Source organism: Uloborus diversus, chromosome 8 (genome assembly GCF_026930045.1).
Source record: "Uloborus diversus isolate 005 chromosome 8, Udiv.v.3.1, whole genome shotgun sequence".
In the NCBI taxonomy this organism is placed as follows: domain Eukaryota; kingdom Metazoa; phylum Arthropoda; class Arachnida; order Araneae; family Uloboridae; genus Uloborus; species Uloborus diversus.
In genome coordinates, this window is record NC_072738.1 from 136,594,767 (window position 1) to 136,737,941 (window position 143,175).

Below are 143,175 nucleotides of genomic sequence, written 5' to 3' on the forward strand. Positions count from 1 at the left end.
TTGTTATGGTAATTTGCTCACCCACGTTATGATAATTTACTCGTTCACGTTATGATAATTTACTTGTCCATGTTATGATAATTTGCTCGGTAAAATTTTCTTAAATTTGGAAGAGAAAAAGGATGAAATCGAATTTTCGGAAAATCGCTTATAGGTGCACAACCATTCGCTACAAACTAATTTTGTGCAGAATTTCATGAAAATTGACCGAAAGGTCTAGCGCTATGCGCGTCACAGACATCCAGAAATTACGACATCCGGACGTTCAGCTTTATTATTAGTAACTAGTGGTACCCTCTCGGCTTTGCCCGTAGTAGAAAATTAAAATGTCATTTGGTTCGCCTGTATATTTACAAATAATGGATGATGAATTTCTCGCCAATTTGCTACACTCTTAAAACCAGAGGTGCCAAATAGGTACGATTTTCCACCTCAGGGTGCAAAGACGGAACCACAGGGAGTCATGGAGGCTAGGAAATATTGTTCCGGTATCTTTTAGCACCTCAGTGGATGAAAAAAGAAGGTAATGAAGAGCCATAAGCCCACGTAGTAGCCAATAGTTGATTTTTTCCTCCGGAAAGGTGCCTCGCTCGCACATGCACTGTGCAGTCCTGCATAAGTTCAATTCAGCCACTTTAATGGCGGATGACGATGCAGCAACGTAGCTGTTGGTATGTTAAATTTTCACATTAAATAGACAACGAAACTGGATTAAAATTCAACATTTCTGGGACAAACCTTCCAAACCTTGCGTAAGTAGAGGCATTTAATCATAGTATAACATTTAAGGCTTCCCAACAGGCTTTTAGTGTTTTCAGAGTCGAGTTTCAACAAAGTAAACTGAGTACTACTTATTGTTTATAGTTAACCGTTTAGCATAGTGATGTATTGCTTTTTCTATTATGTGTACTAATATATGCTTATGCTTGCCAGATTTCTGAAATGTTCAACCGGGACACCAGTTGACCCCCCCCCCCCCCCCCCCCCCCCAGCGTTAGGAGTATCGAAAAGGTACACACTGGTGTTAGTGTTTTAGAGGGTAGTTTATTCTCAGTGCTATATGTATAAATGATTGCGAGCTAGGACCTTTAAATCAGGGGTAATAATAAATGACACAGTGCAGTTAAACTTAAACTTTTCCTACATAATAACATTCATAAATTACTTAAATTACTTTAGTAAAAATAAACTTTGATTGGGGGAAAAAATTGAACAATATTTACCTGTATATTCAGTAAATTACCGCCCATTAGCCAGGGCAAAAGCAATTTTACCAGTTTGTTTGGCCCTCTAAGCTTCCATAAGAGGTTTTCCATCTCCAGCACAGTCACTTTTCCTATGCCGGGCTGATGAGTGCTAATAAGCACGAAACTGCAGTCCTCGGCTGGAAATGATTGAGCTGGCGGTGTATTTCACGTAATATTTACCTGTAATTTTTATTGGATCTGGCCTTTTTTTAGAAATTCTTTTTGGTTTTAATTTTGGTTTGAATCCTCACAAGTTGTTTCGATATCAATTTTACAAGTCAATGTTACGGATGACAAAGTAATTATCCAAAATAATCCTTAATTATTTTTAGGTTTTTTCAACCATCTGTAACCAAATTTATCTTTTTCTGGGACGTTAAGTAAACTGGCCGGGACACTGGTGTTTTGTCTGAAATCCGTGACTGTCCCGGTCAAACCGGGTCGTCTGGCAAGCCTACGTATCCAGCTACTTGCTTGTCGCGTCAGCGGTCTCATGGATTTTCCCCAAAATGTTTATTGTTAGCAATACGAAATAATAAGTGACCGTTATGAAAATTCAACGATGTAACTTAACTGCTACAGCAGATACACTAAATGTCTTTATCTTCTCAATAAAATAGTTGCGTACACGTGGCAAAGGAAAAAAAAAACGCTTGGAAAAGAAATCTCCCTGTGTGTTTCATGCCATGACACATTACGTAAAAATATTTCGTTGGTGTTATTTCAAAAAACGAACGCAGTGTCTAGACGCGTTTATTTTTACGCTATATATATATAGCGTTTATTTTTACGCTATATATATATATATATATATATATATATATATATATATATATAATTTCTGGTTCCAATGCTTTTTCATTATGTAGGATGCCAAAAATTTGTTTTGATTTTAATGTCAAAAAAGTTCCTATTTAAAAAAGAAAAAAAAGTGCTTTTTTAGATTACTTATTTTTAGGATATTAAAATGTCGAACCATATATACGTATCAATGTGTTACTCTTGATTAAAATATTTTCAACGTTTATGAAACGCCTGCAATTTATGAAACGATTTGTTTTTTCCGTGATTGCAATATAACTGAATATTTTTTGGCTGTGCCTGTAAATTATCTATAAATGCCTACACTCTTTAATTTTTGGCATTATGCTGTATGTCAATATCATTAAAACTGCAGAGCAATCCAAAGCTTTTTATGAGAGTTAGAACTCGGATAGTGGAATTGAAGTCATGAACGCTTCTAAATTATGTAAAATGACAAGTTTTAATCAAAAATCAATTCAATGTGAAAAACGTACCAAGACTTTGTTTATCACAAATCCAAAAAAAAAAAAAAAACACACAATAATATTCAAAAACGCACACAATAAGGGGGAGGGGAAAGAGGATCTACTGTAGAAATCAGTAAGGGTGCCATTTATCTCTCCGAAGGTTCCTTCTTTTCACCGCCGCTGTTTGTCTTTTAAAAGGTGCCCATTTTTCACCCTAGTAAGAGGTGCGATTTTGGCTCCGTATTGGGTGCCGCTGGTGAACAAGCGTTTCACCCCTGAAAGTTGCCAAACTCAACCTGTAGTTTTAACAGTGTATTTAATGTAATAAATGCTCGCCCATGGTCGCATATGGTAGTTTGCTCGTCCACGTTATGACAAATTGCTCGGTAAAATGTTCTTAAAATTGGAATAGAAAACGAACAAAATCGATTTTTGAAAAATCTCTTCGAGGTTCACACCCCCATGCTACAAACTAATTCTGTGCCAAAGTTCATGAAAATCGGATGAACGGTTTTGGCGCAATGCGCGTCACAGACGTCCAGACATCGGGAGATCCAGACAGAGATTCAGACTTTCAGCTTTATTTTTAGTAAAGAAGATAAAGATAAAGATGACTATATCCAAAAGCTTGATCCTCACTAAAAAGTTCAAAACAAAATAAGTATTCTTGATTACAACCGTATAAGATTTCTTGATTACAACCGTAAAAAATTGTAGTTAATGTTAATATCTTTATATTTAGGAAATTATAATATTTAGGGTTTCTCTCTTCCTTCTATTCTTCTTTTACCATACTGTTTATACGTCTTCTCTGATTTTTTTTTTTTTTTTTTTTGAACTTAAATTTCATTGATACTTCTGAATCACCTTCAATATAAATATATTAAGACTAACTCTGCCGTGCTAAGCACATATGCGGTATCTGCACATTTTGTCAAAATTGAGTTAAGGTAACCGAGTGGTCTTTAGTAATTTAGTTTGCCTAAATCTCAAGTTTTTTGGCGATTTGTGAGCGCGAAACATTAAAAAAAGGTATAGCAAAAAAGTGGTATCTGTATATTTTGAGTAGTTTGCTAAAGCAATTTGAACGTAAGTGACAAATACTAAGCCTTTAAAGTGGTATTTGATCCCTTTTTTCCCTTCGTAATCATGTAGCTACAACTTTGATACCTTAGTAGAACAGCATATTTAATAATGTAGCAGTTTATTGTAACAGAGTACTAAAATTAGTTTATCTTTGAATAATTGATATAGGTCGATATTAAAAACTAATACAATTTTGCATAAATGTTCAAGTAAATATTCAGCTTTTTCTATTTAAATTTTTATTAACGAGCTGATGTGTGCATCACATGACTTCCTTTTACTTTAATTTTAATGTAATTTTCCCATTATTGGCAATTTTAATGTGATTCAATAGTTTACTTTCTAAATATACACCACCAGTGGCCACACTGTAAAAAAATTCCGAAACGTTACTGAGTATTTCCGTGTAACATTTCGTGTTTCAAATGGTTTTTATCCACTTCCTGGAAAAATAAAGTATCATTGCCAAAAAGTTTCCAGAATTGCTACAAAATGTACGAATGCAGACTACTCTCTGTTGTGAAAAATAGCTTTAGCTCCCATTTTAAAGATTAACTGAGAGTATTTATAATGTGCATCCGCTTTCGAACGACTGCGGCCCGTCCAGACTGATAAGGTATCTAAAGGGTGCAAACCAGTCTGCGGACAAGGTAGATTTGCGAGGAATTGCACGCAAGTAAAGTTCTTCACACTTACTTGCAATTCTGACTTTGCTTTGGCCATGTTTGCAACACTGCTTTTGGAGCTCTCCTGGAAACTCAGGAAGTGCCAAACTATTACAGTATGCCCACCTAAATTTACTCTAAAATTCCAGTGATATGAATGGCTTCAATCGGGAAATTTTCCTGAATATTTCAGGAAGCTTCCAGGATAATTTCAGGAAGGTTACTGAAGTCTAGCGGAAAACGTTCCTGGTTTTTTTAAGATATGTTACTGGAAGAAATTGGGCATATCAGCTGCCCTTTATTTTCCAGGAAAGTTTCTGAATCGTTTTTACAGTGCAAATTGAAACCCGAGTTTAAAAAAATGTCGCCATATTTGTCGCCAACTTGGCAAAAAAACTTGGCGACCAAAAGACTGGCGATATATCGCCAAGTGTCCGACAAATTATAACACCACTTGAGCATACATCGAAACTAACAATGATTTCTCCCCAAAAAAGGGCAAAAGACCCCTTAAGAAACACCCGAATGCAACCAAAAGGAGAGGTGCACAACTAGACCCCACTAGGAGTCTACGTATCAAATTTCAACTTTCTAGGACATACCGTTCCTGAGTTATGCGACATACATACGCACATCCGCACATACGCATATATGCACATACATACATACGTACATACGGACGTCACGAGAAAAGTTGTTGTAATTAACTCGGGGAATGTCGAAATGGATATTTCGGGTATTTATACGTTCTTAGACACTTATCCGCGTGTGGTCGGGTTAAAAAAAAAAAAAAACTCAACATTAATTCGGGGGCGAGCAAAATGGAAATTAAGGCCGAATTTTGAGTGAAAATTTTTTCGCGAATACATTATTTCCTTTTTTGTAAAAGGAATTAAAAATGCAAATTTTTAAAAATGAAATGCATGTGAAATATTCATGCCTAATTCTTTTATGCAAAAAAAAAGAAGAAATATTTCATTCTACGGTCAATTATTATATTTCTGTTTAAATATTGTCTGCTGTCAAAATTATCTTCATGCTCGGTAAAAATGAATGTAGAAAATAAAACATTATGCATAAATGATAGCACTTCAACACATTACTTGACTATAAATAACAAAAAATTATTCTGGTTTACAGTTTTTAATGTCTACCCTGTAAAAACGATTCCGAAACGCTCCTGGAAAATAATAGGCAGCTGATGTGCCCACTTTCTGCCAGTAACATATCTCGCAAAAACCAGGAAAGTTTTCCGCTAAAATTTAGTAACCTTTCTGAAAAATCTAGAAATCTTCCCGTTTAAAGGCTTTGTGTCTCTTGAAGTTCAACATTATCTTGGATAGGGATAATATTATAGCTTGGCAACTTCCTGATTTATCAAGACAGTGACAAAAGCAGTACTGCAAATATGGCAAAAGCTAAGCTAGAGAATTGCAAGTAAGTATGAAGCATCTCGCTTGCAATTCTTGCAAAGCTACGTAGTCCATACTTATTCGCTCCCATAGGGAGTTTAATCAGCATGGACGAGCCGTAAACGAACTGAAGCCGATACTCTTTATAAATACTCTCAATTAAGATTTAAACTGGGAGCTAAAAATATTTTTTACAACAGAGAGGAGTCTGCATTCATGCAACTTGTAGCAATTCAGGAAACGTTTTGTCAATGATACTTGATATTTCCAAGAAGTGAATAAAAACCATTGAAATCCCGAAAGGTTACACGGAAATAGTCAGTAATGTTTCTGAATTTTTTTACAGTGCAAAAGTTTGAAAATGGTATTTTTAAGAAGGCAGATTCTGTTAGATTTGTATTAGCAAAATATAGTGACATAAAGCAGATATTTTTAATATTATTTAATAACATATTAAGTACGTAATTATTAAGCTATTTTTGTCGTATCTGTGCAGTACCTCTAAAAATGACTAGTGATTGTCACTTACGGTGAAATTAACCTAGTATACGAAAAGGTTTTGAAGAGAAAATTTGTCGTAACTACATTCATCAATTTTTAAAAAAGACTTTTACAAAAATACGCTCTTACGTACACTGTAAAAAAAAAAAAAAATCTGAAACGTTGCGGGATTTCACGGGTTTTCAACTACTTCCCCGTAAAAACAAGTATCTTTGCAAAAAAGTTTCCTGAACTGCATCAAGTTGCACCCTTCATTGGTGCGAAAAATAGTTTTAGCCGGCTAGATTAAAGATTAACTGAAGTGTGTTCATTTAGTGTACCGTCCTTAGTTCCATTACGTGCCGTCCAGGTTGACTGAGCTCCTACTGAGAGCGAATAAGTCTCTGGATAGCTGCAGCCTAGCAAGCAACGAATTGGTAACTGGTTCTAACTTGCAATTCTGCCTTATCACTCTGGCCTTTGTAGCATTGATGCTTCTGGAGCTTCCTTGATAAGATTCCAATCAATTGTATTAAAACTACCGAATTTCCTTTGAAAGCTCTAGACTGGCTTTAACCGGTGAGATCTCCATATTCTTCAGACAGATTCAAGGCTAATTTAAGGTAGGTTACTGATTTTTAGCGGGAAAAGGTGATGGTTTTTTCAAGATATGTTGCTGGCAGAAATTGGGCACATTAGCTGCCCATTAATTTCAACGTTTCTGAATCGTTTTTACAGTGTAGGTTGGGTAAGTTATTTACGAAACAATTACCGCTAGTTGAACGTTTAATTCCGTCACAAATCAAAGGAAACGAGTTGTAAAACTTTAAAAGTAAATTTCTCAGTTTGAGCTCTACTGCAGATACCACATTTGTGCTTAGAACGGGAGAACTGCAAGATTTGAATGTTGTAATTAAGAAACCATATGCTTATATTATTTCATGCTTTTTAGTACGAACCAAGCTTATAGTAGTATTCCTCATGTTTAACAAATAAATTTTATATTTTCTTAAAAATCTAAACGCTTTTTTTATGTGAGTTATTTCAAGACATTAACAGAGATTTTAGAAGATAAGTTGCAAACAAAGCAGCGTCTCATATCACATCACGTATTCTGCTCTTTAGTCAAACAGAACCAAAACTTCCAACTTTAGAAGGAAATAAAGCCGTTTCAGAGTTTTGTCTAAATTTCCCTTCAACTAAATCTTAAACGAGTCACGCATCAGAGTTTCGTGTCTGTGTCGCTACATCGTGTTGAGTGAATTTATTCCCGTCGTTTCATGTTCAACAGTCACGGTGACAGTTCAAGAACAATTGCGGAAACTCTGCTCAATTATGGGAGAATTAAATGCTGGAGTTATGTTTATCGTTGTGGAGTTGAAGTAAAAGTAATTAGTTTATGTTCCTTGCTTAAATTGCATGTTTTAAATTAAATGCATGTAGTGCTATGGTAATCTAATTTATTCTGTCACTTTAACTAATGAAATCTTTATGTATGCGAGGAAGACAATGCTACAGCTCGCTTTAAATGCTTAATGTTTTTAAATCTAATTTCTTACTAAAGTCAAAGCAAATTTGTTATTCGTATGGGGGAGCACGTTTCAGTTTATTTCTGATGTGTATCTACCACGTCGAGGCAAGATAGCCAAAACAAATTTTCGTTTTCATTTAAAAATTTGTCTTTGCTATTTGAAAATAAATTTGCAGCGTTTAAAATTTGACTTTTAAGATAAATTTGAATTAAAATTAGGGGAACATGGGTCAGAGTGAAATAGCGGGACAAAGAGAAACGGTGAAATATTTACTCTACTTTTAGCTCCACCTATCTGATATTTTTCTAACTATGTAATACCATATGTAGTCTATTACAGTCAGGAAAAAAATACCACCGAAGATTAATGCATTTGGTAATACAGGCAATTTTGAATAATAGATACTCATATTGTAACATTTGTTGCAAGTCAAAAATTATTTCTGTTAGTATAAAATGATAAAGTTCTTGTTATATCATCACTTAAAATATTATTTGAAAGTTCCTAATATTCAATGCAACATAAATTTATATTAATATTGAGCTTATTTGTATTTTAAGTAAATTGTGCAATTAGTCAAGTACATACGGGGCAAAGTGAACTAGTTCCTTTTATTTGCTCACTTAATCATATAATCCAAATCACTTACGTTTTCATTTATCAATTAATCCATTTACATTCCTTCATTTAGTAATTCACTTATATTTACTCATTCATTCACATATTTTCTTATTCGTTTATTCTTTTACTCGTTCTTCGTTTTTCTTCATATATAAGTTGATTTATTCATATAATTATTCGTTTTTTGTTTCATTAGCTTTTCATTTGTTTATGCAACATTTTATTTACTGATTCTTTTGATTAAAAATATGTTTTATAATCAAATAGAAAATATTTCATTAGAAAAATATTTGATTTTTCACTTTGCCCCATGGAAAAAAAAGTGAAAATTTCGCACTTTTTTTTTTTTTTTTTGAAGATTCAAGTTTACTGCCAAAAAATAAAAAAAAAAAACATTTTTACACGCAACGTTTATAAAAAAAATTACAATGTTCTTTCTTTATGTATTATAATTTTTAAAATAAATTTCCGATTTGTTCATTTCGAAATAATTCAGTCAGCTTAAGCATTTATGTCACTCTGCCCCACATTCCTCTACTTCTACTACATAAGTAGCAATTAATGTGGCATTTAGAAAATAACATTTTTTTTTTTGTAAAACTTTGTAAAAACAAAAGTGGCCTGACAAGTTTTTTTCAAAGCACAATGTAAGTACAAATTATGGATCCGATTTTTTAAAAATCATATTTTCGAAACTACTGCACGTATTACAATAAGGGATACATGAATGTAAAAATAAATAGGGTGTGAACATTGTTAAATGAAGTGCAGACAATATACCGACAGACCGGTTATTCATATCTGATTCATCGGTGAGTGCATAGTCACGGTCGCGATAGTCATAATAAATACATTAATAAATACATCGGTCTCCTAAAAACGTTCAACTGTTTGCTGACAGTCGAAAGACTGATACTTTGACACAAGGCGTTTTGTTTTTAGACCTCACAGTTATTTTTTTTTTTCTCCATGGGGTTTGTTTAGGGCTAAGTATTTGTTCCACCATTACCTACTGACTTGGAAACCTTAAAACATCGACAATCAAAAACGATAAGTTCATTATAGGTCCTGATATGCTTTAACGTGTTTGGGAAGGATTCTCAAATCAATTTATGTTGTCCATGCTGCAACACTGTAAAAACGATTCAGAAACGTTCCTGGAAAATAATGGCCTGCTGATATATGCCCAACTTATGTCATTAACATACCTTGCAAAAACCAGGAACGTTTTCCGCAAATATTTCAGTAACCTTCTTGAAATTATCCTGGAAGCCTTCTGAAAAAATTAAAAATATTCCCATTTGAAGTCAGTCGTGTCTCTTCAACTTTAGAGTAAACTTAACTAGGTATTATTTAATACCTTGGCACATTCCTGATTAAATTAAAAATTTCATAAGCGGTAATGCAACTATGACCAAAGCTATGCCAGAATTGCAAGTAAATAGCAAGATCTTCCCTCGCCTGAAATTCTTGCAGCTCAACGATGTCCATACTTTAGCTCCCTTTGGGAGCTTCAGCCAAGACGGGCCTTCGTCGAATTGAAGCCAGCGAGAGATGAGAAGTCAGCATTCGTGCCACTTGTAGCAATCCAGGAAACTTTTTGACAATGATACTTGATATTTCCAAGAAGTGGATAAAAACCATTGAAATCCCAAAATGTTACACGGAAATACTCAGTAACGTTTCGGATTTTTTTTTACAGTGAAGGGGAGGTAATGTTGAACATTTATAGCAGCTAAAATAAAACTTGATTGCTGTATGAGAGTGTCCACAAGAAATTGAAATCCACCGTTTCAAGTCGCACACCCAGTCATGATTTTCATTTTATGTCTAAACAATTGTAAGAAAGTTTCATTAAAAAAAATTATAGCTACCCTTGCCGACTTGCCTCCGATAGTGTGAACCAGCATTGCGTACTAGACCGAATCGAAAAAAAAGTCTTCTTTCGGAGTTCGAAATTTCATGTTGATAAAACGTTGCCCCTATAGCCCCACATGTTCCACGAACATATCTATCTTAAACAATTTAATTAAAGATTTTTAATTTTCCTCAAAAAATTATGTTTTTTTTTTTTTAATTATCTTTTAAAAGGTTACACATACATTTAAGTGAAATATCAAGTTCAAAAGTTATTATCGAACACATTTTTAAGTCAACATTTAGGATTCATTTCTCAAATCAACATCAAAGAATATGAAATTTCCACGAAAATTATTCAAAAAGCGAGATATTCCATTATCCGAGATAAATATAACGCGCATGAACGGTGTAATACATGTGTCATTCTTCAAAAAGTGTAACTTTTCTGTCACACGCTTTCTACAGTAAAAACTTTAAGGAACTTTGAGGGGTCGTTTCCAAAATTTAAAAAGTATTTTTTTCTGAAAGAGCATGCTTAAAAAGCATAGGATATGACCATTTTTAAATAATTTATTTCAGTTTAATATTTTAAAAAATTTACTTAAATCGGTGCGCTTTTATTTTTTACGCTTCTGTCGTGTGACATCACAAATGATGAAATGCCATTCAATGTTGCCATTAACAGAACAGAATATTTAATTCGCATCTTTACTCACGTATATTGGCAACGATTTGGTTGATAGCAAGCGCAGAGCGCAATTTTAATTCGCTGCTTGATTATCATAACGTGGAAACGTGGTAGAAAGATGCGCCACAAATTGCATCATTTGCGACTTTATAAAGACCACGCCTTGTTTTCGAAATCGGACATTTAAAAAAAATAATTTAAAATTAACTGTTCGGAAAATGAAATTATTTTCTGAGACCATGTTATTTTGTTTTACTCATTCTATTAATTTCAGTGACTAAAAGTAGTACTTTTGACTGAAGTAAACAACCCCAATCATTTAACAATGCTTTTTAATTTTATCAAAAACATATCTATTTAAAACTTTCAACAGTCTTTCATTTAAGAATATTTTTGGTTCACATCATGTGAATTATCACCTCCGTGTCGTGTCACACACCTGGTGTGACTGTTTATGTTGCTTAATAACTTGTTTAGTTAAAAATATATACTTATTTATTTATTATACCTTTCACAACTTAAATACTAATTGTTTAAGTATATTTATTTTTTTAATATTGTATTTTAGTTCGTTTTAGTGGGACAAAGATTCATTTCACACAATAAATTCTCACCTCCGTTACCTAAACACAGAATGCCATTCCTCATTAACACGTGGCAGTTATGACATGAAATTTTATTTTCCATGATACAAGGGAGCCCCCTTGTTTATTTTTAGCCATAGTTGAAGTTGTGAGATTTTTGTAGAAAAACAAGATGTATTTTGCTTTAAAAAATTAGTGTGGCTGTGTGGTTCTTCTGACTTCTCAACATCGTAAACTTAAATTTCGGGAATATAAATTAATGTAAAAAAGGAAGTAACATGTTTTAAAATGCTTAACATGTGCAGATTGTAGCAACGAAGAAAAAAAAAAAATTCCCTGAAAAATAAATCTATTAGGCCTATATTAATGGAAAGACCCTCACCTCCGTGACAGACCCTTATCAATGTCATTATTTCTGAGGTGAAAACAACTGATAGAGGGGAAATACATCAATAATAGGCATTCTACCAAAATTATAAATCGCCAGTACTACACTGTAAAAACGATTCGGAAACTTTCCTGGAAAATAATAGACGGATGTGCCCATATCCAGCCAGTAACATATCTCGCAAAAACCAGGAAAGTTTTCCCCTTAAACTCAGTAACCTTCTTAAAATTATTCCGAAACCTTCACGTTCAGAGTCAGTCTGCCTCTAGAATTCAAGGGAAGCTGAGATAGGAATAACATAACAGCTCCAGAAGCAGTATTAAGCCAGAATTGAAAGTCATGATTGCAAATCTTGCAAAGCTCAATAGTCCAAAGACGTATTCGCTCCCTTTGGGAGCTTAATCAGTGAGGAGGAGCCGTAAGGGAATTGAAGTCAAAAACACCTTATAAATATTCTCAATTAATCTTTAAACTGGGAGCTATAAATATTTTTTACAACAGAGAGAAGTCTGCATTCCTGCAACTTGTAGCCATTCAGGAAACTTTTTGACAATGATACTTGATATTTCCAGGAAGTGGATGAAAACCATTAAAATCTCGAAACGTTACACAGAAATACTCAGTAACGTGTCTGAAATTTTTTACAGTGTATATCCTGAAAATTTACTAAATACTAGTTTTTAACATGCATTTGAAACTACTAACTAAGCCATACTTTAATTAAGAAAGCTTAGTATTATATTCCCGCTAATCATTAAAATAGTTGATTGTTTGCACAATTAAAAAAATTACTACTTTGATATTAAATTGGCCTGGATTTTTAAATATTAAAAGTTTTTTTTTTTCTTTTTCTTTATTTCCGTGAAAAAGGTTTTTTTTTCTTAATTTATGAGTAAAATAATTGGAACTTAGCTGTGTCATTGTTTATGGTTAATTCTAGTAGGTAACACTGTCATGTAAGAAGGAAAAAAAGAAAACAAAAGCTTTCGAAATTGAAAAATATTTGCGTTTAAAAATTACGTTTTCTAGATTATGACCCGCATACAAATTTTATTATATTAAGAAGGATATTCTTTTATCCGATGTTCTAATAAGCGGGTTCTACTGCACTGTAAAAGCGATTCAGAAATGTTTCTGAAAAATAATGGGCAGCTGATGTGCCCAATTTTTTCCAGTAACATATCTTGCGAAAACCAGGAACGTTTCCAGCCAAAATTCAGTATCCTTCCTAAAATTTTCCTGGAAGCCTCTCCTTCAGAAATCTTCCCATTTAAAGCCAGTCGTGTTTTAGAGTTAACAAAGGTAGGTATAATGTAATAGCTTAGTACCTTCCTCACTGAATAAGAAAGTCCCATAAGCAGTACTGCAAACATGGCCAAAGCTAAGACAGAATTGCAAGTAAGCATTAAACCCACCTGCAATTTTTGCAAAGCAATGTAATTCGTATTTATTTGCTCACCTTGGAAGCTTTACCAATCTGGACAGGCTGTGATGGAACAGAAGCCGATACACTTTATAAATACGCTCAGTTAATCTTTAAACTGGGAGCTAAAATATTTGTCACAAAAGTGAGAAGTCGACGTGCGTGCAACTACACTGTAAAAAAATTCCAAAACTTTACTGGTTATTTCCGTGGAACGTCTCGGTATTTCACACGTTTTCACCTATTTCCCCGCAAACACAAGTATTATCACAAAAAATTCTCCTGAATCGCTACACGTTGCACGCATGCAGACTTTTCACTGTTGTGGAAAATATTTTTAGCAACCAGTTTAAAGATTGAATAAGCGTGTTTATTAAGTGTGTCGGCCTAAGGTTGCTTACTGCCTGTCCAGATTGACTAAGCTCCCAATGAGAGCGACAATATAAGTGGATAGTAGTAGCTTCGCAAATCAGAAATTGCAGGCAAGAGATATGCTTGGTTCCTTCTTGTATAGCTTTGGCCGTGGACGCTCTGTATTTTTATGGAGCCTTCTTGGTAAATTAGGAAGGTTCTAATCAATTACACTAAACCTCCTTAATTTCTCTAGAGACATGACTGGCTTTAACAGGGCGGATTTCGCACGTCTTCTTAAAGTTTCAAGGTTAATTTCAGAAAGGTTACTGACTTCTAGCGGAAAGCGTTCCTGATTTTTCCAAGATATGTTACTGGAAGAAATTGGGCACATCAGCTGCCCATTATTTTCCAGGAACGTTTCTGAATCGTTTTTACAGTGTAGTTGTGACACAGAAAAATTTTTGACAATGATACTTGATTTTTACAGGAAGTAGATAAAACCATTAACATCCCGAAACGTTGCACGGAAATACTCAGTAATGTTTTGGAATATTTTAACTGTGTATATGAAATGAAAAAAAAAAAACTTAAACTCGGAAAAAAACCATATTTTTCTGTACTAAGTGGAATATTTAAATATTGGAGGAGAGCTAAAATTTCTACTTAACCCTAATTACATACTTTATTGTTTGTATTTTTCAGCTGGATAGTTTCGTACAATGTATCTTAAATTATTTTAAAAAATACAGAAAAAAATCTTTTTTTTTTTTTTTTTTTTTTTGACAATTAAACATTTTAGGCCTTGTATATCTAGTACAAATGGGCAGTTAAATAGGTTACACAAATACAAAAATGTTAATATCCCACAGGAATTTTAATTCAATACGCGTTCTTAGTAATGCATATTGAAAATTTACACTATTGGATGCATGAAAATCCGTCCAACTGCAAACTGTGAATTTCATATGTATAGATACATATTTATTTATAAGCAGGTGTTTTGTGAGTTTACCATCTCACAATAGAGCATAGACAATTTTTTTAAGTTTCCAAACTTGCTATGTTCGAGTTGAGAGGGAGGGAGGGAGAAGAAGAAGAAAAGAAAGGAAAGCAAAGAGAGAGAAAAAAATATATATATAAAAACAACTAACAAAAAAACCCACATTATTTTAGTTTAGTACTATAGTATTTTGATTTATTTAAAAAAATACTAATGCTTTATTACGTTAAAAAAAATGAGCATATTTTTAAAAAATTATTTTTCTGCCGCTGTCGAGGTTTCAGATAAAAACTCCTCAATAAAAATGCAAAATAATAGCTTTAATACATTTATCTAATACAGCGTAAGAATAAAACGTAGATTTTGTTTTTCTATTTTCGCTTACTACATATTTGCAAAAACAGAACAACTGGCGATATATCTTTTATGTTTAGCGCAGTACCTCTTGTTTTTTTTTTTTTTTTCGCAGAAGATGCCTGATCTTAGAATGATAAATGGCCCTTTAATGGTAGTACTTCTTTTCTTCTGATGGAAGAAAAAAATCTGTCTGGCTTTGAGAGCACTTCTGCTTTTTTTTGTTCCACGTGTATTATGGTCGTACTTTTTAACATTCTTTTTAACTTACATTTTGATTGCTGAAAACATTATTAATGAAAGTTAATAATGATAAAACATTAGTAAGCATTTTGCCTCTTTTTAAACAAAGTAAAATTTAAAGGAGTCTTTTTCCGGAATTTTTTCACTCAATTATTATGAATTATAAGTGGAGCAAACCTAACCTGGAAGTGTCGGAATACCGTAGTTAGTATCAGCAAAGCTTTCACATTGCTCTGAGGTTAGATTTGTTAGAATTGTAGGTTCAATAGCTTCAACATAATTCAACAAACTTGTAATGTTTTTCTTCACTTTCTCCAAAACTTTCATTTTCCACTCTCTTTTCTTTTTTTAACGTAATATATTATGTTGTACAGCGAATAAATACGTAATAACTTATACATATGACTTTTTTCTTCCCCATTTTATATATTTACGGTTGTTACGAACAACGGCTAATACGAACAAATTCGTCGATTTTTGACATTTCGTATTAACCGAGTTCAACTGTAGTTATTTTATGCAAAATATTTAATGTCATTTATTTTAAACAAAAGGCTGCCGTAGCCTACTCACACAAATTATCATTGTTTGGCATAACATTATATTTATGTCTACTACGTTCAAAATGCTATATTTTATGCAAACGGAATGCCGAAGTAATTCCCCCCCAGAATTTGTTTGGTGCCACATATGCAACATTTTTTTTTTTTTTAATTTCGAGTTACTACGGTAAAATAAAACTGACTTAACTAATGTACTACATAGCAGTAATGCTCAATGTGTGACATATGAACTGCATGCGGCTCGCCAAGTTGAAAAAAAAATCGTATTTGCTTGAAATTGACTTTCAGTAGTAAATATAGTGTTTTTAAAAATTACTTTAAAGAATCAATTATTGTATATGCCTCGTATTTCAAAACATATGTTATTGAAATATACCTAATTTTAGCTGCAGTATTGTCTACCCGTGGCTGCTGTGGAATTTGCAAGTGTCCAGTTCGACGAATCTATCTGAACACCAAAAATATTCCGAAACGTTACTGAGTATTTCCGTTAAACGTTTCAGGATTTCAATGATTTTTATCCTCTTTCTGTAAAAACCAAGTATCATTGTCAAAAAGTTCCCTGACTTGCTACTATTTGCAAGAATGTAGACTACTCATTGTAATGAAAAATATTTTTAGCTCCCAGTTTGAAGATGAAATGAATGTATTTATAAAGTGTATCGGCTTCAGTTCGATTAAGGTCCCTCCGCACTGATCAATCTCCCAGAAGGAGCGAATAAGTATGAACAACATTGCATTGTTAAAGGGTTGCAGGAGAGAAAACGTTTTGATACTTGCTTGCAAATCTCGCATAGCATTGCCCATGTTTGCATTACTGATTATGGAACGTTTTAGTTAATTAAAGAGAGTGCCAAGACATTAAATTACACCTTCCTAAATTTGCTCTAAATTGCCAGAGACACGACTGGTTTCTAATGGGATGATTTCTGATTTTTTCAGGAAACTTTCAAGATAATTTCAGGAAGGTAACTGAATTTTAGCGGAACACGTTCCTGATTTTTACAAGGTACGTTACTGGCAGAAATGGGACACATCAGCTGCCCATTTTTTTTCAGGAACTTTTCTGAATCGTTTTTACAGCGAATGAGGGAGAAAGTAAAAATTTGATGAACGTGTTCCACTCATTTTAATGTGACTCTGCTTCGTTTTGTGGCTAGCACAGATCTGCAAAAGCTGGCATCCCTGAAAACTAATAGATGCTTCCATTCCCGACTGTAATCCGGAGGTTAACCTTTTCATCTCATCGGTGGTCAGACTGTACGCTGAAGGTGGATTACATATAAGAATGCGTTTGGGGTTTGTCGAGGTCGATGCGGAAGCAAGACAAAGAATTAGCAACTTAAATAATGTGTTGTTTACCCTAATGCATTGCTTTCCAAACTTCGAGAAAAAAAATTTCACCTTCAAAGTAAGGAGTTGTCTTTTGAGCCCTAATCCCCGACACCTAAAAGCACAATGTAATCATGGATCATGGATGGCCCAAGGATCATGCATAGGTGGTCGAATCCTTATCTGCTTCGACAAATCCGTGCAGTATGTCCTCATGTAAAAATGAATGTTTGAGAGACATAAAAGACTGCATCTTGAAATCTACCTTCCAGGGTATGCGCGATTAGTACTTTCAGAACAATATTATTTTTAGAAACCATGTTATACTGAATTTTCTCACAAGTTTTGAAAACATAATTTGTCTGAAGCTTAAAAATTTTACCTGACTCCTAAGATTTTACATTTTTTGTCAGTTTGTGCTTACTCCCATTTTTGGCTTATGCTGGAAAACAAAAAAACACCAATCGTTTAAGAATCGAGCTTGTTCTTCCAATAGCCACAACTTACCAATGCGAATCTGAATTTTCAACCTATGCACTATGCAGTCACCAAAACTTAATACCGAATGTTTCTACAAGCTGATCCTAACATTCGACTTCAACTGTCAACAATTGAACCCAAAACTTTAAATGAGATCAGTTAATACAACCTCACTTTCCCCCTTAGCTTTAGGTGCAAATTAAAGTAAAGTATCTTAAAATACGTACTTTAAAAAAAAATAGTGATATTCCCCTCTACTTTGTAATGGTTAATTTAACTTAGTTTAATTATCTTTTAACTACAAGTATCTATACTCTCTAATGACAGGGTTCCGCACTGAAAATTGGTCTACGAAAGGTGTCCGTTGACTAAAACATTTGGGAAACCCTTGCCTTAATTTATTAAAATGTATATATGGTTTTTTATTTGTTAAGTATACATCTTTAAATTGAACCTTACGCAAGAAAATTATATTTAAAAAAATAAATTATCAACAGTGTTTGTAGTAAAAATTATTATCAACACCACCATAAAATACAGGGGTTTTGTTTCTTTCAAAGGAAAACGAAACAATATTTTCGCACTTGGGTTTCTGTAACATATTACCTTGCAAAGGACAAACCGGATATCTTTAGCTTTAAATATTATACTTTCAGCTGCGGAAACAAATTGAACCCTGCCGGAAAGCTAATGATTTCCTCTGCAGCATTTTCAAAAACGTATAGGTTAGCTGGCGTTAGAGATCAGAATATATATTTGAAAATCCTTAAATTTAGTGAATCCGAAAAGTATTTTTTTGAAGTTAGAGGGAAACTTATTATCTTCTTTTGTTTCTCGTAAAAAAAAGTAATAAAGTGAGCTTTAGTTCTTTGAAGATTGTCAGCTATTTAATATATTGAGCATTTCAAATTGGAAAAGTTATCCGAATTCAAAGATTTTGCTGCGAAATATTTTTATACCATTCTAGATATGAAGAAAAATGAAAATATTTTTCTTGCAATCGAAGCAAAAACCGTAAGTATTGTAATATTTATCTGTTTTAATTTACTCTGCATTAGAGTGATCAAACAATTTTGTGAGAAAATTTCTTCTTTTTACTCTTCAGTGGCGTGTCAACACAGAATGGGCCATGGTCTTTCGCAGAAAAATATTTCCAAATTGTCCTCCTTTTGTAAACTTAACCGACTTCGGCTCCGACTCCAAATCTAGAAATTTTGAACCATAAGCCTCCGACTCCTTTACACCAAAATCAGTCCGACTACGACTCCACGGCCCTGTTGGAAAGACTCCTCCAGTTGTTAATTAAAAGAACCGTCAGGTCTGTTTCTAGACAATTATTCTTTCGTGTACCTAACATTAACTTATTTTTTAGATCCCCGATGGTTCGATTAAAATATTGTTTTCAGTAATATTTTATATTTTCTGAAATGGAATTGTTTGTTGATGAAAACTGTATCAAAATAAGCAACGAAAATGTGTTTTCAAGTTGGAATTCGAGGAAGCGTCTTGTACGATTATCCTTCAATTTCCTTTAACGTGTAAATATATAGATAAAAAAATATTATCGATTGTTTTTTTAAATTTTCCCTAGTGTTTAAGCAACAGTAATCACACTATGGCTTGCCTATCAAGAATTATTAATATAGAACCAATTCGTAAACAAACTCTAAAAGAAACCGTTGCACAACCCTTTGCGAGAATTAAGTACAGCGATAATAGATACTTTCGTTAATAATCGATAATAAATCATATCGATAATAAATAATCGATAGTATTGATATTATCAATAATATATATTATCCATAATAATCGTTTATAAATCTTAATAATAAGTAATCGATATTATTGATATTATCGATATATTATTGATATTATCGATTATATATATTATCGATAGTAAATAATCGATTTTTATATTATCGATACATTATTGATAATAAGTAAAATAATTAACAAATACTATTGATTTTTTTTTCAATGTTCGAAAGTGTTCTTACCAGCAAAACAAGAATCATACTATAGATTGCCTATCAAGGGTTATAACACAAAACCGATTCGTAAACAAACTCTAAAAGAAATCGTTTGCACAACCATTTGCGAGATAATTAAGTACAGCTATTAAAGAGCAATTCTTCTTTCGAAACCCAACCGATTCCCCGACGCTGAATTATTTTTATGGGACAGCTAGAACATTGCTCTTTTGGCTCCGTTTTTTTATGTATGCATTAATCTAGAGGAAACAATGTGTTGTTCTCACGCTTCATTTCAGGAAGATTTCGCAGCGTTTGTTTGGAGGTAAAGGTAGATAGTTTTTCTTCTCGTTAACCATTCATGGAAGGAAAAAAATGCTATTTTTTTAGCACTGACGCTGATTTCTAAATTGTACCTAGGTAAAATTTACTAATTGCTCGTTTTCTAAAATTTAGTGGTTGTGTTAGAATTTATAAAACATTTTTAACTGATAATTCATAAATTTTTGCTTTTGTATCGTATATCCGTGACATTAACAGAATTCCTAATGGTTAAAAATTTGAAAATCAAAAAGGATTTTCCAAAAATCATTTATTTTAATTATAAATTACAGTAAAAGCTGAACAGTTATTTTTATAAAGTTAGATATTTTAGTTGCTTTGTATGTTTTTCAATTTAAAATAATGGAAAAAATAAATATGATAGTTTTTTATTTTTTCAATCTTGAAACCTTTGTGCACCGCATTTCGCTCAACATTTTACAGGTGAGAATCAGATTCACTCCGCACAAAGGTGCTATTTATTCCTTTATCTTCAACAAATAACTATAGCCAATTTTTAACAGTAACAATTTTGACAGTAAAATCTAACACATTAATCAAGTAAAAGCTGAAAGAAAAGCATTTCAGATTATGTGGTCCTCATCAAGGGCACAGTTACAGTCTCTATGCGGATTATAAAGAGAAACAAATACAACTTTTTAATGATTGGTTAGTTTTAACATTTTCATTGGGAAAACTTATCTCCAAGTGGTCAAGTAATTTGCTTTATTGCAGCAAAAAAGTAAAATAAACAATCTCCATCTAGGAGTTTCATGGGAAGTATACATAGTGTTTCAAATGTGCTTGCGTATATTGCCAGCAAAATTATTTCCTTACATAAAACTAGTTATGGAAAATGAAGAAATAAATAAATAAAACTCTATACTAATTTTACGTTAAAATGACTTTTTTTTAATCTCACTTATTTATTATTTGCTAAAAAATGTGCGTTTTTGAAGTATTTGCCTCGAAAATTAGTTTAAATATTTATCCTTAAAGATATAAATACTAACTTGTGTATATTATTTGCTTTAAAATCTTTTAAAAATACAACTTCATGTTGCTTGAAATATTTGAATTAAATTCGGATGTTTGGAATTTAGCAACAAAGTTGCCCTGTTACCACTTGCAAAGTAGTGAGTCTTTGAGTTTTAGGCAAGAAGTGCTCAAGATGAAAAAAAAAAAATAAGTAAATAAAATAGTTTGAGATGGAAGTTAGATATTGAGAACTCATGCACTGCAAGCTAAAAATATTACTTATTTTTGTCCATAGAGTTAGGAAATAGGAAGAATATTAGGTTAGAGATGGCACGTTATACTGACAACACCAAACTATAAACAGAGTAAACTACAACTAGTATGGCGTTGACTATACAGTGAAATTGGTACCAGAATTTGGACCAATGTATCCCAAGATCCTTCGCTTCACGCTAAAGATCTTGGGATACATTGACTAACATTATTACAACATCAAACCTCGATTGGAAGTTAATTTTATCACACATTGGTATTGTTTCGATTTTTCGAAGCTTGTTTATGAAACACTAAAACATGAAATATGATGTAAACCAATATTTTAGCGTGTTTATTTTTCACCAATCTTATGAAGTCTTACGAAGTGTCCACGTTATCACAATACTGTCTATTTTCTTTCCATGGTATCTCAGAACTGCGACTTTAATTTTGTCTTCTTTTTAACACAGAAATTCCATAACTTTTAAATTTCCATACTCTATGGGTTTGTCCATATTACTTCTCTTTACTTGTATGTTATGCCTTCAATGTACATCGTAATTAAATAGGTTTTTGTTTCCAACCATCTACTTAACATAATTGAGTGACAGCATATAAAAATCTCAATAAAAGTTCAGATTTCAAAAAAAAAAAAAAAAAATACTGGAACACAAAATTAAAAAGAAAGGAAACTTTGCAAAGACAAATAAAATAATGTATTTATACTTAAAAATTACAATGGATTTATGTGTTCTTTTTCTCTAGCATTGTTTGGCAACTGTCACCAGCTCAACAAAATCAACGTTCTTATTCCTCATCTCTTCAAGTTCTCTTACGTTGGCCTCGCTGACTAACTTCTGAGTAGGGAGATCATTCTTCGGTAAGCAATGGAAACCGACCGACTCTTCATCTAATTCTTGAGGATTTTGACCCTGACTGCACATTGACACCGGTTCTACGGAGAAGCAAATGGTATCTTCTCTGTATTTCACAGCATTTCTTCGAACCATGTTGCCTGTAAACAAAATGCAATGGTTATTTACTTTGAGAAGACTTCGAAATCTTCAATAAACATTGTTAAAATACAATTTCCAAATTTGTTATGGGAACGGACACTGTTTGAAGTACAAGTAATTTTGTATTTTTCAAATGAACTAACTTCGATTCGATTGTTAAAGACCTTTATTATAAAAAAAATGAGTAAATAAAAGAATGAATAACTAAATCAAAAGAAATTAAAACAATAAGTAAATAAATAAATTCATATATAACTTAATAAATGAGAAAAAAAATAAATAAGTAAATAAAACAGTGAATAAAAAAGGAAATACGTGATTGAATGAGTAAATAAAAGATTTGTTTAATTATGAAATAAAACAAAATAATTAATAAATCAATACGTAAGTGATTTGATAAACGATTGAATAAATAAATGAAACGAGCTATTTCACTCAGTCCCCAACCACATTTCCCATTTGCACTTGCCTAACTGTACAAAGCATTTAAAATTCAAATAAGCCTAATATGAAGCAAATAAATACCGCATCGAGTATTAGGTCTCAATTGAAGTCTAAAATGTTAACAACAAGCACTTCATCCTTTTAGAATAGCAAAAATAATTTTTGACCTGCAGAAGATTGTTTAAAAATGAGTATTAGCTTTCACAAATTTGCTTGTATTATCATATGAATGTACTGCATACTAACTTTTTTTTTTTGACTGTAATTGATTATTATGTCTTACAACATAGTTAAAATATTACCGGGTAGATGGCGCTCAAAGTAAAGTAAATACTGTTTGACCTTGGGTTGCATGTAATTTGGCAATCTGCCAAGTAAATACGATTCCATCTGAATGAACCTAGCAGGGAAGGAGGGAAAATAACGATGGGATTTTGATGCACGTGTTTCATAATTTCACTAGTGCTTTATTCATCTATTGCATTCTGAAAAATAAAATAAAGATAAACAAAAATAGTTACCTTGGAAACAACAAAAAGAAAATAAAATATCTTCATTTCGTTCAGGAACGTACAGTCTAACCACGGATTGTATGGAAAGGCAAACATCCGGTTTACACGCGGAAAGGGAAGCATCTATTAGATTTCAGGGATGTCAGCTTTTGCAGATGTATGTTAGCCTCTAAATTAAGCTGAGTCTCATTCAAATGAACGGAATACGCGCATAAAATTTTTATTTTTCCCCTCATTCGGATGGAGTCGCCTTAATTGGATGTTTGCCAATTCCATACAATCCGTGGTCAAACAGTAAAAGCAAAATGGTAAGCTAAAAACTTTGTTGTGAATAAATAAATCAATTAATTTTTGCCGTGAGAATATAGATCGAGTTTTAAAAAATGTTGCTGAGAGCAAATTTTCATTTTTACAAAACTAAGGCTAAATAACAGAGAGGCAAAAGTGCACGTCTGAAACAAACTAACTAACATCCCTATAAACTAATAGATGCATCCTTTTCCGCATATTAACCGGATATTAGCCTTTTCCATGTAATCGATGGTCAGACAGTATTTCACCATTTTACTTTACCCCACGTTTTCACATTGCCCCCCATTCCTCTACTTCATTTTAAAATTTACAAGACATTTCTCTATTTTTTAGAGGAAACTGGATGATAGCGGAGCAAGTGAAATACTATGACTTCCCAGTGCTTTGAGTATACATGTTCTGACCTCTGCTTGAATAGCAAATGTGTGGCACGGATGGATCAACGTTTGCGTGGCACTCTGAAGGATTCACTATTGATCTTTTCATAAAATCCTGTTCTTTGGAATAAAGACATCCATCTGGAGCAAGATATTCCTGGACGGTTTCTCCATCGAATGTACTGCAAAGACCGCACAGTTCTCCTTTGAAAATGGGATTGACCTATAAGTTAAAAAAAGTGAATTGTTAATGAATCCAATTTTTGGAATAGCGTCAATGGTACACCGAAAATCTCCAGTACACATTCGAAACACTTTAATTCAGAGAACTGCTAAAGTTGCTTGAATGTGCGTCACAATTTGTTCCAAATTAGCTGTCTTCAAAAGAAAGTGAACTGAAATGTGCTTCGAACCTGTTTCGAATGTGTCCTGTTTAGGATACTTGTTAAATGTGAACTCGGGAGTATAGAACGTGGTTAAAATTCAATTGACAGTAATCAAACGCGTACAATAAAGCTTTAAATAAACATTATGTAGATAATGCGGATAAGATTGTTAAAAAAAAAAGATATGGTTCGAGATTTCGCTTCCAGGTGGCATTTTAATGACGTAAAAGCAAAAGATAACAGTTATATAATAAAAAAAAAGATAGTTTTTAATAAATTTTATTTATTTACGCACTTATGTTCTCTGTGTGACACCTTTGCCTGTCAACAATATGCTGAAAGCCTACCACCGGAATGGCAATGGCGTCATGTAAGAATCAGTAGGGATAAGAAAATACATATCGTACGATGCTACCTTTCGAGTTCATTTCATTGTTACATCTTCTTGATAAATACGACGTTCGAGAGAAGCCGCCATTAATGAACTTATTTTACAATATAATTAACATTAAAAAGGAACTTAAGTATGCACTAATGTGCATATATTTATATTTCTGGTCATGCTCTTATAGTTTTTCATTACATTAAGAAGTGAAACAATGGAGAGGAGGGGGGGATAGTGCATCTTCATAAATATTAAGAAATACATAGTTGCTACATTGTCAGCGCATGTACTTAAGTTTTTTTCCTTAATTAAATCCGGCAACACAACTTGAATACATATAAATAATACAGGAAGGTTATTTACTGAAGATCTACGATGTGACTCTGCCTATGCAACATTGAATGTTTTCAATATTTTTTTATGCTTCGTGATTTTTTTTTTTCAGATATGGGGCTCATAGGAGTGAGTCCGACATTCTGATTTTACGCTGAAAAATATGTGAAAATAAAAAACAAACCTTAAGGAAAAAAAAAACAGTTTTGATGAGGGGGCGGGGAGGGGGAAGATTCATGAGTCTCTCATGATGATGCTCAAATCTCCAAATGTTCATGCTTTTGAATTTTGCATCTTTCAAGTCCCTCAGAAAACTGTTAACGGTTAATGTAATGATCTCTTCCCTCCAAACGAAAATAATTGCTATAAAACTGTTAAAAACTGAAAAATAAATAAATAAATAAATAAATAAATGAAGGGATCAATTTCCAAAAACTGGTATGTGATAGAGGAAAACGGTGGCAACGTTTGAATTTATCGGGTCATTTCACATCAGAGTCAAAAATAATGATGTCAGAAAATTTTTAAGTTTTTTTTTTTTTTTTTTTTTTTTTTGTGCCCTGCAATTAAAAGCCAAAGTTTTAAATTCCGTGAAAAAAGGGCTGCCAAATTTTAACAATAAATACAACAAATGCCAAATTTTAACAATTTAAATTAAAACAATATTGCCAAAAATTGTCTAATTTGAGCAAATGGACTCAGTAACATGTGAAAAAAATTAGATTAATCAAGCAATTCATGTTCATTAAAAAATATTTAACCTTATTTGCGGATATTTAAATGCGATTTTTTTATTTATATTTCTAGAAATAAACGAAACCCATTTGGAAAAAACGTAAATCTGGTATGCGAAGTGTTAGAATTTTACCTGGATTTTGACGTTTTTTCCATTGTAAGCCAATTTTAGACCAAGAATGTTATCGTAAACTTCTAGGAAGGTGCCTTCGACATCAACGTTCAGAGAAACCGAAAGATCAGTATGTTCATCTTCCAGAAGTACAGGGCCTGAGACGTGGACAACCTTTTCTTCACCGTTGACATTAACCTTGTAACCACTTGCTTCTTTCGGGCTTAGAATAAGCTTATGATCCCCTATATAAAGCGTAATTTCCTAAAAGAAAAATAATATGTTGCCATTAAGTGATTAAGAAGGATTCATGAAGAGTTCCTATTATTATTACTATCTTTTTTTCGTATTAATAAATATTTGACGTTTTGTTGTACACCACGAAAAATATTCGCTTAAAATTTCTAGGAAACGAAGCAGATTATTATAATGAGTAGAATTTGAAACTTGTAATTAGTCAAAGTGGAAATTTACCACAATTTAAAGGTAAACGAAACAGATTTTAATTAAGATTGAACTTAACCATGTATTACTCATAGTGGTAGGTTAAATATAATTTCAAAGTAAGTAAACCAAGTTCGCAGAAAGAATGACTTTTAACATGTTTTACTTGTAGTTGATGGTTAAATATAATTTAAAAGTAAACAAAACAGATGCTTATAAAGAATGAAATTAAAAATGTGTTACTTATAGCTGATGATTGATTATAATTTCAAAGTAAATAAACCAGGGTCTTATAAATATTGCATATGTATTTCTTGTAAAACCAAACCCAGTTGCACGGCAGCCCATTGGGGCCAAGACCTACTGTGCACTTCTCACTCTTCCTGATCAAAGGCTCTGGGATGCTGGGCAGACGTTCCGGTTAGGTGGATAGCCGAACTCGGAACCCTAGGGTTTAGTTCCCAAGCAAGCTTGGTGCTCATTTTATCGACAAACTGAAGGGATGAACAATTAGGGAGACCATGCCCGACCCGGGAATAGAACTCGGACCTGAGGTGTTTGCTTCTGTATTTCTTATAGTTGATGATTAAATATAATTTAAAAAAAAAACATATTCTTTTAAAGAGTGCGCATGTATTGCTTATAGTTGATGATTAAATATGATTTCATAGCGAACACAAACATATTCTTTTAAAGAATGAACTTGACCTGGCATTATTTGTAATTGATGGTTGAATATAGTTTAAAAGTAAACAAATCACATTCTTAAAAAAAGGAACTTAAAAAATGTGTTACTTATAGTTGATGACTGAATATAATTTCAGAGAAACAATGCAGATCCTTATAAAGGGTAAACTTAAAAATGTATTACCTAAAGTTGATAATAATATATAATTTCAAAGTAGACAAAATAGATTCTTATAAAGAGTAAAAAGCATGCAATACTTATAGTCGATGATTAAATCTAATTTCGAAATAAACAATACAAATTCAAAAAGAATAAAACTTCAAGCTTGTAATAAATATGGTGATAATTTGCTACAATTTAAAACAATGATACCTTTGTTCCTTCGTGACGAGAAAGGGTTTTTCCTAGAACTGCAAAACGCTTGTATTGTGTACATGGTGCAGAAATAAGATATTGGCATTGATCTGAGGGTAGCTGATATGTCTTTTGGTCATATGTTGTTAAATACTTCTCCATTAAGGTGCAGGTAGCTAAGGAAAAAATAAACTGAGTTTCATTGGACATACTAGGTAGTAATGCAAACCCAAGAGCGTATTTTAATAAAGCACTCAATAATAAAAATATATTTGCTTAACGCAAATGAAATTTTGCACAATTCGGATTGAAATTGAAATCTTTTTAAGAAAAAAAAAAAGAATTATTTAGGAAAATATATGCTCTCACAAATGATTATTCCTCTGCTCCAACTGTATAGAACTAGAATACATATAGCAAACGGGATAGATCAGACTTTCAAAATAAAATAAAAAAGTATAAGAACAAGGATAAAAATCAACCCAAAAACTTTATTAAAAAGTGTAATAATAAATATTATAACGTAGTGTAGTTATAAAAAATAAGAATAATAATAAATATAATAATAACGATAATGATGAGCGATCAATTAGATGCAGAACGGTTTACTGTCCTGCAAAAAAAAAAAAAAAAAAAAAAAAAAAAGAAAAAAAAAACGTGACTCGCTATTAACAGTAGGCAACACAACATCAACAAATTTAAATGTTATTTGCCACATAAAGCAATGGACTCGCAATCTAACAAGCACAAAAACAAACTAAAATAAAGAAACCATGTACAGGGAAATAAAAAAGCAGCTTTCAATGCTCATAAAATGGGTGCCTACATTTATGCACGAGAGGTAAAAGCGTACTTCTAGCGTACCTAGACGTTAAGTGTTAAAGTTGTATTATTGTTTATATATACTTCTTTATTATTATTTATCAACACTAAGTAGTTTTTGAAGTTTTACAATGGCGATCATCTAGTACGTTGGAATAAAGTTTCGCTAATAATGTCTTCGTCTTTTCATCTTTATAGTTCACACTTTACTCTGCTAAGTAGATACATAACCTTAATATGTAACTTAAAGTCATTAGGTTATGTAAAATTTATCAAAGAGGAGTAAGGGTGAAAATTAAAAATTTTGAAATAAGTACAAAAAGGGTAAGAAATTTTAATGTGCTTTGGAGTAGTAGTCTCCCTGGTAGGTGCTACTCTACAGCATCATTTGAGAAAACGATCAATAACAACTTGCTCACAGTACGAATAATACACACGTTTAACTGAATCTACGATCATCACTTTTCTTATCACTGAAGTAATTCATAAATTTTTTCTGTAAACTTGCACATTAAATATTTACATGTCTAACTTTACAATTATAAGTTAATACAACATCCAAATGCAAATAAAATATATTCTCCTGAAGTGAAGATTAAAAAAAAAAAGGTCAATTAAATGCAGAGTGTTTTAAAAAGAATGACTCGATTTCGAAAAATCATAGCTATTCAGATTTTAATCAGTTTCATTAAGAAAGGTATCGTTAGAATGGGGAAATTCTCGAGTTTCACGGAGTTGCCGACAGGTAGCGCTTCTTCGCCCGCCATTTCAGTGTTTGTGAAAATGGCGACTGCACGACAAAATTTGTATCATGTTCTACGCTTTGCGAGGTGCGAGTCCATAACAACCGTTCAGCGTAGTTTTCGTCGAAAATACCCTGGTGTTGAAACTCTTGTCCCGAGGAGCATTAGGAGATGGTATAAAAATTCAAAGGCACGGGTTGTTGGTGTAAGCAGTGGAAGCAGTCGTTTGAAAGTCTTAAGCAGTGGAAGCAGTGGTTCAGACATGCTTGCAAAAGTTTCGGACGAGTTTGACATATGCCGTGCATCCAAATGTGGACATAATAAGCACCTTTAGTTTTGTATGTAAAAAAAAAAACTTTGTTACTATCCATGTAATATAAAATTAATATGAAGTGTATATTTTCAGTGGTTTTCATAATATACGCTTTTCAAATCGGGTCATTCTTTTTGAAACATCCTGTATATTCTCTGTTGATATACCTGGATATGTATTGTTGGTGGTTGCATGAATATACGTGTCAAAGATGCTGTGAATGCTGGAAATTGGTTGTAGAATTATTGCTGGCAATTTCTCGTACTTGATAAATTCAGACGGCTTTTCCAAGACGACATCGATCAATGGGTTGTCACTCAACTTGTCAATGTACGTAATGTTCAATCCCAAAGTGTTCTGGAGACCTTCGTTTTCTGAGACAGTGACATGTCCCAGAGCCAATGAACGTGTTAAGGTCTCAGCCGTCTTAGCAAGTCGTCTGTAGATGCCTGGTAATTTAGCCTGTAAAATACATAATCAAAATTTACAGTGCGTAGTTACTACAGTATTTTGGTATTTTTTAGGAAAGTGAAGCAAGTTTTATTGCCATCGTGACAAAGTGGCCCCTGTCTATCGACGCATAGACAGAAACGAGTCCGATACCTTAAGTTCGGTTGTGTACGGACCATTGAGAAGAGATAAAAAGGAGGTAGTGAAGACTTCAATTCGCGAAGCCAAGACGGCAAGTCACGTGATCAATTTTAAAGCAAAGCATTGGAAGCTTTCGTTCGCTTGTTTTACACGAAACATGCCAACCATTCGTCGTTGTTGAGTCACGTGACTTGGGATCTTTGGGTTAGCTTTTTACTAAGCCAATGATTGGACTTTCTCCCTCCATTTACTAATTCTTGCTCTAAGGTACAGACAGTTCGGACATTTGCCGTATTTACGAGTTTTGCGATATTTTGGCAAAATGACTATATTTATTAACAAGCTTACTTTTTGAATTTTTATTTAGTTACCTTCTGCAGCTTTTATTTGGTAATGTTGTAATTTACTTGCAATTCCAATGAACTGTAGGAGTGTTGGCAGTCCTAGGCTAGTGGCTGAAGAAAGAGGTAAAACCAAGGCATACCCATTTACGTAGGATATGCGAAAATTAAATTGTATTACTCCTATGACTAATTTCCTAAATCAACCTAAGATGGTATATTTCCTCACTAGAATTGCAAATTTAAAACCAGATTGCAGTAAATTTCTTGACTGGAAGTACTTAATCTTTAACTCTGCACTTCCTGATTAATTTTATTCGTGTTCTAAAGAGTAATGTGCATAAACTGATGATTTCATTTAAATTTTTAAAAGGTGTTGAATAAAAGTGCGATTCTATCCGTAGTTAGGTGAATGTTGAGTTAATTGAAATAACGGGGAAAGTGAAATGGTAAAATATTTTTAGTTTTTATCGCCACCTATCTCGCCGTAACATAAGTGCTTCCCTTTCAAAAAATATATAGATTTTAAGTTCAAGGAAATTAAAAATACAAGGTATTTATGGAATTTGATACACATATTGTAATATTTTTAGTTTATCAAAAACAATTTTGTTATTTTAAAGTGATAAATATTTTATTATTTCCAAAATTTAATAAGGTGTACTGTTTTTCAGTGCAACACTTATTAAGTTAGCATTATACATGTTTTTATTTTACATGTTTAATGCAATTTGTGAAGTATACGCGAAGCAACGTTAAAAGCCCATTTTGATTAAATATTAATTATTTTATTAAAGCGATTACGTATTCGTTCATTAATTATTTTATTAAGATTCCTTCATTTACTAATTTACCTTAGTTATGCATCAACTCACCTATTTGTTCATACATTCACACAATTGTATTCGCTCACTTATATTTTCTCATATATTCATTTTATTAAGTTGTTTGTTTGTTGATTGTTTCATTACTCATTCCTTTCGTCATTCATTCGTTTCTATAGCCATTAATTCGATCAAAATGATTTTTAAGCTTGAGTTCGACAAACCTCACCGGTCGACCGGTGAGTAACCTGTTACCAACCGCAGCGTTCGATGATCAACCGGTTCCGCACCGGTTACCATTTTAAGCGATTGATTGTTTGATTAGAGCACGTGATCAACTAACCGGTCGCTACCGGCCGTGCTCGTCGAACGTAAGCTAAGAATTAACTAGAAAATATTAGAAAAATATTTTATTTGTAAATTTGTCCTTTTTTTCATGAGTTAAATTGAAAGCTATCTACTCTTTTTTACTATGCAAATTCATTTCCAAAAACGAAAAATAATGTTTCAATACGAGTTTATTTTTAAAATACATCGTTCTCTAAATTAAAGTGCATAACAGTACAAATACAAGCACTAAAAAGAGTTCAAACCTCAACTAACAGCTATTACGAGGCTATTAAAAACAAGTCTCGTACTCAGTGCGGTAAAAAAAAAATGAATCGTGAAGTCCGAACTAGCGGTCAAGTGACAAAAATGGACTCATCCGAAACTAGGCATGGAATGTGTCAACTCCTGCACGTCACATTATCATTGAAAAATAATGATTCAATTATACTGACCTCTGTCCACGATGCAATGACATCGTAGTAATTGAATTTAGACATTTCATTTATGCTTTTCATGCACTCCTTAGATAGAGCCTTCCCAGCTTCTGTATCTCTTTCGCATTGCTCGTAATCTTGAGGCAAGAAATGCTTTTCGTCCAACCGTGATACAAGCATGTCGTTAAGGAGGTTAGACAATGGTATACGCTTCATATATCCCTGTTTAAGAAAATAAATCAATCGAATTTTGCATAAAATTAAAATATATAACAGTATGAAAGTATTAAAAATCCCCCCCCCCTCCAAAAAAAACTCCAAATCTGACATAAACTGACACAAAAATAAAGCAGGGGCATATAAAGATTTGTGAAAATATTTTACATGACGATACATGACAGTTTTGACAGTTTTACATGACAGTTGTAAAATTAGTTTAAAGTTTGATCGTATAATTTTTTCATTAATTTGATGCTCACATAAATAATAAGTTACTGAGTTTGTTTTTTTTTCTCTACTTTTTTACAGAATAAGAATGGCCACTTTAGTCCCGTGGTAGTTAAAGCCGTCAATATTATTTAGTATTTCATATAAAATAATATTTTGAATAATACATAAAAAAAATGTTTAAAACAGAACAACGTATAATAAAATGATTTTTTAACTACTGCAGAAGTTTTATTTGTTTGTTATTAAATACATAAAGATTCAAAGCTATACTCTGTACGTTCTCAAACGAAGTTTACCTAGCGCAGGCATTGGTTCAGAGAATATAGAATGAAACTTTACTCCCAAAACTATTCTTCTGCAGGTAGCTAGACTGTATTCTCCTGTTGACTAGGAAAAAAACAAGAATTCTTCAGTAGGCAATTCCATCGGCATTTTTTTTAATAAAAAAAGCAAAGCATGTTTTACTGAAAAAATGATATTTAGGTAATATGTTCGCTGCGTTAACACCAAAAGTGTTATATCTTTGAGATCCCTATATATTGACCAATTCACCGTATTTCTTTCACGAGACGGGTTCCAAAGTTTGTATTGTACTCAATCGAAAAAAGAGCATGCACATAGAAAAAAACGATTTTTTGGGAAGGAGCAAAATATGTGTATGTCGGCATTCGGCGGTAAATGTGCAAAAATCAAACTGAACATTTAGTCTTCACCGAAGCCGATATATTTGCTTTGCAACTGTTGAAATTCAATAGTGAATGTCAGCATGCATCACATTTCAGTCTTTCATAGTAATGAGAGGGGGCGAGGGGAGGGAGACTACCCCCAAAATACTAGTTTTTTTATTGGAAAAATAATGCAAATGCAAGTACATATATTGATTTCAAAACGCCTTCACTACCAAAAAATTAAGAAAAAAATTACACATAATATTTTTTTCTCAAATGATTCAACTGGGAATCATTTGAGAAAAAAATGCTGTGTGTGATTTTTTTTCTTATTTTTTTGGTAGTGATATGTTCCAAATAGATGGTGTTTGAAATCTACATTATATATTTTGTTATTCTGTTACTACTCATTTCATATTTTAAAGATCATAAAAGAAATAAAGTTTTGATACTTACAGCAAAAAATAAATCCACTTTTTCAAAGGGTTTCGCATGATGTAAGCTAACAGTGCTCAGGAAACGGGCTCGTTCTTGAGAAAATGAGTTTTTGTCAAACTTGAATTCACTTGGTCTTCCAAGGTAACCAATGATATGATCAGCACTCAACTGTAAACAGGAACAAATATATAAAACTTCAATATGTTTTGTATCTTGAATACTACACTTACTTACAATTTTATTAAAATTTTTGTCCTTCTGTTAATTACACCGAAATTGTGTTAATAAATAAGATATTATGTCCGTTTTACAGAGATACTAAATACTAAATGGTCCTTTATAAAAAAGCAACTAACTATCGTTAAAAGATTACTAGAAAATCGCTTGTCAAAACATGACGGGTGGAAATTGCTTATACATTTGAACGAAGCAATTGCCTGTTTAGGGATATATTGTAGTTGAAATTTTAACCCTAACTCCAGTGGGTTTACCCCAAACTTCAGTAAATAGCATTAATCAACTGTTAGCCATCAGTAAAACAGTTAAGTTACCGGATCCAGTTCAGCCTTGTCAAAATAAAACTTCCCCCTGCACGTTAAACATTACCAAAACATATTACCTATCAAATTATCATGTCGTGGGGCGAGTTTTATTGTTGATGACGTCAGGAGCGTTACTCGATCATTTGCTATTATATATATCGTCATAAAGTATAATTTTGTCGTTAACAAGTGATAACATAAATTTAGAGCTATAGTGGACAAAGTGGATACATTTTTTGCAGTACTGCAAAAAAAACCTTCTTTTATATTATTTCTACATATAAGTCATGCAGTTTTTAAAAGCTTATACAGTGTAAATTAAGGTTTTGCAGTACTACAAAAACATCATTTTTTTTATTATTCCTACAATTTTCTACAGCTGTATCATACAGTTTTTAAAAGTTATACAGTGTTAGTGTTGGAAAACACCCCTAAATTATTTGAAAAACTTATTTTCTAGTGCTCGTCAGACCTAAAAATATCCAATAAATAAATAAATACCCCCGAGCTTCACAGTTACTGTAAGAAAAACATCTTTATATTGGTAAATGTACAAAGTAAAAAAAAAAAAAAATTAAGCATTACTACAAACTAGAGAATTGCACACTTTTCACTTATGAAGTGGTTCACTTTAGGCTACTTATCCTGCAATTATATTTTTAGAAAAGTATGTTTAACCAATTAACGCATTTGCCTGTGTCCGACACAGGTGAAAGATCAGCAAATATGTACATGCCCACTTTGGACACAGGTGAAATTTACCGACGAATGTGCACACGCGCGTGCCGGAAACGGGCGAAATTTATCGACAAATGTGCACGGTCTGACACGGGCGTTCTTGTTTTTTGCATTATTCTATTTATAAAAACCGTCCGATTTTTAGTTTTAGTAAAAATAGATACTTTAGGTTCTAACTAAACTGTTCCCCATAGCACAGCTACGGAATAATTTTCTTGCGTAAACCACATTTTTTTATTTACTTATTATTATTATTTTTTTCAATTTGTATAAAGTAATTTCTTGGTGTTTAAGAGGTAATATATCCATTTTTGTTGCCAAACAGATTATTTAGCAGTTTTTATGCCAGTAGTAAGTATGAAAATTTGGTGTAGTTTGGTTTTATTAACTTGAAATTGAAAACAATGATGCAATTACATTGTTTGCACTTTATATGGTATTTTTTAGGGCTTTCATCACTCACTAATCCCCAATCATCCCTTCCTACAATTTAAATGACAAAAAATAACTTACACTATGCATTGATATTAATTTTCTCTCAAAATATTGTTCAGCCTTTTTGCTAATTTTTCTTTAAAAATAAAATAAAATTCGTGTTTTAAGGGATTTAGCAAGTTTTACGATCTCAGTTCCAGAAAATTTTCCTCGTATCGAATTTGAATCAAGTAAAATAGTTCATTAACTAACGTCTAAAATCGAAAAACATATAAGTCAGTGAAACAAAAGGCTACTGATATTTATTAGGATTGTTATAATACTCGTGGATATTCCTTCATTAGCATGTAAATTACAAAACACACATCAATGACTTTTGTTACTCGCAAAGCTCGGGGTTTCCCACTGATGTTGGATTCTCGATCTGAAAAGTCTTAACATCGATTATTGGGTGAACAGTTTCAAGAGACATATTTGTAGTAACTATAATTGGTCGTCAGAAAATGATGAACACATTCTATTGGATGCATTTATGGGATTAAAAATAGAAATATTGCAAGTACTAACTTTGTAAAAAATAACTAAAATAAAATGCTTCAAAGTAGAGCAAGTGATTTTGATAGAATTTGCTATAATTTATTATCAGTGCAGAAAAGTTTTATTTGTGGTACATTCTGTTCAAAGAATAGTTAGTTAAGATTTCATTTAACATCTAGCTCTGGAAAATAAACTTTTTAAAAAAAATCAATCAACTGACGTATGAAAATACTATATTTTCTTTATATCAGTCAAAGAAATACTCAAAAAAAAAATTAATTTCATAAATGCTAAAACGACTTTACTGCTCCAATTAGTATTTCCTGCAGAAAAAAAAATCTATGAGCACAGACTGTAAAATAATAATCATGTATAACGCATGTATGGAGGGTTTTTGTTTCATTTTAATTTTTTATGTTCAAAATACGTCTGGGACTGTGCGAAGGGAATAATGCTCCTAGTGAGAAATATAACGATAAATTTGATATGACCTGTTTGCCACAGTGGGGGTGACACTTGAGAGGTAAATTGTTTTATCCTAAAATGTGTTTTATCATAGTTTATTGTTGTTAATCGTATGCGATTCAAAATTAAGGTTATTTTATCTTATTGTAATGCGTAACAATTAATGTATTCATTAAAATAATAGTAATAATAATAATAATGCTTTTAAACTCTTTTTAGCTCTGAATTTGGTATAGATTTGAGCCTTCCTCAGTCATCCAATCCGTCGATTAAAGCCTTCGGTATCAAATACTTGGTCGGGTGTGACTAAAACTTCGAATCTATAGGGGAGTGTAAGCATTGTAGCTTACTTTAAAATTATCTACTCATAATTTGTTTGATGTTGAGAGCTATTTGTTGTAGAGCTAAAAAAATATGGTAAGATTTTAAGCAAATGGCTGTTTGAAAATGATGCTTTGAGGGTGCAGGAGGGTTCGCAGAATTGCGACAGTTTGTGAAAAAAGGGGAGTTAACAAAGAGACGGGGGAAGGGGGAGGTGACGAATGGCAATTTATGACAAGGGGGATGGGGTTAAAAATATTGACTAAGGGTGCGACATAATTTATGAACAACTTCAAGTTATGGTTACAGTGGCTTCTGGATATTTGTTTACTTGTCATGTGGAAAAAAAAAAGTTTTTTTTTTTTTGATGCAAAGATTTTTTTTATTTACTCAACTCTTATCTATTGGAACGTCCAATGATTTTTAAAAGCTTGATATCTATATTTGACAGATTATTATTATTATATTTTTTTATTAATATTATTAACAAACTTCTTCATGGTGTTTATTTATTTATTTATTTATTTTATTTATTTATTTTTTTTTTTTTGCATTTTAATGGAACCTTTAATGCTGTTAAACGGTTTGTTAATTTTTAACAGTTTCTTCCGCATTTTAATGGTGTTTTCAAGGCTATTTGAATTATTTATTTGGTGGTGTTTTTTTTTTAATTTTTAAAAGAATTTCTAGCCTTACAAAGTGGTTTGTTTTTCGTTAAAAAATAATTTTTAACGACAAAATGATGTGTGACATTACCAAATAAGTCCTTTCCGTGTAACTTTGACACAACGTGACGGCAATTATTAGGGTTGCCATCCTGTTATTAAATGTCGCCAACAAGGAAATATGCAGTTTCCAATAGCCATACAACCATTATGCTGCCAATATAACCCAATTGTTCAGTTTAGCTCAAGATTGTTGGCGCTCGGCCTTGGACAAACAAGTTGAAAACAAGATTCGCATGGGTTGCTTTAATCGAGAGTTGACAAAATAATTTTCTCTCATTAATTTGTTTGTTTACAGTATTGTTGCCCAACCTACGGCCGGTTACTTTGTTCAGTGTTAAAAACCTGAATACAAAAGTCAAAGTTTCAAATTAAAAACCACCAATGTTACAAATATGCAGTGATATATTTAGAAATTGTTTTCAGGAAATCAGATGCAATTAATGAAACAAGCATCAAGTAATGATAACAGCGATGCTTGGTTTGCAATTTTTCTATCTTTTCCATATTTTCCTGTACTACTATGAAATTTTTTAAATTTTTCGAAACTTTATATGTGGCCTGGTCCTCAAGAATCGTTTAAATACTAAGTTTTGATCCTCGGATAAAAATACACTGAACACAACTGTTTTACGGTAATAATGTTTCATTTGAACTATTTCACCTAACTCCTAGAAGAAGGGTTACACTGTGGATGTCTTTACAGTGAAACCTGTGTATAACGATACTGTCTATAACGATAACCTGTCTATAACAATACATATATATTTTTTGACCCCAGCAAAATGTCAGCATGAATAATTGAACTGTCTGTAACGATAACCTGTTTTTTCGATTTTTTTTAGGTTCCAACTGTATCGTTGTAGACAAGTTTTACTGTATTCCATCATCTCGTTTACTGCCCCCCCCCCCCCATTTCCTACGAGTTCGACTCTTTTGACTCTTTCCATGAGTGCCAATCATACTGAGCCTCACAAAACTCTTCAACCAAAAAAACTTACTGCAAGAGGAATTGGAAACCGTTTGAGATGTAACGCTGCGTCCATGTGGAAAGCATGCACGTGCTTGCCAAGGGTATGATTGTATTCTGCCCTGATGGATGCTTTGTTAGACACCGGTCGGGTCTTCACCTGGACGTCAAAAACATGCTGCACATGAGGATATGAGGAAACGAGTGTTTCGCAGATTTTTCTGCCACGTGAAATCCAGTCTCTGGCGTCCTTGGTGTCCACGTCTTCGTCTATGTCTTTTACAATGTCCTCTTCGTTTTCTTCCGACTCCGATGTCTTTCCTCTATTCTGCATCATATTCATTCTAGAAGGAGTATGTTGTTGACGGCGGTAGTTTATTTCGAATGAAATCTGAAAAAAATTTAAAAAAATCAATAAATAAATGGAATAATTTTTTTTTTTGTTCCTGACAAATTGAAGTTATTGCAATCATGAATTCTAGCGTGATATTTACTCTGCATTTCTAAACGATAAAATTTTTTATAAACTTTTGTTTACCCTTTCAGAATGTCTGATTTTTTCAAAATGCATTTTTAACTTGTTTTCTTACTTCGAGCATTATTTTTCTTTAAATAGCTGAATTCCCGTTTTTAGTGTTTTTTTAAAAATAATTTTACTAGAGTTTTTAGTCTTGTTTAATATCTTGTATCGTTTGAGAGCTCGTTAAAAAGACAAAGTGATGCATTGCATCGCCAAATAATTAACTTCTAGGTAGCTGACCAAACTTTGACCACAATAAATCAAAATAATCTCCAACAATAAAAATGTTACAACTGACCTTCGTATAACGGAGCAGTACTGAATATTAATTAATTGCTTAAACTACTAAAACATTCGTTTTTAATAACATGACTAGTGTTCTGTAATCGCTGCTTCGTATACTACAAGTTTTAGTTTACTTGTAACAAATGCGAAGTTAAAACGGCAAATGTGTTAAAAAACATGTTTTCTATCTTCTAGAATTACTCTACAGTCACCTTTTAACTACTCGAAGACCCAAGAGATCGGCCAATTCCTTCGAGCTGCTCATATTGGTAGTTCGAGATATGAAGATCCCACTGTTTTCTCAAAAGTTTGAAACCAATAAAAACTTTGAGATAAATAAATGTTTGAGTGATACAGTTTAGAGTTATCGAGAGTTGACTGTAGTTATGTGCTCAAGTTGTACATTTTGTTCTTATTATGCTTAATGATGTTCATTTTATTTAAAGAATGAAAACAAGAACTCAGATTAAAGTGCATTAAAATGTTTTTTTTTTTTTTTAATCTAAGAAATAATTGTTTTATTGCATAATTATTTGAGTTTATTTTTTTACTGCGAAAAAAAATTCTTAATACATTTAAACATACCTTAGTATTCGAAGGCCAATAAATGACACTCGTATCCATAGTGACGTTTACTGATCTTGATCTCCATCCAGCATTTAGAGTCCTCGTCGCTGCCCATTCAAGTAATTCTGGAATGTTTCTTGGAATGCTTTCATGTCCTTCAGCCATGTTTTCAGTGTGAGTACTAATATGCATCGGTGGAAGTCCAACGACGTCCAACTTCTGCTCTCTCTGTAACGAAGTAAATGAATGCAAATCAGCTTTGTTTTTTTAAAGTTCAGATTTTTTCCTTTTTTTTTTTTTTGATAAATATGACACTCTAACCAACAAAAGGACACTTCAGCACAATTTCATTTTCAAATATTCATAATGTCGTTCAAGATTTTCAGAAAGTCTTACATCACGTTTTAAACGTTTTTATTGACATTCGTATTGAGAAAATATTAACAAACAATTAAAAGAAATGTTGGAATTCTGCTTCAGTTTTTTCAAGGGCAATGAAAAGTGGTGCAGCAACCTATAGTAAATGAACGCGTCTAACCAGTTGCATATCAAAGAAGTCAATCATCCATTAAACTTTGAATTGTTTATACGCATCAAATTTACGAACCTAGAGAGTTTATAAATGAAAATTTATCATATAAGATTTATGCTACAATATGATTAAAGTGAAAAACCAACGTAAATTAAGCACAAATTTTGAAGAAAATACAGCATATAGCTGTTTCAAGGCTACAATGGAGCCTCTTCATCACAGCAAAAAGCTCACCAGCGCAACAGAACAACCAGTGCTAAAAATAACATTCACAAATGTGTTCCCAAAAGTGCTTGAAAAGGTATCTGAACCAAATAAGTGTCCTGAAAATTGTGCTAAAATAGTGCAGCAAAGTGTTTTAAACAACGGGACATATGGTCGAGCTGAAAAATGTTCGAAACTTACCCAAAAAGTGTTTAAAAACGGAAGAAACGGTGACATATTCAGAAAAAATAAAAAACTTTCGAAATATTATTTTACAAAACAAACCCGGAAGTTTTTATTCACTGTGTTGTGCTAATTAACTTCTCGGATTATTCATTTTTTTTTTTCATTTTAGGCTTCAGCCTAAAACGTTTTTTAAAAGAAAGACTTCTCACCTTAAACTGTTCAGGTATTCTCTTAATTGGAGATCTCTGACTCATCTGTGGAAGTCTATCCAGTTCCTTCTTGCCGATAAATGTTCCAGCTTCAGTTTTGATAGCCACGATCTGTCTTGGTAAATTCATAAATCCATATTCTACTTTTATTTTATTCCAGTTCATCAAGTCAAAGCTAAATTCGTACGGAATGTTCATGGATATTTTATGCTCATAATAAGTTCCAATTTCTTTACAATCCCGAAGATTTTTGATGTGATGGCTAAGTAATCTGCTTAAATACATGCTGCAAAAAACAAAAAAATAAAATAAGTTCTGAAACGATAACTAGGCGGCGTTTTGCAAAAATGTGTCAACACATCAAGCAGTATGATTAAGGTGAAAAAAACAAGGTAAATAAAGCACAAATATTGAAGAAAATACAGCATATAGCTATTTCAAGGCTACAATGGAGCCTCTTCATCAGTGCAAAAAGCTCACCAACACAACCAGAAGTTGCGAGAGAACCAAAGGTCCATAAACCCGGCATTCCTCTCAGGCCTATTGTTTCAGACATTGATACTGCTTCATATAAACTTGCTAAGTATTTAGTTTCTATCTTCTCTTCTCTTTTGGTTAGCAACCCTTTTACTGTCAGAAATTCAGTTCATTTTGTTCAGAAGTTACGTTATTTTAAGCCTCATGGTTTAACGATGGCTTCTTTTGACGTGAAATCACTTTTCACTAATGTACCGGTTATTAGGGCATTGGATTGTCTTAAATTGAGACTCCAAGAGCATCATTTTTCTAGTTTTGAGATTGATGAACTTGTTTCATTTACTCGTGTTTGTCTTGAGTAGAATACTTTTGTGTTCAATGGTACTTACTTTCGCATGTCTGAAGGTTTAGCAATGGGTAATCCTTTGAGTCCTATTTTAAGTGACATTTATATGCACTATTTTGAGACTAAACTTTTTGAAACCTTAGCGTTTCCGTTCTATTTTCGTTACGTTGACGATTGCTTTCTTTTGCTTGACCAAAACCATGTTGATAATGAATTTTTACTTTCTACTCTAAATTCTATTGATCCTTGCATTTAATTCACTATTGAAATGGAAACTGATAGTTCTCTTTCGTTTTTGGACGTGTTTATTACTAAAAGTAATGATGAACTTATAAATTCGGTGTTTCGTAAGTGTGCTGTTACACTACCTCCTCACAAATGTTCTTCTCATCCTCCAAACCAAAAGTTGGTCTCATTCAAGGCTTTTATGTTTCGTACTTTGAACATCTGTTCTTCCTCCAATTCTTTAAATGCTGAGCTTTCTTATCTTAAAGCAGTGGCTTTCGATCGTGCTTATTCTCCTAGCATCATTGATTTAATTTATAATAAGTTAATTAAGCCCTCTCATTCTGAAAAGGTTTCTGCTTCCAATGTTTCGTATACTATTGTTTTGCCTTATTATCCAAAAGTAAATCATCAAGTTGCAAATATTTTGAAGAAATTATTTTCGATATAGCTTTTTCTCCAGTTAATAAGATAAAATTTACAAACTTAAAAGACCCCATTGATTGCCATAGCAACTGAAGTATTTATAGCATCTCCTGCAAGTGTGGACTTGGTTACGTTGGACAGACTAAACGTGCTCTCAAGCACCGTCTGAAAGAGCACGAAAACTATGTTAAGCGGAGTCAGTACCCTAAATACTTTCAAAAATTTGATTTCTTGATTTTTATATGTTTTGAAACTCCATTTCAATACCTTTTTAATGATACAAATTTCTTGATCGTGCTCATATTAGAAGTAAGTTAAAATAAGCTTTAAAAAAATTTAAACGCATGTTGATAAGATATGATTTTTGTCTTTCAGTTGCAGTATCTCGAAATGGTATTTTTGAAACTAAATGTTCCTTTCTCTCAGAAACTGAATTGTGTTGGGCTTTGAAATGTTTACCACCTATTCCATACATCTAATTGCATACACTGAAGTAAAATCTTTCTCATGTTCCAAAAATATTTTTTTATAGAGCTGACTTCGTGTTAAAAAAATGACATTTTTTGAAAAAAATACAGTGACTTACGCATTAGAATTTTTAAAAAATAAAACTAAGCTTCCTTTCTGTAAAATGTTACTTCAGTATAGAGAAAACAGTCTACTTAAGGTACAGAAAAAATTTCATAAATGTATCTTAAATACATTTTCAGAAAAAGGTACATGAACTTGTGCAATTTAACATTGACGGTATAGGGGGTACTGACTCCCCTTAAACAAAAAGAACTTGCTCGTTCTTCCATCGCTCAGCATTGTTGGACTTCTGGTCACTGTTGTGATTTTTCATCTGCAAAGATTTTTTGTAAATGTTCTTCGGTTTGTGACCTCGATTTCTGGGAAGCTTACTATTTTTGGAAAAATTATCATTCTCTTGTCAATGATTTTTCCAGCACTCCAATTTTTCATGATATTTGGAAGCAATTTCTATAATTGCCTTTCCTGTTTCTTTGGTGTCTCGCACTCTTTTTGTCTCCTGGCTTCTGATTGGTTGTCGCTACCCTTGTTTTGAACCCGGAGTGTACATGCTGTTCGCTGATTGGTTGTTTGATGTCTTGTTCCTGTATTCTTATTGGTTGGCCCTCTTTGGTATAAGTACCGGTGTTCACCTGGTTGTTGTCAGTTCTCTCGCAACTTCTGGTTGTGTTGGTGAGCTTTTTGCACTGATGAAGAGGCTCCATTGTAGCCTTGAAATAGCTATATGCTGTATTTTCTTCAATATTTAGGCTTTATTTACGTTGATTTTTTCACCTTAATCATATTGTAGCACAAAGCTTATTTGATAACTATTCATTTAACATCAAGCAGTACTTTTGAGCGAATTGAGTTGAGCAATTTTCGCTTAACTTTTGCCATGGTTGCTCTAATGTTTCTGGAACTTTCTTGGTTAACATAGGAAGGTTCTAAATCAATTACATTAAACCTACTTAATTTTTCTTGACGTTCCCCGAGGGGGAAACTAACTTGAACAAAGGAGATTTGCAATTTCTTCAGAAAGTTTCAAAGATAATTTAGGAAAGGTTACTCACTTTTGGCGAAAACGTTCCTGGTTTTTGTAAGATATGTTACTGGCAGAAATTTGCCTCATCAGCTGTCAATTATTTTCCAGGAACATATCTGAATCGTTTTTACATAGCATTGTTAAAAAGTAACATTTAGCAAATGACATTGAAAAATTATGATTGATTGATGTAATAATTTTTAAAAATTTGAGTTAACTTACGTGTTTGTTAGGTGTTTTTTGTCTACTTGTTTCCCCTTATATAGTAGTTTTTATTAACATGGATTTAAATTACTTTCAATGAGCTGAGGTTTCGGTCAATGTGAACGGGTTGTTTGAGATTCAAAGTGTATACGTATAGTCGTTTTTTGCTATCAAAGCTTGAACAAGGAGAGATGGCCAATGACCTTGAAGTGAAAACATAATTTGTATCATTTGTAATAGGCTGTTTATTAACAATTTTGTATTAGGATCGGTAAGAACGCATCTCTAACAACTCTTTGTTTTCTGGTTGCCTCCGCCAATCATTATGATGCAAATGATGTTACTGCTTAAGATCACCCGCCATGTCCCCATGGTCAAGTTTTACTACAATTATTTTGTAAGATATAAACTGTTATTGTTTCTATATAACTGCCTTTAAAAGACAAATTTCGCATAATGTGAACAAAATTTTAATTGTGTTTACCTGAATTTCATTGAAAGGCGCATTTTCCTTGGATCTATTCTTCCGCTGTCTTGGTTTTTGAGTTGAATAGCAAGTAGATATGGGTACTTTAATTCCAGCTCTACTGGGAAGGGTACAGCTTTTGCAACAGTGACAGTATGTAGAGTTGATGTTAACATGGCTTTGACGTAAGTGCCCTTGTAGTTGCCTGATGATTTGAAGTACTTTTCGAAATGTTCAAAAACTAAAAGAGACCGTTTAATTTCAGAAATAAAATTCAGCATATGTAAGTAAATCGTAATAAGGGATAGAAATAAATAGGTTTACTTGGTGCAAAATCTCTTGCTGGGTTTTCGATGTAGTAATAGGAACTTGCATAGAAGAAGCGGTTGAAGAGAGTCATTTTAAATTCTTCGGGAACCTTCTCTTCATACTTCATCTATTTCAAATAAAAACCAGTGCTTTTAAGAAAAATATATACAGTCGAACACGATTAAAACGAGCACAAAGGGATCGAGAAATTTACTCGTCATAACCGACTTCTCGTAAAAAATGGGTTTGTGGAAAAAAAAATCATGAAAATTATTACACGCTGGTTTTGTTTCATTTCAATTTCTCTATAGTGCCAAAAAATTCGTAAATTCATTTGAATTCTCTTAGTGACTTTTTCCTGCGTTACTGATGTCCTTTGAGGAATATTCATTGGCCAAAACATCGTCATCTAGTCATTGGCCGAAGCATCGTTTAGGGGTGAACTTGGCTTCGAAAAATGGTTTAAGTTTTTCTACATATCAAAAAACATTGCAAGTTGATGATGATTCAGCTTCAAACTGTCACAATTTTCATTACCATCGTCGTCACTTTTAAGGATAATTTGATTTGAATTTGTGCTGGAATATAATCGGAAAAAAATATTTCTGAAGTTATAACACTGACTTGCACAAATTATGTAATTTTTCAATGCTTCTCTAACTACAAAAAAGAGTTTTTTTTTTTAATGTCGTCATGATTTGTTTTTAGGATTTTAGACTTGTTATTATGCTCGAACTCATTGGAAATATTATGAATTACAAAAATATTGCTCGCTTTAAACGAGGTTTGCTCGTTAAGAGCGAGTTTTTCCCCATAGACTTAACATTGTACCAATCAAATATTTCTAATTTCCTCGATAAAACCGAGTTCACGCTAAATCAAGGTTTGTTATATGCGAGTTCGACTGTATATAAAAATTGAACCATAAAAGATTAATGTTTGCTGATGGCTAAATTTTGATTCAGTGCAAGATAGCAGCGAAAATCAAACCTATATACTGTGTAAAAGTTGTCATATAAAACACATAAAAGTTACAATTTCAAAAAAATCTCCAGAAAGCAAGTATTGATTATGAAATCTCATTAGAAACAAAGCATCGCCCACAAATAATGTCATGAGTTGACCGGGAGACAGGTTCATGAAATCGTGACAGTTCGTGAGAACGAAGAGGGAAGGAGTTACAAGAAGTATGACGTCACTCATTTTGACTGAAATAGAACGTTTTCATAACAATATGTTTCTGTAATTAAGCGTGACGTATAACAAAAGGAAGGGAGGAGGTAAGTTCAAGTGTGACCCTTTGTGATAATAGGGGGAAGGACTCGAGTATGTTTTAAAAAAGTGTGACAATATTTTGGACTGTACTAAACATGTTATTCGAATGATCACTAGAAAGATACTGCTAAACTTTACATTTACAAATTAAGTACAGTAAAACAATGGAAATGAAATTCAAAAAATGCAAAAAGAAAAATAGAAACATTTAATTTCCATCGTATTAAAAAGATGTTGAGTGAATCTGACGAAACCGTAAAATATTCTTAAAAAACAGAAATAAAATGACTATTTCTTGTTTCATAACTTCGTGTAAAAATTCTTGCTCTAATAATACGAAAATTGTTACAACAACTTATACAAAATTTAATGTTTTTAATGTTAAGGGATGAATTAGAGGAAGGTTGCCGTCAATAAACTACATAACAGTTTTCAATTTTTTAGAAAGGAAATCCAACTCAAATTTCACGTTAATTATAGGAACAATTTCTCATTAAATATTCCTCTTTTAAAATAATATTCACTTTCATGATAAATATACACAATAAAGTATAAAAATTTTAAATAAATATTTTAGCATGTGGTCCATTCATGGCAGCATGTTGCTACGGATATACCATCGAGTTTCCATTGATGGACCGTATTCTCAAATTAAAAAATCAAGGCTTAATTTAGAAATATTTATAACAGGCGATCAATGAACTCTGCAAATAACAATAAGTTATAGAAAAAGAAATTTATTTTCTGAATTGTTTCATTTTCGGATAAGAGGAATATAAAAACCCAAGCACTCACATAACACACAGCTGTTGTCATCACGCCTCGTTCATCACTTGATATTTACCCAACCTGTTCAACACCGTTCTTAGCTAATATATTTTCAACCTCTTTTCAACCGTTAGGAGTTAGTTAAATCCATTTTGAAAATTTTCGTTCGAAGCAAGATTGAACTTACTCTCTAAAATGTCAATGCACTTATTGACCATTTTAATACTAAAACTAGAAGCTTAAGTCTCAAACTACCATAGAATATAGGACTAACAGACTTTTTGTCTTAATTAAATCTGTAGGACATGTGATTTTTCTCAGACACTTGAAACGCCAATTGCCTCAATTTTTCGGAAGAAATTTCAAGGGATAAGAGAAGAGGGTTGAGCGCTCTGAACACCCATCCACGTAAAAAAATAAAAAAAAATTGAATTTTGACATCTTGAATTCAAATTATGTTTTTCGCAATCACGAGTGTGTGTATGTAGGCGTGTGTGTTTGTGTGTGGGGGTATGTGTGTTCTGTGTATGGATGTGTGTGTTGTGTGTAGGGGTATGTGTATGTGTGTAGGCATGTGTGTTTGTGTCTATGTGCAGGCATAAGTATGTGAGTAGTTGTGTGTATGAATGTGTGTGTATGTGGGGGGGGGGGTATGTGTATGTGTGTGTAGGCATATGTGTTTGTGTCTATGTGCAGGCATGAATGTGTGGGTAGTTGTTTGTATGAGTGTGTGTATGTGTTTGTGTGTGTGCATGTGTAGGTGTCTGTATGTATTTGTGTGTGTATGTGTTTGTGTATGTGTGTGTAGGTGTATGTATGTGTATGTGTGTATATGTGTGTGCGTGCGTGTGTGTGTGTGTGTGTGTAGTTGTGTATGTATGCGCGTGTGTGTAGGACATGGATGCAACCTGGAGACGACTTTCGCTATAGGAGCAGCATCGTGAGGAGCCGGTCGACGGTGATGCTGCAGAGGGTGGCGGTGGGAAAATAAAATGATAGGACATCAAAACAGTCAAGTGAGAACAATAAGCAATCGTGATTGCTCAAAAAAAAGCAAATAAAATATCGAATACAGACCTATACATACGTACAAATTGCAAGCCCGTAACCACACTGGTAAAAAAGCCCAAATAGACATGGATAGGAAATGTTCTCAGAATGCAGCAAATAGATCCAACAAGAACTGCTCTCACGTGGACCCCTGATGGCAAGAGGGAGCGCGGGCGTCCAAAACTAACCTGGCGTCAGATGTCAATACAAGAAAGAAATGGCTTGGTTGGTCAAGCCTGGGGAGTGCCAGGGAGGCGGCATTAAACCGGTCGGGATGGAATGCCACGCTAGCGGCCTCATGTGCCACTAGGCATTAAGATAATCAAGTCAATTCATTTCCAAAGACGTCTTCTCTAGTTTCAAAATATGACTCACTAATTATATTCCTATTTGGAGGGCTTACCTCTTAAATATCTAATAATTGACTAAGGTAACAATAAACCGGTTATTATCTTTCATGAGAATGTTTAAAGTAGCTTTCAAGACTCTATATTGTTGGCAGACTTCGTTAAGGTCCATTCCACTATTTCTGTAAGCAACTACATGCTCTCACTTGTCCGCTGGCCATCGTTTATTAATTTTTGCATTTTTCTGGAACAGCAAAAGTATTTGAAACTCTAATATTATGCTTTAAATTTTTAAATCAACTGAAATTTTTCTTTAAAAAAATCTAGTTGAAATTATAATAAAGTAAAAGCCTTTTTTATGAATTACAGATTTTTTTTTCATTATAATCATATTTATTTTAAAACCAATTGAGCAATTTTCAAAGGTAATTGAGTTGAAAATACAACAATATTTGCAATTTTCCATGAATTAACCACTTTATCAGGTGATCCATTCGTAAAAACACCCAGCGGTCCAATGATAGCAACTGCGTCATTTTGAATATTCTTATAGGTGTTACTGATGTGACGAATCATAACTGAAACATGAAGTATGGGGAATTGTCCTTTAGGACTCGACCGATGCATCGGCCTGGCCGATGCATCGGCGCCGATTGTTCAACAATTTATCCATCGGCATCGGCATCGGCGGCCGATGTTAAATTGCAGGAAACATCGGCCCATCGGCCTTAAAAACATCGAAAAGCCGATGGAACTGGCCGATGTTTTTGAAAAAAAAAAGGACCTTTGATGTTTTACTTTTTAATACAAAGTAAAGGTTGTTTTCATATAAAATTTTTTACTAAATTTCAGTATGAATTTCTATTTTAGTCACCCCTGAAAGAGTTTTTAATACTGCATTCAAGTACCAAACAAGTTTATTATTGCGTTGTTCCTTGCTGCTGGATGTACGTATGTACCTCTCATAAGTCATAACTCAAAAATCGTAAGCTGTAGAAGGATAATTTTCGCATGTGGGGTGTGCACTTCCAGTTGTGCACTTCCCTTTTTGTTTTCGATCGGGTGTTCTGAAAAGCCTGTTTACTCATTTTTTGTGACTATTAATTACTTATTTCAATGCAAAACTAATATAGCGTCTCAGACTGACGATCATTTGGTAATATATTGCCGAATTGGACACCTTGGAAACAAATATGAGATGGCAAAACCGGTTTTTGTGTCATTTTGTTAGATTCCGGTTGAGCCGACGGTAATTCTTTATTTTTTTGATATCTATATACATAAATGGCTACTTCTGTGGGGATATCCGGGGTAAACTTCAAAACTACTGGACAGGTTTTAATCATTTTTTCACCATAGATAGCTACATCATCAGGGAGCATTTTAGGCTATAATTTATTCCTTTAAAACTTAGTTTTAAAAAGTTATGGTGGAAAACATTAAATTTCATGTAATTTCCCCATGTTATGATTAAATATAAAACCCATTGTTAGGAAAATTCGTTGCCTAACAACAGCAATATTAAAAGTAATCACAATGAAAATTTTGAATCAAGGCTTCTCCGGAGCAAGCATGACATTTATTGCTTTCTTAGGAGTTGTATTCTCATCTTTATACATGAACTAGCTGTACCCGACGCGCGTTGCTACGCCAACAAAAAAATACATCATTATACTGATTTTCATGACAATCGGTTGAACGGGGCAGAAGTTGCTACTCTGCAGTGCCACCTGGTGGTGAGTGGCTTCAATGAGCATATTAGGCACCTTCTCCGTGGAAAAATACCCATATATAGCAATTTTCATAATAATCGGTCCAGGTATCAAGTGAAGCCGTGACTATACTCAAATTTTGTACTCACGCAGTTTGCAAGATCAATCAATCGCTAAAAATATCAAATAGAAAAAGTTTTAAATCCCCCCCGTTGCATGAAAAGCCATAAAACAATAAAGAAAGTATTTATTTGTTCAAACTCAAGAAAAATGGCAACAGCTAACTTCTTATCAATGAGATCTTTCACGCGAATTAATTTCTGCAGCCGATCATTTTATTCGTATTTATCCAATGGATTGTGACTTAAATTGGAATAAAAAAGGAACTATCGATCGGATTTTTTTCGAACTGGTCTATAAACATTCCCAGTACCAAATATAACAAACGGTTTCAGCCAAATCTGCCGGGTAGTTTTTGAGTTCATGGATGACATACAGACAAACATTCATATATATATATATATATATATATATATATATATATATATATATATATATATATATATATATATATATATATATATATATATATATATATATATATATATATATATATATATATATATATATATATATATAATATATATATATATATATATATATATATATATATATATATATATATATATATATGGCTGCTTCTGTGGGGATGTCCGGGGGTAAACTTCAAAAGTACTGGACGGATTTTAATAATTTTTTCACCATATATAGCTATATTATCCGGGAGCAACTTAGGCTACAATGTATTCCTTATAAACTTAGTTTTAAAAAGTTATGGTGGAAAACAGTAAATTTCATATAATTTCCCCATTAAATGATTAAATTCGCAACTCCAATAAACTGTAGGGGGCGCAGCAGCCACTGTCTAATGGCGGATGAAAAAGGTAAAACAAAAAAATACCGTAAAACTTGCTTTGACGCGTAGTGAATGACATTAATTTTTCATCGTGTTTGTGAGAAGCCTTCTTTTCTATTCTTCTGAAATTACATTACACCACAAACTGTTAGAAGCCTGTAGTTTACCCCAAAGAAAACACGTGGAATGGAATGTTTTACCTTTTTCTTTAGCATTGGTTTTTCACCTCAAGGTAGCGTATTCGAGATATGGAGTCGCGAATATAAAACCCATTGTTACAAAAATTCGTTGCCTAACAACAGCAATATTAAAAGTAATCATAATGAAAATTTTGAATCAAGGCTTCTCCGGAGCAAACATGAGTTTAAAGTCATTTAAACTTTTGGAAACTCTACTTTTTGCACCCTTAAAGAAACCTAGTAGAGAGCTTTTTTTTTTTTTGCATGTGTACTATTTAATTAAATAAAGCGCACGGTTTTTTTAAGTGATCTTTGTTTTTGTTAGTTTGTATTTTGGAAATTCTTCAAATTTTTATATGCTTAAATTCTTGCTTTCGTTTCTAAATTAATATTCGTTCGTTCTTTATACTTATTGCTATTTTACTTTTATGAGTAAGGAAGAGCTCGATTTTTAATCACGTCAAAGCGATGTGTTTTGAGTTCTTTCAGTTAAAACAGAAAACGAAAGAAAGTAGCGATTGTTTCTCGCAATTATGACTCACCCAGGCAACGCCGGGTATTTTTGATAATTTGTAATATAAATCACAGTAATGCAGTCTTTTCTGTATCGCTTCGGCGGAGTTACAAGTTTGGGGCCCGTCGAAATATATTTTGGGGCTCTATTTCTCTATCACAGAAGTTGAAAAACATTTATCACAAGCATTTTTCTAACTCCTACGGTGCCACTATGGTTATAGTGCCTCTCGCGCAATTGCAACATTTTCTATATTTTAAATCCGCCACTGCACATCAAAACAAACTCGGGTGCAAGTTTTGAAAGGGTTTTTCTGCTCAATGTTTATGATTATTTTGAACTCTATTTTTTACGACTATTTTTTGAATTTCCAAGAACACTTGCGCGTCCCTCCTCCCACTCCCTCAATTTTTGAAATTAAACTCTAGTTGTACTTTTGAGTTCTTTAAAACTAACACCATTCATAAAATTAGAGATTTTTTTCAAAACCTTTATCTATTGTTTAGAAAGAATTTAGAGCATTAATGTTAGAAATTGATTAAAGACGTTTTGAATGGTGACATTATTCGGAAATCGAAGAGACTTTTGAATTTTTTTCTTCGGAAGTGCTGATATAGATTCAGAAACTCTTCCAATGCGTTGGTTTTAGCGGTTCTGTACTGAAAAAAATTAGGCCGAGGTTGGGGCCGAAGTGTGAGTTACTGCAAATCAGAGGGTGACCCCCCCCCCCCATTTTGTAATGCGCCATCTTTTTTGCGATCGATTTTTTTCTGTCGTAAGTAACTATTTTAATGTATTTATATAAAATCAATGAATAACTTATTTTCGTTTCTTGTGGAAAAGTTTCACGGATTTTCTATTATGTAATTTTTTAAATTTCAGAAAATTATTGTTATATTGAACAATTTAATTTGAACATGTTTGTAAAGCTTCATAAAAGATTAAACAATCAAATTGTTTAATATTATGTGTGAAAACAACAGATCAAGTAGTATATGTATTCAGTTATTAACTTGGTATAGATATTGAGTTTGTTTATTGTAGCTGCGTTTTAAGAACCTCGCTCTTTTCATGGCTTTTTCTTTTTCAGCAAAATTTATGTCACTGTTTTAGTTTTCTGAAAAATGCAAAATTTTCTATTCATAAATTTTAAATAAGTATAAAAATATTCCTATTATGATTTAATATTGTAATTTATCTGTTACCTTTTTTGTTTAATTTGATGACTAAAAAATGTCTACGTGCAATCTTACCACTTTAATTGCGTAATTTGTTGAAGGTTTCATTGTTTTATTATTATTATTTTTTTTGGGGGGGGGGGAATGATTAAACATAGTTTAATGTTTTTTAACTATGTTTAGTGTTCCTAAATCCATACATCATTACAATCTTTTTCTGAAATCTTAGTTATATGTTCAATTTGTATATATATAGGTGACTACTTTGTAGATCGATGGGCTTCGGTAATGTGAACTATTCAGGGTAAGGTTTTATACAACTTGTCCTCTAACTTTTAGATCATAATACGTACATATGAGTTTTCAACTTACTATTTCATAAAGTTTTTGAGTGACGCAAGTTTACGCGCATGAAGACATCACTAGAGAATTTGCGATAATTAACTGAGGAGGCGTTCAAAATGGATATTTCGGTCATCTATATGTTCTTAGGTACATATGCATGTACAGCAGATGTGCCGAAAAAACTTGTGAAGTTTAAATTGGGTGATCGTAAAATAGAAATTTAGGTCAAAATCTGATTTTTTTTTTTTTTGTGATTACAATTCCTTATTCGTAGAACGGAAGTAAAGTGAAATGAATCAACGATCTTTTAAATCCCTGACAATTTTATCAATTTATTTCTGTTTGATTTTTTTTTCCATCGGCCAACGGCATCGGCCATCGGCCATCGGCAATCGGCCATTTGGAGGAAAACAATCGGCCATCGGCCATCGGCCATCTTTGAACAATCGGCCAACAATCGGCATCGGCCCATCGGCCAAAAAATGCCATCGGTCGAGCCCTATTGTCCTTGAAAGGGCACTCTTTTAAGTCAATCTTCAAGTTTAATTGATCATTGTTATTTAAAGCATGTTATAACTAAATGAAAATCTCAACAATTAGTAAGATAATGGTAAAAATCGTATCTGACCGATTAACATTATGATGAAGTAATTTTAGCTATTTGACGACTCTGCAGTAGACTGTTTTCAGACAGAGGAAGGTACTAAAATTGATTACGCGTCTGCACGAACTCTGGTACGGGAAATATCTTCGCTGTCTAGTTATGGAAGCGGCCCATTGACGGCAACCTTCCCCTACTGTGTCTTTGCATAATGTTAGCAAGTAAAGTTTAAAACTACATAAATATCATACACTAATGATTTTTTTTCTTATTTCTAATTACAAAACTTCTTTATAATATTGTGAAAAATACCTTTCCAAATATTTCAGATTCTCGGCTCGGCGTCAATGGCTTTCCGGTTTTCATTCCAATGTATTCATTAATCTTGTCTAAAATCATCTTTGAGGTCACTCCTTCAATATTTATTGCAGTCTAAAAGAATTTTTAAAAAATGTTTCGGTAAACATATTTGAAAAACATGATTGCATCTCATTAAACAAACCAATATGAACATTTAACTTTAAGCAAGTGCAGTGAAATGGTAAAATCAATAAAAAATGAAAGAAAGAGAGAGAATAAAAATCGTTGAATTTATTGCAAAGGACAAAAAAAAAAAAAAAAAAAAAAAAAAAAAAACAAGTGTCTAAACCAACACTAATTTAAAGTTATTTTGTCCTTTCAAAATAAAATACGAAATGAGAAACAAATAATTTAAACTTTAAGAATACCTTTATCGTTATGTAATGTATTTTTACAATACGTATTTAATACATCTGGTTTTACCGTAAAAAAATTATCCCTTATAAGTCTTCTCATAATACTTTAGAATATTTTTATGTGATGTATGTTTTGCCAAAATGTTGCAAAAATAATAATAATTATAATAATAAACATTAGGTCAGTCTATTAATAGTTTCTTGAAATTAAGGAGACTGCAAATTCTAAATAAGTTTCTTTTTTTAAATGTTAGCATTGTGCTTCAGATACTCTTTAAATACAGGTTGCAATTTTTATGTGCTGGCCGGTATTTTATTCCGAACGAAGAGCAATAGATTATATATCTGTAAGTTTTCAACCAATAACTTACACTACTCCTTTATTTTCAGTAGTCATTCACAACTATAAATACTGTTTAAGGCTTTCACGGCCGGCCTCAATATGGGGAGATAACATTTCCGGGCTTATTGGCCGTGGTCTAAATGGAGTAGAAATTCCAGACGTTTCGGCTTGCTTTGCTGCAGCCATCATCAGTGGTTTGAGTTTGGTGAGACTGAGCAGTCTCACCAGCAGTATCACCAAACTCAAACCAGTGATGATGGCTGCAGCAAAGCAAGCCGAAACGTCTGGAATTTCTACTCCAATTAGACCGCGGCCAATAAGCCCGGAAATGTTATCTCCCTATTTACAACTATATTTGAGATCCTCATTGTAAGTTAATAAAATAAAGAAAGTGAGGAAAAAAACTAATAAAAAATACCTGAGAAGCAACTTCATGCATATTCCGTGTCATAAATTTAAACGCATGGTATATGGTGCTTGGAACAATGGATTCACCACTAGAAGTGTATTCGAATCTTTCTTCGTGGCCATATGAGCGAAGGTCTGGAAAATAAAAATAGAATAGTCGTGGAAATTGTGAAGAAATGCACACATACAGTCCGATCACTGATGAGATGTAATAGCAATTATCCAGTTTACAGGCATAAACGGACGCACCTGTTAGTTTGCTGGCATGGCAACAGAAGTTACTGTAACAGATGTGCATGTGCAATTGCCTCCTAATAATTTAGATACAATTTGAAGAAACGGCAATTAGTCCACTGTCATTTTGTGTAACTAATATGCCTGTAGTTGTTATATGTTTAACTAGTGGTACCCGCACGGCTTTGCCCGTAATAGAAAAATTAAAAGGTCTTTTGGTTCGCCTGTATATTTACAAATAATGTATGGTGAATTTTCTCGCCAATCGGCTTGTACCCATGTTACGGTTCCACGTTATGATAATTTCGTCTCTCGCCAATTGGCTTGTGCCCATGTTACGGTTCCACGTTATGATAGTTTCGTAATTTACTCGTCCATCTTATGATATTTTTTTCTTAAAATTGGAATCGAAAAAGAATCGCATCGAATTTTCGAAAAATCGCTTCGAGATGCACACCCCCATGCTACAAACTATTTTTGTGCCAAATTTCATGAAAATCGGCAGAACGATCTATGTGCTATGCGCGTCACAGAGATCCTGACAGACAGAGATCCGGACAGAAAGACTTTCCGCTTTATTATTAGTAAAGAAAATACATCTTACTACACAAAAAAGATTTTTTTAAACGTAATTCTGATCTTACTACTTTCCTTTTACAAAGTGAAAAGTGATTTTTTTTCTGTTTCCATAGTGTGCTCTATGTGTTTCCTTTCATTTTCATCCAAATGAATAAATAAGGTGGTAGTGACGTTAAAACCCACTTCCATAAAAATTCTATTGTTGTTTTCCTTATTCCCCTACTAATTCATCCAGATAAAATCGTCTCAACTTGGCCCCTTGCCAATTTTCATGGCTGACTTGGCTGGACAGCACAAGAGTAATCATGCTGATAAAAAATCCAGGTGGTCATTTATAGGTATATACAGTGGCTCCCAAAAGTGTTCGTACACCTTGAAATTTTGTAGTAAAACCAAAATAACGCAAAACTGAATTCGAATATGAAGTCCAATTTTTTTTCACGCCATTCCTATGCCATTCTGAATAAAACCCAGTAGTTTTTTTCAAAATATTGCCAGATTTTATTTTTGAAATTTGTCAAAAAACGAAGAGAAAAAGAAAAAATACGCCACAAAAGTCATCGTACACTGAAATATTTTCGAATAAATTCATGATTAAAATTATCACGTGTCGTTTTTTTGTTATTTTTGTACTGTGTTGACACTGTAAAGTCATTTAGCATTAATTTTATGTTTTTTTATTTCCTAATATACTACTTATTATTTTTAAATGGCCGGTATTCGTAAAAAACAACAAACACGATTCGAAATTTGATTTTTTTTTTTTTGCCTTACAGTAGCCATAAATTGGTTTAAAATGTCTCTAAATTAGGTAATTTATACCATTCTATAGTGAAGTGCTTGACAAAATGCTTTACATACAAGAATCGAATCGGAAACAAGGTAAGAAAAGGTCAACTGGCAAAGTTAACAATGGGTGATCGGAGGTTTACAGTTAAAAAACTTATGAAAAATACACATTTGAGCGCTGAAGAAGTTTCTGCAGAATTGAATGAAACATTTTACGTTTAATTTTCACCTAAAATTGTTCGCCAAGTTCTCTGATTAGCTGGATCAAATGGGATCTCATCCCGCAGAAATTTTTGTGTTCGTGCGAAAAACAGTAAGCTTACGATTTCCGTCGTAATATCCATGATAAATAAGCTCAACACGTTTTGGAACAACGTCTTACTTATAGATGAAAATATATTCAACATTTTGAGTTAAATTGTTGTGTAATTGTAAATAGAAGAAAAAATGAGGAATTTAATCTTAAGAACTTAGTTGGATCAGTTAATCAGGACGGTGAAGGTGTTCTAGTGTGAGGGTGCATTACAGTATCAGGACTTGGAAATTTCGAATTTTTTGATGAAATAATGAATTATGCTGGTCCTTTAAATATTTTTAAAAAACAATTTTAAACTATTAACGCAAAATTTGGTAATCGGAAACAACTTTGTTTTTTATCAAGATAATGATAAGAAGCACACGTTTGCGTTTGGTGCCAAAGGGTTTGGTCAAAAATTGTCCCTAAGTTTAGAAATATCTCCTCAATCGCCAGATTTGAACTTAATGGAACATATTTGGAGATATCTGGTAGCTAGATTACGAAAATACACCATTAAAACGAAAAGCGAACTCGAAACAGTAAGACTCGAAGTGCGACTGAACACTTACTCAGAAATTGCACAAAAAAAGAAAGAAAAAAACAATGAAATCTATTCCCAGACGTTTAAAAGCTGTTGTTGATACTGCATGATATTCTACTAAATAATAACTTTGTAAAAAGTTAGATCATTTACTCATTTTTTGACATTTTTTCAAAGTGTACGAAGACTTTTGTGACATTAAATTTCCGGCAATTTTCAGTTTTTGATTTTTTAAAAATTATGTTTTAAAGTTTTATTAAAAATTTTCGTGTAGTTTTGTTAAAAATAGATCATAGATTTTATAATAAAATACCTATTCCGAAGTATTAATTCTAACCAATGGATAACGACCTATTTCATTGAAAGTCGTAGGTGTACGAACACTTTTGGGAGCCACTGTATATATATATTCCCATAAAAAATTAATAAATATGACTTAGCCACGACGTCAATCTTTACTAATAATAAAGATGAAAGTCTGGACATCTGTCTGGATCTCTGTGACTCGCATAGCAAGCCAGAAAGGGAAACGTTCTTCCCCCATTTAAACTATTTCTAAGGCTGGTTTCTATTAAGCGACATGCTAAGATTTGAATCTGCCAAAACTATGCAGATAGGCCGTTAACTGTAAGTATACAGGTGAAACAAATGACCTTATAATTTTATACTAGGGGCAAAGCCGTGCGGGTACTGCTAGTGGAATAATTAAATAAGGACATTTTAAAACGTCGTTAATTCAAGTATACTTAATTTTTCATTGGATATTCAGATTACTCCTAATATAACGTCTGATTACAATAAAAAAAAATATTTCAAAACACTTTTCCCTATTACGGTATAACTTTGGCCATGGATCTACAAAAACTGCAAATCCTTTTTAAGGATTAACGGCTTGAGGCCAAAGACCGCCCAAACGTATTTATATACGTGCAGACTGATAAGGCATCCAAACGGTGCAAACCAGTCTATGACCAACGTAATTTGGCGGAGAATTGCAGGCGAGTAAAATTCTTGGTACTGACTTCATTTTGGCTATGTTTGCAATTCTGCTTCTGGAGCCCTCCTGGAAACGCAGGAAGGAGCCAAGCTATTATAGTATGCCCATCTAAGTTTACTTTCAACTTCCAGTGATACGAATGGCTTTAAACGGGAAGCTGCTTGAATATTCTACGATTCTTCCAGGATAATTTTTAGGAAGGTTAATGAAGTCTAGCGGAAAACGTTCCTGGTTTTTGCGAGATATATTACTGGTAGAAATTGGGCATATCAGCTGCCCATTATTTTCCAGGAACGTTTCTGAATAGTTTTTACAGTGCGAATGCGGAAAAAAGAAATAGGGCATGTTGAACGAGCTATTTCTCTTTTTCCTGCAAACTCCAAGGGTTTTTAAAAATCTATATTAGTATAAGCCGGCTTAAATACTTTTTAATGTCTCAAAAGTAATGGCCGAGTAAAATAACTTACCATCGTTATATGAATAGTACAAATTCTTTGAATGTTGATATCCTTCATCGACTCTCTTTGCTTGTGAAACGACCATCTTGATGCGTTGAGCTCTAAAAAATAGTCAATGATTTTTTAAAATGTCGCCATCATAAATAAAGATCGAAGTAAAAAATGCATTTGTTGCATTGAATATGCACTGTGATTTGTTCTTTAATTGTTTTCCAAATTTAATGGTCTGTTGCACGAATTTTAATTTTTTAAAACAACTGAATTTGTTGATTTTTACAAAAGGACTTGTGAAAGCTTTACTGCTGAAGTAATTATAGGTACTGCATTTAAAAAAAATAAAAAAATCCTCGGATTAGTTATAGAAGTGTTGGTTACCTTTCCCATCTACCGTTAGTTTTGCAAAGCTATCAGATTAATATCCTATTTGGTAGAAAATTAATGTTTTGATTCTTCTGGCGCTACAAAATTCCTTGTAGTCTTATTTTTTTTATGAATTTCAAAAAGTGCTTAAAAGCTTGCTATTCATCCTACAGCTTTCGTAAAACTGGACTGCAGTGTTTTTCTAGAACACAGTGTTTAATATATACAAATTGCTATAACTATCGACAGTTCGTTTTAAACGGCATATTTTCAACTAAGCATTTTTTTTTACATAAATTCCCTAAAGACATTTTGCGAATTTTCTATTTCATGATATACAAATAAACGCAACAATTAATAGCCCAAAGTAACAAAAAACTTACGTCAGTTGATCACAAGGCATCGAAGAATTTCCAAAAGTTTCCAACGATGATGTGACGTAACTTCCAACTTCTAAGCTGGTCTCATGCCATGTATCATGAACGATATGTTCCAGTAGTTCTCGAGAAGGCTGAGATCTAAGAATCACATTAAAAGCTGCGTTTCTTACCTTAGCTTTTTCAGTTCTGTTGAAAAATATTGGAGCTGCGATTTTCAATACCTATTTAAAAGATATATTTAAAACACATCATAAGTGTGTCGCTCGTTTTTATATAAACCCAAGATTATTCATTAGTTTTAATATAAAACTGCAATATTTGTACCTATAATAAATTATGAAAGCTCCAATTGCCCATTAATATAATATATATATATATATATATATATATATATATATATATATATATATATATATATATATATATATATATATATACAGAGAGCTCCAATATCCCATTAAAATATATATGAAGCTCCCATTTTTTTATTAAATAATATAAAGCTCCAAATGTCCAGTTTTTGTAACAAATTATACAAAGTTACGATTGTCTACTTATATAGTATTATGTTTGCAGAGGAGTCAAATTGGAAACGAAAATATAATTAATATTTTTATTTCCTCCAATGTTATGTGAAGGATATGATGTGTATGTAATTTCTATGAAAAATGGAAACTTCGCAGGCTTTTAGAAAAAAAAGCCGAACATAAATTAAATAACATACAAAATAACACAATAGACTGGTGTACATGTTCTATGTACAAACTGTAAAAGGTAAACAAATAATGAATGCTAGAGAAAATAAATAACTGCTGATAGTCTGTTGAAAATTGATGACATTTGGATCAAGTAAATTGTAAGATGAAATAGACCATATAATATGCTAAGACTTGATAGGTTCGTTTTTTTTTTTCAACTTTATCGTTAAGTTTTTTCTTACACTTAAATTTGCTTCCTCGCACATAAGAAAATGATATTGAAATTTACTGTTATCATTAATCTTGTTTTTACATTTTTAAAGAGTTCCTTTAAACTGTTTCATGAATGTTTACTCATTAACTATTAAAGAAAAATATTTTTAATTGATAACATTAAAATTTGAACTTTTGAAGAAACTGCCAATGAAAGTAGATGTTCACTTACCTGTTGAGGATATTTATTGATGTTGTTGTGAAGAGCAAAAAGAGTAATAACTTTGAAGAAATTGACTTGACTTGGCGAGTACTGCTGAAAATCTTCGGCAATACCAAACGAATACTCAGCCAATTGCTGCACAGCTTCCAAAGTGTTTATTTGGGACAATGTTTGGATATAAATTGCTTTCTCTTGTTTACTTTGTGTTTGCTTCAGTTTTTGCACCAATTTCTGAAAGTAAATTAATATTAATAATAGGTGAAACATTTTAAATATAGACAAGATATAATTCGGAAAACGTTGGTAAACATAAACATTACATAATAACCATAATGACCTGTACTTTTTATTTAAATAAAAAAATCTTAATCATTAATAGTTCTACTTCTTTAGAAAAATTATGAAGGAACAAGAGCAGCCCAAACGAGTTGCCCTAAATTTCATGAAATTTTATAAAATAAATTAAATCTTCAATCAGAAAACTTGATTTACTAAAAATATTCAGAAACGTCACTGATTTTTTTTTTTTTTTTTTTTTTTTTTTTGCTACGTTACAGTATTTCACTAAACTCCACTGTCCACTGGAAAAAACAATTATCTTTTGTGAAAATATTCCTGAATTGCTATGAGTATCATGACTGCTGTGATTTCCACTTTTGTGAACAACATGTTTAGCTACTAGTGTGAAGACATACTCAGCTGCTCTTTAGTTATTTCGCCTTCAGGTTTGCTTCGTCCTCATCAGATAAACGGACCCTAAACGAGGGAGAACTGCACTCTAAAATTTGTAGCTTTGCAAAACTTACAAGCAAATAAGCTGTCCAATACTTTCTTATAGTCTAGTTTCTTATCTTCGCTCATACTTGTTTTGGGAGCTTTCCTAAAAAATGTGGAAGATTCCAAGATATTACAATAAAAAATGCAGCAGTGATTTTGGAAAGTTCTTAATATACGGTTCCACGTTAATTTCAGGAAGGTTACTGACTGTGAGCCTGAAACTAAGATGTTTTTTGTAGATATTGGCAGAAATTGGCGCAAAAGTGGTCCATTATTTTCCACTAACGTTATTGAATCTTTTTCAATGTAGTTATCGTTTTACGGTATCAAACTGAATATTTTCCACGTCTATGTCCAACTAAACTAGAAAATCTAAAACACATATTCTTTATTTTTATTTTGACATGTAAAATATCTTCCAACTTGGAAGTTTTTGAATTCTTATAAATATTTTCAAAAATAAATTGTAATGTCCGAATAAACAAGAGCACGGATAACTCATTTAATACGCAAACTAATTTTATAAATAAGCATACTGATATTTTATTGCAGAAAAGAACCGAAACTACTGAATTTACATTGGATCGCTGAATGCGAAATAAATATTTAAGTGTATCAAATCGATATTTGATCGACTTCGATATTTCTCGATAAGTGATCGATCATGTTTAACCTATTGACTATCTCCTGATTTTTCATTTTATTCATTTTTCTTCTGTTTTACAAGATTTTGAAAAAACACGTGAATTAAAAAAATAGATTTTTTTTTCAATTATTCATCAAAACGTTTTACTTTCTTCTCAATAGATGGTTCCCGGTATTTCTAGGTTGACAACTATAATTCAAAAATCCGATTTTTTTAGTGTATTTTTTAACAAACAACATGCTGATTGTTAGTATAATTTCTGCCGATAGCGGTGAAGAAATGGTTTGTGGTTTCCCGCCACCAGCGGTGAAAAAATGGTTTAATTATTTAATTGTTTAAAAAATATCTTATTATTTTATGAAAGGTTACATGCAATTGTTTTTATGTAACTTTAAATAACCTTAAACAGAGTAATATGTCATTTACGATAGGTTTTCTGAAAAGAAGTTGAATACATGCAAGGTCTATTATGAGCGATTGTTGCTCCTATTAGCTAAAAATTCTGGCTTCTGGTCTAATCAGAAGAGTGACTTACGTGACGTAAGTAAGTCTCCTGATTCGTCATTCCATGCATCCACTAAATACGCTTACAGGCCTTGACAATTTTCTACTTTTCTGTGTTAAACCGATACAGCGCATGTAGCCACTAATCAAATTCAGCGTTTTAATGCAACTCATGCATCCACCAACCATATTTAATGTTTCAAAGTTTGTTCATATTTTTGATTGGACGGCACCCAATTTGACCGCAAGAGGCGCTACTGCGAACCACTGCATCCACCAATCAAAAATGGCAAAGTAATGGAAACAGGGGTGTCCTGTAGCGCCCTCTTTGTTGTCATGGGTTTCAACAATTGCCACGGCCTATAAGAATTAAGTGGGGCCATGGTCATTCTCACAGAAACATCAACTCGGTTAATGATTCCTACTATCCTATCAGGTAATATATTTTAGTTTTGTTTTCTTTTTTCATTAAGTTCCGTTAGTAAATCTGTTAATTGGTTCAATTAATAGAGTTACTAACGGTGAATCCAAGCTTAATTATATTGGCAAAAAATTATGCAAACACCTTTGTTTGAAAACACATAAATTTTGTTTATTATTAGAAACATTTAACTTACTTCTACAATGCTTTTTACCAGCGCCGTTGGACATGTCGATGACTCTGTTGACTCTGATGATTCAGAAAGCTTTAAGCTGCTGAAAGCCTGTTGATAGTTTCTCATCCATGATGAAGATGATGGCGACTCTTCTGAAGAAATTGGGTAATTCTTGTTACATGCTTTGTTTATGACCTTGCCTACCGTAATAAATGCGGCTGAGTGTAGAAGGTGATATTCTGAAACAGGTCTTAGTTCCCAAATTTTCTGTAAAATTCAATAAAAACAAGATCTAAGATATAGTATATCAAGCCATTTTTATGCTTAAAAATTATAGAATATATAAACAGAAAGCAACAATTTTACTTACAGCAAATAATAGTAGAGAGTTAATTTTAAAGAATGATAATTTATTGATATTTTCTATTACTGCAATGGCAGTATCTAAATCTTTATATTGACTAACAATAACAATAATAATAATATTATTATTATTATAAATCAAGAAAATAGCAGAAACATAAGAATGAAAAAATATGGATAATAGGGGAAGGTTGCCGTCAATGAACCGGTTCCATGCACTGTAAAAACGATTCAGAAACGTTTCTGGAAAATAATGGGCAGCTGATGTGCCTAATTTCTGCCAGTAACAGAACTTGCAAAAACCAGGAACGTTTTCTGCTAAAATTCAGTAACCTTCCTGAAATTATCCCGGAAGCTTCATGAAAAATTCAGAAATCTTCCCGTTAGAAGCCAGTCGTGTCTTTGAAACTTTAGATTAAACTTAGGAATGCATAATATAATAGCTCGGCATCTTCCTGATTTACCAAGGTAGTTCCAAGCGCATTATTGGAAACATGGCCAAAGCTACGCCAGAATTGCAAGTAAATGACGAGAATTTTCCTCGCCTGCAATTCTTGCAAAGCAAAGTAGTCCATACTTATTCGCTCCCTTTGGGAACTTCATTAGCATGGACAAGCCGTAATCGGGTCGAAGACGATACACTTTATAAATACGCTCAGTTAATCTTTAAATTGGGAGCTAAAAATATTTTTCACAGCGATGAAAAGACTGCATTCATGCGACTTATAGCAATTCAGGAAACTTTTTGACACGGATACTTGGTTTTTATAGGAAGTGGGTAAAAACCATTAAAATCCCGAAACGTAACTCGGAAATACTCAGAAACGTTTCGGAATTCTTTTACAGTGTGACTAGATCGCGAAGATATTTCCCGTACCAGAGTTTGTGCAGACGCGTAATCAGGTTTAGTATCTTCCTTTGTCTGAAAACAATCTACTGCAGAGTCGTCAAGTAGCTTAAATTATTTCATCATATTGTTAATCGGTCAGAAATGATTTCTACCATTGTCTTACTAATTATTGAGATTATCATTTAGTGCTTACATTACATTACATGCTTTGAATGTCACTGGTCAATTAATTGTGAACATTGACTTAAAAGAGTGCCTTTTCATGTACAATTCCTGATACTTCATGTTTCATCATGATTCATCAAAGCAGTAACACCAATAAGAATATTCAAAATGGCGCAGTTGCTATCAATGGACCACTAGGTGTTTCCACGAATGGATCACCTGACAAAGTGTTCATTCATGGAAAATCTCAAATCTTGTTGTAACTTCATCTAAATTACCTTTGAAATTTGCCCAATTGTTTTAAAATAAATATAACAATAAAGAAAATAAACTCAGTATTTCATGAAAATTCTTATACTTAATTATAATTTCAAGGCAATTTTTTTATATATAAAATTGGTTAAATCATAATACTACAGTTTCAAATACTTTTGCTGTTCCAAAAAAATAAAATACAAAGCTAGTAAAATATGGCCAGTGGACAAGTAAGAGCATGTAACGTGCTACAGTAGCTTATAGAAATGGTGGTATGGGCCTTAGCGAAGTCTGCCTACAATATATAATTCCGAGACCAATTTTAAACAGTTGCATTAAAAATAAAACCACTTTGTTGTTACCTTAGTCACTTATTAAAATTTTTGGAGATAAGCCCTCCGAAATAGGAATATGATTAGTGAATCATATTCTGAAACTTGATCAGAAGTTTTTAGAATTACTTCCGAAAAATTGGGAGAATTGGCCTTTCAAGAGGCTGAGAAAAATAACATGTCCCACAGATTTAATTAAGACAAACAAAAATCTGTTAGTACTATATTCTCTGGTAGTTAGAGACTTAAACTTCTGGTTTCAGCAATAAAATGGTCAAAAATGTTCTCTAACATTTTAGAGAGCAAGTTCAATCGAACGAAAATTTTCAAAATTGATTTAACAAATTTCTCAACAGTTCAAAAGAGATAGAAAAGATATTAGCTAAGAACAGTGTTGCACAGGTTGCGAAAATATCAAGTGGTGCTCCAGATGGGATGACAACAGCTGTGTGTTGTGTGAGTGATGAGATTTTTTTATGTTCCTCTTATCCAAAAATAAAATATTTTAGAAAATAAATATATTTTTCTATCACTTAATTTTATTTGTAGTGTTTATTGATCACCTTTATAAATATTTGTAAGTTACGCATTGATTTTTTAATTTGAGAATGCGGTCCATCGACGGAAACTCGATGGTTCATCCATAGCAACCGGTAGCCATGAATGGACCACATGCATAAATATTAATTTTTAATTTTAATTTTTTTTGCACTGTAAAAACGATTCAGAAACGTTTCTTGAAAATAATAGGCAGCTGATGTGCCCAATTTCTTCCAGTGACATATGTTGGAAAATCCGGAAACGTTTTCCGCTAAAAGTCAGTAAACTTTCTGAAATTAACCCTGAAACTTTACGAAGAAGTGCTTAATCTCTTCTATTAAAGCCAGTCATGTCTCAAGACCCCCTTGAAAGATTAAGTGGGTTTAGTGTTATTGATCAGAGCCTTCCTGGTTTACCAAAAAGGCTCCATAAAATTAGAGCAACCACGGCCAAAGCTATGCAAGAAGGAACTAACCATATCTCTTGCCTGCAATTCCTGCCTTGCAAAGCTGCAGCTATCCATTGACTTTTTCGCTCTCATTAGGAGCACAGTCAACCTGGACGTATACAGCGTTAGGCCGATACACTTAATCAACACGCTCATTCAACCTTTAAACTGGTTGCTAAAAATATTTTCCATAATAGTGAAAAGTCTGCACGCGTGCAACCTGTAGTGATTCAGGAAACTTTTTTGTGAAGATACTTCTTTGTACAGGAAAATAGGTGAAAACGTATGAAATCCCGAGACGTTCCACGGAAATAACCAGTAATGTTTTGGAATTTTTTTACAGTGTGTGTATATTTATCATGAAAGTGAATATTTTTTTAAAAAGAGAAATATTCTGAGAAATTATTTCTATAGTTAACGTGAAATTAGAGATGGATTTCCTTTCTAAAAAAATCGAAAACTGTTTTGTGGTTCATTGACGGCAACCTTCCCCTCATATTTAAAAATAATAATAATAATTTTAAAATAAGAATAAAATAATAACAATGACAACAACAAAAGTAACTATAACAGCAACGAATTTAATCGTATTAATAATGAAAAAAAAATGATAAAATAAAAGCTTAAATTATAACATATTAAATTTTATAACACACTTTGGAAATTTTAAAATATATGCTGGAGAAAATTTAAACTGTCAGTGTTGGATGCAAATACTTTAGCTTAACTGTTCTGTGATTCAGAAACGTGTTTTAATTTAACAATGAAAACATTTAATTAAAATCCACATTGACAACATCAAAATCTTTTCTTTTATATGTAAGTATTATAATTTTTAGTGTCGTATAGTTTTGAGTTCAATTCAATGGAAGTTTCAAGACAGTTTTAAACTCGTAAATTATATTACATCTTGAATTACTCATATGTTTTGCTTTTTTTTTTAAATATATGGAAGAGATTCCATATACACTATTCTACAATCAGCTAAGTTATTCTCCAAAAGAAATATATTTGTCTTTTAAATAACGACGATAAAAATTAAATTACCATAAGTTCTTCAATAGTTTGTTCATTCGCCTTATGAACATTTTCAGGCAGAGCTTCCAGTATTTCTTTTGCTTCATATACGGTTAAATCGCGTTTAAGATTCCTCTGAATATATGAAGAGATGTATGAAACTGATGATGAGGTGCCAATTGTGCTCAACAAGTCGATCCAAATTTGCCTAAATATAATAAAATCAAGGAACATGAATCTCTCTTAAGTTAAACAAGATAACTTAATATATTTTGCGAAATTCAAACGTTTTCTTTGGCTTGAAGCAAAATTCGTCAGATATATTTTTTTTTATGAATAAAAGAACCAAAGATAAAACTGATGCGGAATCAGCTGCTATAGAGCGCTTAGTGCTATAAAGATTCTTGGAGCTAAGACTGGAAAGTTAAAACGTATCAATCCCTTATACTAAGACACCGAAGGCTAAAACAAACATTTAAGGTAGGCAAACACCGTAAATATTTTTTCTCTCAATATTCATTGCATCTTTCTAAAACTTTATACGATTATTAAATGTGATATAAGTAACACATTTTTACTCTTTATTTGTTTTTAAAAAAAATTTTTGGATTTTTTTAATAAAAAAGCCATATCTTTAGCAAAAAAACTAGCATTTCGTTAACACTTCCAATGCATTCACTTTTTCATAATTTTAATAACTTTTTGTGTCTATCTCTTTGTTAGATAGCTGAGAGTGATATGACTCTCCAATTTGGAGGTGATTAGCTAAAAAGAGGTTTTATGGGTAAATGTTTGAAAAATTCCCCGTAAACCTTTTTTTGCCGTAAGTTTAACTGATCATTATTTCAAAAAAGCATATTGCATGTACATTTTTTTTTTCAAGTTTAATATCACAGTAATATGTTCAAATACCATTTTTGCAAACTATGAAATCTATAGAGTTAATATTTTTTTTTCTTGTGCTGTTGGCGTCAATAAACACTTTGAAAACGTAGTTATGAAAAAATCAAGAAAGAAAAAGTAAATTTCAGTTATCAACAGTTCATTTGAGTTTAGTAAACTTCTTCTAGTTTTATCAGTGGTTCATCGATTTACAAAAAAAATGCAAATTTAAAAGAAGAACACTGGGGCTCTTTAAAAGGTTACAAAATCTCAAAATCGATTTTTTTTTTTATAATTAGGGTGTTCACCAAACTTAATTGCGCATAATAATAAACATCTGGTTTGACGTTTTTCTTGCTTATATAAGTATCTTCATTTACTTAAACGAAGTATGAATATTAAATTTTAATGCTACATACACATGCTGAAAAATTCTACAAATTGAAGAAATGTACAGTGTAATAAACCTAAATGTTCTACATTGTGATACAATTTTTTTAAAGGATTCTAGAAAAAAAAAAAACAAGGCTATACTTTAAAATAAAGTAGCTCTTATAGTTAAAACGTGTTTTCCAAGGAATAATGAATTTTCTTACCTTTTAACCTTTTCTTTATCGGTGGCTTGTGATAAAGTGCCTAACTTTGCAATTTCTTTTTCAACATTTTCTAGGTCACTTTTCTTTAGCATGGCAAGAGACTTTTGCAGCAGGACCAATTTCTCTCCAACTAATGTGCTATCTTTATGCTCAAGATCACCATTTACAACAGTCTCAGCTAACTCGTTTAGAAGTGTTTTAGAAGCTTCGATGGCTCTTTGCGGGTTCTGGTAAATGCAGAGATCGTTTATTTCTGTAAAAAAAAAAACATTTGCTTCATATGTGACACAGATGAGCAATAAAATAAAAATTCTGATAAATATTTTGTGGACTAAAAATCCAGAATGATTAATAGAAGAAGGATTGCATGTGTCATGGACGAAAAATGGAACGAAAATATTAGAAGACAATTTAATCGGTTATTTCAGAAAGGGCATAAGTCCAACAAATGACTCTTTTCCGAATTCAATAAAAGTGTTTATTTTATTCATAAATGGAACTACATTCTACAGGAATTTTATGACAAGTCTAACTATATGTAGGACCATTACCTCACCTTCTCAACTACGTTTCATTTCGTCATCGATATAAACTTAAAACTTTAAAAAAAAAAGGACATGCCATTTCTTCAAGTAAGAACCTGAAAGTCTTGTTTTGAGTGATGAAAATGTAGATCAAAGGAAGCAGATTTAGTTTAAATTGATTTATGATTACCTAAATTAATGATTACCTAATTGAAAATGATATAACAAAGTAACAAAAATAATTAGTGAATTTTGTATGAAAAAAAATGTTATCTTAAAAAATGTATCTAGTATTTTCCTCTTTCTTCCGTCTTGTTTTTGTGAAGTAATGAAGTCTGGTGTAAAAAAATAGAAAAAATAAAAACTAACAAACTGAGAAGAATGCAAAAGTTCCACACGTGTATAAAACTATTCATATTCATCAAATAATATAATCTATTGACATCTTTTTCTATCTTTCTCTTGTCTAGTTTTGTGGACCAAGTTCGATGATATTCCGCAATAACATTTCCATTCAAGGAAACTATGTCATTCAATGGGAAAACAGTATACCAGTCTCAAGCTAAATATTTTCGACATCATTGCTGCTGTGCATTTTTAACACATCTGTAATGGTCAACCAAAGATTTAAAGACACAATATGAACAACGACCGCACACAAATGATGTCACGTTTTGAGGAGGGAGACAGGCTCATGATATTGTGATGGTTTTTGACCCGGGGAAGAATGAGAAACAAGAAGTGTGATAATTATAGTTGATTTTTTTTCTAATGGAGCTGCGGAGAGACGCAGTGTCTTTTACTGACCTAGTGCGATCCCTCGGCATAGCAACCATTCTTTCACGCGGCACCACTATCGGTGGGATTCTATTGCCATGAGAATTTCGACGCCCAGTTTCCCCACTAGATGGAAGCACCTGGGCTCTATTTGATGCGAAACAGCACTAGAAATTTAATTTTTCAAAGAGATACTCCATGCCAAACGAGTACCCGAGGAATCCTTTAAATGCCACATAATCATACAACATGAACTCAATTTTCTGCATCTTAAAAATTCACCGACGAGAGCCAGGAGCGAACCTACGCTTTTGGGCGTAAGAGACCCGCGTCTAACCACTATATCACTCTTTTGGTGTTATGGTTGAAATAAAAACAGTTTAATTTCAAAATGTGTATTTAATATCTATCGCATGTTGTGACAAGGGAAGTATAGAGGGTAAGATGAATTATAACACTTGGTGACAATGGAGGGAGGGGGTCAAAGAAAGGACAAAAAATTTACCTTGTTCGTTGATTTCTTTTTCATAATCATCTAAATCTGTGTATGACTGTTGTCCGTTCGGTACTCTAATGGTATCCCGTGTATTTTCCTTATGGCTCATATGGACGCTGAAAAGTTGCATAACAGAAAATCTTCATTAACACCCAAAAATGTTAGGTCAAGGATTTTATAAAATTGATACTGACACAAGGTAGTGTCAGTGACGGATTAATAGTTTGGCGTATCCCTTTTATGTTTCACATAACTAAATATAACATTTATCATGAGCACTTTTGAGACACCCTCGGGTTCCTATTATTGTAGAAGACCCCTCGCAGTGGCGATATTTGCGACGTGGTAAATCCACACTGAAAAAAAAAAATTCCAAAACGTTACTGGGTATTCTCCTGTTACCTTTCGGGATGTCAATGGTTTTTATCCACTTCCTGCGAAAGTCAAGTATCATTGTCAAAAAGTTTCCTGAACTACTACACGTTGCACGAATGCAGACTTTTCACTGTTGCGAAAAATAGCTGTTACTCCCAGTTTAAAGATTTATAAGATATATTGACTTCAGATCGACTACGGCCTGTTCAGACTCATTAAGCTCCCAAAGTGAGCAAATAAGTTTGTGGACTACGTAGTTTTGCAAGCATTGCCAGGTGAGCAAATTCTGTGGCCGTACCTGCAATACTGCCTTTGGAATTTTCTTGATAAATCAGAAAAAAAAGGTACCAATCTATCATATTATATCTTCCTAAGTTCACTCTAACTTTCGTCTGGCTTCAAATGAGGGGGGGGATGGGATAATTTCAGGAAGGTTACTGAAATTTAGCGGAAAACGTTCCTGGTTTTTGCAAGATATGTTACTGTCAGACATTGGGCACATCAGCTGCCCATTATTTTCCAGGAACGTTTTTGAATCGTTTTTACAGTGCACCACAAGGTATTGCAAGCTCAATACATAACTATATCTGAATAAAATCACTATGCAAGAAAAGCTGACACTACACCTCCACGTATAGAATATATATATATGTATGCGTTTCTAAATACTTTGGCTGACGCGACACAGTTTACGACCTTAAATATATCCCCCCCCCCCTTATGGGGTAACATGAATAAAATGCTTGGTGAGTATTTCGACTTTGAAGCTACATTACGACTTTTACTAAATATCTGAGTTAAAACTGAAAAGTTTGTTTTATTAAATCAAATAATGGATTTCCAAGTAATGGATATAGTTTAATTAAATAGTAGGATTTGAGTTTGAACTCGGTTATTCTCATCTCTCCTCTTCAAATCTATAGGGTCTAATTTAGAGACGGCGTCTTATAGAACACCTGGTATACACGGTTCAAGAAAAGGAAAACAATTTTTTATTCAAAAGAATTGTTAATTACATACCTTACCCCTTTGTTTATTTTTCTACGTAATTTCTATACTTATTTGAATATTTTTACAGCATTTAACAAGCTTTTGAGTGCATAAGTAATATAAATTCGTAGCCTGGAAGGAAAACTATTCTTGAAGCTAATTTCACTTCATCATTTGTGACGTTGCGCTCGCCACCATGAAACTCCTTTGGGTAGTGAACCAAGTGGAAATCAATAGGCGCCAAGTCCAGACAGTACGGTGGGTGATCCATCTATTTCCATTCAAAAGACTTGATCCGAGTTCGGGTTTTTTTCGCTCTATGGGACACTAACTCTTTAGGCGTCAAAAACCTTAATTGCCGATTAATTTCTGGTGCTGAAACATTTCTTGCAAACAAAAACCTAATCACTAACCTTATTTCACACTCGGAGGGACAACCGATTGCCTTAACATAACAAACTGACACTTTCAAAAACCCACAGCAACAATAACAAGGGTGAAATTCAAATACATACGGTAAATCAGGTTTTACTTTAAAAAAAAATCGAAACGACACCGATCATTTTCGTGGAATTTTTCGGAGTTTCACAGGTTTTCATCAAGTTTCTCTGAAAAATGAAGTATCTTTGTCAAAACATTTCATGAATTGCTATAAGTTACACAAATACCGATTTCTCATTGTTGTAAAAAATATTTTTAGCTACTAATTTAAAGATTAACTTAGCTTGTTTATTAAGTGTATCGGCGTTATTTGGACTACGGTCCGTCCCGCTTTGACTAAGCTTCCTAGTGAGAGCGTAATGTAAGGCTCTGGATTTCTGAACTGGTCATAGAACTGTAGGCAAGTGCGATACTTTGTACTTACTTACTAGCAATTCCGTTTCAACTTTGGTCATGGTTACAATAATGCATTAAAGAACTTTCTCGGAATACCAGGCTGGAGCCGAGCCATTTTCTCTAAATCGTCGAGAGGCATGATTGGCTTTTATCGAGTTGAGTTCTGAATTCTTCAGAAAGATTTCAGGATAATTTCAAGAAGGTTACTGTTTTTTAACAGAAAACGTTCCTGTTCATTTCAAGATATGTTACTGTCAGAAATTGGGAATATTAACTGCCCATTACCTTCCAGGAACGTTTCTGAATTGCTCTTACAGTGAGAGTGCAGTCTTAAAGACAAAACACAATATTTTATGTGTCTATTTATTGAAAAGAAAGGGAATAATCTAATGTTAAACATTGAAAACTGTTTCTCGCTCTCCCAACTGAGATTATTTTACTTTTCGTGTATGCAATGCGTTTGCTGTGTTCCGTACATAAATGCTTTTTCGTTTCAAACCATATTTTTTGTTAATTTATGTAGCAGAAAGAAATCTGCCGCTAAGAATGTGTCTTTGAGCTGCAAATTAAAACGAGCTGACGTGTGCATCAAATGACTTCCTTTTATTCCAATTTAATGTCATTTTCTCATTATTGGCAATTTTAATGTAAATCAATAGTTTACTCTCTAAATATTACCAACAGTTGCCAAATCGAAACCAGATTTTTAAAAAATTTTTGCCAAAATTGTCGCCAAGTTGGCGATAAAACTTGGTGACCAAAAGACTGGCGATATATGGCCAAGAGTCCGCAAAATTATAACACCACTTGAGTTTAGATCAAAATTAACAATGATTTCCCTCCAAAAAGGAGCAAAAGACCCCCTATGGAACATCCGAATGCAACCAAAAGGAAAGGTGCACAACTAGACCCCACTAGAAGTCTACGTACCAAATTTAAACCTTTAAGGACATACCGTTATTGAGTTATGCCAGATACATATACACATACGCACATACATACGTACATACAGACGTCACGAGAAAACTCGTTGTAATTAACTCGGGGATCGTCAAAATGGATATTTCGGGTCTGTACGTTACTACGCATATATCCACGTGTGGTCGAGTCGAGAAAAAAAACCCCAACATTAATTCGGAGGTGAGCAAAATAGAAATTAAGGTCGATTTTTGAGTGAAAATTTTATCGCGAATACAATACTTCCTTTTTTGTAAAAGGAAGTAAAACTGAAAGGAGTTTTTATCTTACCGGATGAATATTTCCATCTTTTGATCGTAGGACTTGGCAATATGGTACTCATCAGCGTCAATGTCTTCTGGAAGTAATACATTGTCCTGCTTAACCAAACGATGATGATGGTTATAGTACATTTTCACATGCGATTGATGCTGAAAATAGAATTAAATACACTTAACGTGCTTTTTCTCTCCCAATTTTAGAAAATATTTTTTCCATTTAAATAATTCAAGCAAAGTCCATTCGATCAGTATTTAATAACAGAACTGCTGTATAATTATGAGGGCTCCTTGTGACTTCAAAGATATTTACATTTTACAGTTAATTTCTGCTGCTAAATGCATTTTCGACTTAGAATAAAGCATGATACTAGCTGCAACTACTGAGTTGTTTTCAAAAGATCTATTATTGGCTTGTGGCTTGCTTGGTCAGAAACAGAATGATTATTACATTTGAAATATATTAAGCATAATTTAGCTCACTATGGTACAATTATGCTAAAGTTAAAAAAAAATAATAATGAAAATGCGTAATATTATCCTTACCGGCTCAAATCCACTTGGACATCCGGCTCCGAATTTGTTGTCAGTCCAGTTATTTTTGCAGACAGCTGGGCAACCTTGCAGCTTAAAATTGTGTTCGAACACGTGGCTGGGATACCTAATGTTCTCATAATTGTCAGAGCGACTGACGTTCAAGACATTCCTCTCCAGTGGAAACTCTTCATATGGGCTTGATGTTATGACATACTGTGATTGATAATCCCCTACTGGACTTTTCTGCAGTAAAACAAGAACGAAAACCCTTTATTATGGTAACAGATTGGGTAACGGCATCGGTAACAGACATTCATAAGGTTGGATTGAAATAACAATAATTTTAGATATGTGAAACTGATGTTGCTGAGTAAAAAATACATTAAAAATCTGAGAAAAATGAGTTAACCTGCGAGCGATGTGTTAAGCATGTCTGCTACAGGACCCCTTACCCTACAGGTTGCTTCTTTAGATGTCACTACATTGAGAGGAAGTTCGCAGATTCACAAATTATCACGAAAAGCCCCAGATCAATTCTAAGCAACGTACTGTTATTTCAAGGGTTTTCATGGTTTTCTGACAAAAACAAATATTTTTGCGAAATGTTTCTTGTTTTGTTACAGGTTTCATGAGTGCAGAATTCTCTCTGCTGCGAAATATGTACTTTGCCGCCTGTGTGAAGATATTCTCATCCTTTTATAAGGTGATTAACTTACAACTTTGAGACGGACCTTCTAGATTGGCTGAGGCCCATGCGAGAGCAAAATGCATTCTTTGGATATGCAGGGTGTCCTGAAAAAGACTGATGGTTTTTAAAAATTTCCAGGAAAACGGTAAGTAACTTAAAAAAATAATTCTTGCAGAAAATTCATATGGTGGATCGTAAATCCCCCCCCCCCCCCGAGTTCAAAATTTTAGTCGAAATTTTTTCCAATAGATGGCGCTGCAGGTAGTAAGCCCGTAAATCAGAAAAAAAAATAGAAAATTACATCATAATTTTGCGAAAACAATGAACAAAAGAACAAAACAATATTTTCAAACAATCGTCGGCTGTAATCCCATGTCGCAATCGGCGGAAAAATCCGTGAATTTCAATTCATCTTTTTTGACTTACCGGCTTACTAAGTGCAGCGTCATTTATTGAAAAAAAATTTGAACTAAAATTTGAAATTCTGAGGGAAAAAAATCTAGGGCTCACCACATGAATTTTCTGCAAGAATTTGTCTTTTTCAGAAACCGTTCTCCTGTTATAAATTTTTGAAAACAGTCGGTCTTTTTCAGGACACCTTATAGTAGCTCTACAAGAATTGCAGACAAGTCAAGGAGTTAAGAGTTTGCCTTCAACCTTGCCTTTGCCTCGGAAATATTTGCCATTTCACAGTAAATCAGGAAGGGGAAGGATATTTTTAATAGAATGTCTGGGTTTTGTTGGAAGGTTTTTGATTTATTTCAGGGGCATGACTCAATTTAATTAGAAAAGTTTTTGAGTTCTTCAGTAAGGTTCCTGGTTAATTTCAGGAAGATTACAGATTTTTAGTAGGGAACTTCTATTTTTTACCAGATGAGTTGCACTAGCAAACCTAGTATTTTCTAGGAACTTCTTGAATTTTTGTTTTCAGTGCAGCCATTCATAAGGTCCTATTTTAAATAGTTGTTTAATTTAATGTATATTTTTTAAAAAAAATTCTCTAAACCTTCATTATCGCTTAAGTTTAAAAGCTTGTAGTGTACAAATTACCTGTTATTGGGACAAAGCTAACTTGGTAGTGTTGTGAAGGCTACGCAGATCCTAATCATAGCCTTACGTAGGCTGCCAGGTTAGGTTTGCCTCATTTATAGCTACTCTGCATATTCAGTTGCTTACTACGTCACCAAACGTTACCAGTATTATTCCGCATTTTATCTAAGTATAATGCGTGTATTAATGGACTCTGTGTCGTTAAAGTTCAAATATTTGTACCCTATCATTTCCTTTTTCTACTTACATTTTTTGGTTTTGGTGATATTTTTGTAAAAAAAAGTTAGCATTATGTACATTTGTTTTAAACATACTTTGAATCGCACACTTAACATGCCCATTGTTTTTATTCAACCAAAGATCGTCAAATTTTTATGCACGTAGCAACAGCAATGAAAGTAAGAATTCCCATGTTTTCACCTTTATTTTTTAATATAGCGCAACCGAATGGTTAGGACTCAAGCGAGATTTTCAAGTAGATTATTAATTTAAGACGCAGTTTGTTTAATTCAATTGTTTGATTGGAATGCTTGCCTGTCAGTGTACATATGTGTGATCTTATTCATTTTCATTTTGAATTTAATCATTATAAATTTATCCTACATGCATCATTCGAATTAAAGCCTATTTGTGTTGCATATTTTTGATGACTTTGAAGCGCATTTAATTAATATGGTACGATATACTCAATATAATTTTTGAAAATCGTACATATGAGTTTTAATATTATACAAAGATAATGATAAATCATATCAAATGGATACTTGCTCTTGCGTGCTATTTTGAACTATTTCTATTGAAATAAACTGACACTATTTCGAGTTACCATTAAGAACTTTTATAAGAATTTTTTAACGAACTTTAATACGAATTTTTACCTTTTATTGACAACTCTATTATTTTGAAATAGATATACATACTCTGGTCAAATTGTAAGTGATTGGCAAAACACTAAAGGTGTCACTTTCAATCTTGTCTTCATCAACGTACAGTTCGAGCATGCGCAAAATACTCTTCTTGATTTTCTTTGTTTCCAGCGTTTCCCTTTCATCCAAGGTATAGCTAGTGACCTTTTTAAAAAAAATATTCAATCAGTCTGTTTATTTTCAAAAACCAAAATTAAACATACATAAATAAAAAAGATACATTATTTTAAAAAAATCATAAGGGTCACTTCTTCGAAAAAAAAAAAAAAAAAAAATCCATTTTGCCCCGCTCGTGAAAGCTTATACATCTCATCAAAAAGTAATGTTTAATTATGAAGAGAACTAAATCTTTGTTCTAGAATTCACACATAAGCTCATGATTTCTTTAGAGACAAAATTTTGTTTATTACCCTCTCAAATTATCATTATTAAAATGAACTAATGCGTGCATCACATGACTTCCTTTTACTCCAAATTAATGTCATTTCCCCATTACTGGCAATTTTAATGTTATTCAATAGTTGACTCTCTAAATATCACCAAAAATGGCCAGGATGAAACCAGATTTAAAATCAAAAAATCGCAAAATTTGTCGCCAAGTTGGCGACAAAACTTGGCGACCAACGTCACGAGAAAACTCGTCGTAACTAACTCGGGAATCGTCAAAATAGATATATCGCGTGCCTATACGTTCCTAGGCACTTATCCGCGTATGGTCAAGTCGAGAAAAAAACTCAATATTCATTCGGAGATGAGTAAAATGGAAATTAAGGTCGATTTTTAAGTGAATTTTTTTCGCGAATACAATACTTACTTTTTCGTAAACTGAAGTAAAAAGATATCAAGGTACTCTGACGTGGGCAGGTAAACGGCAGTATCTGCAGAAATGAGTTTTCGAGACAGTTGAAGAAATGTGTCTTAGATCCCATACCAACAATAGGAAAGTGATGGAGTTAGACCTCATTTTCGCTCCGTTTTTGCAGCGGAAACCAAATAAGCAAGCTTATGCAATAAAGCTAATGGACGAGTGATGACAAAAATGCAAAAAATGAAAAATGTGCAGTCCCTTACCTGTCAGTACTACTGCATATATTTTTAGTATGAGTTCGAGTTTAGTACGAGCAATTTATACTGCCCCTTTAAAAGCTATTTACTGCTCTCTGCGCAGATAAAGTTCATCTCATCCATCTTAGATTCTTCTTAATAGTTACATAATTGAAGGACTACGAGGAAGAACGATCAAAGTCCATTTTTCTAAAAAAAACTCTGGTTAACCTATGGGAACACGTAGATTATTACAGACAGTATTCAAGAGAAATATTATTCAGGCAAGAATCATCATAGTGAGTGAGTTTTAGCAGGGAAGAATGAGGCTAACTTGGAAACGATTCGAGATTTCAATCTCAAAAACGTAATGAGGAAAATTTGAGCATGGTGGACTATGATCATTCTTCCCCGTGGCCCTTCAAATTCATTTGCACGTAAATACAAGAAAAGTAATTCAAAAAAGTCATTTCTTACTTTTAAATAAAAATAAATTAGACGTTTGCCCTACTGGACTATAGCATTTTTTTTACTAATATTTTCCTCGGATGACTTTTCATGCAGAAGCTCATACTTCTTTGCAATGAAAAATGTGTTCCTTTAACACCGAATCACGTGTCTGCAGTAATTTGCATTTTCTGTGCTTCAAAAAGTTGGTTAATTGATTCATTTAATATTTTAAGTCTTCTAAGAGCATGTCTTATGCATACACTAAACCTGTAATCATACATTCATAGTGATTGTGAACAAGTTTTTATGTGAACTCGAACTGTTCAGTGAGAAAAATGGTGCTTACTTGTTTCTTTTCTAACGTGAATTTAATCGGAACAGAAAGTTGATCTTCCAATTCCTTACTGTCAAAAAGAGTAATAGGTGAGGCATAATTGGAGACAGAGGTCATAGGTCCAGTGGTCCGGACGTTCGTTAACTGTGGAAGAGATTTTTAGGGTGTTAAAAAATGCAAAAAACTCACACACCCACGCTCATATTTTATATACATGTTAAAAATTTGCGTAAAAACGTTTAATAGATTAAAAATTATAAAGGGTGTTTTTTTTTAGAGGTAGAGAACTTTAGGTTCAAATAAAACACAGTTAAATGTTGTTAATTGCCATGAATGTTGCTTTATTCGAAAGATGAATCCTTGCCATTTTTATTTAAATATGATTTCCGGCATATGGCCACCTCGGCTAGCTCGGAGAAAGTCCAATTGGAAAGTCCAATTTTCTCACTTTTTGCAGCAATAGAGGCCGTATGTCAGTAACAAGGTGGCGAATGTTCTCTTCCAAGGCGTCAATCGTCTGTGGTTTATTGGTGCAGACCAGACACTCCACATAGCCCCAGAAAAAGTAGTCCAGCGGTGTTAAATCGCTTGATCTTGCAGGCCAATTCACGGGTTCATTACGCGAAATTATTCGTTCTCCAAACTTTTTTTTTTTTCAATAAATCAATTGTGACACGCGCTGTGTGGCACGTTGCACAGCCTTGTTGTCTATTCATCATGAAATGGCAAACCGAACTGAACACAAAACAAGTGAAAGCTATCAAAATGGCACACATATCTAACAGTGTTGCCAACTTAAAGTTCTATACCTCTAAAAAAACACCCTTTACATACGATCTACAAATGACATTAAAAATGTGTTTATTTTATCCAAATAGCTTACCTTGAGCACATGATCTTTATTTGAATTGGCATAAATTGATGCATCGGCGCTTAGGGTGAATCGAGCATGCTGAGAGCTCAGTCCGGATATGCTCGATACCAAATCGATTGTGACGTTATATACATGAGTTTGGCCCGCCAAGAACACTTGAAAAGATACGATATTTGTTTAGTATTTTCCATAAAAATATTGTAATTGTTTGTAATGATATATTTTAGTTAATAGATGATAGTAAACTTGGAAAAACTTACTAGGGCCAAGTAAAAGTTCTTTGGGAACCTGGTAGGCATCTGAAAAAGAAGTTAGAATTACGTAAAGACTGAATTACGTATGCTCATAAATCGAGTTAAAAGTTTTGAATTATGGAAATTTACAGCGGTATTTATTCTTTTGGCAGAAATGCATCAATCAGTTTTGTTTCAATTGATCATCGAGTTAACGTTGTAGTTGTTTAAAACTATTTTTTTTTCATGCTTAGTATGATATATTCTATTGCATCAGTTTTTTTTCAAATCAGGGTTGTTGAGGTATAAAGGGTTAGATTAACTAAAGAGAGATTTTTTTGCTGTTAAATTAATTTTTTGAAAATTCATCGACCCGCAAAATAAATATTAAAAGTATATCTGGGAAGTTATTCATGTCTACGTATACGAGCTACGAAGCTTGAAGCTAATATTGCCATTGATGTCAGTAATATATTTTTTGGTTTTTGGGCGAATTCTGATCGATTGGCTGATAAAATCAGATATTTATAAACTCTCTATCCATTTTAGATTTTTATAGGATTTAAGAGATGCACCCCAAGTTATCTGTTGAAATCTATTTTAAGTTAAGAGAGAAGTGAACAACTGCATATTATGTTTTTTGTTGTTTGTATATGATTTATGTTGTTTTCAAGACAAACAAAATTTTTGCAATCCGATACTAAAGGGAAGTATTTTCTGAAAAAAAAAATAAATCCTCAAATATTAACTATTTATTTGTCATTTCCCCTGAAGGTGACGACATATCCCTAAACGACAATTTTTATAAAAGACAGCTTAAGCGGGGATGATATAGTAGTTGCTTAATCAAATTGATCTGTTTTAAACAAAAAAAAAAAAAAGTTTTTTTTTTTTTTTTAATGCAGCTTTAACGAGATGATTTAGTACTTTGCTATTTAAATTAATCCATTTTAAAACAAAGTAATATTTTCATAATTCAATATTCTCACCGTTACTCAACTTTTAAATCATGAATCAATTCCGCTAATATAATCAAAACATTTTGAGAAAACTCTTTAAGGAAATAAACGGAGGGTAAATCCGTATTTTATCTGGTACACTGCTGTGCTAAGCGCAAAAGTCATGCACTTTTGATCAAAATTGAGTAACGGACACCAGGTTTTTTTCTGTCACATATAGCACCTAAATACAACGTTTATGGTCATTCGTCGGTGAGAAGTGTTTATTATTTTTTAATTATTATCATTTTTTTAAAGTTGCTTCCGCATTAAATTCATTGAGGCACATAACTTTAAGTGGCAGTTTCTTATTCTGAACTCGGCTGCAGATACGAGTTTGGCCTTAGTACGGTATTACAGTCAACGCATGTGATAAATACAGGGAAACCTGTGTAAGTTGACCACTTGCGGTGCACTACTGAATGGTCAACTTAAACAAGTAGTCAACTTACAAAGGTTGGTTTACATGATAAGGGCTAATTTCGTGCTTGAAAAAAAAAGGTCAACTTAAACAGGTGGTCAACTTACAAGGGTGGTCAACTTCACAGGTTTTACTGTACTAGAATTTATTGCTGCTTTGATAAGTATCCGATACAGTCTATACACTGGATAGATACATATATTTCTGTTTCATGAAGATGCCGATATGGTCAATGCACTCGATAAATACAAGAGTTTATTCCAAGCGAAGTATCCGATATAGATAACATAAGATAGATACATGGTTTTTTTTTACTGCCTTGCAAAGTAACCAAGGTAGTCAAGACATTTGATAGACGTAAAGGTTTATTATAGTCTTTATTTAACTGTTTTCTACAAAATAGAGTTTTTAGGGATTTTTTGAGTTTTTACGACCGGTTAGGTTCGAATGGGTAGTATGGTTTGTATTTTACTGGAGATTTAGGACTTTCCTGGCTATGGTTGCACTAGAGCTAGGTCAAGAAAACACGTGCCTCTCTTTTTGTTTCATAATGAAAATTTAGTATTTTTGGATCAATATTTTTTAAAGTTATTTTAGGTATTTTCTGTTTACTTGTTTTTACTTTTTCTTTCATACGTTTTTGAGTAGTTAAAAATACTCACAATGCTTCTATATCACATCCTTTGATACTTTTCTTTTACAGCTGAGTCACTTGCACTTTTTAAATTTTGGTTATATTTTTTTATTCTATTGTTTGCCGCCAGCTTTGATCAAAGCTACACAGAATTTTTTTTGGGATATTATAAGTTATTTAATTTGCTATTCTGCTTTTGAATTTATGATTTGTCTTATGTATGTATTGATTATATAACTGTTTTAATGCTTTAGTTATTCAGTAGTGCTTAATAACATTCTAAACTACTGGAATTAAATTTTTTTTCTTTTTAGTTTTTTTTTTTTTTGCTTTTTACGCAGTCCGGTGTTTTGTTTTTTGGTTTTTACTGTTTTACTAAATTTCGCTGCAATAAAATGTATTTCACTGTTCTAAAAGTATTTCGAAGTAGTTTTTCGCTTTGATTACATTTCTAGCCTATATCGGGACACACCAATTAGATTTAAAGTAAAGAAAAAAACAACATTATTATACTAAATTGAAAAATCCTGTAGTTCAAAAGTGGGATAATAATCTTAAGTAGGTATGAGGTAATAGTTCTAATATATAACCGAGTGCAGTATTTATACAGCAAAAAAATTTTTAAAGGAAAAAAAAACGCTCGTTTGACAGTGATAATAGCGTTGAAATTCACATCAAGTCTTCCTTGGCACTGTTAAGACATTTCTAGACTTGTTCTATAACAGTTATGAAGCTGCAGTCTCCGGATGCCGTAAACGAGCTGTTTCGCCGTCACTTGCAACGTTGCGGTGTTACAGGTAAGACGTGGATACTTGAAGAGTTACACAATAGATTTTCCTTAACTTTAATGATGAGAAGCCTCAATATGTTTGTCAACCCCTGACTGGCTGTGGCGCACACGGGAATTTTTCAAGAGGGGGGGGGAGGTCCAGAATTAAATGCTACCATTTTCCTTCTATACTCCAACACGCATCCTTTTTTTTAATTTTATCGAGTGGAAGTAATAAAGATCATTTTTAAAACGTTATTGAATAATTTCTTGGCATTAGTTAATAAAATTAATTTATTAACCGTTAAGTAGTCGCGTATTGGTCTATACCCCGTCCGTTGTCATATACTCTATCCCACCACTCCTGAAATTGGCAATCAGGACCATCTGTGTAGCTGGCCTGGAGCAACTCCTCAACCATTACTCAGAATTCTGGAATTTCTTTCGGTACTTAGCTGCTTAGCTTTCGGAAATGTATGTCGGTCATTGAGACCAATAGCGCGACAACCTATAGTTAAGTCTCCGACAGTTACTTTCTTTCATAAACGCTGTAAATATTGTTCTTCATTACATACTTTTGCATAGTAAATTTATAATATTATATTAGCTGAAGCAACAACAAAAATAAATCATTCCATTTTTTTTTTCGTCTCAAGGATCGCTAGGGCTGGGAAAAGACCGAAACGGGAGCCCTGACTTAATATAAGGAGACGCAACTACACCCGGGTTAACAACACATACTGAGTTAAAATACCAGAAAGCACGATAATGAATGCTGATAATTTTCACAAAATAAAAACAAAAAAAGCGAAGCAAATTAATCATTATAGAACAATTCATGATTACATAAGGTTGAATTTTTCCAGGGAAGAAAGAGAGAAAATATTTTTTTTTTTTTTTTTGTTAAACCTGAAATTATTGTTAACTTAACTTGGAATTATTTCACGTACTACATACATATGATAATAGTCAATCAAAAAAAATCAAGGGCAAGGGAGGGATCCGGACTCCTTGGGTCCTCCCTTTGTAAGTGCCACCGCTCACTGGTGTTCAAATAATTTCAGCTATAAGCAATAATAATTTTAGCCATCGGTGTAAAAGTAATTTATCGTATGTTAGAAGTCTACTGCCTCCAGTTGCGCTACAGCTGATCCAGAATGATGATTCCTAAAAACAGCGACACTGTATTTTCGGTATGCCGTAGCTGTTTGGTATTGTACATCTAAAGGTATGACATAATAAGTAAAAAAATATCATACTTAAAATAAATTGCTTTAATAGATTTCTTTGTATAGTCTTTACTACGTACTGAACATAGACTGGCACGGGGGGCTTTACAATAAGGGCAAAACGATTTGTCACTACCGCCCACAAGGCGACGAAAAAATAAAGGCTGATTAGATATCAGCTTTCAATCGCTAGATCAAAAAATAAACCAACGAAATTTATTGCAGATTGTCACTACGGGGAAGTCCATCCGGGTGACACCCATCTGAGGGGTGACATCAAAATTAAATTGAAGCGTTTATAAAAAATATAAATACTTTAAATCTGATTATTTTCCCCAATATGTTTTAAATTATATTTAATCGCTAAAATTTCAGTGAAACTAATTTTGGAATCCCGAAATTTAATGGGAAAGGCGCAGTCAATAAAAGGTAAAAGCAAAATTTTAAATAAATTACATTTGTATTTTATTCTGTTTTATTAATTTAAACTTTCCTTACCCGACAAAAGTAAAAATAAGTTCTTCTTGAAATTTCAGCGACGTTATGTTTACGTAAAGCGTTCCTTATTTTTTCGGGGGGGGGGGGTGTTGAGAGGGGGACGCCACAAATTGCCGCCCCTGGTGACACTACTTATAATGTACAAACGGCGTTATGAGGAAAGTTCTCGAAGCTTTTTCCCCAAAATATAGTAACATATATTGTAAATTAATTATTTAAGTTGTAGTACAGTTAACTCACAAATACTCTAAGTCCCAATAGACCGGCCTAAAAGTTCGAGTTATTGGTAGTTCGATTTATGGGAAATTTCTACAACTAGCTCAAGATTTTGGGACCGAAATAAAACTTTGAGACAAAGGAATATTCGTGATAAAAGTTTAGATTTATCGAGATCCGACTGTACTAACATTTATTTAAACGTTTACAACTTTGAACTTCAAGAAAAATTTTAGTTTTTTTTATATATGAAAGAGTGGCGACTAAAAAAAATGACTGCTAAATTGCTACTACCATTCACTGGCGACAAAATAGTTTCCCCCGTTTAAACGCATTCTCGTTAAAACGAACTCAAAGGGATCTTTAAAATAGATTCGTCTTAACTGCAGATCGTTATATCGAAAAACTATAACTAATAAACAATACTACTAAGATCGTTATATAGGTATTATCCGTAGTTCGTTAAGCAGTGTTCGGATTAACGAGGTACATATTTAACATCGTAAAAAAAGGAATGTTAAGATTTTACTAAACCCATCCAACTTTTACAACAAATTCGTAAAAATATACCAGTTTAATGAAACGAAACATATCTAATCTTTAAAACGACGCTTACTTGCTGTCACGCAGAAAAGAACCACCGCAGCCACAAGAAGCTTCATCTTGTGCCCAAAATGAAGACGACCGATGTGAACATATAAAACGAGCCTATTTCATGCCATCCCGAAAACTGCAGCGATATGCAAATTGCCTAATGAATGATAAGATGCAAAACTTGCTGATCGAGTGCTGCTTCCTAGAATTACACTGATAGCAGTGGGTATCTTTCTAAGATCTGTAATTTTATACATAAGTAGAGAACTTGTTGCTTATGCAGATTTATTTTTTGTTTTGGGTGGTTATGATATTAGACAAACAGAGTCAAAAACACTTAAAAATCTCTCGTTAAAGATGTTTCTCCGTTATACAAGTTATTTGTATATTTTTAAATTTACCCTTTTAAGTTTAGTTTTCTTGCTTTGCTGTATGAAATTTAAAATAATAATAATAATAATTTATCCCTATTTGTTTTCTGACTTTGCACTAAGGGGCTGTAAACAAATGATGTCACACTTTGAGGCAGTTTATGAAAAGAAAGGATAGAGGGGGTTACAAGAAATGTGAAATCAAGCATTTTTTATAAGGATATGTTTATGAAAAATAGCGTAACATGCGACAAAGGGAGGGAGTTGTCAATTTATTTTAGTACTTTTGTTATTTTTTCATTTATATTCACTCCTTATTTTTCCGCCAATTTAGCCTATCCACCTTTCCATTTACGGATTATAAAGGGACTCTATTGCTGAAATTTGAAATTTAATTTAAAAGCAATCCTTAAATAATACTAAAATATATATTAAAATTTTAAAATAAAGGGTGAGGGCAAAACATAATTTAGAAATTGAAAACTATAAATCAGAAAGATGTGGTCTATTGGATCGCGACAAAAACAATAACCAGGTAATGAAATAAGCTGTTAAGTGAGGAGTACAATGTATGATATAAATTTACTAAAAAAGAGAGAAACGAAACTGTAGCAGATACTGCACTTTTACTATCCGGCATACGCCTTATACTTCCAAATGCTATCTAATACAGAACTGGTAATCACAAACAACTTTCTAATTAATATACATAAAATTTTAAACACATAGCCTAATATTTTTAAAATAAAAAACACAAAACCATTGTTGGCATTCTTTTTCCAGTTTCAAATCTCAAGAAGTTATAAAATGTTGTTGCTAACGTTAATTCAAAATAAGCGAGAAATTAATAATTTAGATATTTCAACTAATTTAACAGTTGTCTCTCATCTGGTCTTAGTTCTAGAAACTATTAATGCATTTACGGGAGCATTATACGGATTGACTTTCATGTCTCGAAACTATTCAAAATTACATAGCAATAAACGACGACCTACATTTGGGATTCAAAGCTACGGGGAAGGTAATGTCCAGTTGCTTTGCTATTAGCTAAATGAAAGCATCTAATGAATGCAAACGCTAGGCTTTGCAATTATTCTGCAGTGCTTTGATGTTTGGCATGCATCACAATTGCTTGTTTCTTGTAATGGAATGTATTAAATGTATACAGCAAACAATATATTCCATATTAAAAAAAAAGATGAAATAGCAAATTATTTAAGTTTCATATTATTCTACCTCAATACATTTAATAGTTACTAGTAGTACCCGCACGGCTTTGCCCGTAATAGAAAAATTAAAAGGTTTTTTGGTTCGCCTGTATATTTACAAATAATGTATGGTGAATTTTCTCGCCAATTGGCTTGTGCCCATGTAAAGGTTCCACGTTATGATAATTTCGTAAATTACTCGCCTATCTTATGTCAATTTCGTTCTTAAAATTGGAATAGAAAAAGAACAAAATCGAATTTTTGAAAAATCGCTTCGAGGTGCACACCCCCATGCTACAAACTAACTTTGTGCCAAATTTCATGAAAATCGGCCGAACGGTCTAGGCGCTATGCGCGTCACAGACATCCTACAGACATCCAGACATCCTCCGGACAGAGAGACTTTCAGTTTTATTATTAGTAACTAGTGGCACCCGCACGGCTTTGCCCGTAGTAGAAAAGTAAAAGGTCATTGGTTCGCCTGTATATTAACAAATAATGGAGGATGAATTTCTCGCCAATTGGCTATGTTGAATGACTCGCCCATGGCTCATAACGGTTTCACGTTATGATGATTTCGTATTAATCGACATCCTACAGACATCCAGACATCCTCCGGACAGAGAGACTTTCAGCTTTATTATTAGTAAAGATAATAACGAGTGGCACCCGCACGACTTCGCCCGTAATAGAAAAATTAAAGGTCTTTTGGTTCGCTTGTATATTTACAAATAATGTATGGTGAATTTTCTCGCTAATTGGCTTGTACCGACGTTACAGTTCCACGTTATGATAATTTCGTATCTCGCCAATTGGCTTGTGCTCATGTTACGGTTTCACGTTAGGATAATTTCGTAATTTATGATAGTTTTTTTCTTAAAATTGGAATAAAAAAAGAACCACATCGAATTTTCGAAAAATCGCTTCGAGGTGCACACCCCCATGCTACATACTAACTTTGTGCCACATTTCATGAAAATCGGCCGAACGGTTTAGGCGCTATGCGCGTCACAGACATCCAGACATCCTCCGGACAGAGAGACTTTCTGCTTTATTATTAGTAACTAGTGATACCCGCACGGCTTTGCCCGTAATAGAAAAATCAAAAGATATTTTGGTTCGCCTGTATATTTACAAATAATGTGTGGTGAATTTTCTCGCCAGTTGGCTTGTACCCATCTTACGGTTCCACGTTATGATAATTTCGTATCTCGCCAATTGGCTTGTGCCCATGTTACGGTTTCACGTTATGATAATTTCGTAATTTACTCGTCCATCTTATGATATTTTTTTCCTTAAAATTGGAATAGAAAAAGAACCACATCGAATTTTCGAAAAATCGCTTCGAGGTGCACACCCCCATGCTACATACTAACTTTGTGCCAAATTTCATGAAAATCGGCCGAACGGTTTGGGCGCTATGCGCGTCACAGACATCCTACAGACATCCAGACATCCTCTGGACAGAGGGACTTTCAGCTTTATTATTAGTAACTAGTGGCACCCGCACGGCTTCGCCCGTAATAGAAAAATTAAAGGTCTTTTGGTTCGCTTGTATATTTACAAATAATGTATGGTGAATTTTCTCGTCAATTTTCTTGTACCGACGTTACGGTTCCACGCTATGATAATTTCGTATCTCGCCAATTGGCTTGTGCCCATGTTACGGTTCCACGTTATGATAATTTCGTAATTTATGATAGTTTTTTCTTAAAATTGGAATAAAAAAAGAACCACATCGAATTTTCGAAAAATCGCTTCGAGGTGCACACCCCCATGCTACATACTAACTTTGTGCCAAATTTCATGAAAATCGGCCGAACGGTCTAGGCGCTATGCGCGTCACAGACATCCTCCAGACATCCAGACATCCTCCGGACAGAGAGACTTTCAGCTTTATTATTAGTAAAGAAGAAGATAAAGATAAAGAAGAAGTGAAAGCTTACTCTAGACACTTAAGGAATTTATTTTAAAAAAATGTTTAATTAAAGGTTTAAAATATTTACTGCTGTAAAGTACCACTCCTATGTTTATACACAAATACGGTTCTCAAAAAAATTGTTTAAAAAAATCGTCTAACAAACTGATGTAACTGTTAGGTGTTTATTTATATTTTGAAAATTTGCTCAGTATTCAGGAACTGATATATCTCGAAGTAAGAAAAATTAGACACGTAGTTTTTCTCTTTTTGGAGAATTTTGAGGAAAACAAATTTGTGGAAAAAAAATCCGAAAACCATTTATTTATTTTTTTGATATGTTTTTACTTTCTTTTACAAAAAAGGAAGTATTCGCGAAAAAATTTTCTCACAAAAATCGACCTTAATTTCCATTTTACTCACCCCCGAATGAATATTGAGTTTTTTTCGACTCGACCATACGTGGATAAGTGCCTAAGGACGTACAGACACGCGAAATGGCCATTTTGACGATTCCTGAATTAGTTACAACGAATTTTCTCGTGACGTCTGTATGTACGTATGTACGTATGTGCTTATGTATGTCGCATAACTCAAGAACGGTATGTCCTAGAAAGTTGAAATTTGGTACGTAGTCTCCTAGTGGGGTCTAGTTGTGCACCTTGTTTTTTGGTTGCATTCGGGTGTCTCTAAAGGGGTCTTTTGCCCCTTTTAGGGGGGACATCATTGTTAATTTCAATGTATACTCAAGTGGTGTTATAATTTGGCGGACACTTGGCGATATATCGCCAGTCTTTTGGTCGCCAAGTTTTTTTGCCGAGTTGACGACGAATTTGGCGCTTTTTTTTTTGTTTTCAATCTGGTTTTAATTTGGCCATATTTTGAGAGTTAACCATGGAATCACATTAAAACTGCGAATATTGCGAAAATTTATCTGTATTTTTACTTTATATGAAAATTTATCTGTATCTGAAAATTTTGCGATTTTTTTTAAAATCTGGTTTTAATTTGGCCACTGGTGGTGATATTTAGAGAGTAAACTCTTGAATCACATTAAAATTGCCAATAATGGGAAAATGACATTAAAATTGGAGTAAAAGGAAGTCATGTGATGCACACACACATCAGCTCGTTTTTTTTTTTTTTTTGAAAATCACAAATGTTTTTAGGGCAATACTTAAAAAAAATCACGAACTAATCAATAAAGCATAAAAATAAGTTTTTCCTCTCGCGCAATATTTTAAACATGCTCAATGAAACATTATCCTATCAAGACTACGTTTTACATAATGATTTGCTGTCAGAAAGTCAGAGTTCGTCTAGGAGCTAACATGCATTAATTGCATGTCAATGCTTTCTCCAGAATTCACATTAAACTTGAGTTAACGACGTCATTGAAGCTTGTTTTCTGCGTCACGTGTGCACTTGAATTATCAATGCTCTTTCATGTTTTGTTGACGTAATGACCGCTTTGAAATATGTAGCGTAAAATTTGATAAATTGCTGTAGCATGGCATAATACAGTTGTGCTTATTTCTGGTTTGAGGGGTTTTAAACTATTCATGAAATTAAGAGCTAATTGAGATTTTGAAGCTTTTAAAAGCGATTATCGATTGGGTGTTATTGATATGGGGCAGTTTATATCTACACTGCTTAAAACACTTAGGGAAGCACATTGTTTTAACAAAATTGAGAAAAATGTTATTCCGGAAACTAAATTCTAATAAAGCCTCTATGTTTGCAGCAAACATGAAAATGAAACGTAAGCTTCAGAAGCAAATAAACGTTTCTGTTCTCGAAAAGCTGAAAAAAGATACAAGTGTAGAAATCGCGATTTAACAGAAGCCCATTTTTTCACTGTCTGAGCGGCAATATTCAACCGTTCGTTTTTTTGAGCAATCACGATTGCTTATTGTTCTCATTTGACCGTTTTTGGCGTCCGTGCCTTTTTCAGCTTGGACCAGAAGCCTTTGCAGCACCACCGCCCACCGTCCTCTGCTGGCGGCGCGGCGCGGCTGCTCCGGTTTTTGAGCTATCCACTTCTCCTGGTCGGATGCGTCCATATCCTACACACACGCACGTTCACACACACGACTTCACACACATACCCTCACACACGCCTACGTGCATACACACAAATCTACGCACACACAAAACTATGCACACGTAACCGCCCAGGAGGAGAGGCAGGCTTGGGGGGGGGGGGAGCCGTTTCTAGAAACAATAACTCCAATAAGTAGGGTCCTGTCTTAGTTCGTGATTGCGAAAAACATAATTTGAATTCAAAATTTCAGAATTCAAATTAATTTTTTTTTTTTTTTTGAGCAATCACGATTGCTTATTGTTCTCATTTGACCGTCTTTGGTGTCCGTGCCTTTTTCAACCCTCACAGTCACCTGCAGGCGCGACTCCATCACCCGGTAGTCGCTCCTAATCGATGGCGTCCATGTCCTACACACATGCATGCTCATACACACTCACACACATACACACACGCACCTTTACACATATGCACACACGCCAACGTGCATATACACAGGTCTACGCACACACAAAAGCCTACACATACACAACTGTACACACGTAGAGGTAGGCTTGGAGGGACAGGAGCCGTGTACAGAAACAAGTGAGTAGGGTAGTAACCAATGATTAGGGTCCTGTCGCAAGTCGTGATTGCGAAAAACATAATTTGAATTCAAAATTTCAGAATTCAAATTAATTTTTCCTTTTTTTTTTGAGCAATCACGATTGCTTATTGCTTTCATTTGACCCTCCTTGGCGTTGTGGTTCCTTTTTCAGCTTAGTCCAGGCACACCATCACCACCGCCCACCGGCCTCTGCAGGCGCGGCTGTTCCCCGGTCCTGAGCTATCCGCTTCAACTGGTAGGAGGCGTCCATGTCCTACACACACGCACGCTCACACACATACAAACACATGACTTCACAAACACATACACTCACAGACGCCTACGTGCATACACACAGGTCCACGCACACACACAAGCCCACACACACACACACACACAACTATGCACACGTAACCGTCCAGGAGGAGGTGCAGGTTTAAGGGTACAGGAGCCGTTTCTAGAAACAATAACTCCAATGAGTAGGGTTCTGTAGCAGTTCGTGATTGCGAAAAATATAATTTGAATTCAAAATTTCAGAATTTTTTTTTTTTTTTTTTATATTATAAAGTGCTACGCCACCGTACATTGCCGGCTTGACGTTTTATTACGGGACAGGAATCCGAGAAAAACACAAATAACTGTTGCATAGACAATGTTGGACAGGCTTCTTTTTTGTTGTATTGCATCTTAATACACGTGTATTGTATACTCCAGTTTAAACCTTTGCAAGGCTACCTCACAAAGGTTTATTCCCTTTTGTGTAAATTCATCCCCCAATTGTTTTGAGCAGTGTTTTTTTTTTTTTTTTTCATTTTTAGTCGCAAAAGGTCGCACTTCAACTTACTCCCTCCATTTCACTTGTCATGTGTCATGCTATTTTTGAAAAACAAAGTTTAAAAAAATGTGATGTGACAATACTTGTGTCCCTCTTAAAACAAACAGTTACACTCACCCCTTCCACTCAAAGCGTGACATTATTCACATACGTCTTCTATGCCATTTAAATCACTGTAACACACTAGCGTACTGAACTTTAATAAATACACAATATAACCAAATGTATTGGGACACTTTCAAAAATTCACATTTTTAAGGATTTCTCAAGCAATAAACGACCAATTCCTTTGAAACTTTTGTCACATAAAAAGTATGCTTCAGCTGTCATTTTGCAATAAAAATTCGATGACCTTTGCGTTTCGGGGGTCAGTAATAAATAAAGGAAAGAAAAAATGTTTTTTTTTTTATCATCATTCATCGTAAATAGCTGAGAATGAGCTATAAATTTCAGAAATTACTTAACTTACTATGTACAATTATGTTTTATACTTTTGGGATGGTATCACTGATATTCACGAAAATATAAGCATTTCTTCGAAAACTACAAATTCTATTTGAAGGTTTTTGGCTCAAAACCGCAAAGTTTTTCTACGAAACTTTCAGAAAACTTGACAGCATACAAAATAAGTATAAAATGTGTTAAAATATGGACATTTTAAGCAATTATTTTTTACTGCGCATGCATGAAACATAGCAATTTAAAACTTTCATAATCTAAATCCCAACTAACTTCTTCAACTCATAAAAAAATTTCAGTTTTAATATCTTAAAAAAACAGAAAGTTATTAGCGATCTAATAAGCTAAATTTCAATAATTCTTGGGTAGTCGACGTACCGTGAAGGGGCGGTCGCAAGTTTGTAACATTTACTTCAATCGCTCAGTGTAATTCATGATAAAAAACAGCTTATTTGCGAACTTTTCCTCGCGATTCGTAAGCCTATTCAAGAGTTATTGAAAGTTTGAGAGGAAAAAAATGCCGTTTTTGCCTCCCTTAAAAAATCTTAAATGTGCTGTAGCTAATTGTATTCATTCTATGCAGCTGAAAAAAAAAATTATCCAAAATAAAGAAACAGTAAATAACTATTTTTCACTAATTAACTCGATTGATTAGTTTGCTGATAATTTTCTAAATTTCACAGATATTGAAGTGGAAGTTTTTATGAATTGTGAAATTTAGTTAGGTGTTAGATGATGCATGTTATAAATAGCTATCTTTCGCACATGCGTAGTGATAAATTAACTGCTTTAAATGTCCATATTGTATTAAATTTTCAACAGTTTTATTCAAATTTCAGTATTATGCTTCTCTTGTATGCTGACAAGTTTTATGAAAGTGTCGTCAGCTTTGATGAAAAACTGCGTGATAAGAGCCAAAATTTTATACATAGTAAGCTTAACAATTTCTGAAATTTACAGCTTATTCTGAGCTATTTATAATGATTGATGACGAAAAAACATTTTTGTTTTCCTCACTTTGTTACTCACCCCCAAAAAGCAAGGGTGATATAATTTTAATTGAAAACTGACAGCTGGAGCATAACCTGTTATGTGACAAAAGTTACAAAGCAATTGGTCTTTTATTTTTTGAGAAATCCTTAAAAATGTGAATTTTTGAACGTGTTCCAATACTTTTGGTCATATAGTGTATATCTCTACATATATTGTATTTCATTATCAAATTATAATTGCCATGGTTATTATTAAATTGGCGTTGTTAATGCTATTATTTCCAATATTATTTTACTATTATTATTATAATAATCATCGTTATTATTGTGTAAAAAGCTAAACTATTCCTTTGCCTCCTTCTAGTAAAAAAAAAAAACAAATGCAGAAAACACTCATTTTTCTGAAAAATGTTTTGAGATATATTTTACGTAATTGAAAGTGGAAATGCAAACCTCAACAAAGATATAAATCTGCTTACTTTCAATTTTATTAATTCTAAATAAAGTCTTCAGCTTAGATATTGTTTTTTAATCTAAAACCTTTTTTATATAAATTCAGAATTTTTGCCTTAGAGTGAAATTATATTACGCTGTTGAAAGAAAGAAAAAAAAGGAAATTTGTAAATGGGAAAGGAAAGTGCTTCGCTTTTTCTTCTTCTTTGAAATGTGATTATATTTTTTGTACTTGTAAATTTAACTTCACGTTAATTTGTTCGTTTATTGAGTTTCAGTTAAGAAATCTTTTACATTATTAAGTTTTTTGCCATTTTATAAGGATTAAGTCGAAAGAAAGGAAATAATTAAGCTCGACTACCTACAATTTCTAATCGTAAACTTACAATCAATAAAATCAATGTTGTTATGCATTACTGGAAAAAAATGCCGTTTTTGCCTCCCTTAAAAAATCTTTAATGTGCTGTAGCTAATTGTATTCTTTCTATGCCGCTGAAAAAAAAATATCCAAAATAAAGAAACAGTAAAGAACTATTTTTCACATGCTTCAAACGAAAAAAAAATCCCTTAGAATTGTGTGAAAAATGCATATATATATTTTTTTCCTCATTATAGATTTGTTCCTTATCATTTCTGTTTTAGTTTCCTGATTTCAATATTTATTTATACATAAAATTTAAATAGCTTTGATATTTAGCAACAGAAAAGTATGCAATATAAACACTAAACAAAAAGCGTTTGTCTAGTCAGAGACTATTTGTATTCTTAGTGCTTTCATTGTGTAGAACAAAAAACCCAAATATGATTAAAAACTTTTCCTTGAAAAACCAAATCTTTCGAAAGACGTCCTTTTGCCCTTTCTTTAGTTTCACATTTCTTGATTTCTTAAAATATTTTTATATTCAAAACTACTGTATTTTTTCCGAGAAAAGGAAACGTTTATGTCATTTTTGCAATATATTTTTTAGGGTTTAAATTTACATTTGCTTCAAAGAGTTATTTTAAAAATGTTGTTGTTTTTTCTATCTTTTTAGCCCGTTTTTTTAATCAATTGATGCATTCTGTTTTTATACAATACGTGAGCAATTTTTTTTTTTTTTTTAAGTGGTTTAATGTTATTTGGAAAAAATTGTTCAAGAAAAACACTTTAAGCATCAGTTTGCAATTTAATTTTGGTTGGCATGTCATATAATTTTTTTGAAGTGTTGTGCACAAGTGCACATTTTCCTTTAATTATACTAACACTCATTTTCGATATTTTTGAAGATATTTTAAGAATGATTTTGAATATTATGTGCGCATAAAAATACAAAATGAATATCTCACGATGAATCATGACGTTTTATTCTTTATTTCCTCGCTTTCGTTTCAAATAATTTTGTTTTAGGTGCTACGCGTGTAATACATCATTTTAAAGCGTTTTCTATTTCTATTTACAGCTTTGAAATGGTTAGGTGGTCTATTTGATAGAAATTTACTGTAGCTGCAGACTATAGTATGATTGCTGTCCTAACGAAAATGCCCATCAAATAGGCACCTCAGTCATCTTCACAACAGATTATTTTGTGTCTTTAAGGGAGATCTGTTGTGAAGCTAGTTGGGTGACCTATTTTTTTGACATTGATATTAGCACTATATACATATACTACGTATGCTACCGTAAGTTCTTATTTTTTACTGTATACATCAGTGGCAGAAATTATGCACATTAGTTGCCCATTATTTTAAAGGAACGTTTTCGAGATTTGTAGTGCAGTCTCGCTCGTCCAACATTTCTTATGAACTGTATCTTTTAATGTATTATTTTTCAAGTCAAAAAAATACACTAGATGTCCTACTGTATGAGTTTTAAAAGTAGTTATTTTTATGAATATCTAGAAATAACTCCATTAACAACTTGTAGACAGTTTCAATTGTTTTTATATCTGTACATCATCCTACGAGTAAGGAACATTTCTTTTGTCTGAGTACTTCAGAACTAGATATCTAGATAAGATTATTGGAAAGTCAAAGCGCAGTAAGATAGTAAATCAAAGGATGTCAGGGACAGGATATTTTTATTGTGTAACCAATAGATTCTGAAGACAGGAGTAAAATAATATACCTGTTGTGATAGATGAGAACGATGACAGCTGCAATTACTTTGATGAATGTGTGTTTGGTTTGGTATCAAAAACCATATTTTCCCAGAATTGAAAAAAAAGTAATCGTTTAAAAAGAAAATTCAAATTTTTGCATCTCTTGAGATTTTTTTTCTTTTTAAATTAATTATATATATAACGACTTTGATACAATTGCCACAAATAATCTTGTAGGGTACAAAAAAATCTTTGGGGTTCTTGGAACATTTACCGCAAAACACCAGGGCTGCTGAGTCAGAGGAAACATGACCGGCTCCGGCTCCGAGAACTTTAGAAGTTTCGATTCCGACTCCGACTCCTCTAACACTGGCAAGGTTGGGGACTTTGAGGATAATGACCTACTCCGAATCCGATTTTTAAAATTTTAGACCTTCGACTCCTGACTCCTACTTCTTCCCCCAAAATCAGTCCGTCTCCACGACTCCAACTCCGACTCGGAAGTCCTAAGAAAACTTTAGTCCACAAACAGTAAATTTGTCACATGTTGAAAATACCCGACCCTTGTATAAAATGATGCACTGAATGCAAATATAGTTAATAGTTTTTTTTTTGTGATATACAGTTGAAGTTTAAAAGAAATGTTGAATTCAAATGCATGACTAGGACAAAGGGGACACCAAAACTCGAATTGTAACCGTTTTTTAGCAGATATTAAATACAATTTGAGCATATCTTACGCGATTAGCAACGATGTCTCTGTTTCTTAACCAATATAACATTGACAATTCATTTTAGCGTATAAAACGGTTTTAAAAAGGATTTTAAATTTCCCTCCTTGTTTTTGCTTTTGCCACAAGCAAAATTTATTAGGTGTAATTGTCTTTCCTTTCCGTGTTTCCTATGTCACCTAGAAGAAAATAAATATATTTAAATTTTATATTTGTTTTGACCCGCGAGGTTTACTTGATATGAGGTAAGGCAATCAGGGTCAAGGGTTTAAGAACACTTTTTGTCTTAAGACTTATTGTATAGTTTTAAGCATCATTCCTGAAGAAATGCTAGATTAAAAGCATTCGTACTAGCAATGCGCTGATAAGCTAATTGGCTGATTACTGACTACTGATTAGTTGGCTTATGGATGAAAAGACAAAGCTCATTATTTTTTGCATTGAAAAAGGCGTTCCCTGTAACGCCGAAACACGTGTCTGCTGTAATTTACAAATTTGTGCTTCTTCTAACGTTGTTTTGTCTTACTTTACTGATATTTAATTGTGTTTGGTTGAATCGAAAATCAATTATTTAAAGTGTCAGCTATAAAATGTATGATGCAATTATGTGATTGGTTAAAAAGAACAAGATAAATAAAAAAAAAGTTGTTAGTTAAAACTGGGGTGAGGATATCACAACATAGACTTAAAAAAAGATCATTTACTATTTCATTCAATTTTACGCACATTCTAAATTTTTTTTATTCTCTTTCATACTACATGTTAGAATAATAACAGCAGAAAATTACATTTATTTACCGTTAACTAATGTATTCGTCATAGTTTCTTGTTGAATGCATAATTAAAAAATAAGGATTTTTAAATATAACTTTTACGCCGATTAATCGGCAAAGTTTAGGTGATTATAAGTAATATGGGCCGATTAATCGGCGCATCCCTAATTCATACCATAAAGCATTATACTGTAAAAAATCTCGACCATATAAATTGCAAGACGTCATGCATGAAGTAATTCTTCATTTTCCAAATCAGTGGATATTGGTTAACCCAAAGACGTTCGGATGCAACTACATCCGTTGAAAAAAAAAAAAAAAAAAAAAGTGCAATTCTTTCTCTCTCTCTCTCTCTCTCTCTTTTTTTTAAACAAGACGCGAGTTTTTTGCAAGAAAAAGCAAAATCATCTTTTGAAATGATTTAGGAGAAATTTAAATGATGCTACACATTTCGTGGTTTTTTGAAGAATGCTCCGCATTTCATCACAGTGACAGTTTTTATTGGATACAGGTGATTTATTTAGACAAAGAATCTATCATCGTGATAAATATTCATTCTTCAGATTTATGAATGCTTTTAAGGTTAACGTATATCAAATCTTTCTTCAAGATTTAAGTAATATAAAACAAATCCCTTAGGTTGCAGAAAATGGAGGAATTTATGGATAACATTTTTGTTACATTTTTTTTTTCTTGTTACGTCGCTGTTGTAACGGTGGCAAAAGTATTTTACTAGTTGTCATCAGAAGCTCTCGAATTGGAGATCACGGGAGGCCACTGTGACCTCCCAAAAATTATTATTCAGCATATTTTGATCAACGATTCGAATTTTTTTGCGATAGTATTGCAGTTATTTTAACCTTTTTTAATGCTACCTAATGTCTCTTCATATGACTTGTGGATATGAATTCAAATTTAAAAACATATTACTGTTGTCATCTATACTAATAATATAAAGCTGAAGAGTTTATTTGTTTGAACGCGTTAATCTCGGGAACTACTGTTTGGAATAGAAAATTTGTTTTTGTGTTAAATAGTTCATTTATTGAGGAAGGTTATAGGATATATAACTCTCGCTATATGTCTAAGGGATGGAGCAGCAATAACTTGAAGTTAAAACAATAATAATCATAATGCATTTTTATTGCATCAATAGCTAAAGCGTCTGATGTTCGAATAGTTCATTCCGTGACGCGCTGGGCCAGCAACATTAGGGTCTCGGGTTTCCATCCGCCAGCTGTCGGGAAGATTTATAGCCTTTGTTACCCGTATCCTTTTTCTTACAATTAATTGATGTCTAAATCAAGGATTTCCAATTATTTTTTATTGATTTTTTTCTTCGATTTTCTTATTTAACGATTATTCGATGTGGCTAAGGGTGTGCAATTTTTTACTACATTTATATCGCACTGTAAAAACGATTCAGAAACGTTCCTGGAAAATAATAGACAGCTGATGTGCCCAATTTCTTCCAGTAACATATCTTGGAAAAACCAGGAACGCTTTCCGCTAAAAGTCAGTAACCTTTCTGAAATTAACCTTGAAACTTCACGAAGACGTGCGAAATCTGCCCTGTTAAAGACAGTCACGTCTCTAGAACCTTCTGAAAAAATAAGTTGGTTTAGTGTAATTGAATAGAACCTTCGTAATTTACCAAGAAGGCTCCATAAAATTCAGAGCAGCGATCGCGGCCAAAGCTAGGCAAGAAGGAACCAAGCATATCTCTTGGCTGAAATTCCTGCTTTGCAAAGCTGGAGCTATCCATTGACATTTTCGCTCTCATTGAGAGTTTAGTCAATCTGGACAGGCCGTGAGCAACCTGAGGCCGATACACTTAATAAACACGCTCATTCAATCTTTAAACTGGTTGCTAAAAATATTCTCTACAACAGTAAAAAGTCTGCATGCGTGCAACTTGTAGCGATTCAGGAAACTTTTTGTGAAGATACTTGTTTTTACGGGGAAATAGGTAAAAACGTGTGAAATCCCGAGACGTTCCACGGAAATAACCAGTAACGTTTCGGAATTTTTTTACAGTGCATATATGAAGTAAAGATACAGTGATACAGTGCTGCCGTATTAACGCGGGTGAAACCGCGAGCCACAGCTAAATATATATGAAGGAAAGCATAAATTGATTCACAATATTATTACTGACACAGGCAACGCTGGGTTGATTTGCTAGTATTTTATTATTTGTTAAAATTCGGATATTCATTTGAAAAGTTGAGAATTTCTTTCTTTCCAAAAGTTTAGCTAATTGACCGTGCCTGGTTGTTGAAAGCAAAAATGAGTTATATTTGTCAAAACGAGAACTACTAATAAAGCTCACAAATTAGTTCAAGGCTATTGAAGACGTATCATCAGTTTGAAAGCGATTTTAAAAGTTTTTCCTTTTTTTACCCCATTTTATTGCGAAATGTATTTTTAGATGCCTTTTTATTGTTAGCTATGAATGTAAGTTAAACGAAATCATTGATGCTCATTTTCATTAGTAACTACCGTTAGCCTCCGGCTTTGCCCGTAGTAGAAAATTGAAAGGTCATTTGGTTCGTTTGTATATTTACAAATAATGGATGATGAATTTCTCACCAATTTACTATGTTAATTTGCTCGCCTACGTTATGGTAGCTAGCACGTCCTTGTTATGGTAATTTGCTCGTTTCCGTCATAGTAATTTGCTCGTCCATGTAATTTGGTCGGTAAAATGTTTTTAAAATTGGAATAGTAAAAGAACAAAATCGAATTTTCGAAACATCGTTTCTTAGGTGCACACTTCCATACTACAAATTAATTTTGTGGTTAATTTCATGAAAATCGGCAGAACGGTCTAGACGCTATGCACGTCACAAACATCCATGCATCCAGACATCTAGACAGAGATCCAGACTTTCAGCTTTATTATTAGTAAAGATAAAGATAAAGATTATATAATAAAAAAAATTGACTGCGTCAATTAATATGTATGTAAACACACACGACTATTAAAAACATGCGAAAGAAAGAAACATCCCTATATTAGAGCTATCAATCTTCCTGGAAACAGATATTGAATCATAATGACATTATTGAAGAAAAACCTTCAGAGTTGTGAAGTTTAAATTTAAGCAGAAATTTTAAACGCTAAACGATTTTGAACGATTGGCAAGACTGAAAACCTCAACCGTAGACAGCAAAGATGATTAATGTCGAGTTTAATTGCAAGCACGGCCTTTTGAATTTCTTTAAGAACTCCAGAAGAATTTTTCTTGGTGTTCATGCATGGATACTTCTGAAAAATGTACTTGATTTATGGGTGTTAAGTGTAATTAATTTCACAACTGGAGTCATAGTTTTAACCTGAAAACTGCTAGTAGAAATAGTCCAGAAAAATCATGTGCGAAATGAATTTTAAGATCATCATTTGTCTATTTTAAATAACGGTGCCCTGTGTTTTACGATGAAAAATACGCATCCGGTTTTGGGAGGCAAAAAATAGATGGGTATTTGTAATTAATCAAGCGTTTTCTGATTCTCATGATTCATCATGTTCAATGTAGTAACAGCTCATATTCGTGCATTAACAATGTAAGAAAATTCCGAAACTTCTAAGATATTGCTGGGTCGTATTCCAGAATTTCACGAGTTTCGAGCAATTCGCGGTGATATTTAAGTATCTTTATGAAAACGTTTTATGACTTGCTAAAAATTGTACGAAGACAGAATTTTAACGGCTGTGAAAAATATTTTGAACTATCCGTTTCATAATGTAATCAACGTTTTATAAAGTGTTTCAGTTTCAACGCTTTGGATTTACTAAGTCTCGAAAGAGGGCAGAAAAAAAAAACAGTTTTTGGATACTGTTGCTTTCGAAAGATTGCTGGCAATCATTGGGCAAGATGCTCACCTAAAATTCTTCATTAGCTTTGGCCATGTTTTCTAATTATTTTTAGGAACTTTCGTAGTAAATTAAAGGAATGGTGCCAAACGATCACTATAAACACATGCAAGAATACTTTAAAGTTTCCTGTATTTTTTTCCAAAACGTGACTTACTTTTTTTTTTCTAGGAAGGTCTATGAATTCCTCAGAAAGTTCCCAGATGGTATTCAGGAAAGTCACTGAATTTTAGCTAGATGCCTTCCTGTTTCTTTTTCTTTTCTTTTTTTTTTGCCAGATACGTTACTGACAAAATTTAGACACAGTAGATACCCATTATTTTCCAGGAACATTTCTGAGTTGTTTTTACAGTGAATGCTTAACACAACTCGACATTTATTCCGAAATAAGATATAATCGCATGGGCTTAGAGGCATAGCGTTTACCTTAAAACACAGAGCAACTATTCTGGGTAATTTTTAGTGATTCCGGTTAACTTTGATATTTTAGTAGATTTGAATTTAAAAAAAAAAGAAAAAAAAACCTAAAAGGCCCTGTACCACACTCTACTGATGAGGTTATAAAATCAGTTTTCTACTTTTTATTTTAGCGAAAAAAATATCATTTTCAGTTGTTGAAATCCAATTTATTATTTTAAGTAAGCAACATTATACTAATTTAGCAGGCATTTCATCTCCTATATACACTGTAAGAACGATTCAGAAACGTTCCTGGAAAATAATGGGCAGCTGATGTGCCCAATTTCATCCAGTAACATATCTTGGAAAAACCAGGAACGCTTTCTGCTAAAAGTCAGTAACCTTTCTAAAACTAACCTTGAAACTTTATGAAGACGTGTGAAATCTCCCCTGTTAAAGCCAATCATGCCTCTAGAAACATTAATTAGGTTTAGTGTAATTGATTAGGACATTCCCTAATTTATCAATAAGGCTCCATACAAATTGGAGCGACCACGGCCAAAGCCACACAAGAAGGAACCAAGCATATCCATTTCCTGCCTTGCAAAGCTGTAGCTATGAATTGACATTTTCGCTCTCAGTGGAAGCTTAGTCAACCTGCACAGTTTCGCTCTCAGTGGGAGCTTAGTTAACCTGGACAGGCCGTAAGCAACCTGAGGCGGTTACACTTAATAAACACGCTCATTCAATCTTTAAACTGGTTGCTAAAAATATTTTCCACAACAGTGAAAAGTCTGCACGCGTGCAACTTGTAGCGATTCAGGAAACGTTTTTGTGATGATACTTGTTTTTACGGGGAAATGGGTGAAAACGTGTGAAATCCCTAGACGTTCCACGGAAATAACCAATAACGTTTCGGAATTTTTTTACAGTGTATGCGAATTTATCAGCATCTGAAACAGTTTATTTAGTAACTAGAAAATCATCCGTTACCCCATGTCGGATGAAAATTATTCCTTATTAGAACGATTTCAGTAAAATGTGACGAAAACAAAAATATGTATTTACATAGATAGTATATAAGAGAGAAATGTTTTAAAACTGATTGTAAACTAATAAAATGATTCAATGTGATTTCTTGAATTCATTTAATCTCAAATACGAGAAAGAAAAAAAAAGCTGCATTGAACAATAAATCTTTTGCTCCGCAAGAAATGTTTTCTTAAAAATGTACATTTTTATCTTGTTTTTACAGTTTTGAATTTTGCTCAACTTATTATATTGTATTTCGCAGGAAAGAAATTAAAAGGAGAAATTCAGTTTTTAGGTATTATTATTCCGTTTCTGGTATTGTTATGGGAAAAAGCGTTCATGCCATCATGAGGCACGACTAACAATAAGCTGATTGGATCGTTTGATTGGTGCTTTGTACTACTCGTAGTATATCATTTTTCAATTTGTCAAAACTCAAAATAATAGTAATAATAATAATAATAAAAACCTAGAAAGAGAAAAGCATCAATCATGTACTTTCCTCCGATATGTCCATGCCTATAAATTTTCGTAAACAATGTCAGCTATTTTTTAAAGGGAAGTATATATCCTTCTGTTCTATGAAACTTAGAAATTAGTATGAAAAATGCAATAATTTTAATTAAAGTTGTTAATTATCAAATTAGAATAATAAGAACTGAACTTTTTGCTCAGGAATATTTTGTATTCGCATATTTTTTTAAGTATTTTAATTTAACAAAGTAGGAGAAAAAATTATAGAAACATGTTAGCAAAATTTTAGAGCAAAAAAAAAAAAAATAAATAAAATAAAAATCAAATCAAATCAAATCAAAATGTTAAATCAGATAAAAGTTAAATTAAAGTTCAGAAGAAATCGTTTTAAGCTATGTTCTATTTAGTCGATGAAAACTATGCGTTTTAAATGAAAAGCACCCATCCATGGAATTTGTTACCTTTGTCAATGCTATACCTGCAGAAAGAGAAATTGCTAAAAGGGTTACGCATCGTCAAAAGTTAAGCTTTCATCTGACAATCTTGAACGCTATAACAAGTTTCTACTTTTTAAAAACCAATATGTACTAAAAATTTAATATTCACCATTTATTTATTTTAATGTACAAACAAGACATTTTTATTGCACTGAGAGAGGAAATGGCTCGAGTGGTGTCAGAACCCAGAACGTGAAGCTCACAGACTACCAAAGCAACAAATTCTACCGCTCTGCAGATAGAGGGGATATTTGAGAGCAAATTGGAACACTGGTAATATCTTTGTTTTCTTACGCGTAAATATAATTTGAAGGGCTTTTTTTCACTGCGAGCCGATAGCTAGAAATTTTGTTACTACAACTGAATTGTCATTCCTGCTAGAAAACTACGCTATAAACTGTCCATCGGCTGACGTCCTCCACGCAAAAGTGCTGTAAAATTAGCAACAAAATATTTAACAGACTTAGAAAAATATGAGTGTTCGATAATTTTCTAAAAATTCTCCAAAATCCACGAGTGCTTTAAAGTACTCCAAAAAGGTGACCTGCTTCAGCATTCAAAAAAGTTCTGTGGTCTGCGGATTACTAGAACTTCAGTTAGCAATTTTAATGTGGTTTACCAGTAGCTAGTAAAAGTTAATCTATATCACTTTTACAGTTGTGCATTCAGGTTGAAAATAAGCAATGGATTGTTTTAAAGTCATTGAGTTCAAAGTAAATACAGCATCTTCCAAGACTGAAATAATTTGCAATTTTTTCCCTGATCTTTATGAGAACTGAAATAGTTTTTCATTATTTGCAAGCTATTTAATGCAATATTGAAAGAAGGGACGAGCTGCGCTTCCGCTTCTAGTTGTTCATCTTCATATGTGGATGAAAAATCTATAAGGTCGACTAACCGGATGAAGCAGTAGATTTTAAATTAGCTTTACAAATGCACAAAAGGAAACATATTTCTATATAGTATATATGTTTTTCTTTTTTTACTTTCCAGGGAAAACGTAAAATATGGGAAATCCACAAATAGCAAACGTTTCATCCGGGTTTAATTAATATTGCTAATATATGGAAAAACTGAGACCTGAAGAGAAAAACAAGACACACGGGAAAAACGTAGATTTAGGGGACGTAAAATTAGGGTTTCCCTGTAATATAAACAAGGATATTTTTTTGTGTCCTTTTAAAGATTTATAAACTATAGTCATACTATAAATATGATTTTCATTTCGAGAGAAACATATATTTTTGTGGTTCCTCATGTTCTGTTTAGAATTCTGTTTCATTTGTAAAAATGTGGTTGGTTTGATAAAAGCAAAAAAATAAGGCAGCTGATATATTTCTAAAGAAAGAAACTATTATTATTTTCTGAGATATTTCATGATCAACATAGTAAATAGAAAAAAGTTTTGAGAATTTGCAATGAATAACGGTAGAAAAAAATAAGATATTGTGTCTTCTTCTGCTTTTCCCCACCCCGATTCTAAACGAGTAGGCAACATATTTGACCTTTAAAAAAAACTTGAAGATTAATTGATTGAATTTAAATTAATGGATTGAATTAAATCCATAGAACAATCATTTGAAATTTTTCACTTTACATTTCATTTGAAGAAACATTTTTTATTGAAATGCTTCAGAATATTTTATCTCATATGTAAAAAACTGAGTTTAAGAAGTCATTAATTTTTTACCTCTGGTATTTTAATCTACTGTTTTAGGAAATTATTTTAATTGCGCTGAAAAATTCACCAGCCGTGTTACGACATTCAAAGTCAGAAGTTTCATCTCTCTGGATGTCATAACCGAGCTGTCGGTTTATTGTCTGTAGTTCTGCTTTAGCCTTATATTAAGGACGGTAACTTGCCGCTTATTACTTAAGTTTTTACCTACATTTTAGAGTTGAATCACACCATTGTTTGCGGATTGTCGTTGGTGAGCTAAATTATTCTGACAACCAGTTTGTAGGTAATCTCAGCTTTAGTGAGACTTCAATCTGACTCCAGCTCAGTTCTTTACTAGCCCAGACTGATAAGTCCATAGCAAGGACAAAACTACAGTCTCTGGATGTCGGTCAAAATATGTATTTTTATCAAAGCAAGCAGGTGATTACTTTTTGAATTAAATATTTATTATTTTATTTCCTTGTGTTGGTTTGAGACACCTTTCTATTTCTGGTTTCATATTTAAGTTATTATTACTGGTTCCACATTTTTTATACATATATTATAAATTATTTCACGATTTTTTAAGTAAAGAAATAACATTCTTACTTCATTTTCATAGTCATTAAAAATCCATAAAATATAACATGTTTTGTCTCTGAAAATATTGCACCTTATGGCGTTCCCACAAAAACTCCTTATTTAAAAGCCAAGTAGTCATTATTAAAGCACATCGCATATGATGTTGTGTCAAAATAACTAGATAAAAATCATTTCCTTTCTGACGCATTTAATTTTCATTGTAAATCGCGTTGGAGTTATTCTTATACTGAAATAATAAGCAAACCAACCTAAAAACAATCGCTCATATATTCATCTACTGCAAATTATAAACAGTCATTTATTTGTCCAAGTGTGTATGCAATGCCAAAAGAAAAGTATCCATCCCCCTTATCTCTTTTCTTTGCAGTATAAGCATTATTTTGTGATTCGGAAGTTGAACCAGATCAATACTTTTTTCTGCAAGTCATCGTTTAGTTGAGTAGCAGTTCGATGAAACTGAGAAACAATTTCTAATGATTGTGGTCCTTTCTTATCTTATTCTGTAAGATAAAAAAAATATTATAAACCCAAGCAATGCTAATCACGCTTTTAGGCTGTATGAAAAAAATGTAATTGATAAGATAAAAATATTATTTGGTAATATTTAATATTAAAAGCCATTTTAAAATATTGAAACGACAAAAAGTATAATATATAAAACATTACTGTACATTAAAAATATAATCTAAAGAAGAATAGTTAATTTTAAAATTTTGAATGTTAAAATCCGGTGTAACAAGTAGCGCGTCAATTAGGTTATTTCGTTTCTATTTTATAACTAGTCACCTATATATTGATTGTGTAAATTCTTCAATGAGTATAACACTTAAGAAATCTCCAATACAATATTCTTCCGTTATCAAAAAAAAAAAAAAAGGATCCAAAACTAGTAAAAAACATTTAAAACGATTTCGCAACCGGGATCACCTGTCACTTAGGGTTTCTTAGAAGCATGTGAGAAATGTTATATAATTGAATTTTTATAAAAATCTTATACGTACAGCGTAATATTCTACATAAAACTAGTTATGAAAATCGTTTGGTGCTACGAAATTAAAATTGTTTTTTTTTTCAACATTTCTGGTTTAAATTTGCACTGTTAAAAAATAGTCACGTTTCTGTTATAGTTTAAAGGGATCCTAAATGGTAGGATAAAATTGAACCAGGTTAATTATTTCTTTAAAAAAACATATAGGGGAGTGTGGGGCAAAGTGAAATGGTTAAGATGACTGAGTATTTTCAAAATGTACAAATCCGAAATTTGTTTTGAAAATTACAGTACACAAAGAAAGAGCATTGTATTTTATAATAAAACCCGCTTGAAACAGTGTTTTTTATTTTTGCCAGTAAATTTGAGTCTTCAAAAAAAGGAAAATTTTTCACTTTTTTTATGGGGCAAAGTGAAAAATAAAATATTTTTCCAATGAAATGTATTCTATTCGATTATGAATTATATTTTTGATCAAACGAATCAGTAAATGAAAGGTCGAATGAACAAATGAAAAGAAAATGAAACAATAAACGAATAATTAAATGAATACAATCAATTCATATATGAAGAAAAATAAATGAGCGAGTAAGAAAATGAACGAATAAGAAAATATGTGAATGAATGAATAAATAAGTGAATTATTAAATGAAGGAACATACATAATTTAATTAATAAATGAAAGCATAAAATATTTATTTTAAATGAATTGGAATTTCAATATGTGAGAGTTAATTCTTCATATAGTAAAAACTTCAGTTACCTTTCACCACTAACGTAATCTTAGCTCTTTTATTTACATCCGTAACCATGTTCGTGCAGCTATTTTTGATTATATTTTGTCAAATACAGTTGTAATATCTCAGATAGTTGAGAAATTTTTATTGTCCTCCTAGAGTTCAGAGAAAAATTAGTTAATTATAGTTTGCTACGAGCGAGTGCTTCAATCGTTGATTTTGTGACGACATAATTCTTTCTATGTGTTTAACCAATTTATAATTGTGTGCTGTCATTTCTGGGCACATTTAAAAAGATTAATAGTTTTTTTATGATATTTATTTATCATTCAACTATTTAGAGGGATCGAGGGGTTTAGAGGGATTAGAAGTTTTCAAGCCATGAGGTTTGCCCTCTGATAAATTTCAAATCCTTTTTGACTCGGAATCAAGCCTCCCCGGGCTTCAGGTTCCTAATACACATACCATCATCGCACTTTAACGCAAAAAAAAGAGAAATTTCTAGATCAACATAATATATACAGAGCATACCTATACGTTAAAAACAATTATTACAATGTAACAAATTCTATAAACTGAAAAAAAAAAATCCTAAGCTAGGCGAACACCCTATTTTTTGAAAAAAGTTGGTTTTGAGAATTTGAAATATAGACAGTTCCAAAATTTTTCTTTATATATCCGCAGAATGTTTTTATTTCAATGAAATATTGAGAAAACTAGAATAAAATCTAATTAACTGAAATGAACTGCTTTTGATTGAAACTTCTTTTTTCGTTCTGGATTTTATCATGACCACGTTTTTAAAGAATTATTTACTCCAACAACTCTAGCAAAAAAAAAAAAAAAAAACTTTGAGCATTTGAGACTTTGCCTTAGTTATAATTAAATATATTACTGTGATATAAACTATTTTAAGCTAATGTACATGCAATATGAGGTTATCAAATAATGATAAATATCACATAGGTGGCAAAATCTACACTTCTCTCTGGTTAAATTTCGTACACATTAGCTAAAAAAATTTTTTTTTTAGTTAATTACTTCGAATTTGGAGGGTCCCATCATTCTGCTTTATCTAACGAAGACTTGGACGCAGTTGTTTTAAAAATTACAAAAGATAAATTTCATTGCTCATTATTGCTACCATAAGCCAATCGTTACTTTCATGGGATTAAATAATGATAATAATTTAATCCTATGAAAGTTATCACTTCTGCCGAGCGGCCCGTGACGCACATTTTTTTCCTTGGTTGTGGAATCAGTTTTTCACTCAATGTCACAATGGCCTGCCTCTTCCGTGGAGAAATAGCTATGGCTAACAATAAAATAAAAAGTGACCGGATTGAGAAAAAACAGGAAACATATGCAGAAATTTATAACACTCGTACAAACACAATATTTTTGACAAAACAAACCTGAGGTTATAGCGCCTAATCAACTGGTAGTATAAACAGCTGTTATAAGCAAATATTGAGCAACCTAAAAAAAAAAATGAAAATTATAAATTCCCAACTTTATTCCATTAATTCGCACTAGGGTGTATTGAAGAAAAACATATTTAGGGTGTTTGCCTACTTCAAAACTTTTTTATTTGAATTTTTTTTTCAAACAAAAGCAAAACATTTATCTCAGCCTCGGTGGTTCCACCGAATGAATAATGGAAACATATTTCGCCTGAATGAATACACAATTCCATTGGTGGAGTTGAGTTATCCTGCGAATGGGCCAACAGCCAATGTGATACATCCACCACATGCCTCTATCTCTCCTTTTCTTATCATCTCCTCCGACCATAAATCTTTTCGAGAAGCGGATAAGAGGAAAACTCTCTAAATATCCACAATGGAACGAATGGATTCCTGTTTGCACTGAATTACTTCGACTGGGATAGCGAGCTGAGTATTTTATTCTTTTAGTTGCGGTAAATACGAATATGTCAGCCCGGTTATGTGATTTTCTTCTGCAAGATATCCACACAAATTTCGAAACATTTATTTGTAATTTTAATGTAGATCTCTTATCTTTTGATTAATTTAACTTGATTAAAACTGAGGATGACAGGCGATAATCTAATATTTTTATAAAAGATGACTGTTAGTAAAGTTTTACTTGGCATGTAATCCAGGAGAAAATTATTCAAATTGTTTTGCTCAAGAAAGTTGTTCAAAAATTAACTTAGGTAATTATTTAAAATATTTAGTATGTATACTAATTAAAATTACTTGAATGAAAATTACTTGCGTTACACATTCACAAACTGAAGAAATTTTATTGTAGATCTGCATGTGAGGCAATGAGAAGGAAAGGAGATGTAAAGGTCAAAATAAAAAAAAAATAAAAAAAATACGTGGTAACCAGTATAAATGAAAAGTGACCCTCTCCTTTTGCCAACAACAATAAAATAAAAATTATATGAAAAATGTAATTATTTCCAAAAAAAATGGAGAACTTTTTATAACATATTTTGGGAGATTTTTTTGAAAAAATTATGTATGTAATCATTTTTCCGAAATAAGGAGAACTTACGCCGTTTTGCATCAGGTGTTAGTAAAACTTAAAACTAAAAGAAAAAAATTGCACTAGCCAAATAATTTAACACGACCAAATAGTGGTCAAAAAGAGCATTTTATAGTTTTTCCCTTTTGGAATGTTAAAAAAAAAGTTACTTTTGCCCATTCATCTCACAAGAAAAACTTCGCAGCTTCATTTGTTTTTTCAAAATTTACCACATGTTTCATACAGGTATTACCAGGTAAAATCTTGCAAATTGCTCCATGATTTTCATACTCTAATTTTGCTACAAATGTGTGCTGTTTCTTACAAAATCATATCAAGAAAATGAAAAAATAAACGAAGAAATAAAATAAAATAAAAAGTAACATTTTAACCAGAGAATTGCAAAAGTGAAAAAAAATGCAGTCTAAAAAGTTAAGGACATTATTTATGCTCTTCCATTATTTACACTACTAACTAAAAATCCTACTCTTACGTGCTTTTCCTAAAGCACAGTTTAAAAATTTTTACTTTTGATGAAATCATTATTTTTTTTTAATGTTTTACGCAATGATAATTCAGTTTCAAGGTGCGAGCTGACCATTAGAATATTTTATACATTTGAAATCCTTTTACATGACAAAGTATTTCCACAAAAAAAAAAAAAAAAAAAAAAATCCGCGCTGTTTTAGCATTTATCAGATTCTGATCCCCCCCCCCCCCCCTCTATCTTAGTTCACAGATGAAAATGCATGATGATTTAGGATTTCGTAAAAGTCAGCGTATTCAAAGCAAATTTATATGGAAAAACCTGTCGAATACGTGACAAAAGAATTTATAACACAATACAAAAGAGGAAAAATCGTTTACATTAGGGCTGGAAAGAAAAAAAACTATCAAGAAACAATCAGGATATTTTTTCATTGCATCAGCACTAGTTTTGAAAGTTAAGGCCTTTTTGTTTTACCATCTTGTTGTTTACACTTATTTTACTTTTGCATTTTGCCTACAGTTTATCCTCTCATGTAACGTTAATATATTATATTTAGAATTTATACTACACAACAAAATGACAAAAATTTAAAAAAAAGTTCGACCGTTAAACTTGAAATAGAAACCTTTAATTATTGCAATATGCCAAGTTTCAATATATTTAAAAAGTAAATACTTTTTTTTTTTTAACTCTTTTTTATTTGTTTTTATCATAATTTCGGGTTCTAACATTTATCTTACTCCCAATATTTAAAATTTCTAATTAAAAATAAGATATATAAAGTGGTGTTGGCACACCTTGAGTTGGTTCTGAATCATAGGAAGGATAGTAGAAATCGACGACACATCAATTAAGTAGTCAAAGAAAGCAATCAAAATCACCTGCCAAACTATACTTGCGGTTTGCAATATGTTTACAGTTTGAGGGCACAAAAACCAAGATTATTTATTTCGCAGCATTCTTTTGTATCGAGGTGTAAGTTCTGTGAGCTATTGCAAGCTGCATTTAATGCAAGGACTGTTTTTATTACTTCATTTTCCTTCGTGGATATAAGGATTAATTTATGTGACAGCAATTTTTCCCATTTTTTGGTGGCAATATTGAACAATTTCAGGGCACATACATGCTGCGCTTTAAAATACAATTGTTTTAAAAAATCGTTGCATATGGTGTGTAATCTACACAAAAAGTCTATGCTTACGTCCTATTACATATTTTTTTTTAAAATTTATTTTGACGAAATTATTATGAGTCTTTAAACTTTTAATGCAACAATGTTCAACTTCAGGGAGCAAGCGGATCATCAAACTGTTAGTCGGTTTAAATTTTTTTACACAATCAGATATGACTAAAAATAATAACTTTTCCGCACTATTAGAATTTATTATATTTTGATCTTTTTCGCTCCACCCCTAATATGACAATTTCAAACGCATATAGCTTTTATCATACATAATCTAGTTTTTATCACGCATAAAACTTCCTTAGAAAAAAATTTCATTTCCACAAAGGAACGTATGCATACTAATGTAGAAAAAACCGAACTATCTCTCATCATGAGGAGGCGGTTAGTTAAGGGCTCCGGGAAACAAAACTCGTTAAATTTTGCTTTTTTTTAAAAACTATTTTATTTAAAAATTCTTCTCCGTTTTTTCTGCTTAAAAGGAAGTTTGAATCTTGTTTCTATCTCAATTAGAACGAAAGATACATTTATTTTTGTTGCAAACATTTAACTAATTTTATATTTAACTTAAAAATTTTAAACGCGTTTTTCTCCATGATGCAGCTTCTCCCCGATTTTTTGCATTCTTACTCTTATAAGTCAAGAACTGATAAAGTAATGAAATTTGGAGCATATCTTTTACAAACAATTTATTTTTAATAGATAAATTTGAAGAAAAAAAAATGACTGAAAAAATGTGATTTTTAAAAAAAAAATTATCTTTTAACTTTTTTTTCAAATATATTCCATTGTTTTTTGAATTAATATTTTTTAAATCGCGGGAAAAAAAAGTTAAAACTTGAATACTTGAATGTAATTTTTTGAAAAAAATTTTAAAATTGACCATGAATACTTTACGTTTTAACAATTTCAAGCATCTCCAGTTTTTTTTAATTAACTAAATTAAAATTTTTTTTTAAACTAATGTTGTGATTCTAAACTGTTTTTTATTTTTTTCAAAAAGTGCCCTGGCCCCTTTAAACGAATATCATATGAAATAATCCATTAAAAAAGGGTTACTTTTTGTTGAAAAAGGGTTTTCTTCTTTTAAAAAGGTTAACAACTTCAAAATTTCTCAAGATGGTCTTAATTTTCTACACATATTTGAAATTCAAAACATTTATCTTAGCACCAAGTTTTTTGTACAGTGATTGAACTTTATTTTACAATCCAATTGAGAAAAAAATCCACCTTTGTACAATGAAAATATCTTCAAACATTATTGCAAAAATTGGGTTTGTGGTGTGGAGCGTCAGAATTTTATTGTTCGTCTCAAACTAATCCTGAAGTTTCATAACTGAATCTGAATGACTTACGAGATTTAGTCGTAAAATTATCCATATGGAAATTCAACTTTTTAAAAAATATGGAAAAGGAGTAAACTAATATTTTGCACTTTTCTATTGATATACGTTTATATGTTGACTCGTCGTTTTTTGAAATTTCGCATAAAAGAACATCAAAGCAATGTGAAAAAACAACAGTTAAATAAATCCAGTATCACTCAACACTGCTGAGATTCGAATCACACTTTTAATTTTGACTCTTATCAAATTATCCAAAATACCCCAATTTCTCGGATCTGGATTTTTGGGGATCTTTTCACATTCTGAAAAACCAGTCTAGTTTAGTCAACGATCTTACCGCAATTCCGTATTTTTCTTCTGTGTGGATCCCATTTTTATGATTGGTTTTGTTTTTCCATTATTTTTACATAAACTAGCATTCCCCCCCTCCGCCTAAGGTTTTTGTCTGCACATTTCTTTTTCATCTTCTTCTTTTTTTTTCATTTTTTTACTTTCATATTTCATTTTGTGATCAACGATTCCAATTTGTTTTTACTTCACTCTGTTTTTCCGCATTTCTCTCTGTGTTACATTGCTTCCGTATATAACTTTTCCCGTCAGTAAATTTATTACTAATTATTCGGAGTAATTTCATTTATTGGACAGTATGCATTGTTTATAAGATTTCTTGGAAATTTATTGCTAAACGGTTTTTTCCTGATGGAATTATGTAATAAATTTCGGCTCTAGGTGTCACTTTGTCCTAATTGTTTCGTTAGTTTCCACTTTTTACTCTTTATATTGTCTTCTTTTCCACCTTGCAGCTTTCTTCGGATGACTTTTCATCCAAAACCTCACACTTTTTCGCATTGAAAAAAGGATTCCTTGTAACACCGAAACACGTGTCTGCAGAAATTTGCTACTTTAGTGCATTAAAACGTTAGCAATTCATTAATTTAATTTTCAAGCTCAAAGGTATTTATTTGTTATTCGTTATATTGTTCACTAAGTTATGTGGTATAATACCAGTTTAAAATTAAATTTATGTATATGCTAATATCACTTTACTAGTTGCACCACTGCCTTTATTTTTCCGAAAATATTACTCATTTAATCTAGTAGTAAAGTAAATGTCTTAAAAATTTCCTGAAAGTTCAAGTAAATTTGAAAAGTTTAAAGTAAAATAATCTTTCTACTCTTACATTCTTCGAATGTAGAACAAGAGCTGTTCCTTAGAAGTAAATAAACTTCACTGAAATCATTATGCGTCTTCGTACTTTCCTTTTCAAAATAAGCAAACCTAAATATACGAACTTAAATCTTCTTTCACAATAAATGTGCTATTTCAATATTTATCGAAAACCGACAGTTTTGTCCTTTATTCTAAAGTTGTGCATTAAGGGATTTCGGTAAATTTTCTGTATTTTGAAGTCTTAAAGTTTTGCGTGAGTTTTAATGAGACTTAACTTCACGTTTACAAACCAATTAAATAAGAGCTTTAACTTCAGTTTTTGTTTTTTCTATTTAAAATAAATATTATTTATTAGTATTTGTGTTATTATTATTTAAATTATAAGAATAAAATTACTACTAATAAAATAATAATAGTTATAGTTTGGGGATAAAATAATAATAAGTTGTGTTCTTATTATTTTATTTGCAACAAAAGCATTCTTTGAATATATTACATACAAACAATTCTTTTCTTTTGTGCTAAAAGTTGTAGCACATTGGGTACAACAAAAGTTTGGTAAAAATATTTTAGTTCATTTTCTCGGAGAAGCAAGATTAATTCTAAAAAAATAAATCAAACTCGAAAAAATGACTTAAATTACATATTTTATGTGAAAAGAAATAAAAAGCTGAATATAATGTTTGCTAAACGTCTGTATGCAACATTTGTTATTTAAAAAAATAATAATAACGATGCAGAGTTGTAAATGTATGTTGATTTGTGTGCGTTTGTGTGATTAATAGTGAAATGCATACTCATCTTTATTTCTCTGATTACCAGGTCTTGATTTGCATAGAAGCCCACAGAAGCTGAGTGTCTGCATTTTTTTTTTCAATTCTATGCAAATTTTAACATTTTAGATGAAAATCAGCCAAATTTTGTACATGAATAATATTTGAGGACTATAGGGCGTCTGTACTTCTTTAGCTAGAAATTAAGCCCTGCTAAAAGCAAAGATGTGAAAAGCTACAGGAACATTACCACACTAAAAAAATCCGAAACATTACTGATTGTTTTCGTGGAATTAAGAGGGATTTCACAAGTTTTCATCCACTTCCTGGGAAAATCAAGTGTCTTCGGCAAAAATGTTCCTGAATTGCTACAAGTCGCACGACTACAGACTTCTCACTGTTATGAAAACATATTTTTAGCTTCCAGTTTAAAGATTAACTGAGTGTGTTGATTAAGTGTTTTGGTTTTAGATACATTACGGACCATCCAGCTCATAATGAGGAAGAATAAGTTTCTGGATTTCTTAGCTTTGCAAGAATTGCAGGCGAGTTAGATTCTTGATACTGACTTGCAATTTTGTCTTAGCTTTGACCATGTTTGTAGTAATGCTAATAGAGCTTTCTTGGCAAAAGCGGAAGATGTCAAGCTCTTGTTTCAAGTCTACGTAAGTTTTCTCTGACGGGTCAAGAGACACGACTGGCTTTAAACGGGGAGATTTCTCAATTTTTCAGAAAGATTTCAGAAAGTTTACTGAATTTTTTGCAGAAAACATTCCTGTTTTTTGTAAGATTTCTTACTTGTAGAAAGTGGGCACATCAGCTGCCTATTATATTCCATGTTTCCGAATTGTTTTTACAATGCATGGCTCAGAATGGTTGCAGTCACAAAGTGACAGAAAAATGGATTCCCAAATTCACTGCAAAAAACTCTCAGCTTCAATAAGATGACATCTGCCTTCAGATCGTCAAGAAAAGTAACCATTTGAAGAGGTTGACCCCATATGATATAAAACCTGCTTTTCTTACTCAGAACATTTCCGACTCGAGCTGGCCGCACAAATAACATATATTTCGAGGACTGGTATACTTTGGCAAATGACCACTAGTTATCACCCTTGTTGTTCAACTGCGCAATTATTTTTCAACGAAAGGTCGATGTGCAGAAAAAAATCACATTTGGGTACTTTTTTCAAAACGTGCCCACAAGATTGTTTAAAATGCCGAGTATGAATAAAATCCTGGTGGTGTCTCCACCTCACTGACTCCCCCTCTCACCATGTCTCTGGCCTTCAGCTGGATTATTGACATTCCAGAAATATGAGTCCATCCCAATTACGAAACATCAGTCGCAGCATGTCATAACCGGGCTGTCGATTTATTGCATGTTATATGCTTTTTGTCAATTGATCCACTGCATTCACTCTAATAAATCACTCGTCTCCAAAGGTTGGAGCTCTGCTGTATGTATTAGCTTAAGAAATGCCACAGTGATCCACGTAGTAAGGTACAATCCAAGGAACCATAACTGATTCAAAGAACCAATCGCGGTTTCGCCTTAACACTAGAACTACGCAAGGGGTCATTTTGGCATCGAACAAACTATTTTCGTTTACTGCACCTCTTAATTTTCATAAGCAGCTTCACCCGTTCTTGCCTTTTTCTAAATAATCGTATTAGGTAATACTACAAAGTTTCAAGAAATTTTTTTTTTTTTTTTTAACCCAAACTAAAGCGTTTTCGTAGAAGTGATAGCAGGTGTCATTTTGACCCTTTTCAAGGAAAATGAAAATATTTTTACTGATGCTGAAACAGAACAGAAACTTGAAAATGCCTCTTAGAAAATATTATTGCAAGAAGTTTAAGCATTAACAATGATTTTGTATATTAAAGGGAGCATTAGCCGCTAGAATCTGAAATGCATTGAAACAGCGCTGGTTCTTTTTAGAGTAATAAATTTAAAAGATGAAACACTTCATTATACAGGGTGTCCAGCAAAGGACTCCCTGATTTTAAAACTAAATGTCTCGAAAACGAATGACGATATTGGAAGAAAATAAACGGTATGTTTATTGTGAAACGCATAAACTTGGAAATTAGTATTAAACATTGCCAACAGGTGGCGCTGCATGCTGTAATTGCACTAGAAGTCTCCGTAAATAGTGCTGCGATGAGGTTGGACGGTAATTTCTAGCATATATGTAAGCATATCTGAGAGGCTAAACTACTGTTGAAACAATTAACCTCTTCGCAGCATTATTTATAGAGACTCCCATTGCAATTACAGCGTGCAGTGCCACCTGTTGGCAATTTTTAAAACTAATTTCCAAGTTCCTGTATGTGATTTTTATGGGTTTCACAATAAATATACCATTTATCTTATTCCAATATCGTCCTTTGTTTTCGAGATATTTAAATTTGAAACCAAGGAGTCCTTTGCTGGACACCCTGTACATCCTTAATATCACTCCATCCTTTAAACGAAGTATACTTATGACAAACTAGAAAATCGCCCATTTATGTATGACTAGATCCCCTTAAAAAAGACAGGCTGACTTATCCGACATTTTGGTTCCAAGACAGAATTGGATCCAACCTCGTTTCTAGTATTTATAAATACGTCATAATATTCGCTGGTTGCTAAGTCGTAAACTAATTGATGATAAGTTGAGTAAAATGTCACTTTAGGTAAATTTTGAAAGATAACTTCGTTTACAAATTCAGCTAAAATGTATCGGGAAATGTTTACGGTAATAAACCTCATTTTCATACCTTATTTGTTTTTAATTTGTATTAATTAAATTGTATTCATCCACAGAATAAAATAATCAAACATCAATCGGGCAACATACCTAAAGTTTGGACACCAGTTTTCTGCAATGAGGCTTTTGTACAAATGTTTATTTTTTTCGCCCGATAGTTTTTAACCAAAATGTCGGATAAGTCAGCTCCCCTTATATAGAAGCCTTATGTATGACGGGTGAAAATTGCTTCAACATTTGAACGAAACAATTGCCTGATAGTCCAGAAAAGGACTCCCCGAAATTACATATCTCGAAAACAAAGGCCGATATTGGAATAAAATAAACGGTGTGTTTATTGTGAAATCCATAAAAATCATGTACAGAAACTTGGAAATTAGTAACAAAAGTTGCCAACAGAGAGCGCTGCACGCTGTAATTGCAATGGAAGTCCCCATAAATAGTGCTGTGAATGCTTGGACGATAATTTCTAGCGTAAATGTAAGACAAAACTACTGCTAAAGCGATTGACCCCTTTCATTACTATTTTTGAGAACTTCTATTGCAATTACAGCGTGCAGTGCCCCTGTTGACAATTTTTATTACTAATTTATAAGTCTCTCTACATGATTTTTATGGGTTTAACAATAAACATACCATTCATTTTATGCCAATATCGGCCTTTGCTTTCGATATAATTAATTTTCAAAACAGGGAGTCCTTTCCTGCACACCCTACATTTTGATTGTTGAAATTTTAATCCTAACTCCAGTGGATTAACCCTAATCTCCGTTAGATAGCGTGAATTGTTGACCAGCGTCATCTATTGGAAAGTTCTTGAACTAAAATTTCTAACTCTAGAGGTCAAAACCTACGGCACACCACATGGATTTTCTATCAGAAATATTTCTTTATTTATTTTATCATTTACCCTTTTCCTGTTATAATTTTTTTAACCAGTCAGTTTATTTCAGATACCCTGTAATTCAAAATCAGATATATCCATTTTGTAATTTATACATATTTACATTATTGTGATTATTGCTTTTCTATTGTATTATCATAATATTTTCCCTTATAAAATGCATGATAACAATAAATTGGTCAACGAAGTAAAATGTTTGTTACAATACTGCCTTCAATCCTGTCAAGTATAAAAGTTAAAATCACAAAATCTCTCAGCTTCGAAAACGTCAGTATCATTGACTCGTATTCATAGTATGCTCCAATATAAGGGTAAATATATAAAAAATGAGGATTTTGATTTTAAAAAAAAACATTATCAATGTTAATTCTTGAATCTGACTTAAACGCACAAAAAACGCATAGTGAAAGTTTTATTCTTCTACAAATAACATGAAATTAACTACTCGAAAAAAAATCAAAACATGAATGTAGACTTAAAATAATTTCATTTTTAATTTTATTAAAAAAATAATAGTAGTAGCATTGCGTAGTGTATCAAAAAAAAAAAAAAGCCACATATTTATAGTAACACATTATAAACACATCATTTATCTTGGAAGCAGTTTTCTATGTCAAGTAAATGTATCAAAATTACAGAATTAATTCCAAGTGTGAGAATTACAATGCATAGATGGTTAATTTGAATCAATATTTATTCAGCGACGCGAAAACATTTTTTTAATACATATTTCTTTTTTTTTATTTTTCTTTCTGTTTCTTTTTTTTTTTTTTGGCTTTTTGAATCACCTTAATAAATAGGTTTTATATATAAGTACCTTAACACACACAAAAAAAGTCTTTATTTTTATTTTTAATGTCGTTCCATACAGTCTATAAACATTTTTCGTATTTTTATTCCATAAATATGAGCAACAGGAAAAAGTTGCATTTTTTTTTACAAAAAAAAAAAAAAAAAAGGCAAACATGTATATTCTTTTCCTTCTTAATATAACTTAATTATTATTTTTTTTGTGTGTGTGTTTTGTTTTGTCTTTCTTCTAATTAAAAGAATGCATTAGTGTAACCTTTTTTCACGGTTTATTAAACTTTTTTTTTTTTAGTTTTAAACCAGTTAATATGATTACACACAAATTTATTCATCGTTTTCATATTTACTTTTAAGAATGACGTCAGAGTGCGAGTCATTGCAAATAAATTTCTACTAGTATTATATTAAGAAATTATATTATCTGGAGTAAAAGAAAGCTGTTGAAATTATATTTGTACAACAAAAACCAATTATTTCACTAGTATACCCAAAAGTGTGTCTTCAAACGTGTCCTCAATCTGTTCTCAAATGTGTTTCAAACTGTACATCCAAAACATATACTGAGAGGGGGATACATTCAAAACAGGTTCGTAACACATTTAAGTACATTTTATCTTTAATGAAGCACATTTAAAAGGTCTTTTAGCGCGCATTAAGGAACTGGAACGCTTTTTCTGAATTAAAGTGAATGTTCCAAACATGTTTCCAATCTGTACTGAAAATTTGCAGTGCAATAAAAAAAAATGTTCATTGCATGTAACTGGTCGGTTTTCGTGTTTCAATTTGTCTTTACGTACTAAGTAATATCAATATAAAATCAAATATAATTTATTACTCATTCATAGTGAAATCTGGTCCTGGAAATTGAAATAAATGTACCGATACTTTTCTTCGTATTTAAGATGGCTGTGAAAGCAGGCAAACTTTAAAAAAGTATCTGATATATATTTAACTGAAGAGTGATTTTCTTTCCCTAAAAAAATCCTACGAAACAAATGGGAATAGAATTTGATTAAAAAGTGTTTATAAAAGTCGCGAAGATGAAAACATTAATCATTTTTGAGAAGATGGTGTCACGCTACGTTAAAATATTATACCCGGAGTAATATGATTTATTATCTTTAATAAAGTTCTTGAAATAAAGAATGATAATTAACAAGACATTTTATTTAGATAAATGTAGGATGAAAAACAGCATTTTTTCCCCTGTGATTTTTATTTATTTGGTGTTTATGGTTATTGAAAATTAGTATCTGTGTGCGCTCAGTCTACAAGTCAGTCCCAGTGTTAAAAATCATCTGCTTAAAAATGAAAACATTTATCTTCTAGTTTTTTTCCTAGCAGTTTTGACTTAGAAATAAGTTAATGTCAAATTTAAATTTAAGTAAGCAAACCATCTCAAAAATAAAGCATGCGCAGAAAGATTCTCACTGCAAAATTCTCACTGTTGTGAAAAATATTTTAGCTCCCAATTTAAAAATTAATTAAGCGCATTTATGAAGTGTATATGCTTTACTAGTTAGCGTATTTATAAAGTCTTTTTAGGTGTGTGCCAGGTTGGTGGTAATATTGGTTCTTATAAGGCTGGATATATTCTCTTACATCATAATAAGCGAGCGAATGTGAAAATTGGTACTTTTCAGGAAAGCCAGAACATTGAATTTACTTTTTTTTTTCAATTAAATGAGTTTATATTCAGCAAATTACCGCCCAATAGCCAGGGCTAAAGCAGAAATACATCGCCAGCTCAGTCATTTCCAGCCGAGGACTGCAGTTTCGTGCTTAGTAGCACCCATCAGCCCGGCATAGGAGAGTGATTGCGCTGGAAATGGAAAACCTCTCAAGGAAGCCAAGAATGCCAAACAATTTGGTAGCTAATATAGAATTAGCGGGCCCGGTAATTTACTGAATATACCATGCCTTGCCTTCAATATTTGAGTTGAACCGAACCATTGCTTCGGTCACTCGTCTGGTCTGTTGCTAATTCTATATTAGCTACCAGTTTGTTTGGCACTCTTGGCTTCCTTAAGAGGTTTTCCATCTCCAGCTCAGACGCTTTCCTATGCCGGGCTGATGCGTGCTAATAAGCACGAAACTGCAGTCATCGGCTGGAAATGACTGAGCTGGTGGTGTATTTCAGATGAGTTTAGTTATTTTCAAGTTTTAATTTTTATGGATAACGTTAAGCGTAAAAAAAAAATATCGTTTGAAGTAGTTATAACCGATATATCTTTTTGATTACTACGGAAAAATTGAATTAGAAAAACATGACTTTTTCTCATTAGTTAGTTTAGCATGGTGTCGACGATATATTCTACGCTTGCTAATAGCGATAGGATACAAAAATGTTGATTGTTTTTCTTATAAGGTAGGAAAATAAGTATTTTAGATTAGCGATTAAAAAGCAACGTATTCCATATGTAAATGATGGCCAATGTCTTCCATTAACTATAAATATATTACTTCATCCCTTTCTGACACTTGTTAAACATAGAATATATATGGTGTCCCAAAAAGGCGTCGACAGATTTTAAAAATTCATAGAAATGCAAAAAAAAAAAAAAAAAAAAAGAGTACGAATATGTGGTGTTCGCCATACGTCGTCACAGGTTCACGAATTTCTTTGTGTTAATTTGCGTCAAATTATGTAACTTTGTGAACATTGAACACTGTAAAAAAAATCCGAAACGTTACTGGTTATTTCCGTGGAACGTTTCGTGATTTCAGAGGTTTTCACCTATTTCCCCTCAAAATCAAGTATTTTCGCAAAAACGTTTCCTGAATTGCTGAAAGATGCACGAATGCAGACTTTTCACTGGTGTGAAAAATGTTTTTTGCTACCAGTTTAAAGGTTGACTGAGCGTATTTATTATTTGTATCGGCTTTTGTTTAGTTACGATCCGTCTGAATTGACTAAGCTCCCAATGGGAGCTTATAAGTCGCTGGATAACTGCAGCTTTGCGAGGCAGGAACAGCAGGCAAGGACTATGTTTGGTTCTTGTTTGCAATTTTTCGCGTATCATTGGCCATGGTTGCGCTAATGCTTCTGGAACTTTCTTCGTAAACCAGGACGGTTCTGATAAAATACATTAAACCTATTCGATTTTTGTAGAAGGTTCACGACTGTCTTTAACAGGGGAGATTTCCCAGTATTTCAGGAAGGTTACTGACTTTTATCAGAAAATGTTTCCGGTTTTGTAAGATATGTTACTGGTTGAAATTGGGCTCATCAGCTGCCTATTATTTTCCAGGAACGTTTCTGAATCGTTTTTACAGTGAAGACATGAAAATGTGAATAACTCAAGTAGGTTTAGCCATTGAGAAGAGGTAAACGGAGGGCTTGAAGACTTTCATTCGTGAAGCAAACATCCCAAGTCCGTGATATATTTTAAAGCAAAGCTTTGGAAGAAAACAGGTTGCGCTCGCTGGTTTCACGCAAAACGTGTCAACCATTCGTCGTTTTTGAGTCACGTGACTCGGGTTCTCTGCCTCAGCTTTTGCTTGGCTAATAAAAAAATCGTGAAAGTATGAAGTATTCCTGTGCATGACGCAAATTTTTACAACAGTTTGTTGCTTTTTAATGATTTTTAATATGCACCAAGGACTTTTCGTACGCCCTGCACTTTAATATCTTCCTCGAGACACTAATAAGCAGAAAATGTTTCTAAATCTTCTCATCAAACTCCTTAATTATTGTGCACGTTTTTTTTTTTTTTTTTTTGACTTACATAAGAAACTGAATTGTTAAAAAATATAATGTATAAAATAAAATTGGCTCAATTTATTTTTACCATCAACGAAACATAGTTAACTATTAAAATTAGAATTTATAATTGGACATATTAGTTTTGTATTTTGTAAAACGATCTTTCGTCTTCTGCAATTACTTAAATACACGGCAAAGAAGGAAAGGTTCAATACACTTATATTACCTGAATATTTTTCCGAATTATGCCAAAAAAATGACTGAAACGCTATTGGGAGAAAAAAATTACTAAACACAAAGCGGTATTCTTCATAAAAGTCAGAAAAAACAATTTAAAAAAAATATCCAAACAAATTGCCTGCATTTTTGAATATTTAAAATAGAAGACAAAACTTAAGGTCTAAAGTCATAAACAAAAAGAAGAAAAAATGCTGAAAAAATTATAAAATAGATTTAAATATATTTTTATTTTTTCCATACTGAAATTCTTTCAGAAGAATTTTGCATTAACTTTTCAGAAGAAAATGTTTTTAAAATTAGTTTAGCTTACGGAGACCAAAAATAATGTATGAGTCACTCATACTTTTCCTAGTAATATAAATAGAAATGGAAAAGATTTGATCTTCGTTTCATTTTTATCTCATTATTGTGCTTCAAAAAATCTAAGGTTTTCTAACCCGATTTATTTTAATAAGGAACGTATATTTCATTTAATACGAGTATACAGTATTAAAATAAAACGAAATAGATATTACCGCAAAACGTTAAATATTGATAAGCATTAATATTTATAAAGTTTTGAATGTTTCTCATTGCAGAGGAAAGTAGAATATCCAATTTAAGAAATTTGACCCCCCCCCCCCCCCCCACCTTCCCCAACAAACGTAAAAAAATAGTTAAATAAAGAATTCCAGCTTGAAATAACAAGCACGGAAACTTTTTTCCGAAATATATTTGCTGGCTTATTGCAAAAGAATGAACCAGCCTGTTAAATAATGGTGCTAATAGACCATATTCAAATGAACTTTAGCAAAAGAATAAATGCAAGTGCGTAAGATCTATTAAAAACACTGACGTTAATTAAAAATAATAGTAAAATTATAGTTTGTGAGTAAAACTAGAGAAAAAAAACTTTAAATATTGTATGTTTGAAACAACGAGAGAACTTTAAAATCTACTAAAAATAAAATAAAATAAAATAAAAAAACTTCAAAAGCATGCCATTATTTTTTCTGAATTGACATGTCATAGACTTTGATGATTTTATCGACACCACATGTATCTTTTCTTTGTAAGAATATTCACCCCCATGTGAAGCTACTTATGAAACCTCTTCTTAAAAACAAAAGGAAAAGTAATCAGGGGGAATAAAAAGAATCACTGATGCTATATATACAGCAGACCCTCATTTTACGTGGTTTAAGAGTGGGGTCGTTTCCAAAATTTTAAAAGTATTTTTTTCTGAAAGGAAATGCTTAAAAACATAGTATTTGACCATTTTTAAATAATTTGTTTAATGTTTTTCAACAACTATTTTAATTGGTGCACGGATGCAGTTTTCTTTTTTACGCTTCTGCACACGACATCCCAAGTAATGAAATGCTCTTCACTGAATCCATTAGCGCAGAGCGCAATATTTAATTTGCTTCTTTACTCTTATGTATTGGCAACGATACAGTTGATAGCAAGCGTAGAGCACAATATTTAATTCTCATCTTGATTATCATAAACTGGAAACGCGGTAGACAGCAAGCGTAAGCAATCAGCATGACAGAAAATAAAGCGGCAAACTACATGACTTGTCACGTCATAAAGACCATGCCTTATTTGAAAGATTGGACATCTGAAAAAATTAATTAAAAATTAAACGTTTTGTAAATAATTTTTTTTTCCCTCGCTCCATTTTTTTTTTTTTTTTTTTTGGCTCATTCTATCAACTTTAGTGACTAAAAGAAGTACTTTTGATTGATGGAAACAACTCCATTGCCAGCATTATTTCGTTGTACATGGATAAACTTTGATTTTAAACGAATGCGGTATTGTAAACGGATGACATTTTCACTTATTTTAAAATCCAAAAGTAATGATATTGCAGATAACACCCAATGAAATGCATTTTGGTGCACTTGAAGGGAGCCTAGGCCTTTTGAAACATTTCTTGCGATTGATTCTCGAGGTTTTTTTTTTTTTTTTTTTTTCAGAAGTAAAGTTATAAAACTCATGCAATTCAAAACTCGCTGGAAAAATAACTTTCACAGTGCTAGTATAAAAAAAAATTGCATCACCCTCGAATTTTCACAACAATGGGATTATGTGAGAAGTTTTGGTCGATCGATTAACGATGAATGTATGTAAAATTCTGCAAAACGTATGAAATAAACATTTAACAGCAGGAATCCGACCATTGTTTACGTAGATCGAGGCTTTTTCCGGGCCAAGGAAAACTGATGACAATATGCTCATTTTTCCATTTCTGAACCTGCGTGTGAGCTTAGAGAAAGAAAATTACTTAACTCCATGTCAATTTAAGTCTAATGGCAGGATAAAGCTTTTAAATTGTTACTTACCAGTTTTGCAATATGGCACGGAACAGAATCACCCTGGAAAATGACGTTTGGAACTGAAGTAAAGTGATCCAATGGCAATGTACACCTGAGCGTTTACTGTTCTTTGCACAAAGTGAAGCCCACCAACTCCTTGATCAGAAATACATCTCCAAATCATCTGGGATACGGGATGCTTGACTGTGGGTTGAATGCAGTCGGGGTGATATTCCTCTCCATTGCGGCACGGATGATGCATTTTTTTTTTTTTACCACCACCGTAGAAGTGACAAACGAGAACGGAACCACCGACAAGGTTACTGACATCAATGATACAGAGTCACAAACTTTTCCATTGAAAGTGTTCAGCCGTTCCTTGCGAATGACAAATAAGTTTTCTGATGTGTTAGGGAAGCAAGATTCTGTCATCGGAGTGACTTAAGTGATCATGGATGCGTTAATGCCCTACAAAGAACTATATAGAAGAGTTGTTGCCGAAAAACACATACTTTTCATAAGCACTAAGTTTTTTCATGTTATTTTTTTTAAATGCACGTCGTGCATATTTATCGAAACAATTATGCATTAAACATTAGAAGTATTATATCGTAATTTTTAAAGTCTTAATTTACGTGGTTTTGATTTACGTGGCATCTTTTTGGAACGCAACCTCCGCGTAAATAAATAAGGATCTACTGCACTAATATATGTTAGTTCATAAATCGGGGCTTAGTTTGCATCGGAGTTCACTTAAGTTGGGCTTCTGCACTTCTCCCCCACCCCTTTTTAATAGATAATGTGTATAAATTTGACGCTAATTAGCGGAGCTCATAGATATTGTGCACCAGAGTCCACCAGTAGGGAGAAAAAACCTAAGTGGGTAGGTTGGCTGTTAGCATTTATAATTCTCTGTAGTAATCAATTGTTTATATTTAAACGAACGAAGTCAGGAAAATACTTATTCTTAATATAAAAGTCTTGAAAAACCTCAATTCTTCCGAAAATCCGCTTTGCCCGTGGGGTAGCCACAAAGCGGAGAGTATCACATCTACTAGATTAAATCTACTTTGTCGGTAACTTAACTTACGGCTTTGATACACAATGTTATTCAAATCAGTAGACTCCTGCTCCGTTGTAGGTAGTTTAGTTCAGGTGTTCTCAAACGTTTACACATTGCGACCCTTTTTTTTGACAAAGCATTTCTGGCAATCTCCCAAAGTTTTAACTCTGTCTAAACCCTGAAGCAATAACAAAAAAGTACTCAAATGGTTAAGGTTTATCCTTATAAACACATGTAACTAGTAAAATAAACATGAATGTTTGTCTCTTGAATTATTTTAAAATAAGAGCCTGTAGTAGACCTCACTGCTTTATAATTATTAAATAAATTGTGAACAGTATTGCAAGCGAAATAACAGTTTTTGGAAAGAGGCTTTTCAAGTAGTGACGCCAGTGAGTGTGAGAAAACAAAGTGGTGCAAATATGACCAGTCATACATGCAATTCGGTTTTACTGATCTAGCAAACAAACCTCAATGTGTTGTGTGTAGCGAAGTGTTGTCAGCCAAAAGTATGAAGCCTTCAAAACTGAGACTTGTATGTGTATTAAAAGCTTTACGCGTACTCTTTTTTAATAAAAAAACAGCAATAAATTTATTTTCTTTAAACTTTTCTTCCATATCTCGCAAACCCCTGGACATATCCCACCACAGCCCTAGGGTTTGCTACCCATTGTTTGAGAACTCTTGACTTATTTTATCTAGGTGGAGATCGGCAGTTGCTTCAGGCTCGGTTACCATCATACCAGTAATGCTTGCATCACAGGTAGGATCTGTTTCTTTTTTCCAGACTACTCGATACGAAATCAGAATCTTACGACGCCTAAGGTGTTTTTGTTTTGCATTTACTGATCTCTTAAAACAAATGCTTAACTGATAAGTCTTTAGCTAATTTTCACAATTAAAAACCAAAGGCGCAACACTTCATTTCATCCATCTAAACTCTAAATTTAAGAAACAAAATGCAAATCCAATTTAAAAATATTTTTTAAGTAGATCACATAAGCTTTCTAAGTTGTCTCATTAAAAAAGGGAATTATTTGAAACTCGGGTTTTTTTCACGGTCCTATTTCCCAACGTGTCGGAAAACTGTCTCACCAAATGAATGCCACACCAACGCACTAAACTTTTGCCCAGAAAACCCAATCCAACGAGCAAAAAGAAAAAAAAAAGCGATTACACAAAGTTATACAAATCAGTAAGATGTAAGAATGAATTGTTTGTGATCGCCATTATCAAAATTCCAATTGTTGAGAAACCCAACCGTCATCCTTTTAAAATTATATCAATACTTTCAGAACGATAAAAACATTCTACAAATCTTCGGATAGGACTTTATACATGAAACGGTTTAAAATCCTTTCACTTAGATAATATTTTTCTGCTCTGCGTGAAACACGTTTATAAAATTTGATACAGAAAATGAAGAAAATATGACTCAATTTCGAAAGTGTATGCCAGCTGTTCACGTTCTCTTAGAGTAAAGATATTCATAAAATGCTTTTACAATTCAACAGAAGCCTTCATTTTCTTTCCGGTGTATATGAAACAATTCATAAAATGTTTCGTTGCATGTGTGCTCATATTTACAGAGGAAAATTTGAAAAAAATACTTGGGTTTACCTCAAACAACGTAAAATTAGTTTTTTAAACGGATAAAAAATACGCCAGTTTATGTTTAAGCGATATAGTTGGGTATTTAAAGTGAACTAATTCTTGGATATCAGGAAATGGTTTTGAAGCAATTATAGGTGCAATAGAAATTACAAATCAAAATGGCTTCTCATAATACTCCCATTCTTTCTGTATTTAGTGTTTTCAAATTGTTTTTCATAGGAAACAAAATACAAAATAATGGTAAGCATTAAAAACACATTGGAAAATCTATTTCAAAACTTAGTAACTGAAGGGTAGAAGAATAGAGAAACTCGAAGGTAATAGAAAGGAAAAGAGTTAATTATGCTTCAGAATACATACTGTGACAACAATAACAGACGAACAAACAGGCAAACAAACAAACAAACAAACAAACAGGGTAACTGACTATAGTTGGAGCAAATTAACCAGGCAGCAATGTAAATGCTACGAAGATCCTAATCGCAGCATTACGGAGTTGCCAAGCCCCAACTATAGTAATAGACATGGATACGGTTTTTGAGCAATCAAGATTGCTTATTGCTCTCACTCGACAGTTTTGAATTGCTATGGTTTTATTCCCCCCCCCCCCCCATCGCCTTCCTCTACAGCACCACCGTCGACCGGCCTCACGATGCTGCTCCTCTAGCGAAAACCACCTCCAGATTGCGTCCATATCCTACACACACACGCATACCTACATACACACACTCACACATACACACACAAACACATACACAAACACTTACACACACACACACAACTGCCCACACATACACATACCCGCCACACACAAACACACACGTCCACATACACGCACACTCGTGATTGCGAAAAACATATTTTACATTCAAGATGTCAATGTTCAAATTATTATTATTATTACTTATTTATTTATTTATTTTTATTTTATTTTTGTTTATTTATTTATTTTTTTTAGTTTGGATTACTGTTGAACTTTGATGTTGAAGGAAAGAACTTATTTTCGCGATATTACACTGGATTGCACTGAATTGACTGGAATATACTGGTCTGACTAGCTATGGATGCATTCGCTTAGTTATGGGAGTACTAAAAACTAATAATGGTCATGCTAGTTGAATTCAATTACTTTCTAGGATTACGTAAAACAGTATTCAACAATATTAAACCCCTATTTTCCTTACAATAGATTTAAAGTTAAATTTTCTTATCATACCAATTTGAGCAAAATTAAAAATTAAAAAAAAAAATGTTCACTGATAAATCACTTTGAAAGCTTGGTCTGAACAACAGCAAAGAATAAATAAATAAATAAAACTATTTTACTGATGCGGCATGTTTTTATGTATTGTTTGCTAATTTACCCTGTATTTTATTGTTAAACCTAAGTAATAATGTTTAGTAAGAAAAACCAAAGAAATAGTTATGGGCATATGTGCACTTAACTAAAATGCTTACTTTTAATTGCCTGGTTAGGGAGACATTAGCTTGAAAAAACCATGAATATCGTAATGCATGGCATAGACGTATGATGTAAATGAGTACGTAGCACTAAAACTGCGATACTATAAAAGACAGCTATTTCAAGAAACCCTTCAAAAACCTAAATGCAAATAAAATTCAATTGACTGAGAAACAGTAAAAAATAAATTACACTAGAGATGAAAATTTATGTATGAGAAATCCAGATGTTGTTCCTCCAATGCCAATTACAAAGTCAACATTGATAACAGAAGGCAAACCTGCTCATTACTGATTGGGTTTTCATAACTAGTCATTTACCCTACTAGAACTTAATTAAAATTTATTTTTTTGGAAAAATGAATAGAAAAGTATAAATTTTAAAAAGAATAGAAATAATAAAAAATGATTACTTTTCTTAGAGTAGTGTAAAAAATAGTCATGATGAAAAATGAAAACTAAGCATAGGGAACAAAGTTTTAGAGATAGTTGAAAATAACAGCAAGTATTGAAAATAAATGTACTTTGGAAGGTTGATATGACAACAATAACATTAAGAAAAGAAAAAAGAACTTAGCTAACATTTAAAAAATAGCGACTATATGCTTGGTTGAAACTCACATAAGATGCTCACTTTCTTAACAAATACTCTTCTAAGTCTATAAAATTTAAAAAATAAATTTATATATATATATTTTCTTATTACATTCAAAGAAGACACACTGGCGAACTATAAAAATAAACATAATTCCAGCTGCTCCGATTCTCTTAGTTTAACATATTCATGAAAAATTTTTGCAATTCAAGACAGCCCTTCATATTTTATTCCAGCTCATGTTAAGTACCTTATTAAATGCGTGTTTGCATACTTTCTTCCCCTGCTGCAGAAAATGTGAAATATTGCTTGACTGTTGCCTCAATGATGTAATGAGAAGCTTTCTCATGAGAAAAATGCTGCTGGGAGAAATTAGAAACTGAGAGAATATTCTTGCATTATCACAATTAGTTCAGCTGCATGGACAAAAGAAATTAACACGATTATTTATTCTCTAAGTTACCTCATAATAGTGGAAAAATTATAAAAATTACTAACACTATTGATTTAGATTATGTTTACTTAATATAATCGTAAAATTGTTACGTAAAAGTCTAAAGTTTCAAAATTATGAAATATTTTGGTAACTAAAATGAAATATAATAGCAGTCAATCGCACAAAATTTGCATATTACTTACCTTTTTTTTTTCATGAAAAGAGAAAACTGTTAAGCAATAAGTAACGGTTTATTATGGAAGGGGCTTTGCAATAAATTTCGGCTTTAAGTTCTATTTTTTTTTTTTTTTGCTTTTGTGTGTCTGTGTGTAATTTACTATTTTTAATTATTAAATTGTCTACTTTTCACTCTCATTGCTTTTAACAGATGTCTTTTCAACCAAAAGCTCACTTTTTTATATTGAAAAAGGGGCTCCTTAAATCCCCGAAACAAGTGTATGAAGTCATCTGCAATTTTTATGCGATTTGACTCCGTTATATGTGTGTTTTTTAAATTTTATACTTAACGGTATTTATTCATTTCGTATTTTGCTAGCTGTTTAAACAATGGAAAAATGAAATGATCATAAAACTTTATGTTTTATCAACTCAATGCTTCATTAACTATATGTGCCTTAATATCATTCTACAATTAAATTTCGACAATTTTGTATGTACACACTTTTTCATGTTATTATGTTTTTAAAAAGTCAAAAAATCCTCATTCGATTCAGTTTATTACGTCCGTAAATAGTTTGGTTGTTCATATACCAAAGTGCTGTCTAATAATTTCAATACATCCCACAGTTTGCCTTTTGGGTAGCAGCGGATGCATGCATGTATGAACTATTCTAGACGCAATCTGCGTACTTACCCTGTGAAAAAAAATGTGTATCCTTACTCCATAAATTTAATGGCGGTTTAGCTGCCTCCACTACTCTGGAGTAACTTAAGTGCATACTTGCCAACCTTTGAAGAAAAAAAAAACAGGAGATTCCACTAGAGATATATAAGTAATTCACTAGCGACATATCTTCACAACAGAATGATTAAATAAGGTTTTTAATAACATAAATACTAAATTCAAAGAGAAATGGGGATTTTTTGCAGATATAAGCTAATTGGTAGTAGCGAAAAATATACTAAAAAGGAAAAACAAAATAATAAGAAGTGAATTTGCTTAAAGTTTCATATATTCCTCAGTCTCCACCATAAAAGTAGCTACGAAAACTTAAGTTCTAAAACACGAAAAAAAAAATCAATATGTAATGAAAATCTATATATATAAAAATGGATGCATGTTTGTGGGTGTGTGGGTATGTGTGTATGTTCCTTATACAAATCCACAGTTTTCGTGGGATTTCTTCCAAATTTGGCACAAAGGTAAATTGTTGCTCAGGAATTCATATCAGCGTGTTTTTGGAATTTTAAAAACACCCAAAAGGTCTAATTTCATATTTTGAGTCATAAAATTGCTCTTTTCTGCACGAACTAATTTTTGTATAGTTATAAATTTAGTCTAAATAAAAAGCCCGTAAAAAACTACCCTAGATGAATTTTCTTCAAAGATTGACTTAAATCGTTAAATTTGTGAACCTTGGTTCAAAGCAAATGAAAACGGTTATCAACATATAACCACCAAGAGCTATTTTAAATGCTATCAACACAAAACGTATCCTAAACGATGGCCGTCAATGCTGTTCAGCGATGAGCGTTAAAGCATGTTTGGCGAGAAAGCCGTAGATATAATAAATGATGCTGTACATCGTTTCTTAAACTGCGGCCTACGAGGCCCCAGGGGTCCATTGATGCTACTCATGGTGCTACTTAAATTGAATGCTACTGTTTAATTATAATTTTTAAATATTGTTTTATTATAAAATTCACAACAGTAAGGCTTCGTGTAATTTTTGATCAGTGTTTGTCCCGTAAATAGCAAGAAAATACAAACATGAGTAAGGTAATAGTATTGCATTCAATATTGATGTACAATCTTCGACTGTTTCAACATTAGACTTCTTTTATTAAAACCACATCTATTTCATCCTTGCAACAGAAATTTTATTTATATGATCCTTATCAAACCAATTTGCAATCTGTAAATTTTCTTTATACTACTGCTTGATTTACGTCGAATCTTTAAGTAATTCGGTTCAACTATATCGGTACTAGTCGACCCGTGCGGAACTCCGCACTGTGCTTCGAATCGCTTTATAAGGCATTTCTTTCTTTAAAATTTTCAAAGGAAGAACATTATGAAGAAGAACCGAAAAAAAGTAAGCGCAGAAGAGAAGCCATGTAATTTAAAGACATCAGTAACAAAACCTCGTTAAATACAACGTTGTGATAATTTGATCATCGCTCAGCTGTTGGTCGTACATTATTTCAATGCAAACTTAAATATCATTAAAAGTGTGGCTGAGTAGTGACTCGTGAAAAAGCAATAATTGTGCATGTGAAAAAACAGGTTGTGGCAAATACAGTCCTGCCCATGTGAGCATCTGACGGGAAAAAAAGAAACATTAAAGAGATATTTATTGGCACGGATTCGAATTGGCGCCATTCTAATTAACAGCCCGACACCCTAACAAACCTAGCAATTGCGCCTTCCTTTTCGAAAGCTATTCATTGAAGGAATGCGTAGTAAAAAACAGCAAAAAAGCTTTTTGCCAAAAAAATAATAATAAGATCATGCGTCTATGTTTTGTCATTAACCAGCATGATACGATTTAAAATTTTTCGTAAAGCATGGAATTTGATTAAAGAATGACGAAGATCTCACGTAGCGATTGAAACAAACATTCTAGAGAAGTAATAAATTAGATTGAAAATAAGTGTTTTTATCTTTGAATATTGAACTATTTCACACGGAAGGTTGCTTTAACCGTTACGGCTTAAATGCCCGCACATGTTTCTTTTTAAATCGAACACTTAAAATTCAAAACCAAAACCAGTTGAACTGAGTCCGTTTTTTAAGTGTAATTTTTCGAACGTAGACAAAATGTATTTTTCTTTCAGCAGAAAGCAGAGGAGTAGAAAATGATTTCTTGCTAATGAAGTTGATAATAATTTTAATGCTTTATATCGTATTTGCGCGAATAAAAAATTAAAGGTTTACTGGGTGAAACTCGTAGCTTTAATTTGGCGTAGTATTTTTTCATTTGTACAAAAGGTTGAACACTGCTATTAGAAACATCTACATTTCACCATACAATGAAAATGTTTTTCTGTACAAAAATGACTTCCTTTAGGTAAATCTAATACTTTTTTTATGCTTATATTATGCTGAGTGATCTGAATGTAGTCAGAGCTTTAAAAAAAGGAAGAACACCCTTCGATTAACAGTCAACTTATCTTAATGATAACTGTAGCTTGCATAACGGAGTCGAAACACCAAGTAGCATTCCCATTTCATTTATTTTTTTTACGTGTGTATGTTATGAGTACATGTAATGCGTAATACTAATATAAATTTGATATTATGTCGAAGAGCCCAAGCTTGCCCGAAGTTCATATAGTTTATAGCCGAACGCTCTACTGAAAAAAACTTATCAATTTAACCAAACAACTAATTCCAGTGCTTTTAAGCTTTATTAAAATATGAACACACACACACAGGGTTTTTTTTTTTTTTTTTTTTTTTTTGCCGAAAGCGACATAAAAAGTTGGAAAACTGCATTAGAACTTTGCAAAAAAAAAAAAAAAAATGCATAAGAACTACAGGCTGCATCAAGGTTTTCAAACAGCAAGGGGCGTTTTCGAAAACTTGATTTTTCGACCGTAAGTCTATTTTTTATCATTAGCCAGCCTGATAAGTTTTAAAATAAGAAGGGAACAGTATATAAGATAAGATATTGAAGAGAAATGTTTTTATTTTTGAAAATTTTTACAATTCGTTACCGCAGGCAGCTTGAACCGTTATTACTTAGATGGCAGCACATGTTCATCATTTAACAGCACGGTTAAAATACAAAATAAATTGAACTATGCTCTATTTTAAGCGTAGCTTTTCGAATGTAGTAAAAATGTGATGAGCTATTTTTTTTTTTTTTTTTTGCAAAAAGTAGAAAAAATATATATTTTACCCTTCAAATTGAGGTAGTATTTTTTTTTATTTGTACAAAGAGTCAAAAACTCATTAGAAGAATATATATTTCAATATACGATTTATTATTTTTTTCTGAACGAAAAACAATTCTAATATAGTCTGAAATCTTAAACCTGTTACTTATATTTTCGCTCTTACATTATGCTTTAATTTTCTTACCAGAGCCAAAGCTTTAAAAAAAAAAAAAAAAAAACGTACAATTCAGAAGCAATTTAGCACAGAGTCGCCTTAAATTTTCATAACAGCAAGTAGCCTTTCCTTCTCATTTATTCTATTCCCTCATATCTGTTATTCACTTCATTAAGTATTCATGCAATGCACGATATTTCTCTAATTTTTTTGATGCAGAATGTTCGGACGTGGGCCCGAACGCTCATTCTCCTGGTTACGAGGAGAACGTTCTGCCAATCAAGCTATTCAGCTCTGTCGGTCATAGTGCAAGTTAAAGTTATAAGTTTAACCGAAAACCTCATTCTGGTTCTTTAAAACTGGTTTTTCGGCTGAAAAAACTATTTTTAGACCGTGGGTCTATTTTTCGTCAGTAGCCAGCACCATAAGCTTTAAAATAAAGTGTAAATCAAAGAAATCGATCAAGAATTGAGGAAAATCTAGCGTAGAAACCAAAAACAGGCTACAGAAATAATATATAAGGATTTGTGAACCTTGGTTCAAAGCAAATGAAAATGGTTAACACCATATAACCACCAGGAGATATTTTAAATGTAATCAACGCAAAAAATATCCTCAACAAAGGCTGTTAATGTCGATTAGCGACAAACGTATAGCATGTTTGGCAAGAAAGCCGAACGAAAAAGAAATGAAGTCTTTCAGTAGTTCTTAAATTGCACCCTGCAAGGACACAGGGATGCATTGAAATTACCATCGGTGTTTCTTCTTCATTTTGCTTTCGCATTTCGCTAATAAGTTTTCAAGAAATAATACCGTAACAGTAAACGAAATTTTGATCAGTATTTTCTATACATAAACAGCACAGAAAATACCAAAATGAGATAGAAATTATCGAAGTACAATCTTCAACAGTTTTACAATTAGAATACTAAATTTATATTAAAACGACATTATTGCATCGGAAATATAATTTAGTATTGTATTATCCTTAAACAAATCAATGTGTATATGTTATTTATACTATTCCATGAGTTACCTAACTCAGTTCACCTAAGTTTCACAGAAATCGCTCCAGGTTATCAGAGACCAAGGGTAAAAATACTAATATGGCTAATGAATTGCAAAATAATCATTTTTGTGCATAGTAGCGTAGATCGAATTTATCTTTCAAGGGAGAGGGGGATAGTCATGGGGTTCATTACATGTACATAAACTATCATACTAGGATTGCTAATGTGTGGTAGAGTAAAAGGCTGTGCACCTTTAGACTCGAAATCACACGAAAATTTAGTACGGCGGAATTCATAGTTTCAGAAGGGTAAAAGTTTAAAGTTTGAAAAATGTAAAGACATATTAATTTACATTTAAACTTTTAAAATGTCTCCATTTTTTACGTGAACAAATTTCTTAATCGTTTGAAATCTTATATTACTATAACGCTCGAAGCAATAGTACACCTGAAGGAGCATCTTCGCTGACTAGCAATAATTTTAAACCAGTTAGCGGGTATGAGGCAACTTTTGACACGAAGAGATCGCTACTGAAATGGGCATGATGAAATAGTACGCCACATTATAAAGTTTTTTTCGTTTTAGTCTTCATCGTGAAATTAGTTGAGCAAAACTCCATTTCCAGTTACAAGACTCACAGTTCGATAACTTTTATTGTAAACAATCGAAAAATATTACTGTTTGTAACTACCATTAAGTAATTCAACCGTCATTGAAAAAATGCTGTAAGATAAAAATGGTTACGTATCAGTGTTATAGAAGCAACTCTGTTCACAGTGGAGGGATAAAGTGAAACAATTTGTATCTCACGTATATCCGCTAATCGCAATACATCATTCTTTGAACTTCAAGAAATTAAAATCTCCAGTGACACTTAAATTCTGTATCACGATCAATAAGTCAGAAGAGCAGGCGATTAAGTACTTTAAATGCATGTGAAATTTACCTATTTCCCATATAGATAATTTTATGTTGCATGCTTTCATTTTCTATAAGGCAGTTCAATTGACGGGTTTTATATAGTTCGTTCCATAAGTTCGCGTCCACGTACTCCATTTTTAATGCTTAATGTATCTTAAAATAATAACTGTAACTGTTTCTAAGGTAACTATTATTCAGTAGAACCATTCCTACCTCTAATGACGACTGTGCCTCTGCAAATTAAAATTTCGATATTCTCAAAGGAATACTTCAGAGCAGCAAACTTAAATAAGTAATCTTACTACCTGCATCAGTTTGAGTTATCATGTACAACATTTACGGCAAGTGTGAGGTTTTAAAAATTTGAAATAAAATTTTAATCTAGACCAATTTTGAATTGTTTCAAGACACCAATATTAATATCTAACTGTCATTTTTACCAACGAAAATGGAAATTTGACGTAAATATAGGAAATAAAATGTAGTTGGCGTACGTCTTTTTATGCAATTTGCACTTATCTAATATTACTCCACGGCATGCTACTAAATCGCCACGGAAAGGGCAAACAGACATATTTTGTGAAGTTATTTATACTAAGTGAACGTTTTCTACGGAATGTGCTTATATTTCTGAACACATACAAAAAATTATAAAATGAGTCTACCTAACACGTGAAACCTTGAAAGTAAAAACACCGCCAGTTATCCTTAAAACGAAATGTTAACGGCTATTAATAACAAAGACCGAATTCCTTATTTTCTGAACAGTAGACTATCTGTTTAGCTTTTGTGCCATTGAGGATGATTTTCATATCTGAAAATATTGTAAAGGTGACATATTTTGCATATATTTGTAACTGATAAAAGCCATTGAATTTATTCACGACTCTTTCTAGGAAAACACCCCAAGATTTTTTTTTTTCCAGAACAAAATGTATGTGAAGAGTACTATAGCATGCTTTAATGTCTTGAGGTATACAAAACCGTCAAAGGCAGCACAACGGTTTTCGTATTCGAAGCACCGCGCAAAAGGTTGTCCCACAAGATATGCAAGACAATCATTTGTCTCTGCATTAAGACATTGGATGTACCGCCCATCTGATTCAACCGCAGACAACGTGCCAGTGGACACGGCAGAACCAAAGAATATCGTTGACAGAACCCCGATAACAAGTCTCATGATTTTTCGTTTTTACTTGATGCTATTTTTCCTGCAAATGCTCAACTTATTGTGCTATTTACAGTCTTTTGAAAATTTGAGCCTAGAGTGGTGTGAATGCAGTTTTTTACTCTCATTTAGATAGAATTCATCCATTTAATTATCTAAATGATATGTTGCATTCAGAAGCACCCGGGCAACGCAGGGTAATAAGCTAGTAAAATATAAAATAGGTAGGCATAGGGTAGCACACATGTTAAAATAACTTCGCTCTTTTAAAATAATTGAAATATTTTCAAGATGCAAAAAGACTGAAACCTGCTGCAATTTTCGGCAAAGAACATGCAATGTAGAAAGCTTCCAATAAACTATTTTTTACTAAATGAGTGATTACTAGGAAAAATTCTTATTCCCTGACATTGGTAGAATAGAAAAAGGCGCCATCTACGGAGAAGAAAGTGAAACTTTTTGATGATTGACTGAAAAAACTGCAGAAACGGGAGAAAATAGTAAAAAAGGGAAATCGGGAGAAGGAAGCAAAAAACGGGAGTCTCCCGTTAAAAAGAGTAGAGTTGGCAAGTATGTAAGTGATATGACTGGTGTAAAGTTACGCATCGCTTGTGGAAGGTTGTACCGTAGTGATTCCTGCGTAAGGTTACACCTGAAGTTTCCAGATAATCGTTACTTTGGCCCAGAATTTTAATTATTCTTATTCTTTTCTTACAATAATTTTGTAATTATTCATATTTACAAGCTGTGGAAACTTGTTTTACACATCTAGAGATCTCTTATTTTAATTTTTGAATAGTGATCAGTTTATTTCCAAGTATTTTTACCCTTTATTATTGTTTTAAACTTGGGCCAAAGTTACCGTTGCGTTTAGGTTACTTTGGCCCAAAGTGTTTTTCCCTATTTAAAATCATTGTAGAATTAACTAGTGACAATGAAAGACGTATATTCATACGAAAAGGATTTATCTGAAGGAAAAGTACATTCTAAAAGAAATTTGAGTCGCACATTTTTTTAAAAGAGAAAATTATTATATTTTTTAAAATGTGTGTGCATACACAGTTATTGTTTCGGAAATTGATGACAGAAAACGGTCATACTTTCGTTAGTTTTAGAGGTTGAATAATTTTACTAACCCATCACCATACGTAAAACAAATGATGCTAAATTTTCTGTCACATCCAAAACTTTTTGGTGCATTCCATCGTCTCAACATTGGCTCCTTCGTCTCTCGCATTCCAGCTATCTTTTTGGAAACATGAGCTCATTTCATTCTGCAATAATAAAATTCCGTAAAGTTAGAAACAAATTTAACAAAATTTGTAAGAAGTAGATGCAACTGGGTAAACCTATTTCTAAACCTTATCCAACTTTTAATTCTTATTCATCTTCCGTAATGAAAATCATGCAATTGAGTCCTGATGAATTGAGAGTGCTATCTCTTTATTATTCCGTTGCCGAGAATTCCGGGTTTTCTCTTGTGTTTTTCCTGAATCCTAGTTTTAGTTATTCTTTACTTTTCCAAATCTCTTTGGTGGATTTTTTCAAATTTTTATGCTAGGCCAAAGTAGGTCGTAATTTTTAGGTTAAAAGATATGTTGTCATTGTCAAATTAAAAACAAAAACCTAAACAGAAATGATAAGTACAACTATACTACAATATAGTGTATTAAATAGTGTTCATAAATAGGTACTTTTAAAAAAATCTTAGCTGATTTAGAACTGCTTCTACATGGAGAAGTTTGAGAGGTTATGATGACACATGTAAGCAAAAGGAACGTAGAACCACTAGTGTCGCTTCTTCAAATGAGCAATGGAACTGCTTTGTACACATTACTGACTGCTTGGAGATGCTCTCTAGCGGGTTCTGTCAAAATATGTTTAAAAATTGCATCCTGGAGGTTGACAGAGAAAAGTTGTATCTTTTTTTTTTCTTTTGGGCCAAAGAAGGAACTTGAGGCCATAGTAGCCTGCGTTTACGGTACATAGAAAATTGCTTCTTAGATCTCACGTGCATTATACATATATCAGCTACCAGGGTGTGTGTGTGTGTGTGTGACGTATCTCTATGTTCTGAATCAGATCAGATCCATGAGGTTGCTCGCCTTAATCAACTTCAAGACAGAAGCAGGTCTCTTCAGCAGATCCTCGCGTACCAAACCAACACAAAAAAAAAACAGATGTTGTGCAGTGGCCTCTTCAGTATGAAATTTGGTGCAAATTGGGAAAGTCCTATTACCATGGAAAAATCTGAAGGATTTTAGATGACCTGTGCTTAGACGAGTTAAAGCAGTTTGATCTCTCCTGTCACCCTCAAATCCAATCGAAGCACCAGGACCCTCGCAAAAATACCATGGATGCTCAGGAGGACATCTTCAAGAGCTGTTTAAAGTAGCCTTACATCTGGAGTATAGTGATACCAGGGTTCTGCTTATATCTTGAGCAGAGTCGATGTCTCTGCGATATATATCTATCAATTTTTACATTATACACGAAAATCAAGGTCGCAGGGGATAACGACATGAGCATTTAAGGCGCACTTTTCTAATAAGACATTTTGATTCCATTTCCAAAATGCTTTATTGAGAATTAAATTGACTGACCAAAATTCTATAAATGACCTTACCTGTGAGAAATAAAAGGCAAATATATTGGATGAATGACAATATTAAGACTATCAATGGAATGCAACTACGGGAGAAAAAAATATCTTCATATATTTAAATATCACAAGAAAATAAATCTTCTAAACATTGATGTTTTTTCTTTTCAAAATACCTTTGACTTTCTTGAAAGAATAAATATTCTATGAAGACATGTGATGTTGACATACGACTTAGATTTTATGCCTACCATCGCGGAGGGGAAGCTTTCATTACACGAGGATACCTGGTTTCTTTATGAGACTCTTTTGTTGTTAGAGGTTAAAAGTTTATTGAATGTTGTCAATAAAATACAGGATGGATTAGAAGCCATTGCAGTGAACAGCACAAATTATTCCTATGTATTATTAAAATTTAAAAAAGATCAAATCTTATTATTTTGTTCGATCTTTTGTTCAATATGATGTACTGCACACATGAATATTACGCGAAAAGTGATTCAGATTTATTGAGTAAAGTAAGAAATAAGAATGTCGAAAAGCAAATTTTAGATTAATTCAGACACGTGTTCTGGCGTTAACGCCGTTAACGACACCTTCCAAGATGACTCATCTATATTTGTCGAAATAACTTTGCACCATCCCGTTTTACCAGTAATGCTTCTAAAGTGTTTTAGCAAATGTGTCCAAAGCTAATGCAGAATCCCAAGCCAGCAACCAGCTTACTTGCTTGGAATTACTGCAAAGCTACAGCACTATGCAAAGTAATCGTGCGGTAATCGTGCTAAAATCGTAACACTCAATAGAAACGCTGAATATATTTTGACTTTGGTAGGAACAATCATTTTTTACAAAAGTGATAAGTTTGCATCAATACAGCTTAAAGAAATTCAAGAACTGCTTTCGCGAGGATACTTGATTTTCACGGGAAACTGTACAAGTAACGTGCAATTCTTAAACGTTGCCCGGAAATAATATGCGAGTTAAAATCAGATTTGTTTACTTTCTGTTAACTAGAGAAATCATTTGAAAACGCAAGATAATCAACATACACAACATTGTTATGAATTATTTGCAATACGCTTTCGTTGGCACTTATGCAGTAAATAAATTTTCATTTTTCCCACTCTGCATTTACAAAAGTTTAAAAAAAACTTTATACAGTTTCAAGCATATCATGATAATTTGAAAATAAAGTTTAAAAAACAAAACGCATAACAAACTGATTTTCTCCGTTAATGTTTCCAACCAATGTTCCAATGTGTGTCAACGCACAACCTGTGACAAATATGCGAATTTCACAATATAAACTAACATCTCGCAGCAGATAAACATGCATTGCTATGAAAGCACGCATTCCGTATTGCGTTTAAGCTAGTATAAACTACTAATATTATATGCGTTTAATACAAACCATTCTATGCATATCATGGCTCATTTGTATATGTCGCGAAATGTTCTCGTCTATCTCATAATCATGTGTTGTCTATTCCACGTAGAAAATGAAAATGCAATGTCAATGAAGGCAATCATGAGAACTTTAAGGATTTTTGGGTTTAACAGAAATAAAAACAAAATGTAAGTGCAGCTTGTTATGATAAGTTTGACGCAAGCTGCTCAAATTTTAACTTACCTACCCTCCCTTAAAAAAGGAAGAATCAATTCATTTCGTGATTTATCCAACCAAGCATACCTACTGTAAAAAAATTCTGAAGCGGTACTGATTATTCCCGTTTAACGTTTCAGGATTTCAATGGTTTTTATCGACTTCTTGGAAAAGTCAATTATCTTTGTCAAAAGGTTTCCTGAATTGCTTCAAGTCGCACAAATTCAGACTTCTCACTGTTGTAAAAAATATTTTTAGTTCCGAGTTTAACGTTTAACTGAACGTATTTATAAAGTTCAGTTCGACTACATCCCGTCCAACTTGGTCAATACCCCAAGAAAAACGAA

General features: G+C 32.6%; 1 protein-coding gene across 1 annotated transcript; it reads right to left on the reverse strand.

Moving 5' to 3' along the window:
* Positions 1-21,808: 21,808 nt before the first annotated feature.
* Positions 21,809-85,317, reverse strand: LOC129227286 (uncharacterized). The gene is made up of 28 exons (XM_054861822.1): positions 85,248-85,317; positions 79,894-79,932; positions 79,643-79,788; positions 78,772-78,903; positions 76,926-77,075; positions 74,277-74,510; positions 73,744-73,883; positions 70,303-70,409; positions 68,497-68,749; positions 67,049-67,226; positions 63,070-63,315; positions 60,535-60,756; positions 59,395-59,612; positions 58,661-58,752; positions 54,766-54,890; positions 53,601-53,720; positions 44,419-44,530; positions 44,113-44,335; positions 40,396-40,681; positions 39,283-39,492; positions 37,924-38,283; positions 33,178-33,327; positions 31,622-31,825; positions 29,251-29,545; positions 27,224-27,381; positions 25,741-25,983; positions 23,768-23,991; positions 21,809-22,121 (listed from the first exon to the last, which is right to left on the reverse strand). The coding sequence occupies exons 1-28, from the start codon at positions 85,291-85,293 to the stop codon at positions 21,869-21,871; spliced, it is 5,166 nt and encodes a 1,721-aa protein (XP_054717797.1). The 5' UTR covers positions 85,294-85,317; the 3' UTR covers positions 21,809-21,868.
* Between the last annotated feature and the right edge of the window lie 57,858 nt (positions 85,318-143,175).

Excerpts from the sequence above, each read along its gene's own strand:
- LOC129227286 (XM_054861822.1), bottom strand. The coding sequence starts at position 85,293 with ATGAAGCTTCTTGTGGCTGCGGTGGTTCTTTTCTGCGTGACAGCAA. Across the intron at positions 53,721-54,765 it reads TGCATGAAGTTGCTTCTCAG|ACTGCAATAAATATTGAAGG; the intron begins GTATTTTTTATT and ends AAATTCTTTTAG. Across the intron at positions 31,826-33,177 it reads AAGTGGATTTATTTTTTGCT|GGATATATGAAGCGTATACC; the intron begins GTAAGTATCAAA and ends TTTCTTAAACAG.